Below are 129,689 nucleotides of genomic sequence, written 5' to 3'. Positions count from 1 at the left end.
TGACCTCATTTTGTCCACTACCTGATATCAGACTATGTCGAGTGTTATAAAAGATAAATTATGGGAAGGTTTCTGTCCTACTGGCCTATAAATAAAATGTGTGTTAGGGCAGGATAATTTTTTTGCCATGGTGTGATAAAATTACACAAACTAGCCCCAGTACACCCTGTTATCATATATGTGCAGTAACACAGAGTCAGCTTAATGCATCAGGAAGCACAGATGAGCAATAGTCTTGCATAAAATGTGAAGTCTGTGAAATAAGATATCAAAGATATTGTATATTTCTACAGTACACGGTAACTACAGTTTATACACACACAGGTATATACATGCACACACATTCCACTCAGAGGTTCAAATCAGATAATTTCCTCTGACAGAATCATTAAATACTGTATCTTAAATACCTCCATAATTTTATTTTCTCCTGGCATTTTCAAAAACAATGCTTTTTAACTTAATTCTGATGTAAAAATAGTTGCAAATTCAGAACACTCTTAGCAGATCTTTCCCTGATCTTGTACGTAAGATATTTTGTTATTTTGGACTGGATTCACTTATACAGCAGCATAATGGAGGAAGGACATTTCTACACTTATACATTGTATGTAACACACATTTTGTTACAACAAAATAATTCTGATCTAATCTGCTACACCAGTGCCTGCAGAGGAATATTCTTTAACATGCATACAGCAATAATAATGCAGCTAACGAAATTAACAACATTTTTCAATTATACAACAATTAGAGAAGCCGTGACCTTGAGCCTACTGAGCAGCATGTTTGAAGTTAGTATGTAAGTGATCTCCTTAGGGCTGCCTGAAAGTTAAATTGTATTGGCTTTCTCCCAGCCAAGAATCTTCTGCAAGGAATTGAAGGTTTCTATTAATGGGAAAGGATACAAGGAAATTGCTCATTTCCTATTGAATGTTATTCGAATGCTTGCCAAACCAAATGCACTGACCAAAAGAAGGAATAAACACATAGGAGAACACCCGCTGTTCAGTCATTGATCCTGCAGAGTGGATAATATGCAGTTATCTAATGTACCACCTCGTGTGCTCAGAGCTAAGAACTCATTCACATAAAGTAATTTATTTGGTTACAGAAAATGTTTGTAGAACTAGCAAATTGCTCCCTCTTTCTCTTCTCTCTTTTTTTTTTTCTCTGTTCAATACTACCAGCACTGCCCTTTGTGCACAGATAAGTGCTACTTGACTTGAAAAGCAAAGAAATGCCATCTCACAGCTGCCTGTACCCAGGCAATTTGCCATTAAACGAAGCGTGCCAAGCAAAGGTTTCAGCAAAAGGCAGTAGTAACTTGTTGCAATGAGAGTGCAAAATATGTACAAGCCCTGAAAAACATCATTATATTCAGTACTAAAATTAGGGTAAAGGTACTACGTACACCTTTGCTTAGAAGTACACAAGATGTCATGCAATTTGGAGTAAAAACTTTGAATAGTCAATTTCAAAAAATTTGGAATGAGTTAAATCTGCATAACAATTACTCAGCCACAGGCCTTGAAGGAATTTTTAGAAGGCATATCCTTTCCTCTAGTTACCAGGATTTAATTATTAAACCTGAGTTTCATTAACATGACAATTCCAATCACTTCTACTGTGCCTCTAAGTGCAGTAGCAGTTTGTTAACTACCAGAATACAAAAATCTGATACCATAAGAGCTAACAGCAAACATAAGAGAATAAAACATCGATTTTTTACAAGAAAAAAATGCAGTTTTAAAGAGATGGGACAGAATCAGACTTTACTGATGGCAGTTAACAAAAGCCACATTGGATTTATGCAACTAAATCTTGCCTTTACCATAACCTGTAACCAAAAATGTGTACACGATTGCCCTTTTAACACTGAAAATGGTAATGCTAACCTGGGAATAACAAAGTATCCCACCAAAATTATATTTTCTTTTTTTTTTTTTAATAAACATTGAGGTATCTAGTTAAGAGGATACCCTTCCCTCAGACAATGCACAGTCTCTAAGTATTTGTCTGTCCCCAAAAAATCCTACAGTATCAATCAGCATAGAAGATTCATTTCTGTTAAATAGTATATTCTTTAAAAGTTCTGTAACAGTAAATCCTTTCCCAAAACATTGGAGTTTTTGGTAATGCTATATACACATCATTTTGCTCAGGGACATAATTTAGCAGAGCGTTGTTACTTAGGGTAGCATGGTTAGGTCACGGTTGGACTCAATGATCTCTAAGGTCTTTTCCAACTTGAGTGATTCTATGATTTTTCTCAGTAACCAAACACTGAACTTATCCCACTTGATTCTTCCAACTGAAGATCTTTCAGTGTCAGGAGGTATTTTTTAATATGTGGTTGAGCTATACAATAGTATGTACTGTATTGTTTCTAATGAAAGTAATGCTTTCACTTGCCAGGCTGCAGGCTTTATGAAAACCATTAAGAAACATAAAATGTAACCTTTATTCTTTTTTTCACTGCTACTTCATAAAATACCCCACTTCTAATATCTAAAGTAATTTTAAGCAGTGAAACATTCAAAAAGCTTTGGAAATTCTGTCTGTCTCACTTCAAAGCATAGTATTATGTTCTGTCATGTATTGTAATACTCTGTTGCAGTCCTTAACATAAAAATTAGACTTTAAGTTTTCCCATTCAGCTGTAAGTTTCACTTATTTCAGTGTATGTGTTCTGAACTAAGTGTTTTAATGCAAATCTAGATTCATCAACTTTTCCAATAGTTTCTAACTGTCCTGCTATTTTAAGTAAGCAAAGAGTTCATGAGCATAAACACTTAATAATTAACATGAAATAAAAGCATAACCACATAATCATTTTTCTTGCATTCATTATCCATCAAAAGAAAATTGATTATCCTATTAATTTTATTATTCAGCTGATAAGAAAGGTCACAAACACCAGACACAAGTGAGAGAGGTATACACAGACATGCTGGTTTCTATTTGCCCTTGCAGTTAAAACTTTGCTCCACAAACACCCCATCAGAAACAGTCCACCAGCAATGAATGTTGCTGGCTAACAGACTGTCACTTGTCACTTGTAGGGGACAGGCAATGATAGATTTGAGCTGTTCTTCACTGTGAGTCCCAGGTGTCCTTTGGAAACGATGTGGCTGTGCATGAATTCACCATGTGGTCGTGTATGTTGAAGCAGCAGAGAGGAGATCATTCCAGAAGGATTTTGACTCCACAAGGAGAGCCAGCTTCATCCCATGTTTCCTACAGATCTTGTGTTCTTCACAAACTGTTTTTCCTCTTGCCATTTTGTGTGTGTGTATTTGGTTGACATAAATCTAAGCCTTCTGAGGCAGACTGTTCTCTGTCTGTGTGAAGTGCCTGCCATGATGTAAGCTACTCATTACTTGGGTTGCTAGACGTGGAAGAAGCAATAAGAGCAGCAACGTGTTTCTGGACTCATAGCATTGACTGATACAGAGAACATCCTGCACCATCTGCATGTATACTGACAAAGATGCAGCAGCTGCAATATATTTTTTACTGCTGAAGTAGGACTCATGCTCCCTGTTGATATTCTGCTCTGATATTAGGGACTTTCATTAGCATTCAGGTCTTCTGCTTGTAGAGAAAGCAGAAGGAATAGACGTGCTTCTTCTCTTTTTTTTTTCTTTTTTTTTTCCTGTTAACGTGCAGAAGTTGGGTTTTCATTTACGTATTTTGCATGGCAGAAGAGATAAGAACCAGCAGATAAAGTCCAAAACGTCAGTGCAATGAGGTTCAACATGTCATCCATTTGAGTAAGGGACTTATCAATAACAGGGAGGAGTAGGAGTAAAGGACACAGCTGGCTTTCCAGATAATGTTCTTAATCTTATAGAACCTATCGAAATACATAGCAAATATAATGAGAATTATTTATCTCTCATACTTGTGTGTACTGAATTTTTTATTGGATGGAGAGGGGAAAATAACACAGGTCCAGAATCAGTGCTGTTCTTCTCTTAGGGCAGTTACAAAAATGAGAAGGTTAGAAAGGCTCAGCTATGGCTGACCTCTGTCCGTCAGGAGTTGTTCTCATTGCAGGGCAGTCATAATGGCCTCTGCCTATCTTTCTGATTGCAGAGACTACTCCATTTCCTGTGACAATAATCTTCTGGAACAGGGCAGAAAAAGACAAACCTCAAAGAGATGCTGTCATCCTATCCCTTTCCTTTCTACCTTGCACTGACTTCTCTCTGGGGAGTATACAGATCACAGCTGTGCTCCTGAGAATAGTTGTGCTAGAAAGCAGGAAGTTTCTTGCTCCCATTTACTTCACTGGTTATTACTCACTTGGCCTGACCCTCAATGTACACTACCTCACAAATAAAATTTCATAAGGGAGGAATTCAGTTTTCTGTTGCTGCAGGACTCCAAAATATTCCAAAGCAACATTGTGGAATATGTACATGTTCAAATGCAGGCTTAGTAGCAACAGACTCCTATCTAATAGTCAAATCAGAATCAATAGCAGCATTGTCTTAGTGGGAACAGGATTAAGAGAGGAATGCTGAGTTGGTGCTAGAATTTTTAATTAAATAGTTGACTTGTTGTTTTGAATTTATGGGTAAATGTATGTATGTAAAATGTATTTGTGTATTGATATTTGTGGCTGTGTATTTGAGATAAGAATGAATACTTAAAAAGGTAAAACTTCACTTTGCACAGCAACTGTATTTTAGGTCAACTGACCATGTGCTTATCAAGGGTAAGTGGGCTTGCGTATTTGCATGTCATAATAGTACCTGTTATGGTAGTGACTGAAAGATTAGAAATATATCAGAAAGGTTTACAACATGAAATTAGTCATGCATTAACAATTGTCTAAAGAGTTACACCAAAAAGAAACAGTCATTACTCATAAGATTTTAGTTCCTCTCTCAAAATCTTCTACGTGTCCCCTATGCACCTTTTGCAAATACCACAGAATTATCTAAACTTCAAAAAGAAAGAATCATAATTGCAAGCAAGACTGAAAAAAAAAAAAAAAAAAAAAAATCTGTCACAGACTTTTCCTTTTAGTGACTTCAGGATCCTTTTTCCAATCAAGTTGACATTTCAATTTTAAGTAACATTTTGTTCAAAATCACCAAGGTATGAAATTGTTGTCTCACAAAGAACAAAAATAGCTTAGTACGTAGACACAAAAAAAGAAACAAGAGTTTCTGCTATAATAATGACTTTCATATTATTTGGATGCTGTTCTCTCTCAGACTTCTTTCTTAAATAGATTCTCAGAAAACTATCATGCAGATGCCTTAGCAGAAACTGTTAACAGCTCTTACACCTTCATCCCAGTTTAGGATTTACATAGCAATTGTCAGTGCCATTCTATCATGTGTGGTTAATTAAAGTTTAGCATTTCAGCACTAATAAGGTTTTGTTGGGAATACTGTATGGAGTTTGGGATTCCCCAGTACAGCAGAGATATGGACAGACTGCAAACAGTTCAACAGATATGCACTAAGGATAGGGGACTGGTGAAAATGCATACAAGGAGAAATGAAGAGATATGAATTTGTTTACAGTGGAAAAGAGAAGGGTAAGGGGAGATCTAAATGTCTTGAACTATTAATGGCAAATTATAGAAAAGATAATCAAATTTTTCTCAGAATTACAAAAGAAAGGAGGAGAGGTAGGGTTCTCAGGCCACAGCAAGGAAAATTATGATTTAATGCAAGAAAATAAATTCCTCAGAGTGTTGTGAGGCACTGAAACACATGACTGTGGATTATAACCAGACACAACTCTAAACCACCTGATCTAACTTCAGATTTAGCCCCACTTAGAGCAAGAGGTTGCCTTCAATGACTTCCAGAGCTCTTTGCCAACCTGAATAATCCTTTGATTCTAATTAGCTATGTGGGTGAAACTCTCTCTACAGCTTCCTACAGACACCACAACAGACTTTCAGTATCTTTTAAATTTTGTTGGCAATAATGACTCTTCAAGGCCATGTATGGTAGAGTATCTTTCTTTACCTTAACCTAGCCCAGAAAGCATTCAAAACAGGGCCTACATCTCCACACTGTTTTCCATCAGATAGCAAATAATTACGCATGCCATATCTCTGTCAAACAAAGCCACTGGAGGTGTAATGCTGTGTCAACTAGAAATCTGATCCAGACCTAGTACAAGAAAAGAATTAAAAATAGTTCTTGCTCTCCAAGTCCTAGCATGTGACTCACATAGTGAATGCTTTTGCCTTTAGCTTACATAACACCATCTGTACAACTTTTCAATGGCTTTGGAAACATCTTTCAGCCTTACTTTAAGCACACAAACTTACATATATGCGTGTATACACACATATCTGCATATATTTGCATTTACATGTATGTACATACATGAAACACATAGAGATATAGTGTAAGAATAAATTCTGTGGTGCTAAGCTTTAAAGAACGTTTGAAAATGGCAAGCTTAATTCTGTCTTATTTTACATGAACAAAACTCTCTTTATCCAGGAAATTATGAAGAAATTTAATTGCCTTTAGAAGACAATTCATAGACTCAGAAATATAGGTTGGAAGGGGCATCTGGAGGTTACCTAGCCCAATCACCCATGGAAAGGACTGCTGCTAGCCCTAGATTAGGTTGGCTATGGTTTTTCCTAGACAAGTCCCAAACATCGCCAAGGAGGGGAACCACAGACTTCATGGGCAGCCTCTACCACAACTGTACCAGCCTCTCAGAAAAAAAAGTTTCCTCAAGTCCAGTCTCAAAATTCTTAAGGCTTAACTTAAGGTTGTTGTCCCTTGTTCTTGATAAGAAAATACTTCCTACATTGCTAAAATATTGCCTATATTGCTAATGGAGAAAAAAAAAAAAGAGCCAATGTTGTTTCCAGACCTATGTTCCTGAAAGTCTACACAAATATCTCATCATAGTGTTCTGGTAGTAAAAATGAACCTTATCAGTGATTACCTAATGTCTTCTCATTGCACAAGCCAAATGTGGGCCCTGGCCTTGCATATCACTCTGTTAGTGTGAGAATATGCAAAACTTTAGTCTGTGTGTAAAAATTGCATGTGAAATTATGTCCTGTATATGAGCAAGCTTAGTTACATTGCTCTATCCTTGAAAGATGTTTAATTTACCCCTACAATGCATTCACTGTCTTCCCATCACTGACTAAGCTGAGGGCATTTTTGTGCTCTGAACAGTATGAATCCTTAGCCTCATTAGTTTCATTATTAGACCTACTGGTTTTATGCATTTGAAATCCCCAAGTGCGTGCCAAATGACAGCTTTCAAGGAGTCTGTACAACTTTCCACCATTGCAGAACTAAAAGTCTGTTTGATCTTCCAGGGAAGCCTGCTATTTTTTCTTTCATTGTGATCTGTGCAGCACAGTAGTTATTCAGAAGTATTTATTCAAGACAATCAAAAATGAAAATCAGCTCTTTAGAAATGCTTTGTCTTCTACTTAGTTGAACTGTCTACAGTTTCTGTCTGTTTCTTCTTCATGAGAGAGATACTGATATCTTCCCTGCCCTTTTTCAGGGAATGAAGCTAATGTTTGGTATGTTACACTTTCTCCATACACATACACTTTGAATCAGCAGATTATTTTTTTATTTTGCTTGCATTTTTTAAGTTTACTAAAGCACATAACTGCTGATTCTCAATTTCTTGCCTACATTTCAGCGAAACAATCTAATTATCATTTCCTAGTGTCAGCCTACGCTGGAATGTAGAGTAACAGTCATAGCTAATGAAAGATAAAGATATAAGACACCAGTCATATCTCCAGAACCTATTTAGGTTATGTAACTTTCAAGCTAATGCTCTAAAACATGCATGTGCTGTCGTGACACTAGCTCCTCTTGGAATGGCATCAGGGCCAAGGGACAAAAAAGCATCCTGTAGCTCCAGGCACACAGAAGTGCCACATGGGATGCTGAGCTGCCTCACTACACTCTATACAGCAAGACAGCCTGCAGCTCACTGCTGAGAAAACCTTTCTCCTTCTTCTACCACCTCTTTCCACATCAGAGAGCAAAGTCTGGATCCAGTTCAGCAGAGAAATTAGTATACAATCAGTCAGTATTCAGTGGGGAGAAAAATTATTTTACCTAAATGCGAAGACAATCTAACCCTTGGTGTTTTGTGTAAAACTGGCTTCTATTCAGATTTATTCATAGCTGCTGGGTTGTTTCCCTGGTTGGTAGGATATGAGTGGGAAGGACAGGAATACTTCATTTCCTCTTTAAAAATGTGGTATCTCAATCTTAAAGGGTAGCCATCAGCAGCAATGCTGCCAAAATCCAACCCACTTCCACAAAATCCATGAGTCTCTCGGGCGTCCTACAAAAGGCTAAGCAGAGATGAAGGGGACAGAAAGGGTCAGGCTATGAAAAGTCTCAAGTATAATTAGTGTGATCTCTGGAAAGTTTAGCAGAAACCTCACTTGGGATTGCACAAAACTGGGAAGGCTCCTGCAGCAAGAACTGCTGTATTAGGTACAGTAGATGGCTTTGACATAGGACAGCTGCAGTGGAGAAAGACAGCTTCAGTTTCTTTTGGTCTGGACCTGAGAACCTGTGATTACTGCCTGCATGTGTTCTGTAGGAAAAAAAAAAAAAAAAAAAGATGACAAGAAAGAAAGAAAGAAAGAAAAAAAAAAAACAAAACATCATAAACACTTGGATGTTAGTGAAATTCCACTTTTCTCCAGTATCGGGAAAAAGTCTTCAGCTGAAGAAACATATATCATTTTCCATCACCAGTAATGAAAGAGTCGATGAATTTCCAGCCCTTAAGAGTGTGACTGATTGCCTAGCACAGATAACAGGTGCTGATTCTCTTTTTCCCTGAGCCAGAGTTTGAGATCAGAAAAAGCCCAGAAGGAGCTGCAAGCCACTAATCTTGCCCCAAAATGAAGAAGTCACTTGAGATTTTGGATGAATTTCCAGCTGCACCAATTCAGTTGGATATTGCATTTGTTCAAGCAAAGAAATATCTAACACTACTCCAAAATTTGTGAACACTTATGACATTGAAGTGAACTTCCAAGTCTGGCTGTTTTGATGGCTGGTAACAAAATCTTAAAGGATGAGAAATACTCATGTACTGAATACAAGAATGGTGACTTATATCTTGTGCTATGAAGCTATTGGAAAATAGTCCTCAGTTATGCAGCTTGCCTTTAGTTTGTCAACAAAACACAGATATGGATCTTGGCAAGAGGCTGCTGTGACTGGATCCTGTTTTCTGGGTTCTGCTACTGCAGTCAGTACAACAAATGGTGCAGTTCAGGCTATTACTAGAAAAGAAAGATTAAAAGGCTTTACTTTTTTTCTTACTAAATTCCAGTAATAAAATTAAGTGAATTTTTTTAATAGGAATTCCAAATTAAGACAAATCATTACTGAATAATGTAATGAATAATGAATGGTGACCCTGCACACAGCAGGGGGGTTGAAACTAGATGATCATTGTGGTCCTTTTCAATCTATGATTCTATGATACCATGAGTAGAGTCATAGATTATTAGGTGGAATAAATAATACAGACAGGATCAACAATGACAGAAACAACTTTCCCAGGAATTATTCTCAGCTGGGATTACGCTAACATACAAAAGGTTGTGCTACAGTGCTGACCAGCCAAGAAAGGTTTCCAGGATACTTTAATAGCAAATCTTGCCACGTTGCTAAAGATGCCCCTGAAATATTCTTTTTTTAGCCATGAGACTGGCTCATCAGTTGGTGATGAAATATTTTAAACATTAGTTTCAGCTCAATTTAAAAAGTTCCTAAGACTCTTCTGAGACCTCAGTTTTGCTTTGGTTAGGTGAGCTATGTGTACTAATTATTCTAATTTTAATATAGCCCAACTCATTAAAACATTGACATTGCATTTACCCAGTTAGCAAGTTCTGACTCCTTGTAGACTGAGCAAATGGTACGTAGTTCAATCCCACAGTTAACTCTCCATCTGCACAGCTGCCAGAAGAGCACAGAAGTCCCTTGGTAGGCACCACTAACCTGTTCTGCAGGTACCTGTGTTTCACTTCTGCTGTCTATGAGTCTTACTCCTGCATAGCTAAGTCAGCAACAGCACTTCAGCAATACAGACTTAAACCAAAATATCTACCGGGGCAAATGGGGATCAACTTTCATATTAGTGTACTTTGAATGGAGAATTCAGCTTGTTGGGCTGTAATGTTATCTGCTGGTATTCTCAGTCTGATTTCCTGAAGAGCGACTATAATGAAGAGTATATGGCTAGAAAACTCATTTTGCATTAGAACTACGTAGGCTTCATGCCACTGGGATTGTTATCACTACAAAACTTTGAGGCAACTCCCAGCAGCTTTGATGAGCGATCCAACACGTACCCAGAGGAAATGAAACTTTTTTGATGGGTGGTTCTTTTACTCAGAGCCTTCATCTTAATCTTCAAAGTCTTTAATTAGTCCAATCTCAATGCCATAAAAAGCAACCCTCACCTCTCTTCAAGAATTTTATTTATAACAGCTCTGCTCCTTAGAAGTGCCAAACCCACTTGACCTTAAGCATATAACATGTGAAAGCAGGAAACAAAATTTTCTCATCTCCTTTCACGTAGCTCTCTAGCAGAAAGAAACAGAAATGGCCACAAACGTGTCCACCTGAGACCAAGTCAAATGCATTTTTTGCAATTGGTTACATACAGAAGAACAAAAATAGTGGTAGAAAACATACAGGAAATGTGTGTGGGGAGGTGGAAATACAAAGTATTAGTAGAGAAAGGGAGGGCTGGGGGAAGAAGGTCAGAACTGCTGTGAAAGAAAACCACCAGTCTGACATGTACTACTGAGTGCTCCCACGGCCACTGAGAAAACCCTAACAATTAGGAAGAAATTGCAGAAAGTGGAAGAAGCTTGGAGAAAAAAACACAGTAGGTTAATGAGGAAAAGATCACAAATAATAGGACTTGGACCTTAACCCAAAGCGTGGACCCCACAACCTCTTACAATATTTATTCAAAGGTGTTTGAATACTGGGTGGTGACAGTAACATAAGAGTGCAGAACAAAAAAAAAATCAGCAGCATGAAAAATGACTATTCAGAATGCTTCTTTTAACCAGAGGTGAAAGGTCATACGTTCTGTACCTAAGCTCTTTCTAATTTTTTAAGTCATTAAAAATAAAGCCAAATAATCCATAGTTGACATAGATAGGTGTCAAGTTCAGGCGCTGCATGCAGAAACTGAGAAACCAGGTAGCTATTTGAATATGCAGTTTTCATGTTATACACTTTATATTTTTTAGGCTGCCAAAATACGTCATGGGTCAGGTACAGACTGTCAAAGGCAAGACCTTTCAATTTGTAGAACATGAAATGGAAAAGAAGAGCTGCAAAAGTCAACATTTAGGAAACACTTGAGGAAGAGAATACAATGACAGATACTGGATACTTACAGTTCTCTTGCTTTATGCATGAGCAGTGATAACAACATCACTGCTATAAGAATATTATTTGTACAGCTAGTACAGTAAGGCCAAATTATTTGTATCCTGATTTTTTATTATTTATTTTTTACAAATTTCCAGTGTTGAAGCACAGACTATGCTGAAAATTCCTCATTTTTTAAATGAGGAATTTCACTTTGCTGTCTTCTTATGGCTTAAATGTCTTTCACCTGTATCAGCCTACACACTAATCACTTTTGTCTGGCAGGTGTGTAAGTACATCTCTTGTGTCAGTGGATAAAATGCTAATGTCACTGCATTATCTACTTGAAATAAGAAACCAAGAGAAGACTTGAGAAAAAGATCCTACTTCTAGGAAGGGAAAAAAACAAACTCTGTATTATTTAAAATGAAACCTAGTGTAAGATAATAATCCCACACTGGGCTGTTGACAGAGCCCACCCTGCAGCAGGGAAGGTGCACAGGTGCAGGGTTCTTCCTTCCCTCTGCTCTGCACATGATGCTGGCTTTGCTTTTTGAACAGGAGAGGTGTTTTTTTTTCTAAGAAGTGTTGCTCCAGTAGCCCAACATCCAGCTCTCCAGATAGATCCTTTACACGTGGTTTGTTGGTTTTTTTCCTCAACCAAAACCTGAGTGTATGTTCACTGTTTTCTGCTCTGTGTTTTCATTGGTTTCTGCACAATTTTTAGCAGGTTTTCTGAAAACTGCATTTCTGAATGCTTGCTTTGCTTGCTGCATGGCGTTCTAGGCCTTGTACTCTGAGCAAGCCCAGCTGATTTCTTTATTCCAGTCAGAGAATGATCACATCAAGAGGAAGTGACAATTTGATTTCATTTCTAAACACTGGACAAGGTAAAGTAATATGGAGGTGTTTTTTTCTAAATTTGAAGTTTTCTTGACAAAATGCACAAGTATAAAGACTGGACTGCTGCATGATATTCAGATTTTGACAGGCAACATAACATCATGCTTTGGACAGAAAATCAGTACTTACATTTCTTACTGTTCTAAAAGTATCCTGTTTACCACTACAATGATAACATATTTAGTATTTGGAAAAGTAGCCTAATACCTAACATTGTAATAAAATTCAGTTTTATTCCCATATTTTGTTCTTTGCTGTTCAAACAGTTGAAAGACACCACACTTCATAGCTTAAAAACACCTATTTATGTTTCTCTGGTAAAGGAGAGTATTTCATACAAGAACTAAATCTAAAAGCTTTTCAGTGAGTGTTTTTTAGCTTAGAACAAAACAGAGTGCAAAAAATACGTTGAGTGAAACCTTAGCCCCACTGAATTCCGTGGCAAAATCCCCACTGACTTCACAAAGCCAAGACCTCACCCAACAGTCACAGAATGAAGACTGCTGATACTGCAATACTGTTAGAGATGGACAAAAGATAAAAAATCTCAATGTTCAAAATATGGTCAAGTTTACAAGATTCAGCTGAACTCAGAACTGAGATCTAGCAAGGGATTTAAGTCAGCAGAGGAAAATGATAGCTGTGATAGAATTTAAGTGTGCTAGGAACAATCAAAATATAGCTTCTTTTTCACCAAAATGCCAGGCTCTCCCTGTAATTTAATGCATCAAAAACACTCCATAGCCTTCACAGGCTATAAATGTTCAGGGATGACCTTCTAGCCTGGTCAACTGTAAAGCAATCTTCTGAAATACTTACCATGACATAAGAATAGCCACAATGGGAATGAGAGGGTACTGATGGGGAAGAATGGGACAAAGCCATTGTGCACATCCTGGCATAAAGCAGCAGAGAAGGAGAGAGTTCATTTTGGATGCTCGCGGTGAATATTTATGTGCTTGCTTCCATAATGCTGCAGAAATATCCCAGACATAATTGGAAAATATCTGTCCCATGTGCCTTCGAAAATGCTATAACAGATGAAAGAAGAAATAGATTCTTTTGATGAAAAGGACTCATAGTATATAGCATAAAGAATAGAGAAGCATGCAAATCCATCCGAGCAGTAAGTATGTTTTACAGTCCCAGCTAATCTGAATGACAAAGGCTTATTGACTTCAGTATTGTGGCCTGCAATCTTGAATAAGTATTTCATTGTTTTCTTGAGGGAATTGGATGGCATCTGGAGCAGCAGCACTTCCCTCTCAGCTCTCAGCTCTGTGGACCACTGACATTTTACAGCCTTTGACAGTGAGATGCACTTTTGGACAGTACAGATAAATGTTCTGCAGAAGATAATTGTCTTAAATTAAAAGTGGCATCCCAATAAAAATAAGTATTGTACAAAAATGGCAGTATGTTTAATTTATTTTTTTTATTATTTATGGCTTTAATATCATAACAAAATTACTGGACTTATGCATTTCTAGGGAGAATATTAAGAAATAAGATGCAAAAATGAATTGATGGCTTAAGTTGATGGATTTTCTATAAATATACTACAAAAAGAAGGAAAGTAGATTTCTCTAGAACTGTTCAGAACAGAAATTACACTCAAGTTTCAAAAGGATTTTCAATTACCTGCAAGTGTAACATTGTATGCCAGTGAGGGCATGCTTGCTAAGGTCTGATCCTCATGGAAATTAATTATACATCTATTAACTCTAAGCACACAGCTGATTGCAATGCAGACACAGTTAAAATTAAACCTCTACCTTGCTGTTTGGCTGAAATAGGGCCTAAGGTGAAGTAAATCTTCAGCAGGGTTTGCCATATTCCTGGGTTTGCTCTAGGAGTCAGCGTGCAGCCAGGAGCCAGCAAGGGCAGTAGCTCAGGTTGCAACCTTGTCTGACATTCAGGTTCCCACAAAGGCAGCAAGGTCTTTCGGGAAAGAGGAACAGACAGCCAGAGTACCAACATGAGGGAAAAGGCTAGACAGTGTCCACAGCAGTTGTTTGAGAGCTGGGGACAGTGGGAATTGGATGGATTTGCACAGTGAGCAAGAAAGAGCATAGAGAATTATTTAGAGTACTGGAATCACTTTGCAATTAAGGAAAGTCTGAATTCTTTAAAACCTTAATATGAGCAAGCACTTATGCCAAACTCATTTCACACTGAAAAATAATGCTAGCACAACTTACATTCTTTACATGTATGTAACATCATATAACTGCTATGTATATAGCATCAGAAACAGGTTTCTGTTTTCACTGCTGTCTTGTTGCTTAAACTTGTGCACTGGAAACACAACAATCAACATTGGTCTGAAGCAAACTAAAAGCAATCTGCAGTAATTCTCTCACCAAAGCCTTTTGTCTGAAGATTTTGGAAAGATACAGAGCTCATTAGGTTTCTCAGGCCATTTGCATTTCTGAAGTTCCAAAAATTAAACCAGAAAAGAAGAAATATTCTCCTGCCAGAACACAGATCAGAGATGCTGCCTGCAGCAGAGAAATATTCAGTAGATTCATGAATGGTCATGAAGAGGGAGGGGCAAACATGCTACAGTTTCCCCAGAGTAGCTGATTAATCCTCCGGGGAAGCAACGCCTCAGTAATCTTTGGTGTGTGAGTCAGCACTATGTGTGGGAGAACTGTTCACTTTTTTACAGTACATGATTTGAATTGGGCAATTTGCAAAAAAAATAAATAATAATAATAATAATAATAATTGTCAGATTTAGAAGTGCAAACTTGCAAACTTCTGTAGAACTTTTGTAAGCTTTCCATCAGCAATCAGTGGCCCTTTTGCAGTGCTTTCCATCAGCATTAGTGGCCCTTTTGCAGTAAGCTGGAGACTTAAACAGATGCACATACTGTAAACATTCTGCTACTCTGAGAGTGAGCAAAGAAAATATAATTTACTGGCCTGCTCTGTACTGATGCAGCAGGAAAAAAAATGAGTTTTCAGTCTTTATTTCAGTCTACTTCATTTCCAGAGTTTTCTTCAAATGTATGTTATAAACATTATCTCTGAGAGCACTTTTGTGTTAAAGAGAAAAGGAGCACAAATGTGAGAGCCCCTCCAATCCCCCACCTTCTCTGGTGCTCTGAGAGAGCACAGCCATGGGTCATTGGGCCTTAGTTGCCCAACAGGGTGTTTTACCTACAGAGAGCATGTCCTTTCTCATAAAACTGAAGGTAAAATAGATTACCTGAACATAAAATAAGTAACTGATAGATAATTTGTGGCATGTTTCAATGTTAAGCTCCCACCTTCTGAATCCAAAACTGCTGCTCTTTCTGTCTGCCACTTCTTGTCGTCATTTACACAACTCAATTAAGTAAAACACTTGACACTTACAGTGCCTTCACACCACATAGATAAGCTTGCACTCTCTTTCCATTTTTTTTTTTAATTAAAATCAATTTTAAAAATTGACTTTATTGTAATCTGCAAAACTGTGAAAGATGTCTTTCGGATTCTATGAAGGAATAACTGGCAAAACCCAAGGATCCAGTAGAAGTAGTGACTAATAAAATTTTTTCAAGAGTTTTTCTTTATAGCTTTATACAAGCTTTTGCTTCATTCCACGCTATGTTTGCATGATTTAACATGTTCCATAGGGAATACAGCATTCACAGGCCAAGTATTGGTATTACTAAGAATGAAAGCTTGCAAAGACACTGATTGTCATAATGCTATTTAAATAGCATTGGATTTCCTATATTATTACAGTTCTTGGCTAATGACAATTTGGAAAATTGCACTCTGGAGAAAATGAAAAATTTGCTGCAAATCAGTGTCCTCACCTGCAATCAGAAATTTCCTATAAGAAATTCTGAAATGGAACAACTGCTAAGTGAGCTATTACTGTTAATTTTAAAATTTTTCCCCTACTTTTCCTCTTTATCTATCCAGAAAGTGAAACAGAAAGGTCTTTTTTATTATTTCATCATTGGGCATCTTATGGTATGAAGCTATGGGTCCAGAATTTCTTTTAGGGTAAAACAAGTAGAAAACTGAAATGAATGAATTTACTTTATTCTGGAGTGGCCAACTCTGCAGACATCATTCTTAAGGAAATGCACTGTAGACACTGCTACCATGTAATTTTTTGTTCAATTCTTAATAAATAAGATATTACTTCATTTACCAGACTGGCATCTTACTGTGATGCTCCTTTTACATGTCAGGACAGAGCATTGCAATGGGAACTGTACCGGCAAGCCTACGTACTGTATGGCAGAAAAAAAAATGTTGCAAAACTACAAAGAGCCAAGATGTAAGGCTTGCAGCATTCATATTCAGAAGGTCAACTCAGCAGATGAGCAGTGTTGTCCCAGCTGGACTGCCCTTTTCTCATATATCTTTTATACCTCCTAAGGTTTTATCCAAGCTTCACTGACTTAAGTTTGCATAAGGATCTCTAAGAGATCTATCTCTACCATCCCCTCCCGTTTACTTCTTTCTAGAATACCAGGAAGTATCAAATAATCACACAAAAGTTTTTCTAAGATCTGGTCATTAGTGGAAAGCTAAGCTGTCTCTCCACTCAGACCTGGGAGAAAACTGAGAAGACAAAAAAAAATGATGATCTATAGCCAGGCTGGACCAAGTGCTCACCTGAGGATGGGCCACAGCCAGTAGAGGAAGGATTAAAGCCTTTAGAAATAGTTGAGACAATATCTCACAGCTTGTGTGTCATTACGACAAGTCAGAAAGAGAGTACTGTGCAACCAGCTTGCCACCAGGCTTTAAACACCTTGTCTAGACATCAGCCAGCCAGTGCCCACTGTCCTCTCTGAGGTCAAGCCACCACCTCAGCCAAGGCCCTGAAGTGTCCTGCATGGACTCTCCTGGACAGACTGGAATATCTAAACTGCTGGTGACTGGAGAAGTAGCGAAGAGTGGAAGGGAAAGCAAGGTGTGCATACACTCAAAATGCCAGTAATGGACAGATGAAGGTGGTTTGGATCCAACCACTTCATTCTTTCTCACTTGCTGGTTCCTGTGCTGAGCCATTTTACTGCATGACCAGAGGCAGGTGGAATTACATGGATTAGTATGCTGAGGGGGGTTGAAGGAAGGGAGCAGGAGACCATGGAAGGTGAAGACCAGGTGGAATTGAAATGACCAGTAGTGAACAGTGGTACAGTGAACCCAGCCTCTACTCTGCTACGTGGAATTTATACAAGAAGAATATTTGTCTTATGGAGGATTTTGTACAGTCAGTGATAGACAGACAGTGTTGGGATTGAATCTTGATGTATTATCCAGCACTGAACAGCACATGAACAGAAAGTTCACTGTCCGTTTGCTGCCTTACAGACAAGGCCAAGTGCATATCAGCCTCTTTCCACACCATGTAGCTCCCCTTGTTGTGAGCACCAGAGCAGGAAAGAACCAGTCTGCTGCTGGATGAGACCCAGCAAAGTCACTCCAGTGTTCTCCCAGGCCAACCACTGAGTATGTCAACAGCTGTAGGGTCTCTCTGAAGATAAGAGATGGGGGAAGGAGGAGGAGCCCAGACTGTGTACGAAAAGAGTTAGTGAGAAAAGGAGGAGATATGACATGCAAAGAGGCAAATCCTCATGAACAGCAGCTTACATCATTTGAAAAAAGCTTTCTTTTTTATCTTTTCTTTTACATCCTGTATCATGTTTAGCAGCAGCTGATTTTTCTTTAATTATTTTTAGTCTGATAAACTAAAGATGATGAGTCAGACAGTGTTCAGCTCCATGTGTTATGCAGAGCTGCAACAGAGGACAGCCTGTTTTTCACACAACAGCTACAAATTTTCAAAGCTTTATCCTTCAAAAGCTTTATTTTTAATTCTGTGTTTGCCTTGTCATGAACAGCAGCGCACTATACTACAGCAGCAGACTATATTGCAGTGGGTTAAATTAAGATGATATTTTATCAATTGGAGAAATGTATATAGATTCATAAAGCAAAACTACACCAGAAGATAAATCCCATTCTTAAAGTCAACTGTCCATTATTAGATGTGCAGCACATGTGAGCTAGGGAAGACCTGCTAAACCATACTAAAGTTTCTTACAAGACTTTTGAGAGTGAAAAGACGTTTATGGATGACTTTGAATAACGGGTTTAATTTTAAAAGATGTTACATTCACTGATTAGCTGTAGAATGACTTCATAAACACCACGATATCATTATTAATAATGCTTGGGTACATGACTATGTAGGCTCCTAGACAAGAATTTCTGTACTAAACTTTTAACTTCCTAAGGCTCCTCCTATTTGTAGATAGATGTTAATTATTGCATCAACAGCAAAATGGCTAAGGGGGCACAAAGATGCACAAACATAGTCAACAGGGAGCTTTTTTTTCAGAGTGTTTTTAATTACTTTGTTCACATCTCTCTGCTTCTGTTTTCCCCCTGCCAGAAAATGTAGTGATTCAGGCAATTTTCCAGCTATACGGTTTCAGTCTTCATCTTCGTTTACACAGCTTATTTAGATTAACATAGAGCCATTCTCAACCTGTTATTTTGTTTTCTACCAAAAAAAAAACAACCAAAAAAACAAAAAAAACAGTCTGGAATTTATTGAATTTCTTCTGTGGTTTTTAATAATACAGTTCTTCAACTGAGAAAAGTGGGAGAATGTAGAATATAATGATCTATAAAATATCAACTTTTCAACAACTGAATATTTGCTGTAATAGAGAAAGAAAGATGATGAAGAAATATTATTTACACTTTAAAGGAATGTAAACTTCATTCTCTTTTCATGTTTCCTTATTCATGTTACCTAACATATAGTTCTTTATGAGAACTCCAGCACCGATGTTTGAAGACTACTAGCTCTCATAATGTAGCATATATTCTGCTACTGTTTTTTTCAGTTCATGGTCTTCATTCATAGCCAGTGGATATTCTTCCATACATTGAGAATATTATCGGAGTTGGAATAGAATACTTCTTAATCTCAAAATATAAATAGTGCAGCACTCTCAGACAATAATGTATTCTTGTTTTAAATGAATCAAATGTTTTTAAACATGTTGATTTTACTGGTTATACTGCGTTCTCTTTGTAAATCAGAGTGTATGCAGGTTCGTGATGACTAATTCTCGAATCACACTTTAGCTATTTCTGAAACTTTCCAATAAGTGAAGGCCTAAACTTTTTTCTCTAACAAGCTTCCATTTGAGAAATTGAAAAATGCTCTAATGCAAAATTCTATATAAGAATAATTTCCTTAAATTTACCCAAAGCAAGAGGGCAAAATTTGATGCCTCTCATATAAATTAGTTAATTTTTCTTTATGCATTTATAAGTTCCAATATCCAAGTATTCATTCAGCTTTAATAAAGGTTTTGTGATTATACAGTTTACCCTTTGGCTTTCATAAGTCAAAGCATTATTTTATGCTCAGTAATCTCTGTCACAGTGGAGAGCTCTGCTCTTAAAACAAGAGTAACAAGTCTGTTCTAGAAAGAAAAAATTAAGGACATGTATTCATCTATTCTGCATGCTTACAGTGGTTTCTGTTTTTTTCCTTAAACTACAATGTTGAATGGTTAATGATTTAATTCACTGGTTAGCTAACAAACAATATAACAAGATTTTGATGTTTTCCTTTAGATATAGGATTAAAAAAAAAAAAAAAAAAAAAAAAAAAAAAAAAAAAAAAAAAAAGAGATGCAGGTCACTGAGTAAAAATTATGGCATTACAAATAAGCAGGAAAATCTTACTCTGGGTTGCATTCACAAGAGCTGAAACTGGTGTCTGTGGTAAATATCCCTTCTACTTGATGTCAGTAGGGCAGGAAATACTTTGCTCCATTCTGTTGCTATGAATTATTATTGTAAAGAAGATAATTACAAATCTTTCTTCAGTACCATTAGGTAAGAACAAGCACAAATTAAGTCAAATTTCACCAAGTGTGAGCTCACTGAGTACAAGAGAAGGGTCTGTTCATTTGTTAAGGCGCTGATGGTGTTGTCCTGTAAGATCTGTGAAGAGTACTGCATTAGAAATATTTAAGAATGGTGTAGATAAATGGTCTGTGTAGACAACTTACAATCCTCAATTCAAAGAACTGGTCTAAATGGTCTTCTGAGGTCTTCTGAGAATGTATTCTTGTTATACTTGTTGTGTAAACTCCTTTCTCGCTGTACAAACTTCATGTTTATTATAACATGCATGTAGAGGAATTCAATGAGCTTCCTGGAGTTCACATAATCTCACCACTGCAGTTCTGGGGGCAAATATTTAGTACTTCTCTGTACTTGTATATACTCAGTCAGTAGCTAAGCTGTCTGTAGACAACTTACAGATTTGTGTGCAAAACATAAAGATGAAAGGTGTGACTAACAATCTTCTCACTGACCTAACCTCCTGGAAAAATGGACCTCTTGGAAATGCTGTGGTTAAAAGAGAAGACTGATGTGGAAACCAAGATCTTTCACTGTCTCAGGTCTGTGTTGCAATAAAGTCAAAGTAATCAGTAACTTCCAGCCCTTATGTCCAATCCAAATGTTCTCTCTTGCCTCTCTGCTGACTGCTTCTACTGCTACAACCAGCAGCATTCCGCTGTCAGATATCCCATTTCTTCCTTTGGCAGTAGAATCAAAGCAATGTGCTATTTTCAGAGTTTCTGCTGTAATACAATCATGACACAGAGTGCAAAACTGGTAGGCAAGCTCCTCAAGGCATTTGGAGAAAGGTTCTTGGAAGTGTCAGTGTTTCTTTATATGTGTTACTCTGATAAATTCCGAGTGGTGCCCATAGGCCCTCTGGGTCAGGCTGCCTCCCACTGCATGGAAGGGGCAGCCCACACGTCTGCCCTGCCGCAAAGCACGTCTTACATTGGAGGTGCAGTTAATGACAGCTTGAAATGATCTATGATAATTCTATAGATGGGTGATATCTCGGATCTTCATCCTTACTGTACGCACTCCCAGGTACACCACTGCAATGCTGATGCAGAAGTTATGGTCAGCAGCTTTGCTCTTCTCTCTGAATAGGAATTTAAGACACTCAATCTGGAAAATACACAGGAAATCAACTGGGACTCTGCTACATTAGTCATCAAAATATAATATTTCATTCTGCCATATTTTGGAGTTGTCTGAATTCACAGTTGCTCCTGTATTCAGTTACTGAGTCCCTGAAGTTTTACCCTTGAGCATGCTGGAAATGCATTTATTTTCAACAATACCCAATTCTCAGGAACCTATTTCTAGAATCATAGAATCACTGAATGGCTTGGGTTGGAAGGGACTTCAAGGATCACCAACCCTCTCCTTTCAAGCAGGGCTGCCAATCTCCCCATTTAATACTAGACCAGGCTGCCCAGAGCCCCATGCAACCAGGCCTTGATCACCTCCAGGGACAGGGCATCCACAACCTCTTTGGGCAGCCTGTTCCAACGCTTACAACTCCTGCAAAATTTTCACATGAAGTCCTCTCCGTCTCTCTTACTCAATTTACAAATTCAGTGCACACCTACTAGGTAAGGCCTTGCATAAAAAATACGGAGGTAGGCAGCAGTTGCAGCACCTCAGACCTCTACTGACCTTCGACAGCCTGAGCACTCACTGAAGGAGGAACAAAGCCCAGAACAAATTTACTAAGACAGTATCTTACAATAGCATGGAGGGGAGTTCTCTTAATTTCTACTTTTCAGGGAATCATTAAACTTTCACTAGGTCAGAGGCAGGAAAGAAGATGAGATTAACTCTGGGTGGCTAAGCTCTTGGGTAAGAAAAGAAAGCCTTGCTTTTCACATGAAGCAGAATGCACCTTTTCAAAAATTTAAATTTTGAGCTGGAGGAGAGAGTGGAAAAGGATTCTTCTCCCTGATGACAATCACAAGAAAGCAGTGAATTACAGTGGTGTTTTCTTCTTGTCTTTTTTTCTAGAGCCCAATGAATGTTTAATAAGTCTGGAAGGATGAATACAGCTTCTGCAAGATACACTGAGAAAACTGTCTTTTTTCCATCACAGGATACCATCTGATCTAGTGGTCTGAGAGTGGAAAGTGTAGGTTCAAGCATCTACCTGTACATAGAACCAGAATGATTTGATTCTAGTTGCACTTTTTTGCATAAATATACATCCAGCTATGGAAGAGAGACTCTGCTGAGACTTTTCTGCTTGAGAAGGACTGGCAGAGGAGTCTAACACCCAGGGGAAGTTGGGTGGCTGCAGATCCATGTGGGAGTAAGGGATTCCCCTCAGTCTAGAGGGATTACATAAATCTCATTATTTTCAGTTGGCTAATGTGTGACAACTGATGCACTTCCTGGCCTTGCAGGAATCCTATGCCTCTTGCCTACATCTTTGCATTCATTGTATATTGGAAGCTGTGCATGCAACCAGCCATGTATTTCAGGGCTGAGGTATCCTAATAGTTGAGTTCTTTAATAATAAGACAAATCTTTGTGAACCTGATTCTGGATTTTACATTTTCAATCTTCACTGTAGATAGCTGCATTTCAGGAAGGAAAGCCAGAAGAAATGTTGCTATTTTATATTGTTGCTAAAATGTCAAGGCTTCTGGACGTCTTCCAGAGGTGATTGTTAGTTTAGTGGGTCAGTTGCCAAGAAAACTCTGCTGCTTGTATATACAGTTTTCACACTTGTGATTCATATTATCATTATTTCAGTGCATACAGCAGTCATGAGATATTACATCCAGACTTACACTGCCCTTCAGGTAACATGAATCCAGGCAGCTGAGATCTTGAATGGGAGCTGATATTTGTAATCTAGCCAAATCAGACTTCAGCTCGATGTAACTGAATAACAGGTCTGGAGCTATTAAAGTAGGTGGGTTTAGGGTTATGTGTAGAAGATTTCTCTCAACAGCACCAGAATTACGTGGCCACAAATGGGGTCAAGTCCATATTTATATAATAAAGCATACTTTCCAGCTATAACTCTGAGTATTCAGACAAAGATAGACACTGTTGGTATTTATTCAGCTTTTTAGAGGAAGAGGAAACAAGCAGGTCCTTGTCAAAAATGAAAAAAAAAAATATTGAAAGGAAAATAGTTGTTTAAATAGAAGATTTTCTTTCATTTAGAAAATGATCTTGAAAAAAGTGTTTCAGCAATTCAGAACTATCTGAAACAGAGTGATTCAAAATGTTGTATCAAAAAGAATAATATTATCCTTAATAACTCTTCCACTATACCACTTCTGGCTCAGAGCTTGAGAAACAGCCACCATCAGCAGGGTGAATTATCTGTGCTGTGTACAGCCTTGTTTGGCATCCTGCAAACAGCCATCTCCTGGGACTGTGTTCCAGTTTGCACATTTATCCCTACTGGAAGCCTTAGCTAAAATAAGGAACACCATGTCTGCAGTGTGCATTTACTCTGCTGCCTGACAAAGTAACAGTAGATGAATACAAAAATATTTGGGGGCAAGATGTTTGGGGAATGAGGAAATCTGAAGAAAAATCTTCAAAGCTTTCTGAAGGCTGGTAAAGAATGCCATGCAGAAGTGTGGTCAGCAGGGGAACCTTTGTGGAAACTTGCTAGAGTTGCTGGAAACACAGGTTTTACATATTTGGAGTCAAAGGTTAAATCAGAACTGAACACAAGCTAGAAGAGATTATTCCTCAGTTTTCATTTCAGTAGTTTACTCACTTTTCAGATATGCCAAATAAGAATGTTTTTTCACTATCTTCCATGTGTTTGCAGAGTTAGATAACTTTCATTGTTTTTTTTTTTTCTTAAGGGTTTTGGATTTACCCCATAATTAGAAACTGACATTCTAGGAAATGTGTAGCATGAAATTAGCTATCAACAAAAGCAAAAGAACTGCTGTGGAACAAAAAGTATGTTTTCTAAGAAACTCTTGAGCAGTGTGTGTCTAAATCTGCAGAGGCACTGAATGCTGCATTTTCCATTGATGTCAGCTTTTAGGACATTACTTATAAACTGCAAACTCTCTGAAGTATTGCAGAGTAGTAGTGAGTGGGCAGGTTTAAAATAGGTTAAGAAATTAACGACATAACAGTGCATTGCAAGAAAGGATGTTGTGTTTAATGTCTTATTACTTTGTTATGTACTCAGAGTCACAATACAGAGCACGATGAGTGTTTTTGCAGTGTTTATAGGCAAAATGTTCTGCTACATCAATCCTACAACTCAGAATTATGTTAATTGTTCTGATAGCCAGGTAATTTTGAGATACTTTTTCCATTTAAAAGTCCTAATACATGGATAATCAGTGAGAGCATATCTGATCTCTGTTGTGTGCCTGAGGTTGCCTGAAATAGAAATGGAATTACATTAATTCTGTCACTTCCAAAGGCGTTTTGATGAAGTAGCTTGTTCTTTGCTTGACAAGCCTTTCCCTGTATTATTTTCTAAAACAGAATACATTGGACTTTGAACTGCCAACTCTATCTAAAATTATATGAAATCTATGTTGCCTGGAACCAGTTCTTTCATTAAGTGAGAATCACTTTGAAATGCTCTGGGTGTCCTTGATTTTTTAAAATATGCATTTGCTTCCCTCATTCAGTGATTATTGATTGCAACTACATTGAGGAAAACATGCAAAAAGATGAAAAGTGTTAATAATGAATGCCTCACAAGGAAAGACTTCCAGAGGAACTTTAATCAAAAGAATCCAAGTCAGTTTCCATTTAATACCAATAAATTGCTGAATTGCTTAGATATTCCAGCTTGTGAATCATTGTGAAAGATAGTGTTGGACCTGAGCTATCTTTCTGTTTCACCCAGCACAGGACTAGCTGAGAACTAAAGCCGTAGGTTTCAGAGAACTGTCAGCTATGAAAAGTCTAAACAATCTATGGAATATTTAAAAACAAAATAAAATAAAATGGAGCACAAAAATGATCCAGATGTTTCACTTTTTTTTTCTTCATTTTCTTAAAAAAATAAATTTCCCTTATTTTCTGCTCCAAATAAAATTTAATGCAGAAAATCTACTCATTTTTCAGCTAGTTATAGATTACCAAAAGTATGATTACTCATTTTTATGTCCTAATTGTCATTTTCTTTCATTCTGTATGAAGCTGAAATGTTTAGATTCCAAAATAAGGATTCTGGATCAGCCAGGATGAGTTAATCTTATGGAAATATACAAATAGGTGCTTACTATGTGATATGTCCTTACTTGTTCTTTGGGCTTGTTGAGTTACTTTATGCCCCGTGGAAAAGCAAGCACAAAACCTTCCCTTCCTCCACTTCATAGGAGACTCCAGGAAGTTGTTTGAGATGTGCACAAAGGGTTTGGGCAATTTAGGTCGAATTCAGGGATGAGGTAAGAAGTTTTGTAATGTATGCATTTCTTTGTAGCTGTAAATTACACAGGATGACTAGATCCTTTGATTTTCTGGTAGTCACTGTCCTGAATAAAATTCAGCTACTGCATGGAAGACTCTAGTAAAGTAGCCACAGTCTCCTGGTCTCTTGCCTCCATGAAGGGATGTATACGTACTGGTTAAGTCTTTGAAAGAAAAAGCTTTCCATTTATCTAGAAAGTCTCTGGATTTACATTAGAGCATAAGGAAGAAGAGGCTACTTGTGTGCATCTGCATGTGTGAGTATCTCTCTAGTCTCCATAAGGACAACTCTTCTAAAGTCTCACATTCTTGAAAATGCATGGGTTTAATAAACCTTCGGCATCTTCATCTGCAAAAACAGAAAGTAACTCTGTCTGTTTTGTGTTACTAAGAGGAATCCCCCATGTCATTCTCTACCCAGATTCAAACTTCCAGGATTCTTGGTCCTACAAGACACAGACTGTGATATAACTTTTATTACAATGCAATATCATCAAAACACTTTATGTCTGTGTAATTTAAAGGAGGAAGGAGGAAGAATGCCCTCAAGAAGAGATATATACAGTGAATACTGCATGAAGATGAGGGCACAGTGTTGTCATTCCGGTGAGAGAATCATCTTGGGGTGCTATGTGGATGTCAGGAAAAAAAATTGTCATTTTAAAAATCTCCTTTACAATGGAAATCCTTTTCAATTTCTACTGCAAAAGAAATAATTTATCTCTGCTAAAGCTTGTTGAAAAGTTGTTGCCATGAAACTGTACAGGCTGAGAAGAAAAATATATTTGTGGCTTGGCTTAGTTTACAGAGCTATGCAAGGAAGAAGAATGTTTGAGCCATGCTTTTGTTCCTCTGCACTGCCAGTGTGTTTCAGAGATTTCAGTCCACATCTGAAAGGGACTTCTTGGAAATGTCAACTCCAGTCCTGCTGAAAAGGACCAAGTAAGTGGTGACTCTTGACTGCAACTGTCCCCATTTCCCCAGTTTCAGGCTAAGTAATTACTACCGTACATTCCCAGGAACAGGCCTGGAGAAAAGCTCTCTTTACAAGCAATTCTCCTAAGCGTATGTGCATCTCTCAGGGATACTACGCCCCTTCCCCCATATCAGAATGTGAACTTTCTTTAACCCAGACCTTCCTATTCACAAAAACGCCTCTTTGACCTGAACTGTAAAGCAGTTGACCTTTCTACTTCCATATCCTTCATTCTCATGCAGTTCTTCCAAGATATCTATGTGACACAGGCCATCTTCATCGGTGAATGCAAAGAGCAGTTGGTGTTAACAACTTAATGATAATTCCTGTGTTGTAAAAGCCCTCAACACCTAAAGTGTATTTTAGAATGTATGAAATATGACATTGTTGTTAGCTGATGTTAGCTGATTGAGCGTGCAGGGAACTGGGAAGGCAGGCTGTGGGGCTGTGGTCAGGTAATACTTTTTGGGGTGAAGATGCACACAGGACTGTGACAAATTGTTCTCCTAAAGAAGGCAGATTAAGCATAAAAAAAAAAAAAAAAAAAAAAAAAGAAACATAACTCTCCCTCTCTACTTTTGCACTATAAAACTTGTCCCTAGGTACAATAAAGAAATGCAAGAAACAGTATTTACTTCCTTTCAGTCTCCCCAAATGGAAAACTACCCACAGTCACAGTACAAGAGTGTCTTCAGAGCAAAAGGTACATCTTGCAGCTTATTTGGTGTCAAGTTTAATGTCCCTTCAACACTGTCTGCTGCTTTTAGAAAGTCTTTACTCAAGGGCTTTTTTCTTCCACTTCTTAGATCCCTTAGACAAACATTTACTTCTGCTAGGAAGTGAATCTAAAATGGATATTTTATGAGCACATTAACTTACTTTATACAGATGTAAATAACAATGTCACAAAATAAAGGAAGAAGCTACATGAATACCTTTCATTTTGAGTAATGCCAAATGCTGCTGCCAGATGCCATGCAGCTTGCACACTCCCTACAGTACAGCCCACAACTCATTTACACTAGAGAAAGAATTATGGCATAAAGTAGGCCAGCAAATAGTGCTAGTTCTCCATTTGGTATCTGGTATACAGTGCCATTATATGTTAATAGGATCTGCTAAGACTTGTCTCCTTCATCTGATATTACCTTTTTTTTTCTCTGTTTTGCTTTTGTAGAGGGCAAAAGATCTTAGTGCATTGGCTGCTTGCATTTGTTCTGCCAGGCTCTGCTTGCTCCAATGGCATTGTTATAAATCTCATTAAACAGTCAAGGTCAAACCAGCAACTAAGATCTATATTTGGCTCTCTGCACATAGCTAAATAAATGAAGATTTTGATAAATATCTTACGTCCTAAAAGAGAAGTAGATTTCTTTGTTCTTATAGATGGTTCTAAACTAGCTGCGATTTATAAGGAAACAGGCAACCTATAAAATATATTGACAGGTAACAGTCTTGAATTCTATTGCTGCATGAGCAGATGTTCACTTCATGACAAAGTTTTTGTTCATATGCTATGTGGTTCCTGATTCATGAAGCAATCTTAATCTAAAAGTATTTCTCTTTGTCTGGAGAGGCAAGATGTTCCCCTCCATTTTCTGTGCAAGCTTTTGCATGGCTGGACATCAACGCCTGTTAACATTCACATCATTAATCCTGCAAAGTGAGACGAACCTTTTTAGAATAAAATCCCTCAGAAGGCATATCCACAATTGTGGCATCCCCTTTCTTTTTTGTCCTTAAAGGTCTCAAAAGAGAGCAATCAGACATCTGGGAAATTCCTTGCCCTAAGGGAATTCTCAGATAGCAGAGATGATGTGTCAAAATTATCTCTCTGCCACTTGGCCACAGATTTTCTCTCTGGCTAAGAGCCACTGTAGCCATGCCTGAGTGATTGCTCCTGGAGTCTTGCCATGCATTGAGGTCTCCAGTCATCATGTTTCCCAGAGGGACTGTGGGTGACTGTCACTGGGTGACAAAGCCTGGAGCTGTTTGGGACTGTTATTTAGATGTTGAAACAACCACAGGCAAATGAAATGGAAGTATACTGTCATCTTTTTCTTTGGTTTTGTTTTTTCCTTTCCTCTGTCTTCCCTAGAAAACTGTCGAGCCTCACAGATCAGAGAAATATCAATGAGTTTTGACCATGTCAACATGCAGGACTTGAGATTAGTTTGGTTTCTATTGTGTGATCCATTCTGAAACAGACTTGTCTGCCTTCTGCCATCTGTTCTGGCTGATAGTCAGTGGCAAGGGATGGTTCATACTGTGTGTGAGGAGTTCAGGTAGAATCAGACAGGACAAAATCCTCCAAAATGCAAATAACTTCCCCTTCACCCTCTCTGTTCCACAAAGACAACGGCTTTAGCAGGTCTGCTCATTGATAGATTACCTCAGGATAGAAGGTACAGCTGTCTTTAGGATGCAAATGTTCTAAATTCCAGAACAGGACAGAAGAAGTTAACTTGACAGAATCTGATGCTAATTTTCACATAGAAACTGTCTAAAGTAAATAATAGGCTTTCTAAGTTGAATAAAAATTATAACTAGAACTCCAAACTGAGAGTTGAGGGAACCCAAAAGTGTAACTCATAATATAAATAAGACAGATGACAAAATATTTCAAGCATATTTATATGAACACCCAAAATATTAGGAATTTAGAAAACAAACAGAATGAGCAACATTAGGAAAACTGGCAATTATTTAATGCCTTTTCTGTTTGTTTACACTGAAATCTGTAGTGTTGTTCCTTTCATTTTATAATGACTCCATTTCCAGCAGTAGGCATTTTGTGCTGATTTATTTAAGGCTTGCAATATACTGAGCTACTGTAGTAAGGACAGACAAAGATTGGTTCCTTTTTGTCCTAAGTGAAAAACAAAAAAACAAACAAACAAAAAAAAACAACAAAAAACCAAAAAACCCATGACATTGACAGTAGGTAGGTATCCAGTAATTGTCAGTTCTGGTAAGTGGATATAATGCTGTGTTATTCTCTTTAAAACTGCAGTAGAGGCTTTGTTTCATTCTGAACATAAGCAGAAGCTATCCTTAAAACACTACAGTTCTTTCTCACTCCTGTGGCTGGCAGAAGTTTTCTTTTCCAGCAAACCATGGAGTTAGTGTCTCAGTTCCTATTCTGGCACATCCCATATTAGCTTCAGAAAATGCTCTGAAGTCCATCTGACAAAACCAAAAATATTAGTGTAATTAGACTAACAAATATATTCAGAAGATTTCTGTGGATAAGCGTATCTCAGTAAATTCACTATAAGCCGTTGAGTGATACTTTTGTTTATAGTTGAAACAAAATAGCTCCAGGTGTTTTATATTCATTCTTTTTGCTCATAGTCAGAATATTCAGTTAGTATGAAGCATCTAAAGGATAAGTCCTTTTCTTGCTCAGAAAACAGATGGAAGCACTGTGACCATTATGTAGTTGATACCTGGACTGATTAAAGGAAAGCATACACTTAGGCTCTGAGTAATGGCTTATGTTTCACAGTTTTACTTCCAAAAATCCCACACCAACAACACCAGAGGAAAAAAGTAATCTGTAAATGAAGTTTACTATATTACTGTTATTTGTTACTGTAAATTGAGCCTGGAGATATTGATAGTCAAGTCTTAACCTGAAGGCTATGGTTTATAGAGCTTTAAGTTCTAGCTATTATTCTCACCACTGCCCCATGTGAATGATAAACAGAGAGAAACACAGACAAATGCAGACTGACCAACACTGTATTACTTTGTTTGTTTTCTTGATAACTTTTTTGAAGCAAATCCTTCACAGCATACCTGAGATTTTTGACGATTTTTGCAGTGACACATTTCTGAAAACTGCCACTCAACTCCACGACTCAGAGGCTGAGTGAAATGAAATTATTTTTCAGACTCCCTGGAGTGTAGGTTGAAAAAAACAAAAAACAAAAAAAAACCCAAACCCAAAAAAAAAAAAAAAAAAAAAAAACACCAAAAAAACTTGGTCGTGCAAAAGGGAGGCTGAATCACATGCAGCATCAGGCAGCCTGTAACAGACCTTTAGAAATGAGAGACGTCGTGTACCATTTGCCAAGCAGCAGGGAAAGTGCGAAGATGACTGGAATGATTCAAAGCCCTTTTCAAAGTCCTCACATGCCTCATCATGTTCAGTTTTGCAGAGAGTAATTTCCTCCCACCACAGCTCTTTGCTACATTCAAATGAAACTTGAAAATTGCTGTTAAGTTAGGGTAGAACTAGTAGGAGATGCTAGTCCTAAGTTTGGTAAGCTTCACTGGCCATCAATTCTGAATAAGCTTCTGGGGAAAAGGGTTAATTAAGGAAGAGATTTTGTGTTCATCTCAAGAAAGCAGGAGTTAACTCCTCTCTGTGCTCATTCAGGGTGAGGACACAAGTCTATGTAATCTAATGGATTCTTGAGTTAGAATATCAATCCTTGTCCCACTTCAGAAACTGTCACCACGAATTGAATTAATGTTGAATAAGATTATGGAAATTAGCCTACAGTGATTAAGAAGAACCTGAAAAACAATAAGATGAGAAAAATATGTTGTCCGTTGCCTATTTAGAACTGTTTTATCTATTTTGATTGGATTTAAGTGAGCAATTTTCAGCAACAACTACAAGAGTCCATTGCTCATTACCAAATCCCAGACAGCAGTCACTCCATCCCACACATGTCTACAAGATAAGAACAGAGAGTATGGAGAAATAAGTATTTACTTTCAGTGACAGATCACTTATTTTGTTATCAGCTTAGCATGCTAGCAGTGTAATACTATTTGGTTTTGAAACAGATTTCCTACCAAAGTCAATGGAGAACTCTGAAAAGCATGAAGCCCTTTGTAGTTTTATTATTGATTTCTGGGACAAATACTATCAAGTACTGAGGAACTGTAGAAAGTTAATCTCCTTCGTTTTTCAGAACCCCAGTATTGTTTTATCTTCACAGCCAACAAGAATAATCTCAAAGTTGATTCCTGTCAGTTATCTTGAGAAAGTAACGCAGTCATTACCATCTTTTTCCTTGGTTGGTTCCTTTGAACTCAGTGAGCTAAATTCAAGCTTTTATTGTATAACTGACACATTTTAACATTTTTATTTGTCTCTGTATAGTGCATGTTATTCTTTTATTGCTTTCAGTATGATGATGAAACAATGGGCTAGCCCATAGTTAACCAAAGATGTGGAACACTGAATTGAAAGAAAAAAAAAGTCAAGATGCTCTGTAATATTCTTCCAAGCTTATAAATTCCAGTTCTTCTTCAGCATAGTTTTATAGATGAACAAGTGAAATATTTTAGTATAAGAAAGTATTTGGACTGACACTGCCAAAGAATCCCACCTAAAACAACACACTGTTTGAATGGACTAAGTTTTCACTGGGAGTTGTGAATCCCTTGAAACAAAAATCTTGAGTTTTACCAAGAGGAATAATTAACATGATGTACAACACTCCATCTTTTATGAAAAACAAACAAACAAAAAGCACATGAACTGTGAGAAAGCCTTGCTGGTGCATGGTCACACTTGGTGGTGTCCATAGCATATGCCACTTTCCAGAGGTCATGGCTGCTTCAGCTCTAGGGTTAGCCTTTCCTTGCTGGAATTAATCACAAACCTGACTGTCATCTTCCACAGTAGCTGATTATGTGCCATACAACAGACCAAATGTTTCCCGTGTTTACACCATCTGGACTGCATTTGTCTTGTGGCTATTTCCATCAGTGAACTTTTCAAAAGTATTTTTCTATCCAAAAACACTATGAATAAAAACTCAGGTAAAACTATTGCTGTAGCCCAGTTCTAATGTTGGGAATGGATTTAACTGTCACCTCCACAGAAAATAAATTTGAACTAGCTGTTTTTATTTCCAGACACTGTGGATTTAGGAAGAGTCTTAATTAGGTGGTCTGGATATAAAATTCATGTATGACCAGGGGTAGGTGGAAAAAGACGACAAAATGTTGACAGATACCTGTGACAGCACAGCTCCTACCAGAACATCAGCGGGAGTCAGAGCAGGCACAAAGCTACAGTCATAAGATGGGCTCAGTCATAAGATGTGTGCATTTCTCACCTCCTGTCTTAAAGCCCTAAGTCATGGAGCACTACAAATGGCTCTCTGTGAAGGAAATTTGTGGCACTGCTGCAGTTTATGGCCATGAGAAACAGCCCAGATTCTATGTGCAAAATAATCCCACAGAACTCGCAACTGAGGGAAGGACTACATAAAGGATCCTTGATGGAGATCTGGGAAGAACGTAGACAGACCGTACTTTGGCCATAGCATTTTATTTGGTGAAATTCCATTGCATCAAATCTCCACTGTGTTCCAGGTTTTGTTGTTAAATCTATTTTTATTAATCTGAAAAATGAAATAATCTCAAAGCCCAGGAGTAATCTCTTTAGTGTCTCACGTACACCTTCCATACTTCCAGATTTACTGAGAGAAAAAAAATACTTTCTTGTCCAGAATGCTCTCTTTCCTAGCTTTATCCTGCAGTGATTAATTACAGTTGAATTTCAGTCCCTTGGAACCAAGGATTTATAATAGAAATGCTGCAGAGTGTGCTACTTTTGACAACTCTGCATATCCAGCCTGGGCTTGTTGTCGCAGGTTTTGCTTACGTCTTAAAATGCCATGCAAGAACTGAAGCTGTTACGGATATTTTCAACCTTTCAAGACTGCGCAGATCTTGAGTCATAGTCTTCTCAAGGCTGGTGGTGTACACCGAACAGGCAGGAGGGAAGCTCTGTGCTGGCAAGCTGGCTGTGTGAGCGGAGGCTGCGTGAGCACTGCTACTGCCTGGCTCCAACCCAGGTTCTCGGCACTGTTTCAAAGGGCTGAGAGCCCTCATTCTCTCAGGCACCTCTCTGTTGCTCTCGCAATCAGTGTCTCATTTCTGACTCCTGCAATGTCAGAATAGTCTCATAGTTAATGTGTGACCCACAGGTTTTACTTCTGATTGTATAGTGCATGTCTTTGAAAATCACTTTTATTCCTGTGTTTGCTTTTATTTCCTCCATTGTTAGAGGCAGATAATAAGTTAGCTATTACAAACGCTTTGACATTTTCCACACTGCTGTCCACTCTAAAGAAACTTGGTTACTCGGAAAAACACAGCAAAACAGACAGGGGCATCAGTGCCCAAACCTTGATACAAGAGCAAGTTGCCATCCCCAGGCTGCTTTTCTCTACGTTGCTTCTTCATCATGCTGGGGGTAACTTGTCGCACACACTACCATTGCTGTTTTACAGCATTCAGGTTATCCCAGACACAGTGTTCCTGGGATAGGAAACATGAAATGGGACTCCATAATGAGAGCACATGGTAGGACTGGATCCCTACCACGAGAAGGAGGTAAGCAGTAGGAGGCTGTGGGAGCTGGGCAAGTGAAATTGCTGTGTGAGACCTGAAGGTGAGTACAGAGGGAGAAAGGGTGTTGAGAAAGGCCTGAGAAGTGTGAGTGACAGTTGCCTGCCTCACAAACAATTCTCTTCTCCGCTGGAATCTTGGCATACCCTCAGCTTCAAATGTGTCTCAGCAACTTTTCCTGCAAAATCAAAAGGGTGAGAGGGTCTGATACTTTGATGGGGTCACTGCTGGTTGTTTATGTCCTTTTCTTTCCCCTTAATGATATTTTGCAATGCTACCGACAGTCACAAATTATTTCCAACTTAAAAGCATCTCCTGAAAGGAAGCTGTATTTTCCCCTGTCTTAGGAGAAGACACTGTTGGGATTAAAACAAAAAAAGAAAAAAGAAAAAAAAAAAAAAAGAAATTTCCTAAATCTCTGTGCTTGATTAGATTTCTTTCTTTGCATTTACTTGTACATTATAAGTATTCTTTAATTGGGGTGTTCAGAACAATGTAGGTCGAAATCATATTATTTGTTGGCAGGTATCACTGAGAACACATACTAATGCAAATAGGATCCTGGGCTCCATCAGGAGGGGGGTGGTCAGCAGGGAGAGGGAGGTGATTGTCCCTCTCTACTCGGCTCTTGTGAGGCCCCATCTGGAGTACTGTGTCCAGGTGTGGAGCCCTCAGTACAAGAAAGACATAGAGATCTTGGAAAGGGTCCAGAGGAGGGCGACTAAGATGATCAGGGGGCTGGAGCACCTCCCCTATGAGGACAGGCTGAGGGAGTTGGGCTTGTTCAGCCTGGAGAAGAGAAGGCTGCGGGGTGACCTCATTGCAGCCTATCAATACCTGAAGGGAACCTACACCCAGGAGGGGAGTAAACTCTTCAGAAGGGCTGACAACAGCAGGACTAGGGGAAATGGATCCAAGTTGAAGGAGGGAAGATTTAGGTTGGATGTTAGGGGGAAGTTCTTCACAAGGAGAGTGGTTAGGCTCTGGAACGGGCTGCCCAGGGAGGTTGTGGATGCCCCGTCCTTGGACGTGTTCAAGGCCAGGTTGGACGTGGTCCTGGGCAACCTGATCTGAATGTGTACGTTTGGTGGCCCTGCTAGGCAGGGGGGTTGGAACTGCATGATCCTTGAGGTCCCTTCCAACCCGGGTGATTCTGTGATTCTGTGATTCTGTAATGACTCAGAAGGGCATAAAAATTTGTCTACAATGCTCTGCAGAAATAACTTTTCATCAGTTTTCCTTCTTCTCTCATTATTTTCTAGGCTCAGCTTACACGGTAGCATAAGTTTTAACAAAGTACCAGATTTTCTTACTTGGCAGAACAGGAAGACAATGGGTTTTGAAACTGAATGAAAGAAGTGTAGTAACTTCTTCAAATACCCATAATTAGCCAGGTCACAAGACATGCATACGGCAGGTACCTATTTCTGTCAAAGCCCCGTTCCCTTAAACTTATGTTCTTAAAGTTATTCCTGAATCATTCATTAAATGCAGATTAGACTTGCTGTCTTACCTAATCAAGATTGCAGGCTGTGAATTTCTTAAGAATCTAGCATCATTAGCTCTTCAGTCACTGAAAGGCAATATCTAGGAGGGATGACTCTCTGTGACGGAACTGCTCGTTACTTGGTTCCCCATCCTTCTTGGGCAATTAGCTTCATTTGAGTCCTTGGAACATCCTTTAATAAAGCTTTTTTTTCTTTTTTTCTTTTTTTTTTCTCCTAAAGGAAATAGTGTGGCTTCTGAAATGCAGGGGATTTTTGCTATAGGAGACATATGACCCAGTTTTAGATATTTCCCTGTCTAATATTAGTAGTGAACACTTCAGAAGGTCTTGTTTTAATCGAAGTACAAAGGACTGAAGATAAAGCAACTACTAACTAAATACAAAACATATTTTTCTTCACTTGTGTGGATAATTCATTTTCCAGTGATAAGTTGTTTACTGGTTTCTTATTTCTTGTTTCACCTGATGTAGGGAGCTTGCTTTGGCAGGGGGCTTGGACTCGATGTCTGGAGGTCCCTTCCAACCCCTACATTCTGTGATTCTGTGATTTCATATTTTTTCTAAAACAAATGATCTCAGGATGACAAAAATAAATACTTTTCCAAAGATTTATGTTACTGAAAGTATAATACACAGAATGAAAAAGGGCTTTTCTTTCTCGTGAATTGGGCCTGATATTTATCATATAGACATATACACTGTGGTAGATAGACACGAGGTCCAGAGTCCAATAAAAAATCATTCATTATGTTGTTATTATATACAGAGTTGCTATTAACGAACATAAATATTCCTCAGAATGAAAATGAACTCAGTGTTCTATAAGCTTAGAATTTTTTTCTGTTTGTTGCTTTTCTTTCTGAAAGACAAATATTTTTCACAGTTTCTCTGCCTTAAACCTGGCTGCTTAGTGCTTGGAAAACCCTCTGAGAAATAAAAAATGGATTTTCATGTGGGAATGATCGGACATTTCCATTTACCAGGGGACTTGACAAGGATTAGATAACTAGATGGAAATAAGAGCTTTATTCAACATAAATCAAGAGCTGGATCCTGCACATCACTTAGGAACGTGAACAGCCCACTGTCCCAGCTCACTCCTGTCAGACAGAAGCCATCTCTGGATCAATGAATGGAGAGATTTCATCTACACTAGTTTTACCACATTACCTGTTAGACTGTGAGTTTGGAAGATATTTGCAAGCCTAAGCTCTTGTATGGAGGTTGAGGCCATGCAGATGTCATCTGATAACCATATCTTCATTGGTAACCTCTCTATTAACTCTACAGGGAACTGGCAGCCTTGAAAAGCAGGTGCACTCCTCATGGCTTTCTTGTTCTTTAGCCCCTACTGTGGCTGTAAAGTTAAAGCAAGCACCTGGAGTTCAAGCCATGAAAACAGCTCTCCATGCATCTGCTATGGCAATGGGAGCAATGCAGTGCTCATTTCATGTTCATGTCTTTAGGGAGCACTCTGTGAACCTATAGTTCCTAAAAGTGATTCCTACATCCTATCGCCTTCCAACTGCTCTTCAGAATAATTTTGTAGCCTGAAATCCAAAGGAAAAAAACATCCAAACATTCAGGTATTCAATCTTCTAACTCTACTCCTCAGGTCTTTCTCATGCAGTGACTGTGACAAGACAACGTAGTTCTGATTAATGGATGGAATTATTTGTCACTGATAAATCACATCAGAGGTTTCAGCTTTTCTATATTTCTTCTTCTATGTGTTCTTTATCCCTTGATAAAGTGATGAGTTCTTCTCCAGAGACAGAGAACACTAGGATATGCAGAGCAGAACATGATGCGTGGGAAGTCACTCCAGGAACATTTTGCTCATTCCAGGATTCCTGCATTTTATAAGTTTCATCATTCACTGAAAGTTTTTATATGTCTCTAAAATTATTTTAAATGTCTTGGTTTCCAAATGCTGTCTGGATATGGTTTTTATTACTAGTCAGAGTAGAGAGTCTGGAGTCTGGTGCACTTCTACAGAGAGTAGGAGGAAAAGATGTTTACCACCCTCATTTATCTGCAAAATGCTGTCCTTTCAAATCTCTCCCAAAAACACATCCTGAGTAAGGATGATTTTTCTTTCAAGTTTCAATTTTCAATTTTTTTTACTGTAAAATGCTGTTCCTGATTTCTTTAGTATTTGTTTTCCTTCTATGAGCATGTTTATCAATGAATCTAAACCAACAAAAGATATGATGAGTGCAAGTATTTAGATGTCTTTCAATTTTAATTTGGATTCAAAGAATGCATTTCTTAGGAGAGGCATTTGAAATTTATATCATTCTTTATTGTGCCTTTTTGAAAGAATACAATAAAGTGGTGAAGAGATGCATCATCCAAATTGCATCATGCATACCATCCCATTAAATTGTCTTATGTTCTTTCTGTATCAAGTTCAAGTCACTTTGTTCAGGACTAATTTAGGGAGATGAAAGAGGATGTTCTTTCCCAACTTTGCGTAATCACAAAAGTATTTTGATACTACACAGTTTTGTAAAAACAGGGTCTTCAGCTATCCTTGCTGCTTAGCTTTGGTAAGGAGACTCCACTGCCACAGTCCTTCCCTGATGGGAAGAGTCAACCAGCCTCTATTTTCCTCCACATTTGGGGTGGCACATGAGCAGCAAAGAGGAGCCTTGACCAGTCTAGTGTCCCACTTCTTCCACTGGTGTGCCCTATAGGTAGATTCTTCCCACATTACTCTCAGCTAACCTTTTGGACTCGACCTTTAGCTGGTTATGGTCTGTAAGAAGCATTCAAGAGAGGGTCTATCTGTGCTTTCTGCTAAAGCTGCCAGCCTTGGCATCTCTATCACGCCTTTCAGAGCCACCTTTCATGCTACCTATTTCCATCATCATTGTCCCTGTTGGTACCAAGTCCCACACAAATTATTTTTAATTTGATTCTGGGACTTCACTGAGATAATGTGGATGGTATCGTGCAGCAAATTTTCCACGTCTTTGAACAACGACTGAAGTTGCAAGACTCATTAAAACCTGCCCTTCAAAGAAAATACTAATATCCACCTGTTTCTTACACACTGCCTGCATGCCTTTCTTTGTTTTAGGGTGTGAGTTCAAAAGGGAAGAGACCACTTCTTCTCATACATATACACAATGCCTACACAGTGCAACATTATGAAAATAGTGCTCATATACTGCCTTTTTCAAAATACCCTAAGGATATATTTGTATTGTTTAATACGCTGCAGCACAATGGTGGTCTTGCTGATTTAAATTGACTCTCTTCTGGAATTAGGAATAACACTGCTACACCATGTTAGCACTGAGCTCTGCTTGAGCAAACCAAAGTGGCATCAAAGCAGCATGGACGCCCTTCAACACATTACCATTATACTGAAAGAAGGAGGTAGTTAAAAATAGATTAAAAATATATCAAACACGCAGCGTAAGCAACTGCCGCCAGGTTCTGCCTGTGCAAGATGCTGTGTTTTGGAAGAGGGAAGTGGCTGATCTTAGAGGGTCCACGGGAATTCTTCAATAATGCAACTGCCTGTACTTTACATCACTGCTTGTTTCTGTGATATTAGACTTGGCACAGCTGTTGCTTACAGGGTTTTTCTTTGGGTTAGGGTTAGAAAATCCTAAAGCTGTCATTTTGTGAGTGATACTCTTCTATAAACTATTTGGACTTCTATAAATATTGCAGACTCCATGCAGGGCATTATTATCTAATCTCCCAGGGAATGTCTCTAATCACAGTCTACCCGCCCATGTCAATCTAGGACAAATCCAACCCTTAGAAATAGCAGTGGAGAAATCATAAAATGTTCTAACACATGGGGTTGGCAGACAAGTGCGAGACAAGATCACAAACTGTGCAAAATGAACAGTTTGCAACGGAACATGCTTCCCTCTTTCCTCCATCAAAGAGGTATCTTATGGCTTCAAATCAACACATGAACCTTTTTTTTTTTTTTTTCCTTTTTTCTTCTAAGTAAATTTCCCTTTAATCAGAGCTATCTGCCTTACAGTAACACAATTAGCTACATGGGACAAAATATCAGCTTCTGGTCTATGATGTAAGTAGTCTCCTTTTCATTATAGATACATGAACAATTTCCCAGTTTTCATAGGTCTGACTGTTATGTTCGAATGGTTGTTAAGTCTGCTGTGAAACAGCTCCAAAGCCTAATTATAACTTTTTAATATAAGTCAATAATAAGGGAAAATAAAGGTCAGGAAGAGCTGGATGGTGCCCGTCACACTTATCTTCTTCAACTCATCATTCTGGAAATGGATAATGAATGCTAGGGAAATAACTTTCTTCATCTCTGAGTCAGCCTCAGCATATATGTCTTCCTTGAAAACACCACCCATTGAGCTAGAGTCCAAATGCAAAGTCTGAACTTGTGAGCAGCCCACACATTGTCTTATGCTGGAGAAGATTTTTGAGAGGATTTTGGGGAAGTTCTCAAAGATTATCCACTTTAAAACAAAAGAGAAATGAAAAGTGTTCCCTGGTGGACCACACAGGTGTATTATAAACACTAGCTTGCATTGCTTAGTTCAACACAGAAGAAATACTTCATATTCAGCAAACATACAGCATTGGCAACGTTCCAGGTAAATAAGCTCATGAAAACAAGATGATAAATATATAGCTGATTTTGGTTGTTTTTGCCATTGCTTACTACTTAGGGAGCAACCTTGAAGCATGACAAATTTGATTAGAACAAATGGGAACATGGAAGCACATTTTCAAAACGATTTGGTTGCCTTCATGCAAATCAGACTCTCTTTCTACCCTCACTTTCCTTCAAAAAACACTCTTAGTATTCCTACCCCGGTGAGCTGATTTTTGGTGTAATACAAAGGTATCACATGACAGACATGACTGACAAACACAATCCACTACGATGATAGATAGTTACAGAAATTGAGTTGTCCATTCTTTCACTCAAGACATGCCTATTTTCTTGCAGATCACTTTAGAAAACAACTACAGAGGTCTCATTCTTTGTGCATGATTCACCACATTGGCCTAGAGAAGCTACCTTACAAGCCTTGTAAGAAGCAGGTTTTTTTGCAGCAGTAACTCCCTATAACAGCACCCATCTTGAACTCGGTCAGTTGTGTAATGTGACTGAGTTGTTCCACAGGCATCTGTGTACACATGCCCATGACCTACAGTCTCTTCTGCTCCACATCACTTCAGGTTAATTTCTTATGAGTCCTAGAGGAAGGCCCATTCCAGAAGGATTTTGAAGAAAAACATGGTTACTGCTGTTATTGCTTTGCTGTATGTATTGGAAAAAAAAAAACAAAAACACCTTCTGGGGAATTCCAACCCATATCAGAGAGAATGTAACACAGTGAACTGTTACTGTATGGAGACAAGGATTACCAATTTTCACTTAAACATTAAGTCAGAAGCAGATTAACACTATATCATTTAGGAGGTATCCAAGCATTGATACTGGAATTCCAACTGGGACAGGAATACTTGGATGCATAGCACTATAATAGCTAAAAGTGTGGGTGGATGCTGAGCCGCAGTCTATTTACCTATACCACATCTGACTAAAGCTGTCATTGCATAAATATCAGGGCAAGCTGCACAGTACTGCTTCTCATGACAATCCAATGGTACAATAACTGTTGTACGGCTTAATGCTCTCTCTCACTGACCTGAAGAGACCCTATACAAGCATTCCTGGGCTGTAAATTCATGCTGTGGGTTATTTTAGGTAGCTTGTTCAGTTACTCTACATGTAGATGCTCATTCTCTCCCTTGGCTGGGATGAGCTGACCTCCACAAGTGGCCACACAGTAGAGTTGTCTATGTTTCCAACAACAAAAACCTATTATGTCTAATGATGTGCTTCTCCATGCTCCAACTTGAATTTTGACACTTCTGAGCAGCTGAATGTACTCCTTGAAGTTCATTGCAGATGGACTCAGTGAGGTTGATCTCTTTCCTTCTGCAGGTGCTGACCATATGCTCAGAACACACCTATGTTACTGGACCACATACTAAACATTATCAGAGAATGATGAGAATTACTTTTTCCTCAGTTGCTCAGCATAAGCAATAGGGACCTCTTCCGGATGGATTTTTAGACTTATTGTCTCCAGGATACAGTCCTGGACACAAAGTCGAGAAGAGCCTTCCTTAGTTTTGCCTTTGGTAAGCCAGCATGCACATGAGATCTTCATGGACCATAGGAAGAGAGCAAAAATTGGAGTGGATGAAAAAATGCAAAAATACGTAACATCCTAACATAGTGGTCTCTGTCAAAAATGGAAGAGAGGGCTGATTCAAGTTAAAGTCTCATTTTTGGGGTATGGAATATGATTTTTTTTTTAAAATTGCAGCAGTAGTTAGAACTTCATGGACACTTCCAGTTTTTACCCTAGCCTTTAGGCAGAAGTTCACATTGTTTGTCACTGACCAGCCTGGTGAGAACACCACCTTTCAGAACATCCTATTACCTGATGGCTAGGATGTCACAGTTGCCAAGGCATGGTGTTCTCACATTTTAATTTTGAGAATGCCATAACATGCAGTTGTTATGCAGCGAGCAGGGTTGCCACCTTTGAAAGCAAGTTCTAACACACGTGCAAAATTCTAGGAATAAAGATAATGTTTGTGACAGCAAACAAGCACTTTGCTGCAGTTTCAGTGAAACTTTCTGAAACAACTGGGTCATAAGCCTCAAAGTCTCCATCCGTAGAGACAGAGACTGTTCAAGCAGTGGTTGGACCAGATGGCCTCCAGATGCTCCTTTCAACCTCAGCCACCCTGTGATTCTGTGAGATGTTTCCTGCCAGCTTAAAGCTTCAGAAGCTTTAAACCAGAATGTGTTGGATCTGTAATTCTAATTTGTAGAGGTGTAACATCCCCTGCAATTTTGAAGCCTGTAAATATGGTACTCAGAACTGTGAGCAACAGTCAGAAAGGTCAATCAACACAAAAAACCCTGAATTATTCAACACAGTTGTAGGAAGAGAGTACTGCCAGAGTACTCCATTCAGAAAAGCTGAAATTGGAACAAATGACATATGGTGAAGGAAGGTTATCCTTTGGTTTTCTTCTTTATGTTTGCTTTGCAGTTTTGTTTGGTTGTTTGTTTTTGAGTTGCATTTCATAGAGGAAATTTACTAGAATGTTCTGAAGATCTGTGGATGCAATCTTAGAAGGCCTCATTCTCATCTCACTTCAAGATCAAAGATGCTTCGGGATCTAGCCTACCCAGCTGACATTTTATAAATTACAGTGATCCCTGATGCAGTAGGAAGCTCATCAATGCATTGTCTTAAAACCTAGTAAGAGAATCCAAACAGATGAGAAATTTGAAAATGGCTTTCCTCCCAGCACCAGAGAGCCTGGGAAGGAGAGATCCCGTAAGTATTGCTTGGATCCTGTGTGTAGAACAGATTTATATTTAGGTATCTATTATGAATGAGCTCGTGACAAACACGAAATCAGACAGTAGTATTACGGAATCTATCCTCTGCTCTACAATTTTTCTGTTGAAAACTCTTGTATTGAAATTATTCATATGATATGGTGCAGTGAGGCTAAACATCAAACTCCGGGGACACAGTCTTGAAAGGATTTGTTCTTGTTGGAGAAACAGATTGCATAAGTGTTCTGCATAAAGATAAGGCACTTTGTTTTGGGGCTGTCACATAAGGGCAACGTTAACGCGACCAGTTTGGGAGAAGCTTGTTCAACAGAATGAATGTTGTTCAGAATTCTTGCAAGGGGATCTTTTATTATGCAATTAACTTCAGTGACAATTTGCAAGGATCGCTCAGAACCAATTTTTTCTTCTGCAGTCTAGCAGAGAGCAACTTAAGAAATTTTCTTCTAATACATTGTATCATTTTGCATTAATCTCTCCAGTGTCATTAATACTCGCTCCTTATATGCTAACTATTTATTAATATTGCTTAGTATGCAATGATGTGAACAGAGTAGCAACTATTTTCCTGAATTAAACAACAACTTGGAAGCAAAAATATAAGTATAGATTTATTAGAGAAGTTATCTAAAATACAATTTTATTTCCCCCTTAAATTAGAGCATATATTATTTCAGTGAAAAGATACTTTGTACTCTGTGGTAACAATTTTAAAAGATAATACTTAATTTAGAACATTTTTAATTAAAAAAATCCAACACACTACCATGAAGGTTGTTGACAGTATGGGTAAAAATGTAAAATGGTCTTCAAAATATTTACATGTCAGTTTCTTAACAGCTAAGACTAATTCTCAGTATTCAATTTTACTTTTCCTTCTCAATATACTTTTTTTTTCCTATACTATACCTATATTTTGTATTCCTGTGCTTTTGACAAAGCTTCAAGTTATCATTAGTTATATGTACTATCACACCAGTGGATGAGGTTTCTTAGAATGGCTTATTTTGCTATCACCATATGCTCTCCCAAACAGCCAATATATTGTCTGTCACAACAAAATGTCAGACACAGCAAGTCATCAAAATGCACACAGCCCCCCCCTCAGCTCCACACATTAAGAACCCCTTCCTGTTTGGCCAAGAGCCTTTCACATTTCATTAGCTGGCATTTTAGATATAGAATGAAAGAGAGAGCGAATATGGGAGACAAGATGTTGCCAGGACACACATGGCAAAGGTTTGATTTGTGCTTAGCAAAAAGGGTTCCTCACATAAACAGCAGTTTCTATCACACACATCGCTGAGGTTACTGGAAGGAAGCTCTGACTTCCCTGCTCTTCAGAGGCTGGCATGGGCGCCAGTTGTCCACCATGCGGCACACCGGCTCATTCTCAGCACTGAAGCAAAGGCCACGGAGTTTGCACATCTGTGGGAAAAGGCACAACCATCCTCAAATGCATACTCACTGCAACAGGACTATCTGAATTACACATCACCCCAAACTACAAGGCTCAACTAAACCTTTCACCAGCACCAGATCTAGAGAAACATCTAGGCATGGTTCTAGTATGGGCGCCATACTAAAAATTAAATAAAAGGGATTTAAGAGTTTGAAGGGTAAACTAAAACCCTTCAGGACTAGTTTATATTTATAGGTTCAAGATTTATTTGTATCTTCTGAGCATGCAGTTGCAAACCTCAGGATAGAATCTTGCTTCTTTATAATTTCATTAATGGATGGTGCAGAAACCTTGGGCCAGGACTGATTTAGTCTGAATGAACTCCTTCTCACTAGGAAGGTTCCATCCTCCTCAAGCTGCACAACACAAAATGGGACTCTTCTTAGATAAATGACTTCTGGAATCTGCAAGTTTTCTCTCTTCCGAACAAGGCAGTTAGGATTGTTACAGTTATGCATGGGAGTTCCCAGTCTATTCTGTGATGAACAGTCCTTGTAACATGGGGTCTGCATATTCTGGAAATGCTCTAAGATCTCAAAAATAAACAAATCAGCCACAGGTTTACAGTATACTACTGCAGATACAGAATGCTCTTCTGATATGTGATAAACCTGCTATTTTCAGGGCAACTACACACAGATAGGTGACTTGTGCATGTGCAGCAAACAAGTTGATGCTCGCAGTACATGCTAGCATCTTTCTAGCATCATTTTTCTACACATGCAAGTAGTCTTTTCATGCATTCCACTTTTTTTTTTTTTTAAAAAAAAAAAAAACAACACAGCAGCTCCAACTTGATTAAATTTTTAAACTCTTCACATTGCTTGGACTTCGTCCAAATGGAGGACGATCTTTCATTTTACATCAACCTCCAATTCCACATAAAGAAGAAGAGCTTGCCAGAAAAAAGCAACCACTTCAGATTCATATTTCTATGCAACATTAGCAATTGCAAGGATCACTTGGAAGACTGAATCAAAGCAATCAATACAACTGGCACTATCTCAGAGAGCTACCTGCTCAGAGCTGACAGTGATGGGTTCTTTCAGAACATGCCAGATCACACATTCATTCAGTGGTGGAGTGGTCAGGGAGCCAGGGTATGTCCAATAGTCTCTGCATGCAGGCAGCAGTCCAGTAGGGTCAAAGTTTGTGAAAGAAGCTTGTTTCCCCTGCAATAAAGAAAGTAGGCAGACTATTGTTAAGGAAGTGACAACATACAACCACTGGGCTTGTCACACTGAAGTCTTCCACAGAAGCTCTGTATTTGGAGGAAGGGAGAAACTGAGTTGGGCATAAATGGTTAGTACCACTTATGGTACAGGCATTATGTACATTCAGCACTATATTCCTTATTTTTTAGGACAGTTAAGACATTTCAGCATTTCAAATGTTGAATTTATGGGCTTTTCCTTTACAGATATGACTTGATCTTGCCTGAAGGAACAGAAAGATTTCAGATTCAGTGTACACTGGGAATACGGAAACTGAGAGACTTGTTGCCCAATGAAGTAAATGGCAACATCCATTTATGTCAAATGGAGACTGATGACAAAGGCAACAGGGAAGTCTCATTCTTTATCTTTTCCATCCATGGATCTTGTTGGCAAAGGCCTTTACCCTCTATTGTGGTACTTAATTACTAAATAAATCTCTGGTTTCCAATTACTCAGCACATTAAGATTCCATATATGCTTTATACAGTATTTAAAATACAGAAGGCTAACTTTTTCCCCTGTTTTTAACCTGATCAAACTTCTTATCTGGAAGATGATTCTTACCTTACAGGTTTCAATGCAGCTGAAAGACAAATAGATGTAGTTGTCTAGATACAAATTACCTGCCCTCTAACCTAACTTACTTTGAACATCCTTGGCTTTAATGATTACAGAAGCATTTGTGCTGATTGTATGGTTTTACTCTCATACACAGAGTGGACATGAAAGTAGTAAAGAATCTACTTTCTAGACCAAACGGTTTTGTCTGGTGGCATTCAACACAGAATATTACCTTGGTTTGAATGGAGTTCAGAGCATCAACAACTTTCTGTATTTCAGGTTTGGCATTCCCTACCTGTAACACAAACAGCATGAAAAGAACTTAATGGAGCAGTTTTGTGACACCTTAGTTTTCTGTTAGAATTCTCAAGGACACATTTTGTAGCACATTTTCATAGCACCAGTTCATTACATAACAGGAATATTAAACAGAACTGACTGCAACTGTCTCTCTAAAAATCAAACCAGTTGACAGCACAAATAGGTCAGCTGAGGACACTGGTCAGAACAAAACTGTTATTTCAATTTACAGCATATGGATTTATTTTTGGATTTGAGCTGCTATTTCTTCATAGAAGCCACCCTCCTAATAGAAGACCAGAACAGAGTACACACAGTTGGAATACAATCATCTTTTTCAAGAGCTGTGAAGACAATTTGGCTGATATGAAATGCTCTGGACATTTAACAGTAGCAGGGGAATTAAAATAGTTGTTAATTAGGCTGGTCTTACTATAGATTCATATATATATATGACTTGGTCAGTAATGCAGATCATTTCACTGTCCAAGTCACAGCAGTGCCACTATGATAGAGGCAAGCGTGCTGCTGTAGGGTCATCACAGTGACATATGACAGCCATACTCTACTATGAGTGTACAGTTTTTGTATGTACAGAAAATCAAGAACCTGGAACATTTGTTCTGGGTTTATGGGATAAAAAATAACACTGCTTCATCCTGTTTTGGGCTCCTTGCACATAGTGGAACACAGTGAACATACTATACTAACGCAAATAATATAAAGAAGTTCAACTAACCTTCATGAAGATGCCTACCACAGCCAAACCATCAGGATGCTTCACAGCTTCAGCAAATTTGCCATATTTTACATTCCAGTGAACAATATGAAGCTAGGAACAAGAAAACATGGAGGACTGTGAAAATTATATTCCATCCATAATATTTTACAAATGAGGATGCAGGGAAGTAATTTATTAAACATTAAGAGCAGATGGCGTTTTACTGCTGAGATTTAAAACTTTTGTGTACAGTTAAGAATTTGTTACATTATTCATTAACTCTGAAGTTTCATTTATGCAAAGAGATTTCTGTCATGCATTTTATTTTGCTTCTGACTCTTGGTCCCAGATGAATTTTAGATGCAAACTGGGCTGCATCTTCCTGCTTTCAGTCTGGTAAAACTCCTCTTATTTTTACAATGAGTTTTGCTTACACAAAGTCCGCAGGATTTTGACACAGTATTTCTAATATAGCCAGGTATTCACGAGTTTTTAATCAACACAAATACATGGTCCTACAGTGTAACAACAGAGAAGACATTAAATACAGTTCTGACCTCCACTCTAAACAAAAACAGAAAACAACAACAAAAATCCAGAAAAAAAAAAAAACACACCAATGAAGCCTTTTCAGGGAAAGCCTTTGAAAAAGACATCACAAGAGTATCGAGGCCACTTCAGCGAGGATGCTCCTTTATTTTTTATTTCAATGTTATTTAGTTCATATGGCTGATTCCCAATATCTGCAACTCACGCTGAACAAGTAATTATGGTTTTGTCAACAGATGTGAGGCAATGGCAGGATTTTTTCTGGATGTGCCTAAAGTAAATCCTATCTCACGAAAAAGCAAAGCTGATAAATTTGTGGGCCCATTCAAACTGCAGCCACATTCAGTCAATGCCTGCATTAATGGAAGGTTTAAAAAGGTATTTCACAGCAGTCATTCGTTTCTAATCTCTGTATTACCTTTGGAGACCTTACTGCTCTCTTCAAATACCTGAAAGGTGACTGCAATGAGAGCAGGGTTGGGTTAACCTTTTCTCACTGGTGACAGGTGGGTGACAGGATTAGGGGAAATGGCCTCAAGTTGTACCAGGGTAAGTTTAGGTTGGATATCAGGAAAAACTTCTTTAAAGAAATGGTAGTTAAGCACTGGAATAGGCTCCCCAGGGAGGTGGTTGAGTCACCATCCCTGGACATGTTTAAAAATCGTTTGGACGTGGTTCTCAGGGACATGATTCAGCAGAGGGTTGTTAGTTAGGGTAGTATGGTAAGGTTGTGGTTGGACTAGATGATCTTTAAGGTCTTTTCCAACCTGAGCAAGTCTATGATTCTATGATTTGCAAAGGGCTGATCCTAATGTGGCACTGCACCAAAATCTTCTATGGTAATCCCCACAGTCTCTTGCCACTTGAAGGTTTGTAGAGCTATTGCTATCACAATGGAAGGTGGAAAAAAAAAAAAAAAATCAAAGTACTCATTAGACACACAAGACTGGAAAGGCAAAGCATATCCTACCTCAGCATCATACTTCACGCCATCCACAGTGTGCTCAGAGCCCTGGCCCTCACAGGAGCCCCAGTGAATGTGAAACTGCACCAACCTGTAGATTCCATCCAGTGCTCCTCCTTGCAGCACTGCAAAGCAAAGAGCTTCCATTAGCACCTGCCAAAACATTTGCTATCAAGTCTCACTTCAGACTGGAATAGCCACTCAAGTCTCCCAAGTGAATTAATTTATTGCTCTGCATGCTGTCGTGCTACTCCAGACTGTCTTCAATGGTACACTGCTGCAAAAAGCCCAAGTCAGTATTGAACATATAAAACCATAAGTGAATTTACAGTGAATGTCATCAGCAATTAAGCATGCTATTATTACAGGTGACGAGGGAAGAGTTAAGGATGTAACTTTTCTGTCACCAAGTAAATAAAGTTCAAAAAAAAAAGACTAGGCCTGCATAAGGTTATTCTGAGAAAGTACACCTGAAGACCAAATCATATTTTACTTAGTATCGTACTCTATCTCCTCATTTGGGGCAGTTTATCCATTAAGGCAAATCCTGTGGTGAATTTGATCAAGTAAAACACTTTTGACTCCAGATTAAACACAAATATTTGGCTGTGGACAGATGCTAGCTGGGCACAGCACAAGGCATTGCAAAGATCCAGCTCTGCTTATCCCAGCTTTTTCTCTCCAGTAATGAGCATAAGAAAATGGTGGTGAGAACAGCAATGCTGCAGAAGCCCTTTTTTTTTTTTTTTTTTTTTTTTAAAGTTTGGTTTGGACATGGGGCATTAACTTACGCTTCCCACTATCTGACATTATCCCTGTGATGTGACTGATTTAAGAGAGCCCAGTCACACATTCAATTACACAGGAGTAAGCTCCCCTACTCTGCTTGTTAGCTTTAACTTTGTACTTATTCTGTGACCAATCACCATTACAACATGCAGGATCAAGCCCAATTACTGAGAGATGCTGAAGGCACTGACTATCTCCTCCAGCACAACATAAAGCATGGAACAATAACAAACAGTTCTGTTCAGTGGAACTATATATCTAAGTCACTAAGGCAAGGTTTTACACAGATTTGTATTTTTTTCCTAAGTGTCTCAAATTCACTATTTAATCCTTGAGGTGCTAATATTTAAAAATCAGAAATATTTTTAAAATATCATTCGAAATGCTATAATCTTACAGATCTATTTCTGTGTATAGGTGCATAATATATATATATAAAGTGACAGAAGAGTGTTGACATGAGGTGTTAGACATACATCGGCTCTGTGCACGTGCCACAAACAAAATGATTCTGTGGAGTGAAGAAGATGCTTGCCTCTTGGTCCGCAGTAAGTCTCAACATGGAACTATCACATGTGCAGGTTTGAAAATATAAACCAAACGCAAAGTGGAAAAGGTAACTGTTCAGATTTCTTCTGATTATACCAAAAGCATGGACAAACATAGCTGTGGATACTTGGAAATGGAAGAACTCAAAGAGGTGAGCATTTGACTAAACAACTGGAATACATGAAATTTAGATGAAAGATGTATGAAACACATTAGTTTCCACTTGTGTGCATTACACATGCAGAATTTGGTTCAATAGACAAACAGCGTTTGCCCAGAGCTCCTTCTCTGGCAAATAATTTTAGAAGTCTGCCAACACATACTTCTGTTTGAAAACTGTGAATATATGTTCCACTGTAGTCTTACCAATTTCACTGTACGTTGCCATCAGAGCAAGGCTTACCCTGCCTATTGCCAAACTGTGTGATACAAAGAGGAATGGCTGTTTGAAATCATTGAATAGGCACTTATTTTACTCTACTCCTCTATTTCTACATGTTCTAACTGCCAAGGAGCACAACTGTTTCAAGCACAGTACTACAAATTGGAACAAGTTTTTTTCAGAATGGTTATTGAAAATGTGCGCTAGCTCCATTTTAAAATGTAATTAGGTGCTACATCTTTACTGATGCAAAATCATTTAATCCACACAATAACATGTTTCATTTAAAAACGATGCCATGGAGTTTCAGTTCCTTTGGCTAATAGACTTGCTGCTTGTTGCAGATACAAATGGACCATGGTCTCACCATTCCCGAACTTCAGAAGCACTAGCATAGCACAGGTTAATCTGCCGTTATTAATCAATGGAAAGCATGCTGAAGAGCAGAACCATGCAATATTCTCAAATCCATTTGCAGTGTTATTTCTACACAAAGTTTACTATAGCTTCATAAAACTCAAAAGATGCACAAAATCTCTTTGCAGTTTTTGCTTACTTTTCTCACTCTGTGGTTCTCAAATCCAGCACTAGCTTATTTTGTCTCACAGCAGAGCATTCAAAGAAAGTAATAATTAGATTAGTGTGAATGAATACAAATTCAACAGTCTTAGTTACACATCAGGCCTTCTTGTTCTAGCTTCCATTAAGCAGTTATTTTTCCTTAATATTTTCCAGACTTTCCAAAGAAGTAAAATTTAAAACATAAACGTGAAGATACTGGAACTTCTTTTCTTCAGTATAAAAGTTTTTTTGTTTGTTTGTTTTCAACCATGAGTATGGCTTTTGTAAAGCAAAAACTCCTGGAGCATCAGAGCAACATTTCCACTAGGAACTTCCCCACCCTGTCCATGCGACACAAACATCAGTTCAGGCCCCATTTAAAACAGAAGCCCAGCTCTTTTCTTTTTTTTGAGGGATGGGAATACTCTGATCCATATTTGATCACCTCAGCATTAGCTCTCTTACTTTTGAGTTCAGTATTACTCTAACCCAGGAAATACAGACGTAGCTCTGTCCCTTTTCGTTATATAGCATAGCTTCAGATGAGAGTGAAGATAGTACTGGGCAGCTTGGAAAACACATGACTTTCTCATAGATTTTTCACTCTCAATCTACATCAATAAACTGGCCTCCACAGACATGTAGAAATCCAAGAGGAAGCAACTTGGAAATGCAGATTTTCTTCTATTTGACAGTCATTTGAAATATTGCAGTGAGACAGATTTGGAGCCATTTTGCTTAGATTAAGAAACTGTGACTGTTCTCAACCTTCTACCACTTACTGAACAAGTTACACTACTAATATCCAGCACTTATACTGCACTGTTGTTACATGACCTCAGAACATTTTCTAAATTAGGTGAAAATAAGTACTAGCAGAGCTAATTTGGAAAGCTAAATAACCACACAAACGGTTCTACTATTAATGTCTATGGGATTTCTGGGATAAAGAAGGTGAACTATCTTTGTCTCCGTTGCGTGCTCATGGGATATTTGGAAATGCACAGAAACCCAGGACAGCTGCTCATTCAGGCCACCACACAGCCTCACTGCTGTTTCCAGAGGCAATCACTGGGCAGTTACTTTTCCCATGCAGAATAGGACAGCTTTACAGGAAGTTTTGTGAACTACTTCATATTTTTCTTCAGGAAGTGGCAGCAGCCACTAAGTTAGCTAAATTAGGCAGGAATATCATAGTTCCCTGCATAAGGATGTAACAGGGCATGAGACTAATAAATCTCACTGCAGCAATAAACTTGTCAAAGAAGTAATCAAAATGGCTGAACTATAAGGTTGCTTCCTGAGACAGAATGAATTTCTTCCTGTTATACAGATCAGTGTGATAAGAAAACACCACTCTTAAAGCTCATAATTATGAGACAAAGCTGAATGAAAAAATGCTCTTTGAATGGAAATCACTGGAGATGAAACAATGGGCCCACTGCAGCACGATGGATGTCAAGAGCTCAAAGTAGAAAAAGTAGTTCTAACTAAGATACCACCAAGCTAAAACGTAACAGGACAGTTCAGCATACAGCTCTGAGCACAGCTCAAAGCACAGATTGCTTTGGCATAAAAAAAAAAAGCCATGATTTTCTGTCTGCCTCCAGTAGACATGTGCATGCATTTAGCATTACAGATATGTGCACGTAATGTACATATTGTGCAACTATTTGTAATGTTAATGTTGTATAGGCATTTGTGTATGCACAGATATCTATATGCTAGAAAATAGGCCCTGCAGAGATAAAGCAGAAAAACATCTCAAGCACCATGTACTATTAATGGCATGAAAAGGCTCTTATGAGTATGCTCAGGGATTAGCCTTGTGTTCTTATGCAAGAATGGACTTCCCCATCTGACAGTCTGAAGGGTTCAGTTGAGGTGAGCTGTCACTTCTGTGAAACATGGAGTACAGAATATTACATTTTGCGAGATGTTTCCTTCTTTATGTTATCTCTTTCAAACATTCCTCCTAGGACACTATATCATGACAAGCAGGAGAGTAAGACAGGATGCAAGCATATGATATAGAGATCACACTTGCAGAAAACATCTGTAATGAGCTTCACCAGAAGAACCTACGTAATTGGTATCTCATAAGAAAAAAAAGCCCTGCTGTGACCTTGCTAGGGGGCTAGCCTGATAAGGTAGCAAGGATGTTCCAGAGAGATAGGCCAGAATTAAACAAGTGCCAAACTGCACCACATCTGCATACGTGTGTATCAGCAGCTGCTCAGTGATTTCAATTCAGCCCTGCTGAACTACTTGGCACAGACTGGGCAGCAGCCAGACAAGGCTCTGACCTGCTTAACCATCCTAAGTCATTCAGGTTCACGTCTTTCCTTGTCAGCCCTTCAGGTCATTTGTTTGTTGGAATCATGTAGACATCTAAGTGGGAATGCTGTATGCATGTAAATGTCAGTGTACCTGTACAGACAAAAACATCCACTAGCCACTAAGAGTAAATTAAGGGGAAGTGGCAAGAGAAGTGGCTATTTAAAAGAACAAAATACACTATAAACTATTTATAGATGCAGCTGGGGAGTATTAAACACTTGAAAATTTGGCATTACGTTATGAACACTTTGTCCATGTGATATACTGTCCCTAGTACAAGAAAGGCACTATTCATTTCACATGGTGAAACCCATTGCTCTGAGGATTAGAAGAATTTTTTTATGTATCATAAGGCACTATAGGGAATCCCTGATCAGCATTCAGTCTTCACCTTTCAACCCACATAATTTGACAATGACTTCCAAAGCACTGAGTTGGAACCATTAAGATTCTCTTAAGAGTAACAATTGGCTTCATTTCTGACAGGTGTAACTATAACACTAACCTCAGAGGTTGCTTACAGTACTGGAAATTATGCATTGGACATGGTGCTCATACAACTGAGATATAAGTAAGGTGTGCGAAGTGAAGGAAGGTGCGAATGTGGCCTCTAGGCACTCAACACTCAGCACCCTTTCACTTATGAAGGTAAGTGATCAAATTGGTTGGGAAGAATAGTCAAGGTGCAGTCTAGCACTATGAAAAATTTCTTCTTAAGATGCAATGCAGCCAAGTGGCTCTTAACTCAGCTGGTAACAGTTAACTAGAGTTTCTCTTGGTTTTGTACTAAAATATGCCTCTAGAGAGAGAATCTGGAAGAGCAGAAGGAAGTCAGCAGGATTCTTACATGCACAAGCCATGACAAGTTTCTGCCTAGAAGTTGCGCATGTAAATAAATAAACAGAAAGAGATAAATGAAGTAAGCTGGTTAAAGTCAGGAAGGGCACTTTTGAGCTCTGTAAAGAAATGAAGGCCTGAATTAAGCAGAATTTATCTCAAGCCCTATCATTTTCCTTCCTACTGCCTTGAAGCACTACACTCAAACCACCATCTTGCTTAGACTTTGCAGCTTCTACTGATACCAGCTGAACAGCAAAGTTACTCAGTGATCACATGCTCTGGGACCTCTGACTTTCAGGTCAGGCAGAGCACAGAAATACTTGTGACATATAAGCAGGTGTCTGAACACAGTCCCCTGGAGCCATAAGTAATCAGTTCCATACAGATGGGTTATGACACTGCATAGCCCATACTGTACTGCAGAGCTTCAAGCTGTGACTGTATACCAATAACCTCCAATATTACTCTGGTGTAGCTAATGTTACATGCACAGAGCAGGGAAGCCTAAAAATAGATACCTGGCAGAGACTTTGCGTAAAAGCTTTGCCTTAAAGGCAGCAGATCTGCACATTTCTTCCTCAGTTTACCTGCTGGGTAAAAGAGAACAACGGCACAACTTCCAGTGTAACCCACTGCCAACCACACACTGCTAATGCAACAACTATTGCATTACTGTTGGCAACAAATACAATAAAACAGATCAGTCTGTTTACAGAGTCAGAATTCAAGACAGTTGAAGGATCTTCATTAATATTTCCCATTGCAGAACTGAGTGATCAGTTATGACTGCTGAAAGTCTCCCAAGGAATGCTAGTCCCACAGTCAACAAAATACTTTCATCTCACAGGTCTCCTCATAATTGTAAAGTTCCATCATGACTGAATTTCTATAAAAATGTCAAATTTACTTGAGAGCCTCTGCTGGACTTCAGTATCTCCAGCACAGCAGCAAGGAAAGAAGAGGAAACGAGACTCATTCACATGCAGAAGTGACTAGCATATTTAGTGAGGTCTTTACAGGCTTACACCAGAGTTACTATTCACTTCTGGCAGGTTTTACAGCTAAAATATCTTTATTTGTTATGAAATAATTAATAGCTGACTTTGACAAACGTGTTCAGAGAACACAGAATACAGTGCTCACTGGTACGAGCACTTCCCATTTGAATGTCAAGTTGTAGGTCAACTCCAAAAAGTTTTCCACAGAACTTAAAATGAAAATAAAGTGTATATTACAAAATTGTCTTTCATGCTTTTGAGGCTTACTTGAGCACAGTCACTTCCTGTGGTTTTAGAGCTTTGAGAAGTTGGCAGTTGTTTCCAACTTTTGAAGTATATGACAATACACGTTTCCTTATGGCAGACTACAGTATGATTATGAAGGTATCCTGAATGAGCTACACAGCTCTCAGTTGCTATAAAATTCCTAGAATAAGGTGCACTCTAATAGGTCAGGGGTTATCAGCACCAATGGCTTGACATGTGCCCCAATAGACAACGGAGGATAAACCTAAAGCTGTATTTCTATTCCTGGTGACACTTATACCATATAGAGGTTTTGCTTCTACTTCAGGTTATAACAATTTAAACACAAATGTGTATAAATACTTGCATTTTCACACCTGCTACAAGACAGCGGACATAAGAATTCAAAAAACTAGAACAGAAGAAAAGAAACTAAGGAACAACTGAAGGCACAATTCATTATTTGTTTTCTATATGTTTGAGAAAACATTCCAAAAAAAAAGGGAAAGAAAACAAGATAGAATACAATAATTTATCTAAGAGAAAGTAATGTAATTTCAGCAAATAAAAGCATTTAGAAAGAGGCAATTCCAAGCTGCCAACTTACTTCCATGCATCCGTTCTACCAGCTAGCAACTGTGAAACAGAAAGGGAACAGACTTCAGGAACCAACTGCAGCTTTAGAAGGGGAATACCACAGCTGTCACATAACCCAAGTAATTCTAAGGCTGTGCTAGGAGAACTGAAATAGAAGGTTTGCACATAATTGCTTAGGAATAGAGGTGTTCTTTTTTTTTTTTTTTTTTTTTTTAAAAGCATGCTTAGTAACATCTATATTAACAAAAAAGAAGAGCAAAGTCAAGTGTCACTAAAGTGATCACAATAATTTTAACAGCATTGTAAGGGAAAATTGCATAGGTCATTGGGATGGTTAATTAGAAACTAAGCCAAGTGTTACATCTATAGAGCTTCACCTATTAGTAAAAAGATCTTTTAAAAGGACAGAAAAGAGAAAAATAACCTCTTCTGAATGGGATATTATCTTAAGAAATGCTATTTTTTACCCTTTAAATTCCAAGTTTTTCCACCGATACAGAGAGGAGCTCCTGTGCACACATATAACAAATAGACAAAAAAACCTAAGATTTGGGGGACAATCCTGCCCATAGCAGGGGATTGAAGCCAAGTAATTGTCCAACCCAGGCTATTCTGTGAAAGTATTCTATATCAAAATTTATTTTAATATTCAGTATCCTTCTGAATTGAAATTAGTAACTGCTTTCAGAGACCTCTATCCAAACTCATTTTAGCTTTCTGACCTGTCTTCACTCTGCACTTTTTATTACAATAACTAATTCTGCACACCTTGAGAGCAGAAGTCATAAAATATTCCAAACCGCTGCATCATTCATCATATGCCTGAATATTCTTAATGAATGGATCTACACCTTTGTGTGCTATTACTCATGTGTTGAACATTATTCACAAATAATGATCTTATTGCTTCATTTTACGCCTACTGACACAGATAATTCCTTACTGCAATGGGACAGCTCACGGAAACAAGCACTGCAGCCTGGGAGGAATATTCACAAGATTTTATCCCCATATTTTCTGTAACACAGAACGTCACAATCTCTCCTTGTGACTGCTGTCTAACCAGGAATTTATGAGATTATTATACTGTTAGTCTCAAAATTCAAGAACAGGAATGAATCAAGCACAGACAAGTCAAAGACAGCTTTATTTTCCGCAAAGAAAGTAGGTTACTCAGTTAGCTGCATACAAATGAAGCCACTATGAGTGCTGCCAGGTAGATTTTGGGCACTGTAATTTTCAATAGTAAGCGTGATATTGAAGGATCTGCCCTTACATGGACTCACAGAGAGCTGTTTAGTGCTTTTTTTTCCTGAACACTCATCAGTTTGTGATTCACTGACAGAACCACTGAGAGCATTCCCACTTGCATCTTCTGCCCTCCCACTCTGAGAGCAGTGTCACTGCCTATCTGTCACAAGATCCCCACCACAGATGTTCTGGTTCTGCACTGACTTCTCAGAAGGAGCATTCTTCCTATAGGTGTTTCTTTTTATTCTTTTATGTTACTGCCATTTTTCCCTCCCATGTTGTCAGACACAAACTAGTTTTTTCAGTCCTCCCCGACTTACGCACACAGAGTAACCTCACAGTAGCTGTGTTATGCTGTGAGGACCCAGAGCTTCTTCCTTGGGCTCAGTGAGAGCCGACTCAGACAGACCTGGTGAATGAAAATGGAATCCCTTCCTTGTGCTTTTACGTATGGGACTTATCCCTCCTAACATTGCTCAAACATACACACTTCAACTCTGGCTCCTCAGTGCTTGAGAGTAATAAACACTAAGAACTCAGAAGACCTTTTTCCCTTTTTTTTTTTTTTTTTTTTTCATCCTTTCTTAAGCTATACAGATATGAATACAGAAGTTCAGAATAAATTACACATAGGCTTATATGCACCTATGCAGCTGTGAACCACTTAGCTGACCCACTAGCACTATTCAGCATAAAGATCACAACTGAAATACAGATTCTCAGTGCAGCATTGTCTAATATACCTTGGTATAATACTATCTACAAAAAAAAAAAATTTTTTTTTTTGGGTAGGCATGATTTGTTTCCAGTACCATTCCCTAAGTGACAGTGCTAAGGAAATGCTCAGTGAAACAGGGCACTTGCTCACACAAGTTAAATCAGACAGTGTCTTGAGAATGCAGTGACTTACAGTGAGTCTGGTTTTGCTCTCCAAATTAAAAATAGAGACACACTCACTGCAGCAAGGTGATTTCTGCAAACCCAGCCAAGGGAAAAACTACAACTAAGGAAACCTGCAGAACCCTCCTCGCAGCCGTGCCTTAGATTCCCTTTGAACACCAATGGGGCCATTCCTTCCAGCAGGGTTACTGTGGGGTTTGCAAGACACAGTGCTGAACCTCACTGCACAGCACAGTGAGCTGTGGGACATGGTGGGCCAGCTGCCTGCCTGCAAAACTTGTGGGAATGAACTGGATATATGTTGTCTGTATCTAGAAAGCCTTCAAGTCAAGAAACATCAGGGATTCCTGTTTAAGTTACAGAAGAACAAAGAGGTATTTCCTAATCATCCCTCTGTTTCTGTACTAACCTGGGAGCATACTGGCTTCAGAAATATGAAATAATATTTTGGTAACCAAAGAAACTATTTCCAAACTATTTCTGCTCCATGTTGGTAACTGTAATCCTCTGTTATTCTACAGCCCATTTCCTCCAGCGGTGCCTTTTGCCTCCTCATTAACCATTTGTTTGGTAGCTTATGATGAGCTACACCTAGAGCTGTTCCTATAATCCACCTTTTTTTGTTCTTCCCCTTTCCCATTCAAGCATATACCCAAATCCTCCCCAATTAACTGCAAAGGAAAAGTTCACTTCTATAGAGTTCAGAGTAAGGCAGAACAGGCAGCCATAGCACTCTTCTAAGAGAAGTCCAATTTTCCAAAATATATGTATTTTTAATAATAATAATAAAAAAAGAAATCCTGCAGCTTCAGTTGATGCTTAGCATTAAAAGCAGCGTTAGCGACAGCATCGCACTCTGCCCTTACACACACTCGGATGCGCTCACCTGACTTGTCAGAGGAGTCGTCGAACTCCACGTTGAAGGAGTGCCCGTTGTTGACGATGGCTTTGGCCGTGCCGGCATCGTAGCTGAAGTTGAGGGGCTTCAGCGCTGGGTCGTAGCGGGCGGCCTTGGTGCTGATGGCGATGGGCGACTGGCGCTCCCCATTGGCGATGGGAAAGTGCTCGTGCCAGTGCGCGGGTCCTGCAAGAAAACGCGGGGCGGCTCAGGGCTCGGGGGTCAGAGGTACCGCTCTGCGGAGCGCGACGTCCCCGCGGCACCTGTACGGCCGTTTGGAAAACCCGTTGGGGAGCGAGGCGGGGGCAGTTCCCCACATGAGGGGAACGCGGCCGGGTTCCACCGGGGCGCCCTCTGCCCCATCCCCGCGTGTCGGAACGCAGAGGATGCTCGGCGCGCCGCTCAGGCGCAGGTGGCATCTCAAGGTTACAGCGGCAAAACCGTAGCGCCTCCGAGCTCAAGGAACGGCAGAGCCGCAGCGCTGCTTCCCGGGGCGGCCGGCAAGCAAAGGCGTCCCGCCGTGCCCCACACTCACCGTTGTGGCTGTCGTACCCCCAGTGATGGGACATGGTGCACCCACCCGGCTCCGTCGGCTATCTCAACGCCGTAGCCTCGGCGGGCTCTCAGGGGCTTTTATAGGCTCCCGCGAACTCCATGCCCTTCTCCGCGGCCGAAGGAAGGGGTGGGGAGCGCGGGCGGGGGCGGAGGGAGACTTCGCTCGGGGGCGGAGAGAGAGAAGTCCGCTTATAACCCGCGATCCTCCCGCCGCTGAGCCGCGCCGGGCCCGGCCGGGCACCAAACGGTTCGCAGCGCCCCCGGCAGGGGTGAGAGGCGGCCGTGTCCCGCGCCGCATCGCGCCCGCGCCGCGTCGGGCCGTTATTGCGCGGGCTCCTGCCCGTGCCGCGCCGCGCGGTGCTGCGACCTTGGGCCGGGGCAGCGGCGGCGGAGCGGGGCGCGTGTGTGCGAGCGCGTCCGGGGGCGAGCGGGGTGCGCGGGCGGCGTGCCGCTGCTGCGCCCTACTGGGGGCCGCGGGAACGGCTCCGTGCGCGGGGCACGGCACGGCACGGCCGGGCCGGGCCGGCGGAGCGCGGAGGGCGTGGGATCGCTCCCCGTGCGTGCCGCTTTTGGAAGGGATTAGCAAGGGATTTGGAGGCGCGGATCAAACCGCTTAGCTGGGGGGCGTTGGAGGGTGTTTAAGAAGGAAGAGGACGCTCCTGGTTCTTACTTCAGAGCGAGATTTTGCGATCGCTCTCAGAGAAGAAGGCAGGTTGAGCCGTGCTCACGTTCGCTCACCTTGTAGGAAATGCGCGCTTATTGCGAGAGCAGTTGAATCACCACCCTCCGTGGCTGGACGTGGGAAGAGAACTGAGCAGTACATATTTCAGATGCTTTCATATTGCCCAACACCGGCCCGTTTTACGGGAGCTCAGGAAAGCGCAAACCTGAGACCTTCGTACAAAGCGCTGGGCACAGCAGCCCTGCGCCGAGTCCCGCTGCTGCTGTGCCGCTGGGGCTGCTGTGCCCTCGCTTACTCAATCACACCCAGCGGGACTGCGGGCTGTCCTTCGTGAATGCTCCTCTGTGTCCGCTCTGTTTTGTTTTGATATGGGAATGACATTGGCAATGCTGCGGTATTTTATCCCATTTTCTCATTAAGACAGTTTATCCAAATATGTTTCACAAATATGTTTCAGTATTTCCTTGTGATTCAGCCCCGGGGTCCAAACTCTGCTGGCCATTGTGAGTCTGAGATAGCACCACCGGTACGATCCCATCATTTACATTCAGCGTTGTAAGCTGTGCGTCATTTGTTTTTTTTTGTGAAGAGGGGAAAAAAGTCCACTGGTACAATGTGGTTATTGTTGCTAATACCAAAAGGAACCAGCTGGGAAATTCCATATAAAAACTGATGGCATTTCTCCGACTTTTTTGAGTATAGGCAGAAAATATTTAAAGCGTATTCCTGATGAACACAGCGTGTGTTCACTCACATTTGCATGCCTTTATTCAAGAGGATTTAGCAACTGCAAGACGGAAATGAGGAGGCAAAGCTGTATGCACAGAAGTTATTAAGAAGTGTGTGTGACGTGGAATAGCAAATGGAAATGCATGTTAGAAGTGTACTGGTAATGCCTTGTTTGCTCATTACAGATCCTTTCTGGCAAGCGTGTTGGCAATCGCCCATAATCACACATAGAAAATCCTATGCAGGTAAGTGTCCTTGAAGAATAAAATAAAAAATATTCATTTATGCTGTGGGAAGGAATAAGATTTCTGTACACTTCAGAGAGCCTCCTCCTATTTAATCTTGTTATAAAAAAATCATTTCAGCCCAATTCCTCTGCTCTCTTTATGTCAGGTCTCCACTGACGTCAGAGGCAGCACCATATAAAGAACAAGGAGAGGATGAAGCACGACAGAGTGTTTGGCATGGCAGGCTTCCTTAGAGTGCTGCTCGGGGTGCTTACAGGGGAAGTGGAGCCAGCAGCACTACCAAAAGGCTGGGGTTTTAATTACATTAATCTTTGTCACACTGCTCCTATGGTATGTGATGCATGCTAAGCACACACAAACATCCATCCACAAATTCAAAGCCTGTAGTTCTTAAAATCAAGTCACATGCTGTTCAGCGTGGTACTTGCAGGCTTATGTCCATACCAAGAAGCTGCTAGTGTGGGCCTGGCACTGACTGGGGCTCAAGGATGGCAGCCTCCTCCTTTTCTATCTCCTGCCTATATCAGGCTCCATTCTGTGACTCAAGCTTCATGGCAGAGCACATGAATGAACCACAGAATGGCTTAGGTTGGAAGGAAACTTAAAGACAGTCTAGTTCCAACCCCCCTGTCATGGGCAGGGTGTCCATCCACTGGATTGAGCTGCCCAGGATCCCATCCAACCTGGCCTTGAATTAGGGATGGTTCTCTGGGCAGCTTGTGCCCATGCTTCACCATTCTGAGTAAAGAATTTTATCTAACCTAAGTTTCCCCTCTTTTCGTTTTAAAACCATTCTCCCTTGTCCTATCGCTATCAGACCATGCAAAAAGTCAGTCCCTCTCCTGCGTATAAGCTCAAGTACTGGAAGGCTGTAACGAGGTTTCCCCAGAGCCTTCTCCATGCTTCTAGTGAAGGAGTTGGGTGCTGGTAACAGCATAACTGAGATAACACTGTAGAAGCTGCTTACCAGGGACAAGAAGTGAGGTGTATTAGCAGCAGAAGAACATTATGTGCATGAACATAAATCTGTAGAAGCTCAAGCATCTCGGATAAATGTCCAGTATGATACATAAGCTTGCTCCTCTGCCACAGTGCTGCTGAAATCTGTAGAACGATACATACCCGTGAGGCCTTCTTGCACATATAGAATGTGTAGGAGCAGTTCCTAAAGCAAATGTTCACAAATCCCATGGCAGTAGAAGCATTATAAATACATTTCAAGCAATACAAACACAGGGAACAGATTAGATAATTAATGTACCCTTTTGATTACTCACGACTCTGACATTAACGCTGTGAGTAGAAAAGATGCCATTGTCATCCAGTCTCCCATTTCTGTACTGTTGCCAACAATTATTGTGTGCATTTTTTCTCGTTTGGAGCAATCCCCACACATTCTGAAGGTGTTTAGAAACTAATAAAAACATTTTTCTTCATCTCTCCTATGTTTCTCAGAGTTAGATCATACTTAAATGTGGTAAACAAACAAGTCTACGGATTTCATAGTACTTCTGAATCATACCCCTAAGTGCAAACAAAAGCTGCGCTGATGCCTTCAGTAAATGCAAACTGTTCACTGAGGTACTTCTAAACTGTTCGTGACACTCATCCTTGGCCAAACAACAACACAAAGCTTATGCTTCGCTTTGGCCCCATTTGATCTCATACATCCCAGCACAGTGGTTGACTAAGCACCAGAAGGAACGCATCCTGTTTGTCCACGATTATTATTATTTTGGAATCACTGAAATCACTGAACATGTCAGTATAGATGAAAAAATGGCACAGGTTCTTCCTCTGCAAAGCTTTTTTTTTCCTCTGCTTTAGTCAGTTGCCAATTTCTGCGAGCATCCTAGCTCCAGGAGTAGTCACGAAAAACATGCATCAGCCTCCAGGGTGGTTTCAGCAGAAGTGCTCACAGTGATCACCACAGTACTTGTAGTCTTTTTTGTTGTTGTTGTTTTCTTCTTGACAATTTTGTCTCTGCTCCTGTAGGACCATGCAGCATTGTGATTCATGCCAGCTGTTCTGTGAAACTTAAATTACAGAATTTAATATTTTGTCCGACTAAGGTCTGGTAGAGGGAGATCTTTCTTGTATTAAAAAAATAATAATAATCCTGTACTAGTAATTTTTCATGAGATGATAATGTAAGTGTCAACACTGCAACTCTCATGTCATATCAGTGCAGTAGAAAAGGACTGCCTGCCTCTGCCAACTTCTGGTTATTACTGATACAGTCAGCTGTGAATACACATTTAAGGAAACAAGTATATCAAAATGAACAACCTTGAGTACATGAATAACCTCAGTTTCCAGACTAAAGCTATGCCACGATTCAGTGAAATTACACCTACTGAGTAAAGCCCTATACAGTGTAAATATAATGTCATCAAAGGCATTTCATTATTAGTTTTGGTTTTGACTGGAACATTTAGCTAGGTTGCTCTGAAAGTAAAGCTTTCTATTTATTTCCATGGAAACAAACTGCACAATAACAGTGTTTGATAGACCAAAGTCTCAGCTACAAAACACTATTTTTCAACATAGTCATCACCATTAGCTGTGTATTTTCACCAGCAATGAACAAAAACCTGCATGCCATGCTCATGAAAATCTGCATGAGCTGAGGTAACCCACTGTCACTGTCAACACTGCTGAAATGCCTCAATATGGTCATATCCATTTTTTGGTCTCCATAAATGTTCAGCAAGCATCAATGAAGACCAGTGCGTGTAATTTTTTCTGCTTGGAGGAATTCAGTCCCACACCTTTGCTTTACATTCACTTCCATGTCAAACACCATTTTGTCAAACTTCCCCTATGCTACCATCTGTCACACAGCAAAAAAAAAAAAAAAGGAATATTGGTGGGAAGGTTCAAGTCCTACTGCCATTCCAACATCTGCCTCTGGGGTTGTGGGCAAACATAAAATAGGAGGCATTATTTTCAGAGCAGTCGTCATATTTGTGTACACACCTTCCCATTCCAGGCTTTTTTTTTTAACTCAGTAATGAGTTTGCTTACATGACAAGCACCTTGTATATCTGTGTCACTAGAGATACTATAGATAGTCTCCTGCAAAAGGAAGAAACTTGATTTCTGTCAAATTGTCATAGTGAGTATGTTGTCCACACAGGATCAAGTTCTCTTCTAGATTAAAGATATATCAAATGCTTCTACCTTCCTCTGTGTTGAACAGGGATAAAATCTGGCTTTTGAACAGGACAGACATCTTTTCACAAACCAACATAGTATAGTTTATGAGGTGATACAAGCTAATCTATGATGAAGCAGCATTTTCATCAAGCCTTTACTTGTAGTAGTTCTGTGATGAAGGCAGAACATATTTAGATGTTTAAAGGAACAAGCAGCTCTTGTTAGGGAAAGTAAGAACGTAAAAAGATGGCATGCAACTGTTAAGAAAGGGCTCCAAGTATTGTATGATCAATAGTCCAAAATATTACTTGACTGTGGCCATGAATTGTACCAGATCCTCTGAAAAGCTGAGGGAGGGAAGAATTCTGGTGATGACTGATAGTGATGTCAGCTTCTCCTTGTGGACAAGGTTAAGTTGTGGGAGCTGTGTGCACAAAATGCACTGGTGTGACTCCAGATTCTTCTTCCCACAGCTGAAGGCTGCTCACCAGACCTTATGCTTGCACAGGCTCACTGCCAATCAGAGACACACCACTCCAGCATGGAAGCTGCACCATAATTGCTTGCAGGTTACAAGAAATTTACATGCTAAAATATGGCTACCTCTGCCTTGAAGACTCACATGGCTAGGTGTTAACATCAGTTCATGTGGATTATTTGCTGCACAGGAAGTAATGGAGACTAGGATGATGTAAAAACCCCTCTGAGCAGGAGCAGCTTGCATGTGGACAGGAAAGCAAGACAAAGGACTGATCGACAGCATCAGCAGAAACAGCAGCAAACACAAGGGCTCTGAACACCACTGCAAATTGTGCAATACAAGACGTTGATTGCATATAGACCTGCAGTCATTTGTCTGCTCACTGACCTTGAAAACACACCCTCTCTGCTTCATCTATTCTTTACAAGTGATGTACACTGACAACAGGCTGACATTTCACCACAGGAAGGGTTCTGGGGAAAAGGTTACCCAGAATTCATTGTGGACAGTTAAACTATTGCAGACCCAAAAACCAACTGCCAAACTGAAAGTCACTTTGGAGAGTAATTATGGGGTGCTTCAGTAACAAATAGTTATTTTGTCAAGTTATATAACTTGTCCAGTTAGATTAAGATGCCAGTGGCAGAATCAGACCTGCATAAATAGTGAACTGTCTTTGTCATTACATTTAGAATAATCTGTAATTGTGCTCAACAAAGAAATGTAATCAGAATCCTTGCATTTTTTAATATGTCCATTATATAATATGTTCTATATTATTGGCAAAACTAAAAACTATAAAAAACGTTTTAAAACTACCTTTAAACATTTTATCAGAATAAACCTAAATTTAAATGAAACTTAATTCAACATTCTCAACATTCTCTGAACTTTCTGCTTGAGGTATCTTCTGTGGGGACAGGACAAGGGGAAACAGCCATAAACTGGAGCATAGAAAGTTCCACAACAATTTGTGAAGGAATTTCTTCACAGCGAGGGTAACGGAGCACTGGGACAGGCTGCCCAGGAGGGCTGTGGATTCTCCTTCTCTGAGGATATTCAAGACCTACCTGGATGCCTATCTGTGCAGCCTGCTGTAGCAGGCCTGCTTTGCAGGGGGTTGGACTCGATGATCTCTGGAGATCCCTTCCAGCCCCTTCAGTTCTGTGGTTCTTTGATTTTCGTGTATTATCTGCATAGTTTTTGCCAATAAGCTCCTTCAGATGATGAAAAACTGAATTTTCTCTGAAAGCAACATGTATCAGCCTTAAAGCCCTCCCACTTCTGAGTCTGATTCAATTTACGCTAGAAAAACGTAGTAGGTGTGGATAGTTCAGAATTAGATAAATGTGATAATTGTATTTTGGTCTTTTTAAAATTTTAGTCATTGAATCTTGTAGTCACTGAAAAGTAGATTTTACTCAGTGGCTTGTGTGCAAGATTTCACATAAGTTTGTGCCTGGCAGACATGGCAGACTTAGAAAAGTGAGCAAAACTAGCTTTAACAGCCTTAGGTTTGGTCAAAATTGCGATCAGTCTCAGGAAAAGAATTTGTATCATCAAATCTACCTGCTCTACAGGTTGCATGTTAGTATTTCATGCCTGCATAAAACCCACACAAATGTAATGTTGCATTTATCTATATTACATTCCAGGAAGAGTTCTGAGAACGGCAATGGTATATGACTGCAACAGCCTCATTAAACACACACACAGATATATATATATATATATATTTCCTTCAAAAAGACAGAAAAGAGAAAATAGGTTACCCTTTAGTGTTAATAAAATGCTAAACAAACCTGACTGCATGGGACTTGGCTCTGAAACAAACTAAATATTTTGTCTGGTTACAAGGCATGTAATAGCTTCTGGATGAGGTATCAATCTGAGACATCTTCTGCTTTATGCTAATATTTACACAGGGGATGAACAGGGTTCTTAGCTTACGTGTCATTAACATAAAAGTCAGTATGAGTAATATAAGAGAACAGACACACAATGTCACATGTATTATCTTTTCTCTTAACTGTCTCTTATTTCACTTCACAGCATTCATAAACTACCAGGTCCAGCGTAGCACAAGCTGGTGGCAGCATGTCATGTTTACCATGAACACTGACCTTCACTTCAGTACTTATAACTGGCAGTTACTCCATACATGTTGTTCTTCCCTCAAAATATCCAAATTTCTTTTGAAGCATCACTGTCTGTTTTCTGGTCCGTATCTTGACTCAAATCTTTCTGAACTCTTGATGTGTTTTATCCTCATTTCAGAATCTAGAATCTAGTAGACATGGCCCAAATAATGACTTTTGTTTTTCCAGCTTCTCCACTGCATTTGTTAACACTCTTTCTTAATGCTTCTAATTTCTCTCTGGGCAGCCTGGTCTAGTGGTTGGCGACCCTGCTTATGGCAGGGGGATTGAAACTAAATGATCATTATGGTCCTTTTCAATCCAGACCATTCTGTGATTCTGTGATTCTCTCCCACTTTTCCTTACACTCTTCTTCTGTGGATAATTCATCCAAATCATCCAGACATTCTGTCTCTGCTTTTCTGTAGTTTATTTTACTCTGTTGTGGGATGTGATTTGATGAATTTCTGATAATATCAGTTCATATCTTATTTTTCAAGCATTAGCATGCCTTTTGATCTTTTGGGTTGTTTTCCAGAGAAGCCTGTTAGAACTAAATATGGATTTCTATCTCATTTCTCCCTTACACTTTCTGCAGTGCATATGAAGCTTTTCAATCTGGTGGCAGAACATCTAAACTCTTCAAATAAAAGGCTTGTCTGATTGCAAGCATTTTTCCTGTTAAGTGACAGGTATACTTCATTCCCTCACTTAAGAATTTAGTCTTTATATGTCTACGGTGATAACAACCTGAGTTAGCAGGCTTATCTTTAAGAATAATATGATCTGAATTTACAAAACAATCTTATGAGAATATATGAGTTAGAAGTTAAACCTGCCTTTTACCTGCACGTTTGTCAGGCTAAATGTAACAGTGAGGAGTAACCAGGCTGAGGCTGAGCTGTCTATGACAGCAAACATTTGCATTTCTGTGTCCTCTAGAAACACTCCTTTCCTCCTGCTCCTATTTTCTGAAAATTGTACAGCCATAATGAAGTGGTAGTTAATCTCCACTTTCACCAAATAGTTTAATCATTAATTATACTCATTAAATTCTTCCAAACATCCAATCTAATTTTCTCCTTTTAGTTTAAAGCCATGCCCCTTGTCCTGTCACTATCAGACCCTGTAAAAAGTCGGTCTCCCTCCTCCCTATAAGTTTCTTTCAAGTACTGGAAGGCCACAGTGAGATCTCCACAGAGCCTTTTCTTCTCCATACTAAACAAGAGAGATCCTCCAGCCCTCTGATCATCTTTGTAGTCCTCCCCTGGAGCTGCTCCAAATGCTCCATATCCCTCTTCTACCGAGTGCCTGGGGCCAGGATGCAGTACTCCAAATGGGGCCTCAGGATGGCTGAGTAGAGGAGAATAATCCCCTCCTCCCCCTGCTGGTCACCACTTTTCTGATGCAGCCCAGAACACTGTTGGCCTTTCAGTCTGCAAGATCACACTGCTGGTTCAGGCCAGCTTTTCATCCATCAGGTCCCCTAAGTCCTCTTCAGGGCTGCTCCAAGTGACTTCTCCTCCCACGATATATGCATTTCTGTGCCTGAACCAAAGTGCAAAACCTTGCTCTTGGCCTTGTTGAACCTGGGTTGAAATGGGTTTGCTTTTTGAGCCTGTCCACATCCCTCTGGATGGCATACCTGTTTTACTGCATCAGCTGTATTACTCAGCTTGGTGTCATCAACAAACTTGCTGAGAGTACACTCAATTCCACTGTCTATGCCATTGATGAAGATGTCGCAGGGTCAAGTTTCCTGCTTTCACAAATGCTGCCTGTTACTTCTATACATTTTTTTTTTTTTTTTTTTTTAAATACAAAAAGGGATGAGAGCATTGTTAATAGCCATTTTCACAAGGGTTCTTGTTTCCTATATAGTATGTTTATCTTCGTCTAAGAGAAGACAAGGAAATACCTTCCTATGCTTGCTTTCCCTTCCTTACCCTGCTTATCCTCCCTAAACTACATGCTTTTCTAGCAAATAGTGAAATAAATTTCAGCACCCAAACTCTTCCCACTTTATAATACCACTGTTGCAGTTTTACATGTATAAGCAGTTTGCAGGTAAAGGCAATCATTTTCTAAAACTGATGAGAGCCAGCAGGTGCAGCTGCTTAATTACACTTTGCTGTAAAACCACAGACCATGACAGGTAGGTCTGCTTAACAGTTTTCAGTCCTGCAGTTATCAGGCATCACAGTCTGGGGCTGAATGGAAAATGTCTGGCAGTACAGTGTCAGAAAAAGCAAGATAGTATTGTTAAAGAACTAAATAGCAACAGTCAGCGTGCTCCTTCTTGGCACGCTTTTACGCAGTTCAGGTCCTTTTCTGTTCTGTCTTTTTTTGCAGGTCCAGACATCACGGCTTTTCAGCACTACAGCCATTCCAGACCACACAGATATTACAGGTGCCCAAATGCACCTGCAGGGTTGCTGGGTAACCAGAAATTCCAGGCATTTGGGGAAGGCAGGTGCAAACAACAAAACAGTGAGCTCATGTGCTCAAGCCCCTGCTGCACTACACAGGGTGTGCTAAACATCTTACTGGTGTTTAAAAAGGAAGTACTCTGCAGACAGGCAGCAAATGACTGCTATTACATAACTCTACTAGGCAAGCTGCTAGCAAGCCTTTGTTTTCTTTGTTGAATCTCATTTTCATGAACCTAGGGTAAATTGTTTCACTTTTGAAATTCCTAGCACATTCTGGTCTGCTTGTATTATTTTCCTGACTGCTCTTGTTATATTTATTTGCTTACTGTCTTATCCTTTCTTGTTTACAAATAAATAAATATAAATACTTATGAATTAGGAGCTTCATGAAAATTTAAGGAAATATCAGTTCCTTAGAATAAAAATTTATACATACCTCCATGATATTGAGTCTGTAAGAGAATTTAACAGATATTGACTGTAGCAAGAAAAAAAAAAAAGCCACAAATAACACTAAACAATATGCAGTTACAAAAAAAAAAAAAAAAAAAAAAAAAAGAGCACTTTCACTGTAAGATTGGAAAGACATACTTAGCCACAGTTGGAGCAACTCCATTTTCTAGGCTTCCTATATAATTTAAAAACTGAACAACGTACAGATAAAACAAGGCACCGGCTGTCCACTGTCAGTACAAACATGTTTGCGTTGAGTCGCTCAGACTTTTGAGGCACCTCGTGATGACAACTTTTACACTGCTTATCTCTGTTTCTTGACCTTTGGTAAGTGTTAATACTTCAGACTATCCCGGGTGCACTCTTGGAAGCTATTGGTGTACAGATCTCATCAGATCAGATTCCCTAAAAGTAACAGTGCAGTTTCTCTTCTTGTAGACATGGAAAGGAAAAATAGCAATACTGAGGCACAGTGTCACAGATTAAGGGGAGACAAGAAAGACGTTGTATTGGTTAAGAAACTGCCCATTAGAAATCGTGCTATGTAGACATGGTCATTAAATGCAACATTACAAAAAGTGGACTCTGTTTTATGGTACATTACTGTTTGCTCCCGTTAATAGAAAAACAAACAAACAAACAAAAGAAAGAGTGATTTGAACAGCCCTAGGCTGCAGTCTAGCTCTTTGCTTTTCTTTCTGCCTGCCTGACTCACAAAATGAAAGAACAGTTAAGCATTTCTCCACTGACTGTGTAAAGGTAAGATGAGGACAGCCTCCCTAATCACCCTGTTGATGGCCTCCACTGACAAAGTGGAGGGACACTCTAACTCCTTCTTTATTAGGGGCATTCCTTAGTTACGATAAAATTTAAATCAATCTATATTATGCAAAATTGGTGCTGAGTAAGAAGCGTCCCTGAGGTTATAGAAAACATGAGCTATCAAGTATAGAAATAAATTGTTCCTCCACTATATTGGGATTCATCTTGATTCTCTTTTCCCCTTTAGACTGCTAAAAAGAAAATTTGGATAAATTTGACAGATGCAACTGCATCTTATTTACCAGCTGAAACACAGCTGAAAATGTCATACCTGCCACACGCCTCTAGAAGCCTCACTCTGCAAGACACAGAGCATTATTTACAGAACCACAGAAACTCCACGGTGTTTTGTACCTTTGACCTTTGCCAGAAAAAACTCGATAGCCTTTCTACAGGTTAAGGCTTTACATTTTAATCCCTTGCATCAAACAACAGAGTCTTACTCCTGCCTTCAACAGGGTTTATAAGATTCCTTTCACAATGCAGATTTAATTATTCAGACATGGTATGCATACTACCGTGTACAGAGATAATGAGTGAGCATCTAAAGGGGTACAGCTGAATGCATGTTCATTCATGCTGACCCAAAAAGACTCTTCAAAAATGGAGACTGAAACCATAGAGTATCAGAAGCCACATCAAATTCATTTGTCTGTGTGCTGGCTGTAGTGCAAATGTGGATATAAAAGTAGCTTATCTTCATTTTCTGTTACAGTGGGTATTCTGATTGTATGGACTTGTATCAACCACAAAATCTCAACAATGATGAGAAGTTCTCTGAAAGGTAAAAGGCCTATATTTTTGTGATTAAATCCAACTTGCATACAGAGTGTGAAGGAAAGATTATAGCAGACACGAACACATGGCAGCAGCCCGCACCCATCCCCTGCAATTCTTTCCTCAGCGAGTTGAAATCCCTGTTAATCCGCTCCCTGCTTTCAGCTCAGAACCAAATTTCTATCATGCTATGCCTCGTAATTCTCATAAGGCTCCGGGCCCGGCGTGGCAGGAGCTCGCCCTGCTCCCCACACAGGGCCGGAGCGAGGCAGCAGGGTCCGCACCGCGGGCTGAGATGCAGCCCTTGCTGCTTGCTCAGCTCTGTGCGATGGCACTGCGCAGCTCAGCATCAGGTAACCCGTGTTACGTAACGGAATGTGGTAACAGCGCAAAATACGAAGCGTGCTTGCACACGTACCTACTGATCCACGCCTTCACGTCTGCACATGTATTAACATAGGGTATGATAACAGAAAGTCGGACTGTCAAGAGCCATACCACGGCTAACCCGACCTCCCTCACCGCTCCCACCCCCCGAGCAGCCCGCCCCACCGCGGCCCGGGCAGAGGCGGCGCCAGCTGCCGCTGTGATGGCACTCAGCGGCTGTTGGGTCACTGCTGCCACCTGGCGCTCAGCAGCGGCGTGCAGCCCGAGCGGTGCCCGCCCAGGGTCCCGCTGGAGGGGTGACGCCGGCTTGTGGATGCGGTGTGACAGCAACAGCCTCGTGCCAACTCTTTGTGAGGGAACTGCGGGCTTCCCAGCTGCCCGTAATTTATAGATCTGTTTTGGGCTAAGTCTGTAGCAAACTCCCCCTCTGAGAGATCACAGAATCACAGGGTTGGAAGGGACCTCAAGGATCAATAAGCTCCAACCCCCATGCCGCATGCAGGGCTGCCAACCTCCCCATTTCATACCCGCCCAGGCTGCCCAGGACCCCATCCAACTTGGCCTTGAACACCTCCAGGGATGGACGGGGCATCCACAATCTGCCCTCCTTCAACTTAAAACCATTTCCCTTGTCCTGCTGTTATCAACCCTTTCAAAGAGTTGATTCCCCTCCTGTTTGTAGGCTCCCTTTAGGTACTGAAAGGCTGCAATGAGGTCACCCTGCAGCCTTCTTTTCTCCAGGCTGAACAAGCCCAGCTCCCTCAGCCTGTCCTCATAGGGGAGGTGCTCCAGCTCCCTGATCATCTCTGTGGCCCTCCTCTGGATCCTCTCCAACCAAGGCTTGCATTTATCAAACAACAAACAAGTAGTAACGATTCTACATAAACAAATAGAAAACAAATTGCAATGATATCTTCAAAAATAAGATTTTATCAGAACGCCATATCTGTGGGACACTGCTATTTTAGGCCAGAGATAGAGGCTGTTCATCCAATAAATGTATTTGCATTTGTTGCAATAACTCTTTTTCAAAATCACTCCTTCAAAGCAGGATGTTCACATATGCATCCTGTTCGTCCACACTGTAGATCTGTATGTCAGTCCTGGGAGATTACAGTTCTGGAATGTGCGCTGGGAAAATTATTTTTCTACTGATCTGTACAACAAAAAGATTGTGATTTTTATGTGGACATTAAACTCTGAAAAATGCATTATCTTTGATGACAAAATATGTTTCTCTGCATTTCTCCGTATGCTGAATGCTGCTGGTAATATACATTTTTAATCACCTCTACTATATTACTGCCTTAAACTACTTTCTTCAGTTTCATCAACTATAAGCAACTGGATTTGTACGTCTAGGCCCCATTACAACTGTCTGCTGTGATTTTTGTCATCTCTCATTCATCATTTAACACTAGCTCCTACATGCAGTGATGCTGTGGTATCGATATGCATCACTTTCACACACTAATGTCTCAGTCTCCTACATTTAGTCCTTGCATAGGAGTTCCCTGGAAATACCTGCAAACTGGTTTCACAGCTTTTTTTTTCTCTTTTTGTTCCCTTTATAAACTTCCACTTTGTTATGGTGCATAAAAATAAGTTGGCAGTGATTAAACAACCAATGTGCTAAGTTTCTTGCTTTTTGAGGGTAACCGTAAAAATCTTTCACATCCTTTTTTGTTGTTGTTTCCCCACTTGAACTTAGCCAGCGAAAAAGCCTGTGAATCCTTCACATCACATAGAAAGCTCATGCAGCCAGCTTTTACATGTGCATCTGTCTTTTTCATAGCAATGTATCTGACTCAGTAGATCAATTCCATCTATCTAAAAATTCATGGCTTGTATTAGAGGAGAATAACTATTAGTCCCACAGATAATAGGCAAAAAAAGTACCACAATGTGAGATCAACCTTTCTGAGGTAATAAAGAACATCAATCTCTTAGAGAACATCTGTGGATGACCCAGTTAGAGCTCACACTTTAGAAACTGAAGGTAAGCCTTGAAAAGCACATCCATAGAAATTAAGCTTCCTTGACTATACAAGGCAGTTAACTACTATTTTTAGAGATCTTCTTTGAAAATGAAAGGGTGCTTTCTCCAGTTCCTGCTTCAAGAATTGAATCTAGAAGGATGGTGGTACAAGAGTCTAGAGAATGTATGAGAAAGAGAGTCTGCAGAACTATCTTAGCTATTATGTTCAAGACATTAGTTAACAGCAGGAAAAAAAAAAAAAGCAAACAGCTACCAAACACAAACATCATCGCTCACATACAAAAAGGGTTAAGTCAGAATTATTTACCAAGACCTTCACTTCAGTAGTGAGTAGAGACTATGATAATACAGTGCAGCACATATATCCGATGTTACTGACAACAGCATTAAAGCAAACTTGTAATTCAATCAAGCCTTCAATCACCTACAAACAGCTATCACATATTTCATTTTTACAGAAAAGTATAAAATTACCTAGCTGGTATGATGGAAGCCACAGGCAGCATTTTGCATCTCTCTCTTAGGACTCATATTTCATATTTCTAAAGCCCAATTTTTAGTGAGCCTGTCTGTGCCTACCGTTGGCCACTAGTGCCACAGACAGTGATGGAAGTGCAACACACAGCCTGCAGATTGACTACAGTGATACTGCTGAAGTGTTTGACCATGGCTGGTGTGAAGGAAAGGATTAAACCCAAAATAAATGTGGTGGTGCCACCCACACATAGTAAATATCCATCAAAAAGGTCATTTTACAGACTGCATCAGACCAAGTTCCAGCTGAGATTAAAAACATGCCGCAGATTGGACCAGTGAGTCAGATCTTATCTATTGTATTCTAAATGAATTTTATACTAAAATGAACATATAAAGGTGGGCAAGATGACAGCATATTGACATTTTTGTCCCTGAAGGCAACAGTGACTCAGTAATGACTGCTTTCCTCTGAGCCACGGAGAAATCTGTAGCTGATAACTATGCAACGCAGATAGCTGAGTCAGAAATGACTCTGAACAGACCTGTGTTTTGGAGACAGAAGCTAATGTGATTGCACCTGCCTGCAAAGGAAAAATTCTGAATATCAAATAATTTCAGTAAGAAGAATAAGATATGGAGAAAACCTTTCCAGACAGCTCTACATTCAAATGAATGTATTTGAATACTGATATCTAAACACAGCTTGTGCAATAGCTTTACTTTAAAGATTATAAAGATTAATAACTTTACCCTAAAGATTATGTTTCACATCATATTTGCACTCTAATGATACCACTGTAATCTATTTTTCATGAAAAACAAACAAATGTACCTGTATGGTTTACTAATGTGAGCCAAGATTTTTAAGAAATGCTTACCCTGATTTGTGCAATATTCATTATTATAAGCCCATAAGTTTATATACATATATATATATATGATAGTACAAATGGATATAAAAGATCTTTTAATTAAAAAAAACAAATGGAAGTTCACATTCCCACAGTGCAAGAGTAAGTGTTGGGCACTTACATGGACAAATACTATCTGAACAGACGAATGCTACAACTTCAACAGTTTCAGTATTCTCTGCCGTGGAGAGGCAGAGTGCTCCTTATGAGTAACCTATAATACAACTTTGTCTTAAGTACTCTTCATTTTCCTGAAGGACATTAATTATACCAACGCTGAAGCTATGTGTCAGAATTCCTCAATGTACGGTAGAAATTTGCACAAACTAAAAGAGGTTCTTCAGTTGCACAGTTGCCCCAGTGAACAAGGTAGAAGTCACCCAAAAGCAATGCTTTGATTAGAATTAATTGAGGTGACCTCCAGAAGTAGTTGTGTAGCATTTTACCTAATAAATAGAGCATCCAGTCGAGGGCTGTCGGTTGGACAGGTCTGGTTTAGTGGTAGACCTGGCAGCACTATGTTAACAGTTAGACTTGATGACCTTAGAGGTCTCTTCCAACCCAAATGATCCAAATCATTGCGTAGCTTAAGTTGGAAAGGACCCCAAAGATCATCAAGTTCCAAGCTCCTTCCAGAGGCAGGGCCACCAACCTCCAGATCTGGTGCTAGACCAGGTTGCCCATGGTCCCACCCAGCCTGGCCTTGAACACCTCCAGGGATGGGGCATCCACAGCCTTTCTGGGGAGCCTGTTCCAGCACCTCACCACTCTCTGTGAAGAACTTCCCCCTGATATCCAGTCTTAACTTTCTGTCCTTGAGCTTAAAACCATTCCCCCTTGTCCTATTGGTATCCACCCTCCTGTTGATTCCCCTCCTTTTTATAATCTCCTTCGAAATACCAGAAGCCTGCAGTGAAGTCTCCTCACAACGTTCTCTTCTCCAGGCTGAACAAGCCCAGCTCCCGCAGCCTCTCTTCATAGGGAAAGTACTCCAGCCCACTGATCATCTTCACGGCCCTCCTCTCCAACAGCTTTCCTGTACTGGGGCCCCTGAGCAACAGACTGACATCAGCAGGCAACAGACTGCCTTCACTGCTTGTATTGGGGCACCAGTAGAGCCTGGCTGTCTGGCTCGAACCTGGATCCTGCTGAGCATTTCTGAGAGGCTTGGAGGTTGAGTGAGGCTTTAGCTGTGCTGTGCTGTGCCTGTGGCTGCTTGCAGCCGTTCTCAGTGCTCATCCCCACAGCATCACTTGCGTTTCCCTGGCCCTGCCCAGTAGGGAAGACCACGAAAAGCAGAAATGAGCAGTGCAGGAACATGTCCCTGAGGTGGCCATGGTTGAAAGAGGTTGAAAACTTACCAAAATGTAGAGCAGTTGTTGAAACAAAGCTACTAATGGAAGTAGGGGTAGGCTACAAAAAACATTTTTTTCTGACTTATTTTTTTCATGAGGGCCACGTGTGGCAACCTGGGCCAAAGTTTAGCCATGGCACACATATAGGGTTAGGGAAAGGGTCAGAGTTAGGATAAAGGCTAAGTCTAAAATTCCTATTGGACTGAAGTTGCTTAGAGGATGCCAATAGAAGCTGTAACATGTAAAAAGATTTTTTTTTTTTTTTTTTTTTTTTTTAACCTCTACTTTTGAACTACTTGTCCACTTTCTTCTAAGCTAGTCTGGACTCAAGGCTAAGCCAAGGTCAAGATTTAAGGCCAGGTCAGGCTCAAGTCTGGGAAAGAGACATAGCATAGATTTGCCACTGGTATGAAGCTGAAAAGGAGCTGCCTAAAAAGGTGTAGGCTGCAAAAGGCCCTCAGCCCTGGTCTTAGCCTCTACTGAACTTTACACAGAGCTTCCCCAGCCCCTTTGCAGCTTTGCTCCAGTGGCAAATCTACCATTTGTGGTTCTCTCAGCCCTAAGCCATGTTCCTCGTACAGCCTACTGCTCTATCGGCTAGGTGATGCATCAGGGCGGACATGCCCTGGGCTCTGCTATGAAATCTCCTGAGGTTTCCTGCCTCTTGTCTCTGGCTCAAAGCTACCGCCAGCGCCACTTTAATGGGTGACACACAGTTAAATAACGTAGCCGTCACTAGAGGGCAGAACAGTCCGCAGGAATTCAATGGCAAAGCGCTAGGAAGGAACGGTTAGAAAATCTCTGGTAAGTCCATTACCACACAAAAATTAGGAACGCTCAGCTGGGCTTACTTTCCATGATACACCTCAGAAATGCAGATCCTTTTTAAAGGGCTGGACATATTTCTGAATCGAGGAGCCAACAGAGATTCCTCTCACGGTTGGTTGACTGCCACAGAACATGAGGATCCTGGTTTTGGGCACTTTCTGAATACAACTGCTGACTATTTCCTTGCCACATATAAGTCACAGCTCCAGCTGCTTGCACATTTCTGCCTCTCCTTTGGAAACAAGGTTGGAGGACCAGAGCATCCTCTTGTCTTCAACCAGCTCTCCAGAGGCCTGAGTAAGCAATTCAACAAATCTGTGATAAGGAACCAAGACAAAGCCTTATATCAGGGAAAATCTTTTCCCGGCCCATGAAAAATTTGCCCACAGCTGCCCACATTAAAGCCTAGGTCATATAACTCACTATGGGCAGATACCTTATCTGTACCTCCTTCCCATGCTTAGCATGCTGTGAGACTGAGCTGAGGGGCTCAGTCATGGGATTGCCATGTCACTTTGCAGTCTGTGCCTGCCATGATGCCAAGCATTGCGCTACATTGCACTCCTTCCCTATGGAGATATGGCACTCAAACTACTGCCTATGTACCTACCTACCCCTGCCATTAGATCTTCTATTAGTTTCAAGGCCTGGAATACCATGGCAGTACTTGTAGTATGGATCCAAAACCTTTGATCAAATATTAACCTTGCAAGGGATGGAGGGATGTCTCCCTCATTTTCAAAAACAGTTGAACTATGTGAGACCCAGGGGACTTAACCCTTCACTTCCAGTCCTCATCCTCATTCCCTGTGCATATCAGAAGCTGTCTTTCCTATTGTACCTGCAGCATCACTGGGCTGTGAACCATGGGCAGTTTGCCCCACAGCAAGTATGCATGTGAGTGTGTGTAAAAGACCAGCATCTTAACAAAGCGAGAGGGAATTCATTGTGTCATCTCGGACTTCACAGACAAGTAAAACTGAAACAAAGACAAAAACTGGCTCAAAATGTTTCTGAATAGCAGTGTGCAATACGTATAGAGTAGCACCCAAGCACTACTCAGATGCTGCGGGTCAAACACTGGGCATTTGGTAGCAAGGAGAGTTAATCTAATCTGACAGCAACTGGACTATGAAGGAATTCCTATTTGTCTCCTTTACTTTCCTGGGAGGTCAATGTTCAGTCAAAATCATACATCTCGCTTTGCTCTATAGCTAGTAATGAAAGGCATCTGAGAAGGGGTGGGTTTATCCCACATATATGTAGCACATCTTTTAGGGCTAGCCCTACTCCTCTGGAGGTAAATATCTTTCTGCTGCAGCACTCTTTGTGTAAAACAAGGTTTCTAGTGCAGATAACACTGTTCCAGTTCTTCTGCTTTATGTTCTGTGGCTTTCTGAAATCCTTTCATAATTTTTAGGAAGGGAAAAAGCAGAATCAAACTTCTGATAGTGATATATCATTGTACTGGGCACACTATAAGGTGTACAAGAAAAAAGCCTCTGTGGCTGCAGTGCAGTCAATGTAAGACTATTTCTTCTGTTCCTTTCTAAAGTGTGGAGGGTGGACTTCAAATACAAGCAGTCTAACCTCTTACATTTTGTAGTTTACAGTGAGAACAATGATCAGATCTCATCTCTGACACAGGCTCCAAAATACTCATGGAAACTTTAAAAAGATGTCCTCGTACTCAGCTGCACTGAAAAAAAGTGCATAAGGACCATATGAGCACTGTGCAGCTGGAAATCCAGTCCCACAGAGCTTACTGGAAATTATATGACATCCCACTTCTCATTAAGGATCTAAAATTGGATATTAAGACATAAAGCCAAATCCCATGCAGACCAGTCCATATAAAACCAAATTGAGTACTCAGCATCCACCTGAAAAATGCACTCCATATTCCTGGAAAAAACACAGACTATTTTGCACTCATTACCATTGGAGAACAATCTTGTTCTGTCACCATGTAATATTAAATTCATTTAGTGTATAATCCTGAAGTTGCAGCCTGATGACTGACACATTTCTCCAGCTTTCCAAAAGGGGAGTTCTAGACAGTTACCTAGACTCCATTTCCATTTGATGGCCACAATCTCTGTTAAGCAGACACCTATATCTGGTGCTAACATATTTTCCTAATGAAGAGCTGAAGGGAGTCATCAAACTCTAGCTCTGTGTTATGGTACATACCTATTTGAAATGAAGAACACATCAAAATCTTGAAACTGCAAACACTTTCTGTTCTTTAGCAGAGAGCAGACCAGGGTGCTGGTGTAGGGCCCTCTATACTGATGCTACTCATGCTGCAGCATGAGCAGCAAGAGCAGCCCATGCTGAAAAATGTGGCAGGGAAAATTTGGGGACCAGCTGCAGGTGCCTCTCCTCAGACTAACAGTTACTGAATCCACCTGATGGATTGGGCAGTATGGATTTCCAAGGAGCTCAGAGCCCTAAGGCTGCTTGGTCACTTTTTCTGGCTATGGCTTCAATCCCTAAACAAAGACTTTCAGCATCAGCTCCCCCAAAAACTGTCTTCTTACTTGAAACACTTGACACCGCAGCTGGCTTTGTATTCGAAACCAGCAGCATTACTTCAGGCTGCAGCTCTACAGGGCTTACTTTTAACTCAATTCTCCTCTTATTAATTCAGTCATTACTTTGAAGTAACTCCATGCCATGACACTGGACTTACTTAGGGCTTTTTCAGTATTGGGAAAAGCTGACCCATGGACCCTACAAAAGAAATGACTGTCTGAAATTTAATGAAATACAAGCTAGAAGAGGTTTTAGAAGATGTCTACTGGGGCTTGGAATCAGAGACAGTGATTGGGAAGAAAGATAACTTTGATCTTGTATTCTTAGCATTTATAATTAAGTCTTTAAACAGCAAGAAGTTTCTGTCCTTCATCTCCTGATCCTAGATCACCTCACATATTTAATGAAGACGGGTCCAGAAGCTTTTCTGCAAACACATTGTATAGGCAATGAGAAACACCACTGTTGTGAGCACTGGATTGTCGCAAGTGTTACAGAGCTGGAGAGGGAGCATCTGAAGCAGCATCAGTTCTGCCACCCCATCTTGCTGCCAGGCAGACGGGTGTTAAATGCTATTTACGTGCTCACCAACATGAACAGCAATGCCAAGTCCGTCATTAATAAGAAATGAGCAATGTTGCAAGGGTCTTTGCTACTGCTTGTAAGACTGATTCAGGAGTTCTCTCCCAGTGTAGCTGAAGGCATTGCTTGTAGCAAAGTCCCTTGCAAGAATAACACTTGCCACTTCCAAACATTGATCAACAATCCTGTTTGGGACCTTCAGCTCCCCATGGGATCATTACCCTATGCCAAAATTGTGAGATTTTTTCCCACCTTTCATCAAACACTCTGACCAGTTGTTTGCACAACACGCTACTTAATAATACCCCAGTGGGAGCTGCTAATAAGTGAGTTTTCAGAGCAGCAGAGGCAGCACTGGGATAAACCCCATAGTTATTATACCTCTCTGTGTTAGAAAAGGAGAGCAGATCCCACTTGCACAGCTGTCCTTCCAGCCTGCTCAGAGAGCTGAGCCTGCCCTACTTCTCTGTGTTTCCTGAGGAGCTTTGTCTCTAGCAGGCAATCTATTACTGCAACACATTTTCTCCTCTATTTTCTAATCCCACTGCACCATATCTCTGATGACAGTCCAAAGGAATTAATCCTGTAACTTTAATGTTATAATTATCTGAGTTTGAACTTCCCTTCCTCCTTTTCGCTGTCCAAATCTTCCTGTCTCTGGACGAAGAGTCTATAAAGTAGTACAAGGGAAAACAGATGCAGCTGTTGCTTAATAAGTCATTGTATTTGTGAAAAGATATCAGAGCTATATCTTTAATTATTCAGAAATTTCAGTGAGAATACCTATGTTCTTTAATATTTATGTTTGTGTTTCCATATATATGTGTATTACTTTTTAATTGTGATCCATGTGACCTACATGAAGCAGGAAGACAAATGTGACCATACCAATGTGGTAATTCTGCTGGCAAAAACATCTCTCATTGCTATGTTGATAAGTGTCTGAGACAAAATTTATGTCTGGGGTTTGTTATGCCATGCACTATGTAAATCACTAAGAAAAAAAAAAGAGTGAATTATGACTAACCATTTATTTGATCTCATTCTCCTGCATATGATGATCAAATAAATACATTTCTGTATAGGGAAAAAAAGAAAAAAAAAAGAAAAAAAAAAGAAAAAAAAGAAAAAAAAAGAAAAAAAAAGCTAATATATTATGAGAAGTTATAACGAACAAACTGATATCCAGGCTTTTAATTTCTGTGGTGCACATTAAAAATCAAAGCATGACTTTTCTCATTTTATGCAGCAGATCAAATCTATTTAAACCTATACTTTAAATCAATGCATACACATAGAAGTGGTAATATACAGCCTTCATAGATCATTGTATGAACAATCACATTATTGAGGAGCTATACTCAGCAGTTTTAGAATGGTTCTGTGGGACACTCTTTAGTGCACAGTCCTTAATATAAAGCAGAAATTATTACCAAATACCACACATTTCATCACTGGCCATGAAATATTTGTTTCCTAGCTGCTTCTTGCTGTAGCATACCTTGCAAAGTTGCATACCTTGCCCCCTGCATTGCATACTGAAGAAGATGTGAAGGCTGCCTTGTTGGCATGGTTATTCTTTGAAACCCAGCTTCTGGAGGACTTCCACAGTCAGGCAGAGGTAGCCTCAGAGCAGCTCAGGCACTTGTTAGCCTAGCTGTCTATTGGGCTTGTTTGTACTGTAGTCGGTTATACTCAATGGGGATGAGGATACTGCAGTGGGTTTGAGGACAGACAATTCTCAGGTGGAAACATTCATTCATTCTAAAGCTGAAATTCTGTGGCCAACAGACCCTCATCTCTGTTTCACTCGTTGCAGCTGTAAAAGTAGCTGCAGAGACTAGAAAATCTGAGACAAGGACTCTTCTTATCTGAAGCTCTGTTGCCTGCATTATAGTATATCCCTGTTCATGACAGCAATTCCTATGTAGTGTGAAAATCCAAGCAATGCATACAGCACCATACACTTGTTGCCCCTAGAGTTACTGCAAGCCTTGTCCTCTGTATCTTTTTATTCTCACTGGTGAACTTCTGCATCCCCTCTTCTGGTTTATTCCTAGGAAAGCTGGACATACATGCAAGTCCATAACATCTTTAAGCACATGCATTTAGATTCTCTGCCTTATTTTCAGAAATCTTAAACATCATTCATAGCAAAGGAGATATAAAAGTAGCTCAGAAAGAGAGTTAACCATTTGTAGCTATCTAGCATTACAGAAACTATCTTATCTCATGTCATCAGATTTTGCTTAGGGATCCCTTATCTGAAAAGCTCACCTTCTTGAAGCAGTACCGATTGGTTTTCTCTGATTCTGCACCCATCAGCGTTTTTTAAAAGAGAGGAACACTAACAGGAATACAAGTAAAATTAACAGTGTGGAGCAGAAATGTATCAGAATAATATGGAGTGTAAAGATCTAGAACTAAGCAAAAACTAGCTGGAGCATGATGGTGTGCAATTCATAACAGTAGAACTGAAAGTACTCAGGAGTCCTGAGGCACTTCTGGATGTTCCTCAACTCCATACTTTCTCTACAGCTGGTGTCCATTGATGAGTCTCTTGGGGGTGCTTTGCTAGAGAAGCAAAGAATGAAAACTGAGCAAAACATTTCCTCAACACACATTTCATAAAATATTTAACATACACTCAATAAAACCCAGAAATGTCTAAAGACATTGAGAAAGAAGAGTTAGGTAGTGCATCACTGATCCCTAGCTTTTCTATGAATATGATGTTGCATTTCACTTATTACATCCTTTGGAAACAAAAGCACACAAGCCCGGTGCACAGTGCATACTCTCTCTTTCCTTAGGTGATTACTGCCACACTGTATGTGCTCTGACTTTGATGGTATGCTTGCTGAAACTGAAGACTCTCATCAGGAATGAAACTTTGTCTTGATCTGTCTGCACAAACGTGCTCTGGCAAAATCTGATCAGAGTAATGCAGGAATGAAAGTTTGATCTAAGCAGTTTGTTTTTGTCAGCTCTACAGTCACTCAGTACGAAATGCCGCAGATTGATGACTTTCCTCCCCCAACACAAAGCTTGAGTGTGAAAGATATGCAGTCATTTGGGGAAAGCTCAAAGACAGAAAACAAGGGATGCAAATAACTGGGATAAAACTTCAAGGCTAAGAATGTATGTAAAACTGTCACTTCATAAACGTCAGCATCAAGTGATTTCACAGGGTAAGCCTAAGATCACAATGATTCTAACTGAGATTAACTGGAAAGGAACCTTTTCCACATTTAAGAAATGATCTTAAATCCTAAGTCTAGCTATGCAAATTTCCAGTGTCCATGTTTTCTCTCAGAGAGAGCACATCTAGAGAAGTCTTGCAGCCTGGACTGGCAGCTAACACAACACCTAAAACTTCATCAGCACACAAATGAACATATAACCTAAGTTCAGAGCGTTGTCATATTCTTCTTCAAGGAGAATCCACATTGTAAGTACTTTTTTTTTTTTTTCCTTTTTCCCCCAGCAAACATAAAAAAAAATGCACAGTAAAATAATCTTCGAATGCAGGTTTTGTAGATGTGCTTTAAAAGGATTGTTGGGACGTTGTGCATACATGAGACCTTGTAGTTATCCAGCCAGAGGGAGTTGAGATTTAAAACTTGCCAGCAAAGGTTTATATGCACTAAGTCCTGGGTGATTCTTCATCCTCCAAGAAGTTAAGCTGCTGGCTTCTTGAGGGAAAAAAAGTAGTCAGAGGGATCTGAAATACATGAAAGGTTCTGAAAGGCTCTGTAGGAAATGCATCCTGGTCTGGCAAGAGACACAGTGAGACACAAGACACAGTGAGACATCCAAGTGTCTGAGATGAAACCCATCTGTATCATCTCATAAATCTGCCAGAGTAAACAAAGAAATATATGTAAGCTATGTGGCTTTTATATAGAGCAAATATACACTTAATCTGCCAGTGAATCACCTTTTTCACACAAAGATCATCAGTGATCCCTAGCAGAACAGCTGCTCAGTCACATTTGGCTCTGGCCTCAGAAAACTCCCACACCAATGTCATGAGTAAAAAGCTATAAAAGAGCTGTTCTGCCAGGTTGGAGGGTGAAATAGCAGCCTGTAAATGTTTGTTATAGAGGAGAATGTGACTACAGATATTCATCCTTCTCTCTTAATGGCCTCATGCAGAAGTAAAGATCAAGCAAATTTTTCATGAGAGACTAAAACATAGGTCCTGTCACAAGAAATGAAAAATTCCCATCACAGTTTATTTTTCATTTTGTTTGAGTGTGAGTCTCAGCTTCGAAATTGCCTTGGTTTTATTATTTTTCTCATGAAAAAACATATATTAGAAAATGTCAGCTCCTGAAACACTGATCTAGAAAGACCTGTTGACTATCAGCCTCTTCTGAAGAGTTTCACTCTTTTCATCTCTTCAAAACGAGAGTGATTTAAAAATCCCAGTACCAAAGAAGAAAAAGCTCTGTTTCAAACAAGAATCGCTAACTAAAACAAGCTCACTTTTTGTTATATGCCATTAAGTGCATTATCTCATGTTCTCTCTTCAGCTCTTACCTACAGAATTTATATTACTACAAATGAATACATAAATTTTAGAAAAACAGTAATTTAAAAGTAATTTACAGAAAGAGTGTCTTCCCTTCTAAGAGTCAGAAACTTCTCTGAGATCTTGACATTTTATTTGGGCTTACATATTTCTTTGTTCTTTACAACAGTCATTTTGATCTTTAAGAACAGATAAAGGTTTTGTTTGCCAAAACAAAAAGTGCATGTGCATATTCACCTGTGCATATTGACCTGACAGTCCCTCCTGGACACGTTTGAATCTATTGGCCAAATCTAAGTAAGAAAGAATGTCTCCAGTTTTTCATTTCTCTGTTGCATGGAGCATCAAGAATATGAGGAGACTATACTTCCTCCCTCTAGAGAAACGTCTACAACCTTTCCTGCAAAACATGCAGGACTCTAAATAAGGCTGCATCTCCAGGTACAGCAGTGACAGTTCCAAAGCTTCAGCGTTTGCTGTACAGTCACTCGTTTCCAATACAGGTAAGAACAATCCTGTCTACTGAGAATTCTCAAGCATTACAGCAGCTTCCAAGGATTGTCTGTAGTGGATTTTACCCTGATTCTTGGCAGTGAGCTATTCACAAACTACGTAACAGTGTTATCTTTCATCTGAGACGTGCAGAAAAGTTTTCAGTACCAAAGGAGTAAGGAAGTAAGTAGTGGTTGATTACCATAGAACATCACTGACAGAGGTTTTGTTTCTGTAATTCAACAGGTAAAATAAAGATATGACACTTCTATGTGAATGCACAGATAAGTGTATTTTTTTTTAGAGTCTCTCTGCAAGTAGCAGAAGTGTTATGGATCCACCGTTCCTCTGCTCAAAGGGAGGAGATAGAAGAGGGTGGATCTTTTATGTCCTTAGTCTATGGCCTAGTTTACTAGCTGTATTTGCATTGTATTCACATTGTTAGTGTTCCTTTCCTCATCATTCTGATACTTCTAATTGAATGCACATTTTGAAAGTAAGTGCACTAATGTTCCCGGAAAGCCCCAAAACTGTTATCATTCACTGTGAACTGCAACAACCATGAGACCTCTCTACCAGGTACCATAATCTTCAGAATATTGCCTAAAGCAGAGAACCCTGGGACCTGAACTTTCAAAGCATTTCCACTTGCTTGCTGACATCGTTCCATAGATTTCTGTTCTCATTCTCCTCGCCTCACTTTTGTAGACAATCATGAAGTCAGACAATACTGAGCCCCACTACTGAAGAGCAGAACAAATACATTGGTATTAAGAGAAGTAAACTTAAAAGTTAAAAAGAAACCATAATGCCTTTTTGCATAAACTTTTTGCCGCAGGAATACAAGGCAAAACCACAGGTCTAATTACCCATCTACTGGAAAGAAGGCTCTTTGTCTCATCATTAAGTACCTGTGAATGTTAATGCTGCCCTGTGCTTCCATGTGGGATCATTACATCTCTGTCTTGCTGCAGCACATAAAGAGTAAAAGTCACAGCCATCTATCTTCTTGAAGAAGTTGATTTCCACTTACCAATGTGCTACACGTCAAGAGACAGAATTTGACCACTCCCTAGTTTTAGAAGTTCTTCTTACTTTCTCCAACCATAGTGAATTTTACTTTTAGATAAGTCCACACATCTTACTGTGATCATCTCCCCTATCTGTTTGCTACCTGCCCAGTTTTCTCCAACTCTTCCTGAGATCTATGACGTTCATCTTTTTCCTTCACGCATGACCAATATGAAAAAACATCTGCTTCTCCCTCTTAGCCCGATCAAACACTATTTAGCTTCTTCAAAATTAACACTGCAATTTGTAGGTTGGAGAACAGAAAAGGCAAGTGCCTCAGTGATCTCAGAAACAATCAAATCTATTCCATTTTGATGGACTTTTATTCTTTTTCTTCCATCCTGCAGAATATGTGCAGTTCTTGGAAAAGGAAGGACAGGGAGCTGTTTCCTCAGCTACTTTATTCTGGAAGACTGCTAGATGTGGCAGGTTTTGTAAAAGCAACAGTAATTTAAGTAGAAGGATGCTATCTTCTCCTGTGAGTCTGACACTAATTGTGTTTTCAGTCAAAATACTATCTCACATTAAAATATAAAATAATAAATATAGTTTATTTACATAGCAAGCATTTCTGATATCTATTTTTTATTATTGTTATACATTAATATATATAGACAAGCATTAGGCTTTAAAAGCACAGAGACGTTGGTCTACGGGAAAAAGGCTTTGAGACAGCGGGATCAAACATCATGCAAAACAAGCCAGATTTCAGCATGTTCTCTTGGAGGCATGATATGTTATCTAATGATCATAGTTAGAGATTAGCACATGTCCTTCTGGAAAGATGGATTTCTCCAGCTGCCAGATTGAAAAACTCAGGCCTAAAGAGATGATACTAATGTAAAACTGCCCATGAAAAGGACAGAATGCTCATGTCAATCAGTTCTTGTGATCCCAAATATTCATCATAGGATGCTGTATAACAAGGTCACAAAAAAAATGCATGACAGCCCAATTCTAGCTGTAAAGATTGTGTCATAGAAAACCTGCAATTTTTTCCATAATCAAAACAGAACCCTAAAAAAGTGCTGAGGAGTGATATTGCACTCATAAAATGGGTTCCCACATGCTTATCTTTGAAGTGGCTGAAAACAAGACATTTTCCCTGAACACCTGAAGAAGGAACGTAAATTGTGAGATGACGGAGACCAGCTCAAGACGCCTGGGACAGACGGGCTTAGGCTCTGGTGGCGCAAGAAGCAAAGTTTATTGTTGTTACAGGGTTTTTATATTTTTTAGCTACAGGAGTATACAATACTTAAATCAGATAACATTCATGCAGCTGACAGGAATACGTCATTACTTAATTAGCTCTTTGTGGATTATGGTCAGTACAGTGATCAAAAGGTGTTCTCTCCACAGAACATGTTCTGCTCTTGGTCACGGAACGAAGAAGCTGTAGCTTATGCTTGCCAGTTTCACATGGCAGTCCTTCCCTTTCAGGAGGGGCCGCATGTTTCACATGGCAGTCCTTCCCTTTCAGGAGGGGCTGCGTGTTCCCTGTTTGACCCTTTCAGGCCAGCCAGGTCTGTTTTGCTTAACAGTCTTCCTCAGTGAGATTTCAGAGGGAATATGATCTGATTACTTTCCATGGAGGGAGTATTAGTAATACTCAGGCCGATGAGACTAAGGGAGCAGACTTGACACCATACTCACTGCAATACAAAAACTCAACTGCTACTTCAGAAGCAGCTCAGACTGCAGAGCAACACTGTGATTTGTCCATAGGCCCAAAATATAAGAAATGGTCCCACTGTGCACAGTGTGCTCCTTGCAAAAAGTCTGTCCATGCACTCTGCAGAACAAATCAAGGAGACCAGGGCAGCTGGGAAACAGAATGCAGAATGGGGAACTGCCCACAAAATCAGTCTGCACAAATTCACGATCATTCTTAAGAAATCCTATAAAGAGAATAAGATTTTAATTTGAATATCTCAGATTTTTATCCGAAATAATTTAAGCACAAGTCATAATAAAAAAAAATAAACAGGCTTCAACAGAGGACTAATCTTCATCTCTTCTTCGTATCTTGCTATCTTTTCTTACTCTCTCTTTCAAAGGTAATACTAATAATTTGCCCAGTCTTCATGTTATATTGAGTACCTTGAAAGTGAATAAGGAGGCCAAGTACTAGCCATAAAGAAACCAAAGTGTGAAAACACAAAGCAAGCAGAAGTACACATAGATCAGTTGTGTTGCTTATACTGCCCATGTCCCAATTTGCTCCACTTTACCCTATTCCTTCATGGTCGTGTCTGCTGAGGAAAACAATGTTACAGAGCTTCTGGTTTAAAAGCCATGCAGATGAACAAAAACTTTTCATATTTCACACATCTGAAGTAGTGACATGAGTACTGAATTTCTGTTTTGCAGCACTGCTTAACTTCTTTTTGAAAACACAATAGATACATTACTGTGGATTCCTTCCCTACAAGGAGAAATTTGAACTCTTTACAACAAAATCCGAAACTTGAACAAAATAATTCAGAATTTTTCTCATGGTCTTTCCAGCCAAGCACATTGTGTTTTACAAACTGTCTTATTTAACATAAAAGAATGGGTCCTCAAGTCTGCCCCTTATCATTTCGATTACTCCAGTGAAATGTCCAAGAAATAAATTTGGACATAGAATAAATCTCATTTAAACAAATGTAGTCCAAACCTAACAAAAATGTGATTAGTTTGAATTCTTCAAATATACATACCACTTGAATGATTTCGCCTCTTCATCTCCATTACAATCTATGTCCATTTAAATAGAAAATTTCAGATCAATATGTGTATCTACTTCTTGCCTGCCTCAGAGATTTCCATAATGTGAGACTGCTGGTTGTTTCCTGCCTAGCTGCATATAGTTATCATAAGGATACCTTCTCAGACCAGCATAATGCTGGCGCTACATCAGAGGCTCCCAACAAGCAACATGAGAATTCACTTCTCACACGTTTGTCAAGGACATCTTTTAGTCTGATCTTTAGGCATGACAATGGTGATTCATCTTCATTGTTGATAAGCATAATTACTTCTGGTGCAATTAAAAAAGCTACAGTTCTTTCCATATACACCTTCTTATTTAAGAGTGCCAGTGACCTGGATGCATGTACATCTGCTTCTTTAAATTTTCAAGCTTCGGGAAGACTCACAGCAGCAAAGAACTAGGCTGAATACCTATTTCTGATATCTATTATTTGGTAACTATTTTGATGCAGAGGATGAACAGTGACTTAGAGAAGAGGCTGTCAATGAGCTATACAACATGGCTGAATGTCTCATGCCTGCATTTCTGCTTTAGAGGGAGGGATTACTTTTTAGCACTGAAATACCACATATGTCTTAGCCATAGAAAATAAAGCATAACTCCTTGTTTTCCATTCCATACAGATGAAAATTCTTTTCCCCTTAAAGGGTTTTTTTTTTTTTTCAGCTAAAAACCAAGGATCCAGGGCTTTCTGCTCTCATTGCACTTAGCACTACTACCCCCACAGAGGAAATACGCACATAGAAGTGAGATGTGTGGGATGTTATGACTACCATGACCCATGTTCTTGAATTCATTCATATCAGTGATTAATTTTTCTTATAGTTACAGAAAGCTGCAAGCTAAAGGCATAGAAGGGCATTTGTAAAATAACAATGAACATGGCCAGAAGGCAGGGAACACATTCTGAATGCTGACTCACATTTCCTCCCTTGCTGCCTTCAAAGCTCTTCATATTTACAGTTAGCAGCTCAATCTACAACACCAGTGCCCTTGCCACCCCCATTCTTAAACTTTTTCTTTTTCTTCTACTCCTACATTTCTAATTTGTTTCTGACTCTTGCAGAGCCACTGTGTTCTTGATTCATCCATTACCTCAGACAGTCCCTTAGGCACTGCAAGAGACTCCACAAAAAGACTGCTGGAGTAAATCTGAAACAGAGTGAAAACAGTCCTGGGCCTAATTTAGATGACATTTTATTAATTATGAATAAATATACTATGGAACCACCTTCATGAGTCAAATTGCACTTTTTTTAGAGGTTACTTAGTCTGCAAGTTCAAAAGAGCATCCTTCAAAGGATGAGGCTGATCTTAGCTTCACTTACAGAACCCAAATAGCTCCTTCACAAAATGTGACTGGGAAACCATCTCACAATTTAAAAAACCCTGACATTCTATACCCCAATTTTTCATCATCATTAATTTCAAGAAAGATATAGCCTACTCAAAGCCCTACTATATACAACTTGGTTGTCTTCATAAAATAACCTATCTTCCAGGGTATATATTACAGAACTGACCAGAGAAAAAGTAGTAGAAAGATATTCATAATATTGTTTTCTCATATTTGCATGCATGAGGAAATTGCCATTTTCAAAGGTAGGAGACACTGGGTATTCCATCAAAACCCTGTCCTGCAAAGTCAACAATGTTATGCAACTTGTATTCTTGTTCAGAATACAATCATTTCTTAGATATAGACTACTTACTGTTTCTGTTTTAGATATTTACTTAAGATTTGAGATAAATAAACCTTAGTGAATTAAACCTGCCTAAGAAGAAAGCACAATCGAACAGTACGTCCTTATCTCTACAGCTAACACTGTGTTGGGTACTGGTGGTCAAACAAGAAGCTATGCTTTGAGGTTTCCTGGAATGACCTAGCTAGGAAGAAAATACATTTAATTAAGCATTTTAAAAATAAATACTTTTTTTTTTTTTTTTTTTTTCAAACATAAGAACCACCATAGGCTTTCTGATTGTAATTCTGAGTAATAAGAATTATATGTAAGATAACTTATGTCAAAATCAGAACTGTATACATGCATCCTAGAAAGTATTAACTCATCTGAATCCTTTCACAATTTGGCTGCAAATAAGAAGAAAAAGCATGGAACACATGGAAATTTCGCAGCCAACACACTGCCTATTTGAAGGAAGAATGCAAGGTAAGGAGACAGTCCAGAAGCACATCCCCTGTCACATGAGTAAGCTCAGCAACACCCTCCTGTCCTAGAAAAGAGTAGCTATGAATTCACTCATGGCACAGACACTACAGTACTTTGTATTTTCACAGCTGAATCTAAATTACCATTCAGAGTAATGGTTTTAAATACAGATTGAACTTCTCCAGCATAAAATCAACTTGTGAGGAAGTTGATTCATATGATATTACAAAAACGCCAGTGCCAGAAAAAAAAAATTGTCAGGAATAACCCACTTGGCCAGGGAAACCTGCTGATAAACCTGGGGAAGCACACCAACTCAATATGAGTGAACAGCTTCGTTTATTGTAAACACAGCAGACCTTATATAGATACAGAACCTAAAACCATGGTTATAAGCAACTCTATAAATCACATACCTAGGGTACAGTGTTCAGACAAGCATGTCGAAGGAACAAAAGCGAGCATTCCAGAAATCCATTTACCAAGCACCGTTGCTTAGATACAATCTATGCTACACTCCAAGCACAAACCGTCCCTGGCTCCTAAGCCACGCAAGCTGGTTCGAGCATCTTCTAGAAACCCAGATTCAGATACAGAATAAAACCCACTGCAATTCCCCCCTTTTTATTTTATGGGCGCATCTCAAGATATTCCAAGGAGCTATGACCTCCTTGCTCCTTAAGCCAATCTTGAATAAAATCATTCGTCGAAAACGTTGTACTAAATACCGGCATGGCTCGAGGGGGATCGATTGCCCTTTGAAGACAGCCATATACAATTCGTCCACCTATAATTATCAAGAGCAAGATTAGTAACCAACCTTCTTTTATCAGGCCATATGCCCATGAGGAAAGGCCTGGAAAAGTAGAACGAAGCCAATCGTCTATAGGATTATGATCTTTACTCACAGATTGCGTGTGATTCAGGAGCCAGCGAATCTGTTTATGTATGGAATCACTATGATCAGACAAATTAAAACAACACATTCCCTCAAAATCAGTACACCCGTGTCCCTGTGCTAACAGCAAAAAGTCTACAGCTGCTCTGTTTTGCAACACCGCGTGCCGTAAGCTGTCCATGTCCTCCAGCATTTCCTCAAGAATCTGGGACGTAATATTGCTTTGTTTGACTGTCCAACATGCCAATCGCTCAATCTGCTTCAAGGCTTGTGCAGCCACCAGACCTGGTGCTAGGATGGACGCAAAGATGTTCGCAGTGACTGTCCATAGCTGCACCTCGTCACGACAATCTTCAGCCAGAATCATTGCCGAGCGTTGATCCCTCAGGCAGTCATCTCCAGATAGCATCCTATTAATGTTCCTCCATTCCGCTCGCCGTGGTGCAAACAAGGTTAGCTTTCCTAAATAGCAGGGTCCTCCTACTATATTTTTAGGTACTCCGGCCCATGCCCTGTCCCCACAAATTAGAAATATACCGGGGGGAAGGGCTTTTGCTGTATTCATATTGACTAGGGTCTCCTGCTGTAACCTCCCAGAAATACGGGTGTACCTAAGACCATACGCACTGCCTATGCTAAAGTTTCCACCACAATAGTTATTAAAGGCGAAAGCTCCTACGTTCTGAGGAAATACAGAAGTCCATGGTTTGCCGTAATAAGGACTTAAGGGATTTTGTGGCCTAGTAAGGCGCATAGCAAATTTATCATAAGTACTTCCTGGACCAAACAAGAGACACTTAATGTCTCCTGAGGCATTACTTGCTGTTCGAGATCCTAATAAGTCCAACTCCTGAGGATCCCACGGAAGGGTGTTATTCAATTGCCCAATCAAGCACGCACTACGGGTAGCCGTTTCACTATAATTACACTTCTTAACGCTATATACAAAATGTTGAAAAGCGGACAAATCATAATCAGGCCAACCAATTAAACAAGTGCGAAAAGGCCCTCCTGCTGATTTCAAGCTAAGACAGAAATCTGGATGATTTGTTTTATTAGCCCAAGTTATCCATACATTGGCTTCTGAAGACAACAGCGGTTCCCTCGGTTGGCTCGATTTGATCAATGTCCTCCATAGAAGGAGAAGGTATCTTAGGCCGAGTCCAACGAGCTGGAACCCAAACCGGACCTGCTGAAGTAAGTACACACATGTAACCACGCCCTAAATAAAGGACTGGGGCAGGTCCCATCCATTTACCAGTTTTCATATCTCTATACATCACTTCCATTTTCTTATCTGCAGAATTTATAGAATTTATAGACTGATTTTCTTGTAGATAGGTTTGATGCCGAACCACAGGTGGTACATCAACTTCCCCGAATATACATAAATGGTTTAGCGTAAACAGTGTATGCCCCAATTTTTGATCAAGATCTATTATGTCAAACTTTTTCAGATATCTTTTAACAATCTGATGAGCGCGTTCAACAATCGCTTGTCCCGTGGGAGAATGGGGAATACCAAACTGATGCCTGACTCCCCATTGTTGACAAAAATGGCGCACACAGGCACTAGTATAGGCTGGACCATTATCTGTTTTTATAATTTCCAGCACTCCCATCACTGCGAAACAAACAGTTAGGTGCCTAATGACATGAAGGGCTCGCTCCCCCGTTTGAGCTGTGGCCCAAATGAACCTACTGAAGGTATCAATAGTAACATGAAGATACCGACATCGCCCAAAACATGGGTTACATCCATTTGCCATATTTGTGAAGGCTTTAAACCTCGAGGATTTACCCCTAAGCCTAGACCTGGACCATGATGGGCACACTGATGACAGGCTCGAACGATAGCTCGTGCATCTGCTAAAGGAAGACCAAATTGTCTTTTTAGTCCTCGGGCGTTCTGATGATACAGCGAGTGTGCATGCTGTGCTTTGTGAAACATGTCTTCCAGGAGAGCCACCGAAACGAGGTGGTCTGCCCTATCATTACCTTCTGCTAGTCCAAGAGATGTTTGATGACTTCGTACGTGAATCACACAATATTGCACAGTGCGCATAGTCACAGCTCGATGTAGCATGCATAGCAGCGTAAACAATCATTGATTTCTAACCTCACGTATTTGAGCTCCCTCTATCCGTTGGACAATTCATACCACGTACAATGAATCAGATACCAAGTTAATTGGTTGATGCATCCAGTGCGACATGGCCCACACTACTGCCAACAGTTCTAATGTTTGTAATGAGTCCTCTGCTACAGCATCAAGTATGTGTGATCGCCACTGTCCTGCTTCCTTCCATACCACAGAAGCCTTACATGATTTTCGCCCTGCATCGGTGAAAACAGTCACCGCGTGCATCAACGGAGTTTCAGAGTACTTTGGCTGTGGCATCCACTCGACCTGCTTAAAATGTGTTAGCAGAGATGGTTTTAGCGAGGAGACAACAAGGGAAGTAGAGGAAAGCAGGCTATCCGCGAGAGTCGATGAATTCAAGAGATACCAGTCCAGAGTATCCTTTCGTATAGGCAAGTAGATACAAGCAGGTTCAGAACCAGCGATAGCTCGAATTCTAAGTCTACCTTTTCTTACCAGATCAGCGATAGTTTCAACTTTCATTTGTACTGTCTTACGGGGTTGCAGAGGTGGAAAGAGCCACTCCAATATTCAGCTTTCCTGTACGATCGCTCCCAATATCTGTGAGTCTGTAAGATAAATGGCTAAAGACAATGGAACGTCAGGTAACCGGCGAGATACTGACCTTGTTGCTATCTGTTGTAATAGCTGTTGCACAATTTGTGCCTGTCGGACTGTCAAAGACACCTTGGCTGCCGGGTCTGTGCCTTTCAATAGCGGCCGTAACTCATTAAGGTCCTTCGAGTTAAAGCCGATTACCGGCCGCAACCATTGGAGGTCACCAAAAAATCGTTGGACATCATTCAAGGTTCGTAACTCACAGCTGACGTTAAGCTTCTGTGGGCGGACAGTCCCTTCTGTAATTATCCATCCCAGGTATTTCCAAGGCGCTTCCCGTTGTATCTTCTCTTGTGCTATCTGCAAGCCGTTTTTCTGTCATTGCTCCTGTAGGAAGACTTCTTGTTGCATAGTAAAAGGTTCAGATTGAGCAAACAAGATATCATCCATGTAATGATAAATGATAGCATGAGACCAAGCTTTTCTGACCAGCGCTAACGCGTAATCAACAAATAACTGGCATAAGGTAGGGCTATTTTTCATCCCCTGCGGAAGCACGACCCATTGATAGCGCGCCGCTGGCATGCTCTTATTAATTGCTGGCAATGTAAAAGCAAAGCGTTCTGAATCATCGGGGTGAATTTTGATTGTAAAAAAGCAATCCTTCAGATCAATTATTAACAGATGCCATGACTCCGGGACCATCGATGGGTTTGGCAATCCTGATTTCAATGCCCCCATTGCTTGCATTTGATTATTAATAGCACATAGATCATGTAGCAGCCGATATTTCCCCAATTTTTTCTTAATCACAAAAATAGGAGTATTCCAAGGGCTGACAGAAGGCACGATATGCCCTTGCTGCAATTGCTCTTGTACCAACTGACTGGCATGCTGCAGGCTTTCCTGTTTCAACGGCCACTGATCAATCCAAATGGGATGATCAGAAATCCATCGCAATCGGACCGGGAAAGCCCATGCAGTGGCCGTTAGGGAAAACCCGAAGACTCTGAATTGGTGAGGATAACACCCAGCTGGTCCAGTATGTCTCGGCCGACTTGCGCCGAAACACCCACCGGGAGGGGCATTACTGTAATTTTGCATTGCGCAGAGCGATTTTCTAATGTCACTGTAATTGGATCCAAACTGCGAGACACTGGAACAGTTCCACCAACTCCTTCCACCCCCTTTCCGACCGACTCCGTCGGCCACTGTCGGGGCCAGGCGTTCGTTGCTACAATGGTAATATCTGCGCCTGTATCTAACAACGCTCGGATAGTAATAGTGCGTTGCTGATGAGTCAATGCAATCGGAACCACTGGTCTCGTATGCAGAGGCATAGTCAAAAGTGCGAGGCCCCCAGTGGATCCGAAACTCTTATCTCCCCTGCTTTCAGGAGAGCGCGGGGACACAGCTGCAGTTAAATGCGGTAAGGGAATCAGTTGTGCAATACATGAATGAGCGGGGACATGAACAGGTGGATGCCATGTGTGCATTACAATTTGAATGACTCCTGTATAGTCCTTATCAATTAATCCAGGCAATATCAATAAACCTGCTAACCCAGTAGAGGAGCGACCAATGAGCAAAGCTCCAACAGGCTGTCCATTAATTAAAATCGGTGCCTTTACTTCTGAGGCAATCTTCTGTGGCCTAGTGTCGATTAACATGACATCTACTGCGGTTGCCAGGTCCAAGCCGAGGCTGCCGGGGGTGGCTGGGGAGAGGACGGCGGAGCCGGAGCAGCCAGAGTCGGCAACGCATTGTTTGCCGAGGTCACTACTGTTGTCGTTGCGCGGCGACTCACGCTCTGCTTGCCGTTTCCTGACCGACATACCGCCGTACCATGGGTGCCAGATTGACAGTTATCACACCATACCTTAGATTTACAATCTCGTTTAAAGTGCCCAGGTTTACCGCATCGGAAACATCGCTGCTTCCCTTTAGCTGATTCACTCTGCTTTTTGTTATTGCTCTGTAACAACGGAGCGAATGCCGCAAATGCCTGATTATGAGTAGTAGCCAGGCGTTCACTTATAGTCTCTCCCATCGCTCGCACAGCCTCCACTAACATTGCCTGAGCCGCCGTAGGTACATGGTTCATGCACTCTAACATCTCCTCTAGAGTAGCATTCAGAAGCAATGTAGCTAAGACAGATTTCGTAACGGAATTACTATTTCCAAGAACACACTGACGTAACAGAGAAGCACGCATCCAGTCTGGCACATCGGCATGCGACAATGCCTCAGTCAATTTATCAACGAAGCTAGCAAAAGTTTCCTCTCTGCCCTGCTTAATTGATAAATATGATGGTGTCGGCTTTGACGTCTTTACCATGTTATATGCATCCCATGCCAAGTTCATACTCTCCATACAAACTTCAGGTCCCATCTGGACCTGAATGTCAGGGCAAGAAAACATATTGCTGCCTGTCAATTGATCAACCGTAACCTGAAACAATGGGTGGTGCATATCCCGTGGGGTCTGTGCAGACAACTCACACAGCCGCCGCCAATGTGCTTGCCACAACATCTGCTCAGAGGGCTTCATAATCACGCGCATTATAGTTTTTATGTCCTCCGGAACCAAAATGCTACTAGCCCACATATACGTCAACAGCTGTCGAGCCGGTTCACTATGTAACCCATGCTCGGCCACTGTAGCCCGCAACTGAAATAACATTTTCCAATCGATTGGCAAATGTACCCCGTGAACCTCACCATCCGGTCCTGTATCGTAACGAATTGGAAAAGCTTGACTCACAATCTCCACTATATCCACTTCCCCCTGATGTGCGGCTTGCTCCGCAATCTTAGACCAATTAAGTCTTGTAACCCGTCTATCTTTCCCTATTTGAGTAACATTGTCACAGCCCTTTTGTTCATTTCTCCTTGGCGAAGCCCCCGCCGGCACAGGTGCAGAGGTGAGTGGAGGGGGGGGGGGCAAATCCCCATTACCTTCCTCCTCAGGGAATAAGTCGGGCTCCGAATCCGACTCTTCCTTTCGAGGAGCGCTGGGCAAAACGTAATTATCCAACTTAACGGGGACAGGGATGCCCATAGATGGATGGGGGGGATCCTGGATTCTCCCCGTAGCCGTCCCAACCCCCAATAGCTGAGCTGCCTGACCGGCCATATCCTGCTCCACCTTGTGTCTCTTAATACAGTTAATAATCTCTCTCCAAGGCTTCATCAATTTCTTAGCCTCCTTTTTATCATCAATCACCTGATCCCAAAGTATATCACCACACGTACGCCACTCATCAACATTAAATAAGGTTCCTGCATGCAAGAACACCCCCGCCGATCGCCCAAAATCTAAAACCTTCGGTACCGACTTTAAAACTCCCGTATCCACCCCACATTTTTCTAAATAACGTAAAAGCAATTGTTGGGCTACCTCCCGCTCCATTCCGTCTGATGGAGATCCGCAATCCGCCTCCCGCGGTCGCGCTCAGCTGGCCAGCTATTCACACAGGTTGCCCTCCGAATCTGCTCCGGTTGTCAACCGCGCAAGACTCGCAACGCCAGGTGCATCAGTCAGGTCCCTGTTCGGGCGCCAAATGTCGGGAATAACCCACTTGGCCAGGGAAACCTGCTGATAAACCTGGGGAAGCACACCAACTCAATATGAGTGAACAGCTTCGTTTATTGTAAACACAGCAGACCTTATATAGATACAGAACCTAAAACCATGGTTATAAGCAACTCTATAAATCACATACCTAGGGTACAGTGTTCAGACAAGCATGTCGAAGGAACAAAAGCGAGCATTCCAGAAATCCATTTACCAAGCACCGTTGCTTAGATACAATCTATGCTACACTCCAAGCACAAACCGTCCCTGGCTCCTAAGCCACGCAAGCTGGTTCGAGCATCTTCTAGAAACCCAGATTCAGATACAGAATAAAACCCACTGCAAAAAATCTCACTGGAAGAATTGATGTGGATCTCTCAGCCACAAACCACCTTTAATATGTTATTTCCACGCAGTCATATAAAATATTTTCAGTATTCTGGAAGTTCAAGTAAAATCTGAAAATCCACCCATCATCAATTTTCATGAGGATGTATTACAGAGGACATTGAAAAGTCTTTCTTGAAAGTTTTGTTCTTTTTTCGTGCTCCCAAAACTGGAAAAAAAAAACAAACATGCAAAACCAAAATCCATAAGTACATGTATTTATTAACACTGGATTTTTAAATGCAGAGATACTGTTATTTCAACTATTGGCTTACAATTCTGCTCCATTGTTCTTGATGCCAAAACAAAAGAGAAAGAACACCTTGATCTACTGCCTTTTGATCAGAAGAGTCAAACTGTGGATTCAGATATTTATGCACAAATCTCATTAATAGCAGAACCAATTATATTTGCACATGAACAAAAAATATGCCTCAAAAAAGCACTAAAAATTAAGAACTTTTGCTATCTTAACAATCTACTAACAGAGAGAAGGTATTAGCATACAAGGAGAAAATATATATACTTAGGATACTAAGATGAAGTTCTCAAAATCCATGTCACTTTGATTGCTACAACGTTGAAAAGCAAATTAGTTTTTTAATATGGACAACCAGTTTTGACACAAATAGAAATAGCTCTTCCTCAATTCCATAGTTTTATCTAAGTATGATTTAGGGAATGCAGTTTTCAGAATAGACCTTTCTTTACACCTGTCCTTTGTTTTATCAGGTTAAAAGCTGACTTTGAAATCAGTGGTAATGAAGCAGTTTGCTATCCTAACCTATTTTATATGAATATCAAATATCAACAGTGCTCTCTTTTATTAATGTGCATAACTGGTGCAGCTCAGAGTAGAACACGCTTAGTTTGAAAACAATTTCCAAAAAATATGGTTTTATTTCGAAAACAATTACCTCTCTTAACTGCAATCTCTTTAATTTGTAATAACGCAAGCACCAAGAGACACAGGCAATAAGAAATTCTTTTATATTCATTAGTAACGTCTTCTTTCTTCCTTCATACTAATAAGAAAAGCTAATGCTAAAGCAGTTACGAAGAGCCAAACAGATTTTTTATTTCCATTTTAGTAGTAGCATTTTCAAATGTAAATTTTATCCTCTGAAAGTGAAATTCCCATCTCAAAGTTTCAGCCTCCAAACCTACAGCTGGAGTCCTGTGTAAATACAAGAGGATCCAAAGCAAGACCACTTCCTAGTTCTAGAGATCACCTCACTGAAGGGCAACAAACCTGAGCCAGGTCCTAAAGGAATGATGCGCTCACCATCCTGAAATACCGAGGCTGAGTTGGGCGCCAGTTATCGACCAGGGGGAGATTAGGTTCATTCTCAGCATTCTTTGATAAGCTACGGAGCTTCGCCATCTGCAGGAAAGCAAAATCAAAGTGTGGTCATGGAAATCTCTTGAGATAGAATCCATAAGCCCTGTAATTAAAGAAAGAGAACATCCAGATCCAGAAGCAGGAGATAGAGCCTCCTTCAAATTTTGAGGACGTTCTTCACCCTGTCACCACAATAACTGTACTCACCTTGTTTTTGTACAGTAATATTCTTGGAAATAACGAAGAGACAAAAAACAGGTCACATGTGAACTGCATTGTGAGAAATTAAGTACCATCACGTATGCATTATCTACAGAACTGACAACAGCTACGGAAACAGTAGGAAGTCCTCAGAATATGGCTCTCCTCAGAAATGGCTCTGGGCAGGCTGGTCTGGTGGTTGGCGACCCTGTTCATAGCAGGGGGGTTGAAACTACATGATCACTGTGGTCCTTTTCAACCCAGGCCATTCTATGATTCTATGAATATGTGACTAGAACAGCCTAACAAACTTCTACTATTAGCCTATGTCCTAATAAACTTCTACTTTAACCCCACCTTAATGTCTGACTGTTTACCAGCAACCAGCAACTAGAATTGAAAGGTGTTAAAGGGCGTTAAGACTAAATGATAAACTAATTGATCACTTCTGCGGTGGGTCTGTAGCAGAGAATATATCTTGGTGCTGAGACAAATACATTAGTAGTTAATCCTGGATAATGACCCGGTCAAGATTTCAGATGGACTGTAAACAGGGTCTGCAGCTTCACTTTCTGGTCTTGTTTTTTTTTTTTCTTTTCCTTTTTTTTTTTTTTTTTTTTTTTTTTTTAAATCAAGCTGTATTCTTTTTGAGAGATGCCATAAAAATTCTGCCCATATTCTTCAAAGCCATATAATTCTCTTCCTCTACTGCTCTCTGATTTTCAAAACCATACACCCACTCACAGATACATTCTGTTCATTTGTTGCCACTGCCATGTATGACATTAGACAGCATATCAGCTGTGATTCACACACTTGACATTTCCCTTTCCCTGGCTTACTGTGAAGAGGATTCATATATTTCTCCTTGTGTACACCTGAAAACTTATCCCCACGCACATCAGAAGTTAAATTTCCTAACAACTAGCTTCAGAATGCTGATGTATCTGCATTATATAGCACAGAGTTCAACTCTAATAGAAGCAGAACTTCTGTCTGGGCTGTTAATCCACATTCACCACATCTCTATTCATTCTAGCTTATGGGCTGGGCCAGCTCATGGATCTCAGTGTTGTCCCTCACTGCTTCACTGTACAGCTTAGAAAAAGCATGAGCAATGACAGAATCACATTTACACTCAATATGCATCAGATGGATTATGCATCTGAAACTAAGTTTTCTATTTCAAATGAAAAGTAATTTGTATGGGAACAGTAGGATATGAAAATAGTTCATCACTTCTGCTAATACTGAAAAAGTACTGCTAAAGAAGATACTAGTGGTTTTTATTATGTTTCGGAAGATGGGAAAAAGATATACCTACTGAGCAAAAAAAAAAATAGCATATCCAAGCTAGTTTCAATCCTCTGCCATGGGCAGGGTCATCATCCGTTCAATCAAGTTGTCCCCCCCCCAACGTGGCCTTGATACTTCCAACTACATAAGGGTGAAAAAATGAGTCTGCAATTGGATAGAGGAATTCCAAAGTTAAATCCTACCCTTTAAAGAAAGTTAACCTGAACATTCAGGCTGCCCACACTACATCTATCATAGAAGTTTCCGATGAACTGATTTTTCCTGCAGAGTACTGTTTCTCAGTGACTGTATTTATCCTTGTGGCTGATATGCTACTACCAGCTGGCTGCAAAAACATCCAAGTGATGTACATGCACTTAAAATAAATACTAAATAAATAAATACTGCAATGACAGCACACTTTCCAGGATTAGAAGTAATTGGTAACGTGACTGGTTTTTTTATTAATGCATCATATGGACTGCAGACACTGGAGTAAGAAGAGTCTATTGTACTTGTATATGGCACCACATACACACTGATAATTCTGCCTGTAAAAAGTTATCTCAGGAAAAAGCCAAAGTCCCATCTCTGTGTAGAAACTTTCTTTTTATCTTAAATGCTCTTTTTTTTTCCCCACAGTAGGACTAGTTCCGTATCTGCCTGTATATCTCCCAAGACTCACTAACTTCAGATAAGCCTGGAAAAAGACTACAGTTCAAATAGATCAGTGATCCAAACGTCTTCTCAGAGAGCTGGATCAATGACATGATTGGCCATCCCCTGCAAAACTCATTTTAAATTAGAGATGCTCAGCAATGACTACCTCTTCCCCAACAAAATTTGTAGTTTGTCATCTATGGTATAAATCTCTAAGCAGATTTGTTAGTAACCAGTCAAAGCATATCTGTATTTTTCACACAAGCACCAGCTTAGAAATATTCTGTGTATTTTAGTTTTTGGATGGGCACAGAAACAGAAGATGGATCAAATAAATAAGCTGTGAAAATTACACTCTAAGTTATATGAGTACATTACTATGTTTCACCTCTTGCCAGCTAAGGTTCACACCACACCTGAATTCTATTCTTTGAAAGATAAAAAGCCAGATAAATACATAGAAGCAAATAGATTTTTTTGTGATATATGCCCATCAATCAATGCAGTGAAATTCCTCATCATCTGCTGATCTAAGATGAAAAGTTGTGTCCACATATAATGTCTACATAACATCTGTCACTTGATTGATGTTCAACTTCTCACTGTGCTGAAATATTTAAAAAAATCTTAAATCTTAAAATTTGTGCTATCACATTTACTAATTAGAGGAATAATCTCAGATTTAAAAAATTAGTACAATCACTGGGTGATGAAAAAGGGCATTCAGATGTATATAAACGAGAATGAGGGGGAATGAGCATTAACACAAACACAACTGTTGGTGTAAAGCCAACAACAATCTTTAGCTAAATGTTTCATTGTTCTGATTTAAATGGTCACAGAACACAGGCTAATGGCTAGAGCTTTCCAATATTGGGTCTTGGGAAAAGCAGGGTTGAGAGCTCAGTGTGAAATAAAAGGTGCAAACCACGTCCAGCTCTTTACTATTAACAAGAGTTAATACCAGGAGAACACAGACAGGGAAACAAGAAGAAGACAGCCTCTTTTCTTCAGCTGATGTCACAGAAGGTCTTTTGTCCATGGGAGCAATAACTTTCTGTAGTATTTACATTCTACAGTAATTACTATAGTAATTACTGCTTGCTATCAATCCTGCCTCCAACTATTATTAACTCTTAACATCTCCATTGTGTTACAACTTTCCGGATTTATAAAGCTCATGATATGATATCAGCTCATTTAAGCCCCTTTTCAGATGGGGACATTGAAACAACCAGTTTTGTTTTATTATCTTGGCTCATGATGCCAGAGGCAGATATTGGCGATATGATAGTAGAGGCTGAACTTTCTGTCAGTATTGCATAACATTCTGTTGGCGAGTGACAAATTGCAGCAGAGGGGCAATCTGACAAAATGGCGTCTGACATGGAAGTGCGTATGAAACAAAAGTGTGTCATGATCCTCCATGTGGAAAAACTGGCACTCACTGACCTTCACGGACATCTGCTGAAGTTTATGAAGATCAAGCTGTGGGTGTGAGCACAGTGAGATCGTGGGTGGTGTGTTTCAGCAGTGGCAACAGTGGGTCACCTCTGCTAATGCAGATTCTTATCTGCATTAAGCATTTAAGCACAGTATGAAGGCTCTTGTTCATCGCTGGCAAAAATACATAGTTAATGGTGGTGACTATGTTGAAAAATACTGTTTTGTAGATAAAATTTATTCTATCTAATACTGCTATTGTGTTCTTTGCATCTCTTGTGATTTCCATGGAAATAAATAGGAGGCATTACTTTCAGAGTGACCTACATAGTTTCAAAGGCATTCAATTCTTTACTGTCCTTTTAATCACGAAACTTCTCACATCCAGTAAGCAGATTCACTGCCAAAAGAATCAGATCAGCTTACAGCATGCAACCAAAATGAAGTGAGTAAAGTATTATTTGCTGGATGCTTACCTGGTCTGAGCTGACTATGATAGGCTCTCGAAGAACAATCCAAGTGATGCACTCTTCACAAGGTGGAGTAGTGAAAGAACCGTGGTATGTCCAGTAGTCATGAGATTTAGGGAAAAGAATTGAAGGATCAAAGTTTGGAAAAGGAGCTTCTTTCCCCTTTAAAAAACAACAACAAAAAACAGAATACACAAAAAAAAATTTAACAGCTCTAGTCAAGATTAGGTAAAGATTCAAGCCCGGCATTTTAAAAAACAGCATGACTCTTGCACATTAAAAACACATACATGGTCTGAAAAAAGCACACATATAAACAACACAATCTCGGAATCATAGAGTTGCTTAGGCAAGAGAACACCTTCATCATCAAGTCCAACCATTAACTTGACCTACCAAGATCCATCACTAAACTTCATCCCTTTGTCCATGTCCAGACATTTCGAATACTGATACAGTGCAAAGGCAACTGGACTGAATAACCCTCACAGATGGAGAATGACACAACTCCACGGCACTACTTTTTAAACTTGACCTAATTCATATAAAGCAGCATTCAGTACCAAAGTGTTTCACTCCTTTCTGTGCAGAAATACTTTTCTTTCTGGCGTGCTTTCTCATGGCAATTCTGCCTATGTTATGAATTGGGTTAGGTCACTATACAATGAAGTAAGATGTATTTTAGATTTTTGATATTTGTGTTGATAACAAAGAAAACAGCCTAGCAAATGTATACTAATGGTGAGATTCTAATCACATGAAGTTCTCTGAGACACAGATGTTTAGTTAGTGGCACCATTAGAGAACCATTAAGCAGACTATCTCAAGGCAGAGTGAAGTATTTTCCAAAGGTGCCCTTTCTTCCTGGCCATCTACTTCAGGATTAAGATTGCATGTCTAGTTTTCAGGAGAGTGAATCTTGGTTAAATGATTCTCATTTACACAAAGTGTTCTAAGGCCCATTAAAGCCATTAAAGGCTCTTATGAAAGCAGGAAAAAAACAACTTTTCTTGCTAAGGAAAGTTACACTTGATTTTATTCACAAGTATACTCTGGCAATGGTACAAAGTTCAATCTGAAAACTACAAAGTCGTGCTTCCTGATGTTTTTTTATCCTGAGAATTCCCAGCAATCTTCTTATTAAAACAGTACAACATTGTTACCTTTGTTTTGATAGCGTTTATTTCTTCAAGAATTCTTTTCATCTCTGGTTTGGGTGTTTTCCCTACCTGTAAGGAAGAAACAATGAGCTATCTGAAGAGTTCTGCTTATCATTTCTCTTCTTTTTGATATTCTTTACATGTGCATCCAAACACAAATCAACTATTAAATTATAATGCATCGACCAAAGCTATAACTCCTACCAGATAAGATACATCTTCTGTCTGTACCTTCTGTCTGTACCCCAATGGGTATTGTGATTCAAATGAGGAAATGACATCAGTATAGAAGCTCAGCATTGCAGATAATTTTGCAATGCAGTAATTCCTCTTGACATTGTATTTTAGCCTAAGAAAGGCAAAGAACTCTTCAGATTCAAGTACAGACTTAGGAAAAGTTTCACTCTAGTTTGAAATTGGGACATGATCATATCCACTGTTGACAACTGCTGATCTCAGAAAGATGCTGATCTGTTTTAACTCCAACATACATTAATTAAACAAGATATAGAAAAGGCCCGTGTTTCAAGCTAGGACTTCATGCCTTTAAAATAATTTCTTTTTTAAGGATGAGTCACATGTATAGTCTATGAGTTAGTTTTGCCTAGGAAAAAGTTCACAAATAGCCGAGAAGCAGTATCTGCCCTTGAAATCAGCCTATGACTAGCACAACAAGCAGCTGACTGCTGTAGGTCCAAGGGCCACTACTGACACTGTGTCCCCAAAGCAGGGGAAAATACATCTGGATTTACAGCTTCCACCAGCCACTTAGTGACACTATAGCTGCTGGGACAAAGTACTAGACACCATTTGAAATAACATGACTCATACTCTGTAACTTGAAAAGCATGCACTATTGAAAGTCAAGCCCTTCAGTGTGATATGAACTCTAGAAAATATATTCAGAAGGTTTTGTTTTTTTAACGCTGCAAGAATAGAAAACTCTACAGTAGCAGTACAAAGGAGGAACAAGAGCTTCTACTTACTTGCAAAAAAATGGCCAAAACAGCTATACCATCTGTTCTTCTCACAGCATCAAGGTAATTACTGTATTTTGGATTCCAGTGTAATAAGTGTAGCTGAAAACAAAGAGATATAAAAACAGATCCATTAGTGAGTTGTAAGCCACTAGAGGTTGCATTTAGAGTTCTTCATGTATGTGAGAAATTTTGGGGCCACAAAGAATGAGGAGTAGGCCTCCAAAGGATTAGACAATTGAAACATGAATTATACCGATCACATTATCATTCAGAATATTATTTTTATTAAAAATAATCTACAAACACCTCAGTATATAAACAGCAAAGAAGAACAGAAGTCTCATCTTGAAACTAAAGAAGAGAAACACATTTGAGTAGGCAGGCAGATTACACATGTATATCAGAAATGATCTACCTATGTGATTCATTACAATTTTTTACAAATTACAGCAACTTTAGCAAAGAATTCATAAGAATATATGCTATGTATATTATTGATCTACAATTCTTATCTTCTCTTACCATCCTCAAGGCAGAAAATCAAAGTAGCATATATTTTTATTTCTGTGGCCACAATTCTTTGCTTTCATGAAGACACTACTCTTTCAGAATGGTGTTTTACTAAGTTTGCATTGCTTCTCAGTAATTCAATCTTGATGTCCTACGTTTCAAAGCCACAATGGCTTGAAAACATGGGAACTTTAGTTTGACACAATATTTTTCTTTTCTTGTGCTGTGAATGAAGGAATTACTTTAGCTTAACTCACAATTATAAAAATCCATGGATGAAGAAAATGTCACAGATAAATAAAGTTAGGCATGCTCAAAAAGCAGACAAACCTTAATTCTTGCCTCCTCACTCTCCCCCAAGATAATGACAAATATTACTTTATACCTTATTTTAAAGTAAGAAGTGGTGACACTTACCTCTCCTGCATATCTCACTCCATTCACAACATGCTCAGAGCCATGGTCGTCAGATGAACCCCAGTGAAAGTGAAGCTGACGCAGCCGGTAGACCCCTTGAAGTGGCCCACCTCTCAACACTGCAATTGACAATCTGCATCAGCATTAGATTTCAGATATATTTCAGCTTACTTTTAAGAAATATATAGATTTTAAAAAATATTTACATACAATTACTGTACAGAAGTCCCGCATTCCCAGAGTACCATCTACATTTTGGAAATTTGCAAGAGCACTTCAGGCAAACATTTTCAGCCACAAGCACTTACAGTCAGCAAGTGTCTAGGCTTTCATTATAGTCAGTTGAGATCACTGTTTTAATTCCGCTGCATAGACGTGAGCAGCTGGGATATGCTGAAGGTGTCTGCACAGGGCTGGCAGATATACAAGATCTGTAGGAGAAATGTATATTTCTAGAGCAGCACCTGGAGCAAAGTGATACACATTATGTCATCAAAAACAGTATGAGATACCTATTGTTTAGGTAATTGAATTAAGCTCCTACTCAGAATAATTGAGCTGCTAAAGTAATTCTGCTTGCTTTAATCGGACACTCAGCAGACGGTGACCTGAATTGCTCTCTAGACTCCATTGATTCAGAGTGACTCCACCTCCAGTGAAAAAGAGTGATTTTAGATATGTAGCTCACCTACATTTAAAAGCCCACACAGGACACCTAAGTTTAGGTGTCTTAATATCCTTCTAAACTCCATCTAATATTTACCTATGTCAAAGCACACAGAAATATCCAGAAACTCTACAGACTGTGCCTGATACTGCAGACAATGACTAATTTTTTTAAAAAGCTAAGAAAACATTGATGCAGCTTCTGCTATAACGGCCGCTTCTCCTGGCTATGGTAGCAGCAAACGAGCCAGAAAAGCAGTCACTGAGAATGCAAGCTATTGTCCTAAAAAAAAAAATTCAGCTTGTGACAAGCAACAGTCATTCTAAATAATCTCAACATTTACACAGCAATGGAAGCAGAGGGTTTGAAAATAACTCACACTAAATAGGGAAGAACTTCTCAACATTCATCAAATATTAATTAATATTCAATTCTCATTTGTATTATTTGGAGATAAATTAATAAGCATTCCATTCAGCAGTTCTCAGGAAGTGGCTTTTATAGGTTAACGAAAAATATCCTTAAGTCTGGAAAGATAAGGAATAAAATCGATGGTCACCTCAAGAAATAAAGGACCAAGAACGTAAAGAATACTTTTTACTGAGTATTAAGAGCATGCTGATACTCTCCACAAATGCCTTTTACTTGTTCCACAGACATGCAGTACCATGACTAATGCTGATACAGTAACAGTAACAGTAGTAGCTAATAAGGCCATCAATCCTCCATTGAAATAGATCTGTAAGACCAAATAATCCAGTTTAAGACCAAAATGTGCCATTATTCACGGAGATGGGCCAACAGCAGACATTTTTGATCAGGTGTTGTGTGAAGCTCTGTTACCTCATGTCAACACATCGCTGCTTCACTCCTCTATAAATAGACTGATTTTTACTTAGGACATTTTGAGCAGACAGAATGATGCAAAGGTGGTGATAGCTATAAATCAACATTTCTCCACAAACAAAAAGGTGGGGTTTTTTTTTCTGTTTCATTGCAAGTGAATTGGCCAAGAAGGCCAGTGGCATTCTGGTTTGTATCAGAAATAGTGTAGACAGCAGGAGCAGGGAAGTGATTCTCCCTCTGTACTCAGCACTAGTGAGGCCACACCTTGAGTACTGTGTTCAGTTTTGATCACTACAAGAATGACATTGAGGCCCTGGAGCATGTCTAGAGAAGAGCAATAAAGATATGAAGGGTCTGGAGCACAAATCTTACAGGGAATGGGTGAGGGAACAGCTGTTGCTTAGTGTGGAGAAGAGAAAACTCAGGGGAAACCTTATTGCTCTCTACAATGATAAGAAAGGAGGTTGTGGGGAGATGGGGGTCGAACTCTTCTCCCAGCAGTAACAGCAATAGGACAAGAGGTAGTGGCTTCTAGTTGTGCTTGTGCCAGGGGAGATTCAGGTTGGATACTAGGGAAAATTTATTCTCAGAAAGAGTGGTAATGCACTGGAACAGGATGCCCAGGGAGGTGGTGGAGTCACCATCTCTGGAGGTGCTCAAGATACATGTGGATGTGACACAGAGAGACATGGTTAGTGGTCATGGTGGGAGTGCATGGACAGTTAACCAGATGATCTTGTAGATCTTTTTCAACCTTAATGATTCTACAAGTGCACAGTATATAAGAAAGAAATATATGGAATGATAATTTAAATAGAAATTACCACAGTAAATGAGTCTTCTATGCTTTAAGAAGTGTAAAATATAATAGCTGCAAGAACTAAGTTTTCTAATATCTAGAACAAAACAGTCCAAAGCAATGTCTGTACAGCTCCAAGTTAATGAAAGGAATCTTCATTTTGGTTAAACACACGGCTTGGAACATAAATTCTAAAGGTATCTCCATTCTCCTGGGATTTTATTTTTGGAAAACGCTAATAAACTCATACAATATACCAGTTTGAAAAAGAGTATGAGATCAGATCCAGAAAATAAAATAAAATAAAAATCTCACTTTCTACTTTGTCCCTCATGAGCAGCATGAGACGATGGGCTAAACATCTCTTCTCATTCCTAGTGTGGCCAGCTGTGCAGGTACTTGCCCCAGAGAAAGCACAGGAGGATGCAGCCTAGACCAAATTATGCCTACACAAACACCTTCCTTGGTGGAGGTGAAGACACCCTATGGGAGTGGAAAAACATTTGATTCTGCACCAAACAGAATCGCAGAATCACCAAGGTTGGAAAAGTCCTTCAAGATCACCCAGTCTAATCATCCACCTATCACCAATAGTACTCACTAAACCATGTCCCTCAACACAAAATCTAAATCTTCCTTGAACAGACTCATAAAGCCAGTTGTGTTTATAAACAGGGCAAGAACTAACTGCTCTTACAAGGTTCACCATTCTCACATGCTGCCAAATCCATAAAGTGGATTCCACAGTGAAATGAAATTAGTAAGGCATTACTGCAAGACAATTGAAGGCCGTAGCCTCAGAAGGCCCTTAGCTGTTCAAGCATTTATAGCTTCAACAGTAATGTAGAAGTCCAAAGCCAACAGAAACTCGATTACTAAATCCCCTGAACCCAAGCTCTGCACTGCTCATTAACGCTCACTAACTTCATGAAAACACTACAAATGATGAAAGTGCTAAGCACCAACGGAAGAATTTATCTTTGCAGCCTTTAGCGGTATGCAGTATACCATCCAGTGGTATGCAGCATAGCTACTGGGGCACACAAGCATTGGAATTAAGCCGTGCTATTTCTGTAACATCTACTGACTTGTTCTAGTATCACTTCAGCACCCAGGATTTAACCAAATATACAGCATGCATGGAAACGCTTGCCAGTTAAAGTTACTGGCTTTTGTCCTTTTTGTAGAAAAAGTCAACCAATATATGTTTATTTATCAGAAGTTGATAACAAAATATTATTTTAACAGAGATAAATGAGATTTCCTACAAGGTGGTACTCTTAGAAATGGTGTCCACAAGAGCTAGTCACAGAATCACAGAATCACCCGGGTTGGAAGGGACCTCAAGGATCATGTAGTTCCAACCCCCCTGCCTAGCAGGGCCACCAAACGTACACATTCAGATCAGGTTGCCCAGGACCCCGTCCAACCTGGCCTTGAACATGTCCAAGGACGGGGCATCCACAACCTCCCTGGGCAGCCCGTTCCAGGGCCTAACTACTCTCCTTGTGAAGAATTTCCCCCTAACATCCAACCTAAATCTTTCCTCCTTCAACTTGGATCCATTTCCCCTAGTCCTGCTGTTGTCAGCCCTTCTGAAGAGTTTACTCCCCTCCTGGGTGTAGGTTCCCTTCAGGTATTGATAGGCTGCAATGAGTCATGCTAAAGGAAGATAAGCAACAAGTTCTACTTACAGTAACAGTCTGCCTTTGATAAGAAAGCAAGAGATTCTGCAAAAAGCATCCAGGCAGCCTTATAAAAAGTGCACAGTGGTACTCCAAGCCCTTAAATGCCAACCATCAGAACCTCATTAAAAGGATAAGCAAGAATCCTCTTTGGCCAGTGAACTTCCATGAAGTACATTAAAGAGATAACAAAAGCACCATTTGACATAGCCTTAACCTATCTTTCTCCAGCTGCTGGGTCTGTGTTCCAGAAAAAGACTTACACATCTTTACTGTTTATTTAATGATTGAACATTTGACCTAACCCATTGTCCATAGAAATGACAAATAAAGCTGCATTCATTGGTGCTAAGAAAGTTAGAAGCTGCAGAACTCATGCAACATCATGATAATGGTCCTTCCAGTTAGATGGTTTCAGGATGCTCCTCTGGTGCGAATATTTTTGGGAATTCTAAAAGCAAAGAGACTCTGCTAGTAGAAATAATACCACAGTCCTGTTTCAAAACAAAACAGTTACTGTTGGATCTAAAGGAATATCTGACTTGCCATTCCAGCCAATAAATGTGGCAGTGGTGTGTACCTGCTAAACAGGTAGGCTGCTGAAGTACCCGAGTTTTGGTGCAGGGTTTTCTTGCAGCCGCCAAAAGGTGGCACAACAACCTTCTTCAACACAGGTATGGTAAGAGAGACAACTGAGTCTATAATGATCCATTAACTTTCACAGAAAAGTAGCAGAGACACAACACAGCTCCAAAAGCAAGTATCTGTCAGAAATGCCTGGAGGCATTCAAGGCCAGGCTGGATGTGGCTCTGGGCAGCCTGGTCTGGTGGTTGGTGACCCTGCACATAGCAGGGGGGTTGAAACTACATGATCATTGTGATCTTTTTCAATCCAGGCCATTCTATCAAATGTCTTCAGTTATAAAGCAGATTCTTGAAGTAAGCCAATATTCATAAACTGCAGGAGTAGGTCCAAAGATAAAGTGATAAGGCCTCTGCAACATAAAATGTTAATTACATTGGACCACACATTGGTCCAGAACATTCTTTCCAATAATTTGAGTTTAAAAAACTGTCCAAATGGTGCATATTTAAAGTTTTCCTAGCAGAGGAAATACAATGAAAGTAAAACTCTGAAAGGTCATTTGCAATTTACTTAGCAATAAGAAAGGGTATAAACCTATTTCATCCACCACTTACGAAAATCTAGATTAAGTACAGACACAAATATGCTCTAACCAAAAAAGTTAAAGAAATAAAAGAAGCCCTTGTTTTCTGGCTAACTCAGAAATAATTTAGATAGATAGAATAATAGATGAATGGATAGGTAGATAGAGAATGGTTTTGTTCCAAGGGATTGAAACATTCTTTACGATTGTTATTATATAGTCTTATAGCATGCAGCAGGTGGTAATTTTACTGGGAAAATAAGTTACTATACATATCAAAAGAAACTTAAAACTTGTTCAAGTCAGTAGAAGCATGCAGAGTGGAATTCGTCCTGCAATTAACACTATATTAGAAAAGGAACACCACCTACAGACTGCAGATAATGGTATAACAAAAAGGCCGTAACAGTAAACACTGAATGTTTCTTGCCTTCAAAGACATCAAAAATACACCTACTTTTCTTCCAATGAGTCACTATTTCTGAGATCAGAGCACAGCAGTTGCTGAATAGTTTTCTGGAAAAAAAAAATCAGCACATTCCAAACCTTTCTGCTCTTTCTAGAGAAGGTGTATGTATTGCTCTACCTATACACTCCCCACCATGCACAACTTGAGTAATTGTAAAAGTAATTGATGTTAATGCAAGAGATGCAATGATTGATATATCTGATGCTGTTCCAGCACGTAATGGAGATAGTAAACAAAAAGTAAGCAATGGTCACAGATCTTCACATATGCCACAGCAACATGCCGTTACTGATGTGTACTGCTATCTGACATTAGGAATAATATTTTATACAAATAACAGTAAATATTCCCATTTTGCTACAAAGTTAATCAAAGACTTCATACTCCTGAGTTATGAGTGTATTGACAAGTTCATCTTACATAACACATTTTTATACTCAGTTTTCATGAAACCCAAGTCATTAAAAAAACAACTTAAATTAATGCATGTAGATATTTAAGGCCAACAAACTTATTAGCAAAATTTCTCCTACTAGTTATTGTAGTCAATCTTAATTATACTGTAGTGGTAAATGAAGCTTATAATATAATTAAATTTAAGTCTGTGCACTGCAGAAGACAGACTTTTAGTATTTTACCAAAATGGACATCTTTTTCTTACCAACTCATGCTATAAATAACACAATTCTGTTGACCTCAATAAAAGAATAAAGACAGAGGTATGCATCTGATTTTTTCCTTTTATCTCAGTACTAAAGCAATTCCATACTTCTTTAATGTAAGGTTTTTTCCTTTGAAATACAGCCAATAGTATCAACATGAAACTTCAGTGGTTATGCCAACAAGCCTAATACTTCTAGCACCTGTTGAAGAGAACAGATATAACTCTTCTAAATACATGGCCCCACTAACTCTTAAAAGGTATGCATTATATATGCAGCATACACTTCAACTTGTAGTAACTGTGAGTAATAAGATCAAGATTTTGGACACCAGAACATTCTGGACGTTGAAGATGAAGCACTGGAATTCCTCAGCCTTCTAATTAAGACAAAATCTCACAAATGCTAAAGGGCATTTTAACTGATTAAATAAAGTGATTAGGTGGCAACATCTGATCTGTTACTCCATTTATTAGAAATCACACAAGTACAGTATTCAAATATTGTGACTTCAGCCACATACACAATTACAGATATTCTTCTGTGCATCTCAGATAGCCTTGTATGGAATTCAGTCCCTACAGGCAAAGCCTGGACTCTGTGCCCCTAGGAAGCAACACACCAGCACCAGCCTTTGCAACTGCAGAAATTTATCCTTCACCTTAATTTATCCTGCATCAATCTTTTCTGCAGCTCTCTCCATTCCCTAGGATTTTACCTACAGACTTCAAAAGTAGTCTCACACCTTTCCTGTCAGATGTGCGGGATGCTGTAGGCACAGAATTCAGCATGCCACATGCAGGCTCTACACGAGGACCTTCTGACAGCCATGAGCACTCAGAGTACTCTTTCACCCAATTTGAGAAATATATGCTGATGTACAACAACAGCTCAAGCTGAAAACAAAACTAACCTGATCTATCAAAAGAATCATCAAACACAACTCTGCAGGTTTTCCCATTATTGAGGATGGTCTTCGCTGCACCAGGATCGTAACTGGCAAACCAGGGCAGCAAGGAGCGGTCATAGTGCACTTCTTTGTTATTGATCTCAATGGGGGACTGATGGCGTCCTTTGGCAGTAGGGTAATTTTTGTGCCATTGATCCGGTCCTAGAAAAAAAATCAGAGAAACATCATGAAAACCTCTTCTAGCTAGGTACAAACTACATTGTTTCACAATGAATGGAAGGTTGGCACTGCTGAGCTATGGCAGTAAAAGTATTAATAAGTGAATTGCTAACAGCAGGCTGTTAGTCATGAGCTGTCAAGAGCAGCACTATGTTACAAGCGTTTAGATCACTGTAGCTGGACTATGACTGCACATTATTCATCTGAACCAAACTTGCATCATAAACTGCACTTTTTTCTTACTAGGAGCCAGACACTTCAAGAGGAAACCAGAGGTGGATATGGACCAAAGTCCAGCAGCGCCCAGAAACATGATACGATACACCCATTGACCCCGCCATGACAACACGAACTCAACCGGAGACAGACAAAGCCAGCGGCAGTCAGCTGTCAGTGCCGGCCCGGCACGCTGCCTGGCCCCGCGCCCTCTCACCGTTGTCGCTGTCGTAGCCCCACGGGTAATAGTTGGGGTTGATCATGGCGCCGCGCTGCCCCTCGGCGCCCCTCGGCAGCTCCGGAGGGACGGCGGCTTCGCATCACGGCGGCTTTTTATACGCTCCCGCCAACTCCATGCCCTTCCCCGCAGAGAGGAGCAGCGCGGCCCCGAGCGCCGGGGGCGGGGAGAGCCGCGTTCCCTCGCCCCGCCCGCCCTGGCCCCGCTGGGTGCGGCGCGTGGGATGGCGGCGTGGAGCAGCGCGGCGACGCGTGGGAAGGGCTGTGTCGCTCCTCCGCCGTCCTCAGACGCACGGGGAAGGAATCGCTGCTCTGTGCTGGAAAGGCCACCCCGGTGTGCTGCTGCCTGCCCCAGAGAGAGGAGGGTATAGAAGTGTGTGAAGCAGCTCCAAACTGTCAAAGAGAGCAGTCCAAATCCTTCCCAGATTTGGACAGCTTCAGGCCAGTACAGGTCTGGAGCTGTGGGCTCCATCAGCTCGGTTCTCCCTCTCGAGCAGGTGCTGTGCTTCACCTGTGTGCAGCAGTACAGGCCTGCCCTGCTGCTCTACCCCCACGTTTCTCCAAGGTTGCTGGGCTCTTCTGGGCTGTTTCTGGAAAGCCCGTTGTCTGTAAGACTGCATCTGGATCAGTCAGACCGGGTGTCCCCCGGGTTAGCTGTGTGTTCCCCACCTGTATGTGTTAAAGCACAGATTCAGAGGTCAGCTGAGGATGAGACACCACGTCCAACAGCTTCTGTGCGCAAGCAGCTCTCACAGATTCACACCCATCCCCATAAAATTTCCACATATACAGCTGGAATCCAGCATGGCTCCCCAGCACACTGCCTGCCAACGTTAACATAAACAGCTTCCCCACTGCGTCTCAGTGGAGTTAGTTGTCCCTGGCCTTTATAAACGGACTGGGTCTTACTGCAAGAGTTCTTAGTGGAAATCCTGCCTGCTCCAAACAAAACCTTAATTGTCAAATTAAGCACAGGATCTGTTTGTTTTGCTTTAGCTCTAATTGTCTTTTCATTTAGCAGGGTGTTAATGCATCAAATTGCACTTAAAATTGTGAGCATACTTAGCATGCGTACGCTCCTTAGGTAACTTGTGTGTGACACGCAGAACTCAAATGGCTTCTAAGAAATATTTGTTGTTCTGGCACAGCAGGAATTATTAAGACAGTTAGACAAGACAGACATTAGCACCAGTGCTGTAAAGTGAACCAAGGGACTAATGAGGCAGCAGAGAAAACATTGCACTGAAAGGGGAACTACTGTGGTATAAGCTTTAGTAGACATTCTGAATAAAAGCTTGTTAATAGTAATGAAGGGAAAATGACATCTTTCTATACTTATACCTCAGATAGGCATACATCAAGAAATGAAAAGAGTGACTGAAGCTGAAGAACCAAGTCAGCCAAAGAACAGATACAGACACATGTCACCAAGAAACAGAGCCAAGATGACTGCTGAATGTTTGGAGGCACCCAAAGTAGTCCGTTAGCTTTTTAACAGGAAGATGGGGACATGAACAGTGTCGGGTGAACCTAATGAGGTTCAACACGGCAAAGTGCAAGGTTTTGCATTTGGGCCGGAAGAACCCCAGGCACCCGTACAGGCTGGGAGGAGTGGTCCTTGAGAGCAGCTCGGCAGAGAAGGACCTCGGGGTCCTGATGGACGAGAGACTGAACATGAGCCAGCAGTGCGCTCTGGCAGCTCGAAAGGCAAATGGGATCCTGGGCTCCATCAGGAGAGGGGTGGTCAGCAGGGACAGGGAGGTGATTGTCCCTCTCTACTCGGCTCTTGTGAGGCCCCACCTGGAGTACTGTGTCCAGGTGTGGAGCCCTCAGTACAAGAAAGACATAGAGATCTTGGAAAGGGTCCAGAGGAGGGCGACTAAGATGATCAGGGGGCTGGAGCACCTCCCCTATGAGGACAGGCTGAGGGAGTTGGGCTTGTTCAGCCTGGAGAAGAGAAGGCTGCAGGGCGACCTCAGTGCAGCCTATCAATACCTGAAGGGAACCTACACCCAGGAGGGGAGTAAACTCTTCAGAAGGGCTGACAACAGCAGGACTAGGGGAAATGGATCCAAGTTGAAGGAGGAAAGATTTAGGTTGGATGTTAGGGGTAAGTTCTTCACAAGGAGAGTAGTTAGGCCCTGGAACGGGCTGCCCAGGGAGGTTGTGGATGCCCCGTCCTTGGACGTGTTCAAGGCCAGGTTGGACGGGGTCCTGGGCAACCTGATCTGAATGTGTGTTTGGTGGCCCTGCTAGGCAGGGGGTTGGAACTACATGATCCTTGAGGTCCCTTCCTACCCAGGTGATTCTGTGATTCTGTGATTCTGTGATTCAGTGTACACAGGAGCTATGTATTTATGCCCTATAGAGCACAAGTACTATTTCCCACTTCCTCCTTTTGTTACTCCTGTTTCACCATCCTCTCACTACCTCGGCCCACAGAGAAATCTCCAGGTCCAGTGCATCTTCTCGTGACTCAGAATGTACTTGCCTGTCTTCTAGATGGAGATACATTGCAAATGTAACCACAGCCCATATGAAGTAGCAGAAGGCTATGAAGAGAACCCTGAAATAGTTATAAGAACTCTATTTCCAGTTCAGCATTCAATCACCTGGAACCTACTCTTTTCACATTTTCCAGTTTTTCAGTGTATTTTTGTTAAAACAGCTTTATGTTTCTTCTTAAAGCCAAATTAGCAGTAAGTCAGGGGAACCACAGTGAGAAGATGTTTGGGAAGAAGAAAAAGAAAAGAAATGGAGTTCTGTTGTATGTGTACAGACTCACACATTGAAGCTAATCAGTGAGTTTCATGTGCCCCATATAAATATTTCCCCAACCTTTTTTTTTTTTTTTTTCTTTTACAAATATGTGCCCTACACCCTTTCAGGAATCTCTGCTAGGTCACCGCTTTCTCATAAGATATTGTTAGGGCAGAATTAAACTTCGGGACTCTTAGGTATCAACCTGTGAATTTGTGCGCTCACAGAATAACTTGTAGATTACAGGGGTGCACGCTGTGCCCCAGCAGCTCTCTCCAGGTTGAATATTCACTCCTTTACTCTTCAGAAAGTCCCGAAGTAGAATAACTTAAGTATGTTGACCTTAGTAGCAGAAAATCTCTTTTTCTGCTGAAAGAAAGCTATTAAAAATCTTCGCTGGGCTTTCTCGTTGCTGGACATGGCCTAAGTTCTCTGCACACTACAGACAAGAGAAGTGTTATAAGTAAATGTACAGATGGCTTTGAAAACAAAAGTGACAATTAAATGTAGTCTAAAATGGAGGCTGAAACTAATAGATTTTTCACAGAGCAAAAGGACATTCAGTACTGGACAATTACATATCCCAGCCTGCTACAAATCAGATTACGTTATGCCCATTGAAGTCTCCAGTGCAGAGATACTAGATTCAGTGAAATACTTTTTCAGGAATCATGGCAATAACTGCTTTTAAAGTGGTAGGAGATACAGTAGAAAAAAAGAAAGCAAATATATCAACATATTCTCTATGTGATCTGCATTATACTCTATGGGAAAAAAAAAATGTTTTCCCCCAAAATATGCTCTATTCACATACATATTTATAGACTCTATTACATCCTAGGTTTATTACTGTTGCTATTTACTCTTTATGTTTAGCAGTAACAGTCAGAGGACATATCATGCTATATACCCCACAAATACATAATAAGGCCCTCTTTAAAGGCCCAAAAGACAGGTGGGAAAAAGGCAGGCAGTTGGGAGTACTAAGAGTAGCTCATAATTACATAGCAATTTAATGACACAGTATGATACAGGATTCCAAGATTCTTGATGATTTATCCAAGGCACAGATCACTAGAAATTTGAGTTAAAAACAAAACACTGATTTTCAAATTTCTTGCTGAGGTACAGAAATTTATTTCAAGGCAGAATGCAAGTCACAATTTGGTGGGTCCTGTCCTTGTGCTGGAACTAATGAATCTGCTCCTTTAGACAGTGGCAACACGAGATAAAACAAACAAACAGATTTGATTTCTGATTTAAAATCCATTTGAATAGTACTGAGTTCAAAGATAAAAAGCAGACGTGAGATTAAGAAGTCACCGAACAACATCAATCCTTTAAAAAAGTAAACAGGCACATTCAGTAGACAGAATCCTGTAAGCTTTCTAGGAGAACATCTATTGTGGTGTTACTGTAAGATCACTCACATGGCATGCACACTGAATCAAAGTCTCCATTCAAGAATGAAAATTGAGTTGAGCTATCTGCTCTTGTCTGCTCTAGCATTGAGCCATTTTAAAAATTATTTTAAAAAATATTTAAAAATTATAGTAGAAATCTTGCCCCCAACCTACATTTTTGAAGGATTTAAATATATCAGAACTGAAACAGTTTTGCGGTATTGCTAGTTAGAGGAAAAGTCCTTTGACAGAAAGCACAGCATGAATCCACATTGCTTACATGTCATGAAGAAGTGCTCAACAACAGTATCTTCTGTGTCAGTATACTAAAAGCGGTGGGAGAGCAGATCTGCAATTGTGAGGATCCATCAACCAAATCCTTGATGCTACTGGTGGTGACAGGGACAGAGATACAAAAACTACTTCCAGGAGTAGATAATAGGTTGTCTTTGCTCATGTTTCATAACGCACTTTGATAGAGTGGAGGAGGTTGCTATTTCTAGCAATCCTGACATAGAGATTCCTCCCAAATTACTTTGTTTAAACTTTCTAAGGGGACCAGGAATTAGTGCAAGGTCCTTGACTGATTAGCGGACTATCACCTCTGTATATTGTTTCCATCTCTCTTGATTATTCATTTCTGCTTTGCTTTGCTTTGCTTTCTGTAAGATAGAAAATATTTAGAATGTGTGGTCTCTCATTTTGACTAAGTACAAAAGTAATTCCAGTTCAAAGAGGCAGAAGCACATAGCTGGCCAAGAGATTTACGTTGTGCAGTTATATTTGCTTGTCATACATTTGTTGTTTGGACTGTATTAGTTTCTTAGTATTATGTGTTTCCACATAATGCTAATCATGGTTAAAACCGGGGCTTTGTTACAGGAGGTGAAGAAATGATTAGAAGCTTATTCTGAATTTGTATCCAGGGCATGCACAAAACTGCTTTAATAATAGGATAACTGCATTCATAGTATCAGTCTAAGAATTGCTATAGTTCTCAGTAGCATAAATTTATCCATACCGACATTTTACTGAAGACATGAGGAAGAAGCCAAGAAGCTATGACATTATCTAGACACATCAGGGGATCAAATTATATAGTCAGGGAAAATGTGTAGCATTGCCAGTCTCTTTCTTTCATATTAAAAAGTGAAGAGTGGGATATGTCTGGTATTTTTGTAGTTCCTGTTATGAAGCCTAGGAAGAACCAGGTCCTGCTGTGTTAGCTTATTAAACAACTCTCATCCAAAGAATTTTATGAATTGCATGCCTTGTTTTCAGAACTAAGTGAGGATAGAAATAGAAAGATTGATTAAGAAGGTCTACTGTTGCACTAGAGAAATTCAGTCTTCCATTATGAGGCAGATCAGCTGCAATTTGCTAAGACCTCTTTCATTACGTGTTTCTACTTATAACCCAACACAGGATTTGGCTGATTCATATAAACACTGATTTATACTGCATTTTCAATTCAAGTATTTTTCCCCCCCCCAAAAAAATCCCAAATATTAATATGTACTAAGAATCAAGGCCAGCAGGGTGAGGGAGGTGATCCTGCCCCTCTACTCTGCTCTGGTGAGGCCTCATCTGGAGTACTGCACCCAGATGTGGAGTCCTCAGTACTGTAGAGACATGGACCTGTTGGAACGCATCCAGACGAAGGCCACAAAGATGATCCAAGGGATGGAACACCTATCCTATAAGGACAGGCTGAGAGAACTGGTGCTGATCAGCCTGGTGAAGAGAAGGCTTTGGGGAGACTTGGTAGCAGCCTTTTCATATATAAATGGGAGTTATAAGAAAGAAGGGGACAGACTCTTCAGTAGTGTCTGTTGTGACAAAGACAAGGAGAAGTGGTTTCAAAATAAAAGAGATTTAGATTGGATATAAGAAGAGAGGCTTTTTATGTTGGGGCAGTGAAGCAGTGGAACAGTTTGCCCAAAGAGGTGATGGATATCCTGTCCCTGGAGACATTCAAGGTCAGATTGAACCAGGCTCTGATAAACCTTATCTGTCTATATATGTCTGTGTTCACTGCAGAGGAGTTGGACTGGATAACCTTTAAACGTCCCTTCCAACTCAAATGATTCCATGATTCTATGATATTCACATTTGTAATACTGAATAGTGCTTCTGCAGGAGACTGAGCATGGTAAATCACCCATTCAGATCTGCTTTACCTCCCAAATAGACTTTTAGTATAATATTTACAAAATGAAATAGAGCAGAAGGCATAGATAAGAGATCTGTGGAAAAGTTATCCAGATTATCTGTGCTCAGAGTATAAGCTTTGAGAGAACAGCACATCCTTAATAGCAGTTTCACAGATTGCATCCAGAGCCTTTACAAGTGAAATTTGGTGGTAAGTATGCACACCAGGCTTAAGCAAAGACAGTGTTTGCACTGAAAGTACTTTGTATAGTTTGGGGATCACCAAATGAGAGCAAATAATTCATACTTCATAAGAACTGGTACCAGCTGTTTCTCAAGAATACTGGCAAAACAGAACCAGAAGAAAGAAGGGCACACAAATACTATATTTCCTCTACCTTTACTGAATGTAGCCTGCCCAGAAAACTTGAAAATCAAGTGATCACACCATAAAACTATTGTTAAGAAATATTAAGTGGGAAATATTTTCCTATCTGTCATGTCATGATTATGGCTCAGCATAGATGTGTGTTAAAGGCAAAATGTATATAGAGTGGTTTACGTATTTTATCTTCAAAAACAATTGAAAATACTGCTGATGCCAATGGTGTTATCTTTTAAGAGAGTAAATGAGCCTTTTTAAAAGAATATAGTCAGAAAATCTCATCTTTGTCTCATATTCATACATGAAAAGAATTTGAAGGTGATGAAAGCCTTTTTGCTCAACTGCTGTTAGGCTACAGTGCCACAGGTATTTTGCAGTAGGTATATTGTTCAGTAAGCCTGAAAAGTGCACATATAGCAGAGTAAAAATATGAGGGAAACAAACTTACTCCCAACTAGGGTGACATTTTAGTACAAACATTTTTGTGTATACAAACTAGTCTATAGAGACAACCTGAGAACTGTTTTGAGATAAGCACCACGTAACTGAATTAGCTAAGCATTCTGACATCATCTTCATAACATTTATCTCTCTGTCTGCTTGGAAGTAATGTGATAACTAAAGAATGGGCAGCACTGTAGCATAAAATACCTCTGCAGTTTTCTGCAGATCAAATAAACATCCAGCTTGTCACATCAGCTAATGCTGCCCAGCTATAAACTGAATGCTTTCCTTATTCATCTTCCCAGTTAGGCATATTTACAGGTAAATCACTTGGTGATTTATTGGCTGAGCAGGAAAAATCAGGAGAAATAAAAAGAAGAGAGAGATGAAGCATTTAATGTGTGGCTGAAAGAATAGCCTGGGAAGGAAGGAAAATGGGAGCTGAGTATTGGAAATGGATAATAGAGACCAACAAGAATTTCTAAGGAAAGCAGAAAGGAGACTGAATAGGAAGGGCGTCAGTGAAGAAAGATACAGAAGATGATTTGTGGCACAAGAATTATTTATATGACAGAAGATAGCCTGGTTGCCAAGAGTCCATAATATGGAGAGGAAAGAAAAAAAGATTGTACACAGTGTGTGAGTGGAAAAGTGAGAAGAGCCAGTGGCAAGGTCAATAAATATGTCCAGTAAAAGCAATAATGCACTGGGACAATGCTCTAGAATGCAGTCTCTCCATCCTTAAAATTTTGTATAATGATAGAGATCATGATAATTTAAGTGAAATTAAGATTGCTATTTATTCAAGTAGAGTGAACAAAGGTTGTTACAGTAGAGTGCCCAGTAGTGTCTTTGAATGAAATTTCTTCGGTTTACTTAATGGCAAAACTATAATGACCTATACAGTGGCACAGAATACACCTTCAGCATATCCGCGGATGAAATCCAAGGCTGCTCTCCAGGGACACTGAGATAGGCTGGGGAATAGGTCTGACAAAGGCAGAGCAAGGTCCTGCCCCTCAGCAGGAACAGCCCCAAGACCAGGATATGCTGGCCAGAAGAGAGTTGTGCACAAAAGGACGTGGAGAACCTGCCGGTCAGCAAAGAGTCCATGAGACTGTGGTGTACCCTGGACATGGTGCAAATGCACACTGAGCTGTGTTAGAAAAGTGTACCATCAGGAAGAGGAAGAATAATTTTCCTCTCCTCAAAACCTATGCAACTCTGTCTGGAATCCAGTTTTCAGTCCACAAGCACAAGAATCATAGAATCATGGAATCATAGAATGGCCTGGGTTGAAAAGAACCACAATGATCATCTAGTTTCAACTCCTCTGCTATGTGCAGGGTCGCCAGCCACCAGACCAGGCTGCCCAGAGCCACATCCAGCCTGGCTTCAAATGCATTCAGGGATGGGGCATCCACAACCTCCTTGGGCAACCTGTTCCAGTGCGTCACCACCCTCTGTGTATAAAACTTCCTCCGAAAGGAAGAAGTTGTGGAAGGAAGAAGGATGTTGGCAAAGTGTTCTGAGTTCAGTGGAGCGCCATTAATATGGTTAGTGGCTAGAGCACATGGCCTGCAAAGAGAAGCTGAGTTTGTTCAGCCAAAGAGCAGACTAAGGTAGAATTGCTCTCCTTGTTTCACATCAGTGCCTTGATGCAGAAAGATTGCACCATATTACAGAAGAGTTCCAGAATGATTATTCTCTGTCTACTACAAATATTATTGTAGCATACCTTTCATTTTAATTAGGAATTTGTGGAAAGTAATGCAACAAAAGTGAAGCAGCAAAAAGCACATTATGTTTTGCAGCAGTTCTCTCATTGTATGCCTGGCAGTGTGTGAGAGACATTCCCATTGTGCTTTTCATTGAGCATACCATAGTTGGTGTGCCATGTCACAGCCAAGAAGCCAGTTTGTCATATGTCTTCTACTTCACTGAAATTCATGCCAGGCTATGGAAAACACGGCAGGCATGAATGGAAACCTGTCAACAGCCAGATCTTTGTCTGCCAAAATAAAAAGAACAGCATACTGAGTGAAATAAGGTTGCTGATATGTCACAGTCTCCCTGTTTTTCTCCAGTTTCCTTTGTCAAAGAGCAGAATCTGATACTGGCAGACTACGAGTAGATAGCTCTATAGAATATATTTCTGCCAGGATTTATTCTATTTCTATTGCTGTTGATTGGCAGCATCACGTAACTGTTATGGCTTTCTCCATTCTACCACTTACATTATTTTTGTCCACACATCTCAAAATCTGTACAAGAACAGAAAAAAAAAATGCAAAGTTTGCTAGTATCAGTAACTTTGTTACCATCTCAGGTAAAGGTTTTTAAATATGGATGAGATAAAAAAAAAAAACCCACCAAGTAAACACATCTAAGTTAATGTTCAAAATGTGTTGGCACTCTTGGCTGGAACGCTGGATAAAACACTTGCTATATTTCAGCATATGTTCCCATCTACTCACTTTGCAATGCAGTGCATCTACAACACATAATTGTGAGCTCACTTGGATACTTTCTGAATGCCACCCAGCCATTTCTGTCATCTGCATTGTTTTGTCTACTACCTTTCAACTCCTTTCAAAGCCCTGGAAAATATTTGCTTTTGTACGCGTGCGCACACACAACCAGTGTCCATGTGTAATTGTCAGAGCCAACAAGTATGCTTCATTTAATATACAGGGGGTAAGCTGAACAACAAAAGCATGCCCAAGAAGTGTATTAATGTGTGGGCAGAGAACCGTGTGAAGCTCTGCATAGTAGCTGGTATTAAGAGAGTAGAGGAGATGCTAAGTCAAGATAACAAGAAACAGGTATTTCTGCAGAAATCTCTTGCAAAACTATACCTGGCACTCATGGATGGGTCAGACTGCTGCCCAGAAGGACTCCAGCAAATCTGGCAGATCTAGTCAGCCTGTTTCTACACAAAACCCAACAAGTGCATTTTTTTTTTCTCTATTTGCAGTTTGCAACCCACACTAACCATCTTCTAAGAAAAGGGAAGCGTGATTTTTTTAGATCAGACATAGAAAAGCAAGAAAATACCATCATGAAAAAGACTGGTGAAAAGGACCTCCAAAAGCCCTCCAAAATTTAAAAAGATAATGAGACCAAAGTCTAGAACAGAGCCTGCTGTTAGAGAAAACATGGGGACAAGCTGAGCAGAGATGGCCAACAAGGCAAAACGTTGGTCTCGTTGGTGCATTTGCACAGAGCAGAAGAAGGAACCATGTCCTCAGCAAGACCTGGAGCTGGATACATAACACAGAACCATAGATTATTTTGGAAAACAAATGAGAAGGATTTTTGGGCTGTGACCAGTTTAATTATGTTTATTGAACTGGATTTAGCTTCTGTTATGGCAAAAGCCACACAAATATCCTTCTTCAGGTACCATCAAGGGCATGTTCCAAATGCAGTAACCGTACATAACAAAGTTATTTTTATGTATTATCCAAATGTCCATATACTGATGAGAAAAAACTAGAATCAAAAAATAAATCTGAGCAAACAGATTCAATGTTCAGAACAGACGGATTGTACAGTGATTCCAAGCGACAAGCAGCAGATAGGAAATTTTTTTGCAGGTAGTATTACCTTGGTGCCCCATCTATCTGAGCTGCTGGCAAAACTCCACGTACTAATTTAAGATGATATGGATGTTCTCATTGATTTCTGCCACCAGTTCCAACCACTGACATGTGAGATTTTATATGCAGCAGTCAGACCGGATGGTGAGTCAGAAGCTGAGGCAAGGAGATGTTCCACAGCTTCTCTTCTCCTAGCTGATTATAACCATCCTTTGCTACAATGCTTACTCACCAGTTGTGATTTTTCTCTCTGTGGACTCATCAATTGAATTAATCTACCTCTCTTCTGCCACATAGAGTATTCTGTTCCCTTGCTGGCATGAAAATATGTGTATGTTCATTCATGTGTATCTATGCAACAAGTTTCAACAGGTTTTTCTTTATTCAAGAAAATCTTGCCAAGTGAAGAGGTTACTCATATGAAAAAATACATTGCGGATTAGACTCTACAGTCCTATAATGTGAAGATTTATTTTAACAAATGAATCCACTGTTAAACTGGCAGGTTTGTGCTCTGCAAGTAGAATGATCTAGATGGCCTACAACAGCCTTTAAGACCGTTCCACACAAATCTTTTCTGAATGATGGGATATCAATGCCTGCCTAATAAAGTTTCAGTACAACAGGAAAAAACAAAACAGTAAAGAACCTGATTGTAGTGCTGCTTTTTTTCTGCATTTAGACAATTGCAGAGCAAGAGAATAGCAGAAATACTGAAAAATGACTAACCCTTCAGTCAGCATCTGTGACCAGTGAACACCATGCTTCCACATGGGCAGCAGGGGTCTCAGCAAGTTAGCACAGGCAGCAGATTTTGCCAGGTTTCTGAAAATGACTAGTAATGCTTGCTTTTATTAATAAAAAGAAAACAGTTTCTATTCAATATTAACCACTGAAAGTTCAAATTGATTGAAATACAAAACAGCAGAAAGCAAAATTCAGTACAACTCAGATCATATCCTTGAGTAAAAAGTCATAACTGGGGAGTCAGCAAGAAGTTCCTTTTATAAAGAACTGGTAGGGAAGATTCTTTGCTTATTCCTTCACTCCCCATCAACTCCAAGATAAGGAAGATAATATCTGCATCCGTAGCAAATATGATTTCGGCTTATTAAGGTCACACGAAGCAGATAGAGGAACTCTGGTTTGCAATGTTCAAAATATTTTACAAGGCTTCTTACAATGGCATTGAAATGGTCTGATGATGGACACCATGTAAGAAACACTTATTTTAACTTTTAATTAATATTGTACATTTCCTCTTTAATGTAAATCCTAACTTGATTGCTACCTTAAAGGTAGAACACATATTCAGCTTTATCTGGATTTCACTCATTCCACGCATTTTTCAGATTTTTTCAGTGGTAATTCTAGCAAAGTGCTGTAAGGCATTTGATGTGGAAAGAATTGCTTCTAACTGGCACCTCTACCTTTCCTGACAGAGACAATGAAATCACTGTTTCAATTATAGATCTTACACACTGTTGGGCAACAAATCAAGTTTCATCTGTTTATTCATGGGGCAGTAACATTTGTTTAGCTATAAATTAAGGTATGTTGCAGACATTGATACCATCCACTGCTCTATGATGTCTGACAAGAAAAATTATTCCTTGTTTACACTCTTACTCCAAAAAGAATATTTATTATACAGGCAATGCACAACACTGTGGAACTATTAAATTAGAGCTCACTGGTTGGAAATCTGCAGTGTTAATGAAAAATCATGACTGATTTCTGAAATATGTCAATTTTAATGGAAATGTCTTTGTTTTAAATTCAATAGAGAAATTATCCTAACTGTGAAAGGTGATTGAGACATCAAGCGCAGAGAGAAAAGGATATATAGGTTGAAAGTGACAGTCAAACAGCTGTATATTACAGTAGTAATATACAGGGCAATGTGTCTTATTCGTGTCTCAGGTCAGCAATTGATGTGGTGCATATCAGTTGGAGGCTCTTCACTGAGAGGGCAGTCAGGCCCTGGCTGGGCTCTCCAGGTCACAGCTCCCAACTGCTAGAGTTCAAGGAGAGTTTGGACAATGTTCTCAGACAGAGTTTGAATTTCAGGCACTGCTGTGCAGAGCCCAGAACTGGACCTTGCTTGTCTCTTCCAACTCAGGATATTCTGTGATTTTGTGATTCTATGGTAATTGCTCCCAGCTACTTCTTTTCAGACTTTCATCCAGCTGTCCTCTCTGTCATGTAGGTAAATAGCTGCTATACTTTGCAAAACTCTGGCTAGAGAATCCTTCAAGTAGTGTTACGCATTTCCTATTGTGCGAAGGTCCACAAAAGGAGCTGTGGATGAGAACCAGGATCTTGTCTCAGGATGACTCAAAGAGGTAGGAGGATGATTTGACAGAGATATCTGTAGCCAGTGATATTCAAAACACTACAAGCAGTGTTGAAGGCAAAGTACAGGCGACGTGTGATGTGTGTGAGGGGAGTAAAGTGAGGCTGGGACAGCCTCTCTCACGCACCATTGTTTCTCTTTAGCCTTTCCAAATTTCTCCATGTTACTCTATTACCTGTATCTCCATTACCTCTCCTCACAGAAACCATTTCACTTCCATTGGAAGACTTTTAATTACCTGAATTCTGTTCCTTCTGTCACCTCTTCCACAGCCAGGGAACAGAGGTGTGTATGAGGCCACCTTGCTGCTGTAGGAAAAGAGAAACTGGTACAAAGCCCTGCCTGCACCTCTGCTGAGCAAAGAGCACTGTGGCTCAGCTGTGGGCTGTCATGACAAGGCTGTCAGGTACTTGTGTGCAACACTTGTACTTGTGTACAACGTTGGCTAGCATGGCAGAGGTTCACCACCTTCACCAAATATCTTTTGTTTGTCATATGAACAACATTCAGGAAGGAACTCAACTTTTCTCCCAGGTAGACAGAGATAGGACAAGGAAAAATGGTTTTAAACTATAGGAGAGTAGAGATTCGGATTTATCTGATATTGATCAGATTTCTTTTAGACTCAAGCAATATATTTTCTTCTTGAAACAGTTCAAGGAATACCAATAAGTATTTAGCGTGAAAACTTCCTGTTCCATTCATGCAGTGCTAGTCCCTATTATGTGCCATTACACCAAAAGATTGTAATCCTGAAATAAAGTCCCTAAATGAACACCATGGTTAAAGGCAGCCAATATTACCGTCACCAATAGGGCACAGAAGCAACATGGGACTGTGATGAAATTGCTTTTTTGTTCTCTTAACTCTACCATCAGAATCACAAAGACTCATAAAATGGCTGAGGTTGACAGACCTCTGGGCCATTTGGCCCAATCCCTGCTCAGCAGGGACATCATCTTCAAAGAGGAGGCCCCTCAGCCTCTGGACAGCCTGTGCCAGTGCTCCAGCACCGCACAACACAGCAGTGCTGACTGGTGTTCAGAGGGAGCCTCTGTGCTCCAGTTTGTCCTGGC

The 129,689-nt window shown here is 40.1% G+C and overlaps 3 protein-coding genes and 3 long non-coding RNA genes across 9 annotated transcripts; 2 read left to right on the top strand and 4 right to left on the bottom strand.

Annotated features, from left to right (window-relative positions):
* Positions 1–33,678: 33,678 nt before the first annotated feature.
* Positions 33,679–49,411, top strand: LOC128090828 (uncharacterized). The gene is made up of 2 exons (XR_008211107.1): positions 33,679–33,954; positions 45,767–49,411. It is a non-coding gene; the product is annotated as an uncharacterized LOC128090828 (long non-coding RNA).
* LOC128090827 (carbonic anhydrase 2) lies at positions 43,483–59,688 on the bottom strand. 2 transcript variants are annotated; one of them, XM_052703491.1, is made up of 7 exons: positions 59,545–59,688; positions 58,998–59,195; positions 48,665–48,783; positions 47,164–47,256; positions 46,357–46,419; positions 45,363–45,518; positions 43,483–44,312 (listed from the first exon to the last, which is right to left on the bottom strand). In XM_052703491.1, exons 1-7 carry the CDS (start codon positions 59,576–59,578, stop codon positions 44,193–44,195), a joined length of 783 nt encoding a protein of 260 aa, XP_052559451.1. In that variant the 5' UTR covers positions 59,579–59,688; the 3' UTR covers positions 43,483–44,192. The 2 variants fall into 2 exon arrangements, with proteins under 2 accessions (XP_052559451.1, XP_052559452.1); XM_052703492.1 differs by lacking the exons at positions 58,998–59,195; positions 59,545–59,688 and adding an exon at positions 50,935–52,343.
* LOC128090830 (uncharacterized) lies at positions 49,423–51,054 on the top strand. The gene is made up of 2 exons (XR_008211109.1): positions 49,423–50,147; positions 50,723–51,054. It is a non-coding gene; the product is annotated as an uncharacterized LOC128090830 (long non-coding RNA).
* A 1,281-nt stretch (positions 59,689–60,969) lies between the features above and the next one.
* Positions 60,970–71,966, bottom strand: LOC128090829 (uncharacterized). Its single transcript, XR_008211108.1, has 2 exons — positions 71,904–71,966; positions 60,970–63,259 (listed from the first exon to the last, which is right to left on the bottom strand). It is a non-coding gene; the product is annotated as an uncharacterized LOC128090829 (long non-coding RNA).
* A 9,795-nt stretch (positions 71,967–81,761) lies between these two features.
* On the bottom strand, positions 81,762–115,665 carry LOC128090826 (carbonic anhydrase 3-like). Of its 3 annotated transcripts, none has more exons than XM_052703490.1 (8): positions 115,493–115,665; positions 114,844–115,041; positions 107,634–107,752; positions 106,713–106,805; positions 105,730–105,795; positions 104,573–104,728; positions 100,407–100,538; positions 81,762–83,136 (listed from the first exon to the last, which is right to left on the bottom strand). In XM_052703490.1, exons 1-7 carry the CDS (start codon positions 115,536–115,538, stop codon positions 100,419–100,421), a joined length of 798 nt encoding a protein of 265 aa, XP_052559450.1. In that variant the 5' UTR covers positions 115,539–115,665; the 3' UTR covers positions 81,762–83,136; positions 100,407–100,418. The 3 variants fall into 3 exon arrangements, with proteins under 3 accessions (XP_052559450.1, XP_052559449.1, XP_052559448.1); XM_052703489.1 differs by lacking the exon at positions 81,762–83,136 and adding an exon at positions 99,117–99,323; XM_052703488.1 differs by lacking the exon at positions 81,762–83,136 and having other exon boundaries at positions 99,357–100,538.
* Positions 91,914–99,115, bottom strand: LOC128090825 (uncharacterized). Its single transcript, XM_052703487.1, has 2 exons — positions 98,591–99,115; positions 91,914–93,681 (listed from the first exon to the last, which is right to left on the bottom strand). Exons 1-2 carry the CDS (start codon positions 98,600–98,602, stop codon positions 92,221–92,223), a joined length of 1,473 nt encoding a protein of 490 aa, XP_052559447.1. The 5' UTR covers positions 98,603–99,115; the 3' UTR covers positions 91,914–92,220.
* Positions 115,666–129,689: the final 14,024 nt, after the last annotated feature.

The sequence above is a fragment of the Tympanuchus pallidicinctus genome, unplaced genomic scaffold (assembly GCF_026119805.1).
Source record: "Tympanuchus pallidicinctus isolate F22 unplaced genomic scaffold, pur_lepc_1.0 scaffold5, whole genome shotgun sequence".
In the NCBI taxonomy this organism is placed as follows: domain Eukaryota; kingdom Metazoa; phylum Chordata; class Aves; order Galliformes; family Phasianidae; genus Tympanuchus; species Tympanuchus pallidicinctus.
This window is presented reverse-complemented; position numbering and strand designations above follow the sequence as displayed.

Coding starts and splice junctions, on each gene's coding strand:
- LOC128090827 (XM_052703491.1), bottom strand. CDS start 59,578: ATGTCCCATCACTGGGGGTACGACAGCCACAACG. Junction 48,784..58,997: donor CGACTCCTCTGACAAGTCAG/GTGAGCGCATCC, acceptor TTTGCTTTGCAG/TGCTGCAAGGAGGAGCACTG. Junction 46,420..47,163: donor TGGTAGGCATCTTCATGAAG/GTTAGTTGAACT, acceptor TTTGTGTTACAG/GTAGGGAATGCCAAACCTGA.
- LOC128090826 (XM_052703490.1), bottom strand. CDS start 115,538: ATGATCAACCCCAACTATTACCCGTGGGGCTACGACAGCGACAACG. Junction 115,042..115,492: donor GGGCTACGACAGCGACAACG/GTGAGAGGGCGC, acceptor TTTTTTTTCTAG/GACCGGATCAATGGCACAAA. Junction 107,753..114,843: donor TGATTCTTTTGATAGATCAG/GTTAGTTTTGTT, acceptor TGTCAATTGCAG/TGTTGAGAGGTGGGCCACTT.